At 38.0% G+C, this 144179-nt stretch overlaps 1 long non-coding RNA gene across 1 annotated transcript; it reads right to left on the bottom strand.

The window, feature by feature from the left end:
- Positions 1–42481: 42481 nt before the first annotated feature.
- On the bottom strand, positions 42482–109303 carry LOC147573433 (uncharacterized). The gene is made up of 3 exons (XR_015244518.1): positions 109007–109303; positions 55776–55904; positions 42482–42639 (listed from the first exon to the last, which is right to left on the bottom strand). It is a non-coding gene; the product is annotated as an uncharacterized LOC147573433 (long non-coding RNA).
- Positions 109304–144179: the final 34876 nt, after the last annotated feature.

The following is a 144179-nucleotide window of genomic DNA, read 5'->3' as shown; positions in this document are numbered from 1 at the left end:
CTTGACCCTGCTCTGAGACTAGTGCATTCACAGAGAAGTGGCTGGCAGGCTCCCTTTGATGCAGTGAACAATGAACAGCAGGAATTAAGTCTCACCATATTCACTTCATGCCTCTGTGTGTGTGTGTGTGTGTGTGTGTGTGTGTGTGTGCGCGCGCGCATGCATGCGTGCACGGTGTCACGTGCATATACTTCATCCCAGGAAAAGACAATCTGGAGAGTCTATGACCTATTATTTGAAAATAACCCACACAGGATCACAATTGGGCAGAGAGATCCCATTGGATGATGGTAACGGTAGAGTTTGGTATCCTTAGATTCCATTTTACGTATGAGGATATTGAAGGGTCTTTAATTTCCTACATGTTTGTGTTTGATCTGTGTTTCCCCAGTGTGGACACTTGGGTACAAGTTTCACAAACCATAGTTGAATTTTAAGTCTTCGTTGGGTTCTTCTTGAATGAAATAATAATGATGCCCGTTCAAACTTAAATGGTTCATGTCAGCATAATCTTTCCCTTCCCAGTTTCTATAACCCAAAGTTCTTGTTGAACAGCTTCTCCATTCTACTGGTTTCTAGACTGGAAGTGAGATGTTTAGAGATACAGACTTGTTTGCCAGTACAATGTTAAAAGTGGAAAAAAATCTGAAGTTTAATTTTGTTTTAAGGTAGAGCATACACTCTCATGTTGCCACAAAAGAGCATTACCTATATTGTCTCAAACCAGGTTTTCTGTTTGTTTTGTTTTGTATATGTTTCTTGGTCCTATGTGGCCCCTGATGGAATATGAATTTGGGATTGCTGCTCCAGACGCATTTTACTACTTATATGGGCCTTAGAATTATAGGCTCTGAAGAGGTTGTAGACTCTAAAACTTAGAGTGAAATGGCTATCAGGCTTGATATTTTAAAAAGTATTGTTAGAAGTTGGGGTGTCTTATTTAAAGATAATCCTAAGCAGAAATCCAACATATCAAACTGCTAAAAGTGTGTTTGATTTGTCTAAAGTTGTGTTATAGGGTGGATGGATGAAAATGGCGGGCTCCATTACTGTATCATTTAGTTTCCTCCTGGGCCTCTGAGGCACCTGGAAAGCAGGGCTCTGAGGTGCCCAGTTTGAAAATCACTGAGAGAGCATGCTTTTTCTCTTTACAGATCAGAAGTTAGGGGCATGGAGGTTGCTTGGATGTAGTTCCCAGGCACTGTTCTATTTCTCATCAGTGAATCTAACATCTTGCCCAGTCAAATCTAAGTAGCTTAGTGAACCCCCCCAAAGCTTAGGGTTGAATTATCTGGACCAATTAAATAATTTCTGTCATATTAATAATTTATAAATACACAATTTATTAATTTAAGTGAATTTATTTTAATTAGTTTATTTTATAGTTTGTTTATACATTTAATTTATTTCATCAATTTGATATGTGAAGTTTCTTTGTATTTCTACTTTACAATGTAATCTAGTGATCCACTGGAGGCTATAGACCTGTGGGATCTGTGTATACCTTTTTAGAGTTCTTCTCAAGTTTGAATAATCTGTTAGAGCAGAAAGAGCATGAGGGTTGTGGGCAAGAAGACTAGCTTGAAATCATAGTGTACGGCCTTCTATCTATGTAACCTTCGGAAATCTATTTAATCTCACAGAGTCTTGCTTATCTCTTTTTAAGAATAAGAATCTTAATGCCCAACTTGTGGGGTTGTTTGCAATATTAAATTATATCATATCGGGGGTTCACTCAGTGTTTGGAATGTAGAAAGCGGGCAGTAAAAGTCATTTCCACTGTAAATGTACCATAATTTTAAGCATTGATTCAACCCTATAGACCCCTGTGTAGCCCCTTTGCACTTGTTAGGCACTCAGGGAAATGTATGTGAGTGATGAATAAATATTACTAAACCTAAAGAATGTGGTTTGTCTTCAGACTCCAGCAGTATCTATAGCTAACAATTTTCCCATGTTCATAAAAAGGGTGGTTGGGGGAGTGAATCTGTGAATTTTTGCCTGCCACACAATATGCGTATTACAGACGAAAGGAGGCTATCTCAGAGGAAGGAAACTTTCCTAAAAAGAAAAAGAAAAAAAAAAGATGAAAGATCTTTCTTTCAACAAAGAACTGCTAGTACTTAACTTGTCAGGACAGGATTTTGAAAAACAGCATTCCCAAGTATACCTTTGTAAAAAGCCTTAAAAAGAAGCAATGCAAACCTGGTCTCCACTAGCCTTTTATTATTTCTCATTGATAATGGCTTGCAAGAGCCTCATTTTAGAAAACTCAACACACAACTGTGAACATGAAAAGCAAACCTGCTTTCATAAAACTGATGTTCCATTGGGTAAGTGAGGGCTCAGCAATAGCCAGGCCAATTATAGATTCTGGCTGTGTTAGTACTATGCCCAAACAAGGGAAGGAAACACAAAAAATTCACCCCAAACATGAAAATGTTTTGAAAAAGAGGAACAAACTCTTGCTTACACTGAATCCAATCACAAAGCACACATACTTGAAACACTTCTTTTCATGTATGTGACACTTTTATGACAAAGACTAACATACATGATCAAAATTCTACAATCTCTGAATTGTAATCACTGACATTCCCAGTGATGGACTAATAAGAGTTTTAAGTAACTTCAGATCATCAAATGATATTCATATAGTTGAAAATTGATGGTGCATTAAGTTATTCTCTAAATATTCATCAAATATTCAGATGTCAGACACTGCTTAATTTGCTGGTGATACGGAAGTGAACAGAACAAAATCTCATGCAATTCATATTATAGTAAGAGTAACTGAAAACTAGTTCATAGGTATTTTGAACAGAGTACTGATTTAGGTAATGGAAGACCTTCATTATAATCTTAGTTGTTATAACATAGCATGTACTTGTTTAATATTTATTTACAGAACTAGTTATGCCACTGCCTGGCTCTATGATCTTTTACAGGTTGGTTAAATTTCATTTCTCTATGATCATGAAGTATAAGAATTGTACTAAATGCCCTATAAGGAAATTCTCAATTTTAAAGTTCCACAATCATGTAGATGTGATAACTTCATGTTCTAGAATGAAAATCTTTAATTTTGTTCTAAAAACATCCATTAAAAAATGACTCATGACAGAGCTGTAAGTTCTATCGGAAATACACAAATAAAGAAGTCATGATATTTATCCAAAAATAATCAATAATCTGTTGAAGATTAATATATAGTAGTTGTTAGGATGATTGGAGAAGAACGGAGGCTGGAGTAACAATGGGGAAGCCTTAGTATGCAATGAAATATTACATCCCCCAATTAAGCTATGTGTGTGTGTGTGTGTGTGTGTGTGTGTGTGCGCGCGTGCGTGTGTGCACGTGCATAATTTATGCAATATATTATATATAATTTATTATGTCTCAATGTCAACTAGTGAATGAAAACTATATATATATGTATCTGTCTTTCTATATAGAATAGCATGCTAAATATATATATATATATATATATAAATATAAATATATATATATATCTATATCTATAGGCAGGCTAAATATATATATCTATATCTATAGGCAGAGGTAGGGCCCACATATTGAGACTGGACTGCAAAAGAGATGGGTACAGAGCTATATTATAATGCGGTGCCATAATATAAACACGTATGCATTTAGATGTGCTTTCACTGGCAGAATTCTCAAGAAGCACAATGCAGTCACCATTTTGGACAGGAGTCCAGTGTAACCAGCAGTCCAGTGGTAGTTAGTCCTGTTTTATGACTGAAGGACTCTTCTCTTGGTATCAGGTTCAGTGCTCGAGCTGATGGTTGCTAGTGAGTTGGGGACTGGGGTCCTTTTTCTGCTCCTGTGAAGGGTTCCTGCAACAAACTCTCTATTTGATATTATAGAACATTCTCTACATATGATACTATGGTTTGGTTTTTCTAGCATTATTAACTAGAATGGTGTACAGGAAAAATTTATTTTGAAGGCAGAAAGAGTTTTCCTTCCAAGTAAACAACATTCTGTGTATACTTATATGGATTGCTTACTTTCTTTGAACGTCAACTTTTTCACCTTCAAATGGGTGGTAATGATAATTGCCTCTTAGGATTTGTTTTATAGATTCATTGAAATAAGGGATACCAAGTGTCTAGAGTAGGTTCTGGCGCATAATTGGTGCTCCACCATCAGTCTGGGATGTCAGAATTTTTTCCTTCTACTGAAATCGTTGTCAAAAGTTTAAATTAATTTACTGTGAGTATTGATTCAGTTATTTCCGTAGAGTTCTCTTTGCAAATAATCAAAATTATACATCTTTAAAAAAAATTTCTACGATTTGATTGCCATTAACAGCTACCCTATTTTATCTCACTTAAACTTTATTGTGTAAAAGATTCAGTTGGTCATAATGAAACCCTATGGAGCTGTTGGTTATGAACTGAAGCGCTGGTACCCTCTTGGGTTGCCAGATGGGTCACTTATTTCTGTAACTTATTTGTGCCCTTTAGTTTAGTTTGCACTCAATCCTGAACATATCATTTCCATATCATGATGTATTGTTGCTTAGCCTCTTTTAGTGTAATACTTTGTGGGTCTAACTGAACTCATGATGGACAGGACTCATGATGGACAGTTCTGGCTGTTATGGACAGGGTTACACACCATGATCAGGCACTTTTTCTCTCTACTAGGGCCTAGAGGCATGCCAGGATTTTTTTTTAAGGTATGTAATTCTTTGTCTCAGATGGCATGGCTCTACTGCAGAAATGTATGCGTCTCCATTGTGATCGTTCACCTTTGGGTTTGTCATAAACTCCACACAGCATCTTTTTCACTACTGATACCTCTAAAACCATATGTTCTCCTGGCTCAAATATCCTAAGGGGTAGAGTTTTTGCACTGAAGTCTGGACCGTCTGCACAGTCTTGTCATGCTCTGGTCCCCATTCAGAGATGACAGCCTTCTGTGATACTTGCTATATGGATAAAAGCAGTATTCCTAAATAATGAAAATACTGTTCCCAAAGAGATCCATGTGCTTTCTTCATTGTAGAGTGAGGTACAAGATGTAATAATTTATCCTTTACTGTGGAGGGGATATTCTAACATGTTCCTGACCACTGAATCTCTGAAATTTTACTTAGATAGCAAGACACTGAAACTTTGTAGGGTTTATCTTCTCTCCTCTAGAGCACACAAAACTTCCCAAAGCTTCTAACTTGATGGACATTTCTTATTGATCTTCTTTTATTAGCATGGTATAATTGTTGTACTGGAGCAAGACCCAAAAGTATCAGACTGTTTCCAGGGAACTTAACTATTTCTCAGAACAAAGTTTTAGAAAATTTATAGGAATACAAAAAATAGCACCAAAAGGGTAAAATTCACAATGTTTGGTGTCCAATTAAAAATAACCAGGCATGAAAAAACCAAAAACTAAAACGAAAAAACCAACCAGGAAATGTCTCATAATTACTGGTAGACAAGACATAATTAGTAGACACAGACATTAGAAGAAAAGTGTAACTATATCCCAACTGTTCGAAAGTAAAAAAGAGAGAGGGAGAGGGAAACAAACCATAACAGACTCTTAACAATAGAAAACAAACAGTGTTGATGGAGGGGAGGTGGGCAGAGGATAGGCTAAATGGGTGATGGAGAGCACACGTTATGATGAGCACTGGGTATTATATGTGAGTGATGAATCACTAAATTCTACTCCTGAAACAAGTATTATACTATATATTAACTAACTAGAATTTAAATAAAATTTTGAAAGAAAACCCCAACATAAGTTCAAGAAACTAGAGGAAAGATTGAACATATTAAGTAAAGATATGGAAGATATAAAAATGAAAATTAAACATTTAGAGATAAAAATTATGGTTTTTGAAATAAATGGATGGGATTAATTGTAGATTAGAAATTTTAAGAGAAAATATTAGTGCACTCAAAAATGTAGCAATACAAACTACGCAAAGTGAAATGGAAAAAAGACTAAAAAAAAAAGTGCCTCAGTGAGCTGTGGGAAAATTTCCAATATCTCCATATATAAACACAAATCTATAAATAAATATAATTACATAGTTGTGGCCATTATTTCTTTGAATAATTTCATGTCTTTTTCTTGCTTTCGGGGACTTCAAATGTATATGAGAAAATATGATAAAAATATATGTATGATAAAAGTTCTAAAGCCATAGTACCAAGAGGCTCAATAAACTCCAAACACAAGAAGCATAAAGAGTACTATACCAAGGCGCATAATAATAAAATGGCTCAAAACCAGTGAGAAAGAGAAAAAAAATTTAAAAGAAGCCAGATGAAGAATATTTACCAAGAAACGAAGATAAGGATGTAAGTGGATTTCTCATGGAGAACAATGTAAGCTAAAAGATAATGCCTCTGAAATACTGTCAGAAAGGAAAAGACCTTATCAACTTAGAATTCTTACGTAGCTAAACTGTCTTTTGAAAACAAAGTGAAATGAAACCTATTTAGACATACAAAAGCTGAAAGATTTTATCACTAGCATATCTGCCCTATAAGAAATATTATAGAGACTGCTTTAAGTAGAAAAGGTAACTACATGGGTAAATATAAAGAATTATTCTCATCTAAGTCTATTTAAATGCTAATCTAATCAATTTGTCTCTAAAGCACAAATAGTAACAATATATTATAAAGTTTATAACCTGTGTAGAAGTAAGATGTATGACAACAAAAGCAAAAAGCCTAGGGGAGGGAGAAGTGGAAGTATATTGTCAGTTTTTTAAAAATTATATGTGGGGGCGCCTGGGTGGCGCAGTCGGTTAAGCGTCCGACTTCAACCAGGTCACGATCTCGCGGTCCGTGAGTTCGAACCCCGCGTCGGGCTCTGGGCTGATGGCTTGGAGCCTGAAGCCTGTTTCCGATTCTGTGTCTCCCTCTCTCTCCGCCCCTCCCCCGTTCACGCTCTGTCTCTCTCTGTCCCAAAAATAAATAAACGTTGAAAAAAAAATTAAAAATTATATGTGAAGTGGTATAATATAGTAAACTGTAATAAGATAAAGATAAATACTGTAAACCATAAAGTAACCACTAAAATAACAAAAAAAGTTATAGTTAACAAATTGACAAAGGAAATAAAATGGAATCACAGAAATACTCATTGCAAAATAAGGCCAGAAAGGAGAAAAAAGGAAATAAAATACAAATGGGATAAATAGAAAACAAACAACAAGATGGTAGATTTGAAACAAACCATGCTAATTATCACAGTAAGTATAAATGATATAAATAGCCCTCTTTCCTAGATAAAATGCAGTGATTGTTCAGAATGGTAATGATGACAGATGGTAAGTACACTTACCATGGTGAACGTAGCACAATATACAGAATTGTCAAATCACTGTGTTATACATCGGAAATGAATATAACATTGTATGTGAAGCACACTTCAATAAAAGAGAAAAAAACAATGTTGTAGCAACTATATACCTGTAAGAAATCCACATCAAATGTAAAAGCACAATAGGTTCAAAGTAAAAGTATAAAAACATGTATCATGCTAATAGTGATCCAAAGAAAGATGAAGTGGCTCTATTAATATCAGAAGAAGTCTTTTATTTTTTATTACCAAAATTTTTTTTTAATGTTTATTTATTTTTGAGACAATGAGAGAGACAGAGTGCAAGCAGCGGAGGGGGCAGACAGAGGGAGACACAGAATCTGAAGTGGGCTCCAGGCTCTGAGCTGTCAGCCCAGAGCCTGACACAGGGCTCAAACTCATGAACCGTGAGATCATGACCTGAGCTGAAGTCGGACACTTAACCGACTAAGCCACCCAGGCGCCCCTGAAAAAATATCTTTTAGAACAAAGGCTATTATCAGGGCTAAAGAGGGTTGTTTCACAATAATAAAGGGGTCAACTTATCAAGAAGGAATAGCATGTTTATGCACATAATAAAAGAATATTTTGCTTCAGCTTACGTGAAGCAAAAACATAGCACTGCAAGGAGAAATAGATATGTTCACAAATATGATTGGAGATATCAATATCTGTTTCAAGAATTGATAAAATAAATAGAAAATCAATAAAAATCTGTCTTAAATACCACTATCTACCAACTTAACCTCATCAACAGTTATAAAACACTCATTTAAAAACAGCAGAATACACATTCTTTTGAAGTGCACATGGAGCATTGACCAAGATAGAGAATATTTTATAGTCTGTTATACGAGGCTCAAAAAGTTTTAATGCAAAAAAAGTTTAAATGCATTAAGTCATAGGAAGTATATTCTTTGATCACAGTTTGAAATCAATAACAGAAAGTTATCTAAAAATTCCCCAAATATCTGGAAACTAAAAAGTAACCTTGTAAACACATGGATTAAAGAAAAATAAAAAGTGAAATTGGAAAGTATTTTGAACTGAAGGTATATGTAAACATAATATCAATAATTTGTGAGATGAAGCTAAAGTAGAATTTTTGTAGGACTAAATGCCTACATAAGAAAAGGAAAACAGATCTCAAATCAATGATCTCCCCTTCCACTTTAAGAAACTGGGAAAAGAAGAGCAAATGAAGCCCTACATAAGCAGTAGAGAGGAATTAATAAAAATCAGACTGGAAGTCAATGAAGTATAAAGCAAAAAAAAAAAAAAAATAAAGTTGTGAAAATCAAGAATACCAGAAGCTGGTGCTTTAACATCAGTTAAAGTGATAAACGTTTAGCCATACTGATCAGAAAAAAAAGAGAGAACACACAAATTACTAATCTCTTATCAAGAATATGAGAATCGTATCACTGCAGATATTACCACAGGTATTAAGGGAGAATAAGGGAATATTATGACCTTTTTGACTATAAATTTGACAAATTAGGTTAAATGGACAAATTTTTTGGAAGACACAAACTACCAAAGTTCATTAAAGAAGAAATAAATAACCTGAATAAACGTATATCTATGAAAAAAATGAATTTATAGGAAAAGCTTTTTCACAAAGAATATTCAAAACCCAGATGGCTTCACTGGAGACTTCTATCAAACACTTAAGGAAGACAAATTCCACACAAGCTCTTTTATAAATATGAAGAAGGAAAATGTTCTAGCATATTTTGTGAGGTCAGCATATGCTCATGCCAAACCCAGAAAAACACAATACAAGAAAAAAAAAAGCTACAAAGCAGTATCTCTCATGAATTTATAGTTAAAAATTATTAAAATTTTAACCTACCGAATTCAACTAGATATAAAAACTATAAAACATTAGGGCAAGTAGAGTTTATTCCAGGAATGCTAGGTTGAATTAATATGTAAAAATCAATCACTATAATTTACCTTATTAAGAAATGGGGAAAAGTGATCATTCAATAGATGCAAAAAGGATTTGAAGTAATCCGATATCTCTTCCTGATAAAGAATTTAAGCAAACTTGAAATCAGTCAGAACTTGCTCAACTTCCTTAATACTTAATAGTGAAAGGCTGAATATTTTCCCCTTGAATCAGGAACAAACAAGTATGTTTGCTCTTACCACTTCTACTTAACAGCATGTGGTGAATCTAACCAGTGCAATAAGGCAAGAATTTTTAAAAAGCTATCCATATTGGAAAGGAACAAGTCAAATTTTTGTTTAAAAATAAAATTATATTTTCTTGCAGAACATATTGCCATTTATGTAGAAAATTGGATGGAATCCACAAAAAAAATTGATGGCACTAATAAGTTTAACAAAGTTGCAGGATAGAGGATCAATGTACAAAAATCAGTTTTGATTTTATATATTAACAATAAATCAGAAATTGAGATAAAAAACCCAAACCACTTAGAATAGCATCAGAAGTATGAAATGCTTAGGATAAATATGATAAAAGATATTAAAGATCTGTACCTTGAAAACTACAAAACATTGCTGAAATAAATTAAAGGTGAACTAAATAAGTGGATTGAAAAACTAAATATAGTTACAGTGACAGTTTTCCCCAAATTGATATTTAGATTCATTATGATCTTAAATCCTAGCAGGCTTTTTTTTTTTTTTTTAAGAAATTTTATATACATATTCTAAAATTTAAATGAAGAAGTTGAGAACCTAGAATAGCCAAAGGAATTTTGAAGAAAAACAACATTAGGAGAATTTTTACTAACTCACTTTAACTTTTATTTTATAAATCTACAAAAATGTAGACAACATGGTACTGTCATTATTATAGATAAAGAGATCAACTGAACAGAATAAAGTCTAGAAGTAGACCCACATGTATATGGTCAGTTTATTTTTGATAATGGTCCACATCTTGCACCAAATAAAAAAATGTACTGCAAATGGGTCATAGATTTAGTTGTAAAATTTAAAACCATAGCACTTTTAGAAAAAAAGATAGGAAATCTTTGTGATGTTGGGTCAGGCAAAAACAAATTAGCTGTAACGCCAGAAATATCCATAAAGTAAAAAAAAAAAATGATAATTTAGACTTTATCAAAATTAAAAACTTCTGGTCTTTGAAAGACACATTAAAAGAATGAAAAAGATGATCCAGACAGGGAGAAAATACCTGAAAATCTCATGCTTAAATAAAGGACTTGTATTCAGAACATATAAAGAACTCTTAAAACTCAGTAATATAAAAACCCAGTAAAAATGGGAGAAAAATTAAACAAACTCTTCACCAAAGAAGGTATTCAAATGTCAAATAATTACATGAAAAGATGCCCAATCTCATTAATCATTAGGGAAATATGACCACAATGAGATACTACTGCACAAATGCTGACAAGAACGTGGGTGCCTTCATCTCTCATGCCCTGCTGATGGGAATGTAAAATGGCACAACCGCAATAGAAAACAGTTTGACACTATTTATTCATTTATTTTCAAGTTTTTATTTAAATTATACATAAAGTTTGACACCTGTTTAAGTAACTAAACATACACCTTCTACCTGACCCAGCCATTTCATTCCTAAGTACTTACACAGGAGAAACAAAAGTGTGTATCCATTCAAAGATCTATATTCAAATATTCATGGCAGTTTTTTAAAATTTTTTAATTTTGTAGAGAGAGAGAAAGTGAGTTGAGGAGAGGGGCAGAGGGAAAGAGAGAGAATCTGAAGCAAGCAGGCTCCACGCTCAGCGTGGAACCTATGTGGGGTTCATTCCCACAACCTTGGGATCATGATCTGAGCCAAAATCAAGTGTCAAATGCTCAACCGACTGAGCCACTCAAGTGCCCCTGTTCATAGCAGTTTTGTTTGTAATAGTCAAAATCCTAAAAAAAAAAAAAAAAAAAAAAAAAAGCCAAAAACAAAACCCAAAAGTCCATCCAGGTGAATGGATGGACAAATGTTATGTGGTAATCCACATGATGAGCTACTCCTCAGCAATGAAAAGAAATTAACTACTGATGGATGCAACAACATGGGTGAATCTCAAAATAATTATACTGTGCAAGAAACCAAACAAAGACTACATACTGAATGATTTTATTTTAAATTCTAGAAATACCCATCTATAGTGATAGAAAGTACATTGGTAGTTGACTGAGAATGGGGTGGGCTGGGATGAGGTGCTGTGACCACATATAGGATAAGGAAACTTGGTGAGTGATATGTTTATTATCTTAATTGTGTTGATGGTTTTAGAGGTGTATCCTCATCCAAATGTATACTTTAAATATGTGCAGCTAACTATATGTCAATCATGCCTCAGTAATATTGTTTAAAATTCAAGTTATGGGGTGCCTGGTTGGCCCAGATGGTTGAGCGTCCAACTCTTGGTTTGTGGCTCAGGTCATGATCTTGTGGTTCATGGGATTGAGCCCTGTGTTGGACTCTACATTGACAGCACAGAGGCTGCTTGGGAGTCTTTCTCTCCCAATCTCTCTGTCCCCCTTCCCCACATGAGCGCACTCTCTCTACTCTCTAAAAAAACAAAAACAAAAATAAAAACAAAAAAACCAAACAAACCCAAAAAACCAAAAACCCAACAAATAAGCATTAAAAACACCCCTCAAGTTGTACACAATAATTAGTGAATCTTATCATATGTAAATTTTACCACAATAAAGATGATATAAAAACTAAAAATCACATAGTTAGAAAACACTCAAACTCCTATTTACTCTATTAATTTAGAAATTTCACATTCTTAGGGAAAAGTCACTCATATTGCTATGGTATGGCTAGTAATGTATGAGGAGGCAGAATTAGTTGTCATTTGCAGAGGTTCTCTCATTTATCAAAACAAGTAAATTTGTAAAATCTTTCGTACACACAAATTTCACCACACCATGTCTAACATCTCATCACCATCTATATTTAATAAACACGTGATTTATAAAGAATTAGAGTACTCGTAGCTAATTTGTCCCAGTTGATATTTCATATGCTGTATTAACATGTGAAATATGTAACTAGTGGACACTTGTATTTTGAGAAGCAATGATTTTTAGAATTTCTTGTAACTGCTGTGCTAACCACAAGTGCCCCTATGTGGAGTACATTAAGACAAAGTCCTAATTGAACCACTTTAATTTTCTTCCTCTCTGCAATATAATAATAAATGCAGATGTCTTTCCAGCATTAATTTCTATCTACATGGCAGAGTTTTATTAAGTACAGGCAGCCCCATTTTAATTAAGCACCCTTACTTGGATTGTGCACTGTCTGTGCTTTTGGCCCATCAGAGTGAGCACTTAGTCAATTAACTATTTTATTAACCAATTGATTTTTGCTGTAGGTCTCTACCTTCTCTTACCAGTTAGAAGTGATCATGAAAGGTAAATAAATTGGTTCCTTTCATCTCTAAAAAGCAACAATAAATAATGAAACATTTCAAACAGGGTTTCTGTGGGGAAACTACACACAAATAAAATATACCTGCCATTTATCCTGGAATGTAAAAACTGTTTGCAGTAGCATTGTATTTGAATAAATCATATTGTCACACTGACCTTTATTGATAGACTGTTTCCCAACTTAAAGCATCAATCCTACTGCTTAAAAGATCTTTTGTTGTACAAGCCCTGCAGATCCATCAGGTAACAAAATAACGATTTGCTATCTGTGGACTTTGTGAATCAATAATTAACATGCTCCTCAGTAGCTTTGTCCCAATCCCTCACTCCACCCTATTGTCTGAGTTTGCGATTCTACTTATTCAATGTACTGATATCTTTAGAGACCAAAACTGTTATTTAACTGAAGGAAAAGACAACATATGGCACTTGGCTTCTCAAGACAGTGTATGTTTCTAGTGTATGCTATATGTGTTTAATATGGCCCAACAAACACTCTGTTGTTAGCAAAGGGTGTAATTTGATATAGTTAATTTTTTCTAGACCAAATTTCTTGTAGATGAATCAAAAAGCTTAAACTCAATGCACTGCTGTCCCCCTCAATTTTGTTTTGTGTCAGAGTGGTTTACACAGACATAGAAAACTTATTTTCTTAAGGTCATCATTGGGATAAAAGGTTCGCTAGTATGTGGAAACTGGACTTGTTTTGGAATATGTAGTATGCTTGCTTACCCTAGTTACGTATAAAATATAGATTCTAAAAATGAAAAGTGGAAGCGGTGCCTGGGTGGCTCATTCAGTTAAACATCTGACTCTTTATTTTGGCTCAGGTCATGATCTCATAAGTTTGAGCCACACTTTGGACAGCATGGAGCCTGTTTGGGATTCTCTCCCTCCCTCTCTTCCTGCCCCTCCCCAGCTCATGCTCTTTCAAAATAAATAAATAAACTTAAAAAATAAAAAGAGAAGTAGAAGAAAGGTTTTCTCTGTCCTAATTCTCTTATAGCAACTATTCTTATTATCAGTATTCTCCCAGAGGGAAAGGCCATTCAAGATACTTATTTTCTAAGGACACAGGACTAGGAATGAAAGTCCTATATTGGAATTCTGATACTTTTGCTAACAAGCTGTGTTATCTTAGACAAGTTCTGCTATTCTGTTGAAACCAGGTTCCTTATATTTATTTTTGAATATTTTGTATATGCCCCATCTAACTTTAGAGTTAACTTTGAGGGCCTGATGGTTTTAGTAATAATAAGGGTAACTCTTTATTGAGCATCTATTGTCCATAGACAGTTTTCTTAGGCAGTTTTCATAGGCAGTTTTCTTAGGGTTACCTAGGCTTACATAGCTGGGGCGGGGGAGGGGGGGAATGATTGAAGTCAAAGCCTGCCACACCCGTCTAATGCTTTTTCATTCTGCCATACTGCTTTTCCATGAGGTAATGTCTGTGAAAGTGCAGTGTGAAAGCCAAAGCACTAGACAGATGCACAGTGGTATTACAGCCATTATAATGATTAATAGTCATCATGAAATGTAGGACCTGACACCCAGAGGTGATGGTGCCCTTTCCTTGAATGGAAGTTACACCATGCCATTAGACAGATAATTGTAGTGAGATTTTTCAAAGGCAATTTTTTTTTTTTTGCCACTGTCTTCATGCATGGCCTTGCTAGCTCTCTAGGAGAAGCAAAAAATAACAATGCTGATTGATTTCCCTTTGCCACTCGCTTCAAGTGGTTCCCATTTTAATGCCCTTCCCGATTGTGACTTCATTGTCATTAGAAACTGCTGATATTTCAACATCCACATAGGCTAAACAGTCGGGCTCCTCAGCAAGTTGAAATGTCTGCACAGCAGGGAAAAAAATACACGATCTTTTCTAAAAGCTGTTTTGGAGGTTCTATTAGAAGGCATAGCTCTTCCTTCTTTATACTCCAGTAGGCAATAATCTGCCCAATCCCTCCCTTTCTGTGACCAAACTCAACTATTACAATAACACAAAGTCCAGCTGACTTGAATCATTATACCCTTTTATTATAGTCTAGCCATGAATTCCAAATCCTTCATGGAAAAAAAAAAATCCCTCTTGTAAAACGCACACATGCTATTCCATGACAAAATAGAAAGGCTCTGCAGTAGTTCCAGAAAATGTCACATATAGTACAATGCTGGTTATTCAAATGCTGGTTTGAAGCCCTGAAATCTCCACAAAAGGTCCTGTGTACTTTTAATGAGTACAGCCTTGGGTCCTAAGGATGGTGGGAACATTTGTTTCTCTGACTAGTGGGTTCCTCTCCTAAAGATCCTTGCGATAACTCTGGATACTTTAGCCATTTTCTCTTTAAACTTCTTTCTCTAGTGAAGTCCATAAAGCACAGTGAAACTTAATATTAAGTGTATACTATAATCCAGGCATCAGGCATCAAAAGAAGATCACCATGTTGAGTGTAAATGTGTGTAGTTTATATGTATTAAACTGAGTTGGTAGGCTGCATCTCACTACCCAGGGCAAAAGGAGAACCATATACTATATAAAGCTAAAAGGTACATGTAGGTTAAAACAAGAAACCTGAGTGTTTGGAGAAGTGGACAGGAGGATTGTATAGTTTCCATCTGTCCTTAACAAGTGAAACTATAGGCAGTCCAATTTATAAATGGATTAGGTTTTTAAAAGCTGTCTTTGTAATAAGAAGAACAAAGACTTTTCACTTTATTAACTACTAGCAAAAAGTGAAAAAAGGCCAAAATAAATATTGAATTTGAGGATGAGGAAAAAAGTAAGTGATCTGTTTTTTCCAAGGTCAAATCTGCAATATTTTATAATAGATAAAGATTGAATCATCTGTCAGAACCAAGTTTAGTCCCCTTGCTCAGTTACTTGTGATCGTCTATGTCAATGCTCAGAAATATGGGTTCATTATTGACCATTGGACCATCACTAAAATACTCCACTGTGCCCCACCTAGACTTAGAAATGCTTAATGGCACTAAATAATGATTGCCTAACCCCAATTGAATGTCTTATTCTATCACTATTGCAGATATCAGTTGACATTTAATAGAAATATTTTATTGAATTAATTCATACTAATATATAAATGATTAATGTCCTCTTAATATTCCAGTGATACTTTCAGTTTGAAAGATGAATGCCCATTATCACAGAGGATTTCCCAGGGATGTCCAATTATTGGAAACTGAGACAAAAGTGCAGAAGGTATTATAGGAGAGGAAGACAGTATCACTTGAGGTCATTGCAAACTGGGATTCGGATCAAAACATTTGTCAATAATTATTCAACCAGAACTTGCTATGTATGAGACAGTGAGTCAGAAACAAAGTATACAAAAGAAATATTACTGATTGTAACTTCAACTTGAAGAATTCCACCTTACAGTGGGGGAAATAGATCTTAAAATAATGAACGATAAGTATGATTGCAGAGATACCAGAAAGCATTTGGCATACATATTAAAGATTTTTCCTTCCAGATGAACTTTTCTGGCTTCTCAGGTTGAGATGTGTATCAAAGGATGAATATGAACTAGTTCTATAAAGGGAGTGGGGAAGGAAGGTGGAGAAACATGTTTTAGTCAAGAGCACTGTAGAAGTCAGTGTCCCAGAAGGTAGAACAATTAGTAGGGTGATGAAAGAAACTTTAACAAAGAGACTATTTATGAATCTAAATATGAGACTAAGGAAGATCAAGAAGGAATGGTGAACCATCCTTAGGTCAAGTAAAGCTAGAAGGTCTTGCCACATTTAGGTTTGAAGGAACCAAAGGGAGGAACTTTTATTTAAATTGAACAAGACCTTTACCCATGGTTCCAAAGAGGAATATGGTCTTTGTCAGGGAAACAAAACATTGACAAACTGTGACCTGGTAGGGAAGAAGCCAGGGAGATAAACACCCTGATCTCCCTCTCTCCTCCAGCTCTGTGATGTTCTAGAATTTCCCATAGGCTGAACCCAGCATAAGGCCAAAGGATGTGGGAACCAAGTCTCCCAAAGCAAGACAGGAGGAAAGGGGGAAATTGGAAGAAGAAAGATAGAGTAACCAGCACAGATGTGAGGATGGAAAACATCGCTGTACATTTTCTGCTGTGGGAATGTGAAATATGAGCAACAGAGTGGCAAGAATAAAAGCCAACTATGAGCGTATGACTTTTATGCTTGAAACCTTTTCACAGAGATTTTCATCACCTTCTGAAAAAGGCTTGTAACATGTCCTGGAAAACCAGTAGCTTTCAGCCCCCTCTCTGCTTCTCCAGACTTACAGATGATTCCAGAAGCCCTGATGAAGAGGAAGATGAGCTTGTTTGGAGGGAAAAAGAACAATTTGTGGTCTAAGGAAAAAAAATGATGATTCCTTAAACTAAAGCAATAAAAATTAAGATGGCAAGGAAGATAAATCTTTGAGAAATATGATGGAAATAAAATCATCAAGATTTATTGATTGAAGTGTGGGACAGTAATAGCTAGGCAATGAAGGTGACTACCAGATTTCTGTTGTTTTGTTGTTTTTTTTTTTTTCCACTAGAAGGATGAAGCTGACAAAAATTAAATGAAAATGTAGAGAAGAAAGGGAGGTTTTGTGAATGCCCATCTGCAAATGTGTAGCAAATAATTGATTCTGAAGTAGGGTAAGCATGACATGTTCGTAGAGATTTGAGTTGGGATATATATTTCAGAGGCCCTCCCCAGAGGCATTGGGCAATGGGCACATTTCTAGGACTTCCACTGATTTGGAGATGGTGGAGTAGAAGAGGCCATGAAAAACAGAAAGGAAAGACAGTCTCCCAATATAAGAAGGGTGAGGAGAGTGATAATGGGAAAAATTCTGTTGTTCATATCAGTTAGAAAGCCATTGGAAGACCTTTGGAAAAAGTGTCTTCATTGGAAGAGTGCAATGTATGATAATTGAAGTTGGGGGTAATGAAAGAGGACTTGGGATATGGACACAATGAGTGTCAGTAATTCTTCTGGGAGGTTTAAACAAGAGGAAGGGGAGAGAGAATATGGGATGGTAGAAGAAGAATCAGAATCAAGAAAGAGGATTGATAGGTGAGAGAATGAGAACTGCTTAGTCACTGATGAGAAGGAGCAACAATGGAAAGCAGATTCGAAGTTACAGAAAGAGAACACTGAAGGGATGAAGACTTGAATTATGACATGACTAATCAAAATTCCAAGTAATTTAATATTGCAGCAGAAATTGTGATTTCTGTGTTAGGTATGTGAGTTTGTTTTTTGTTTTGAATTCAATTAAAAATTGAATGTTGAGATTGCAATACAGATCATTCCTGAATGATACAACTATTTCCATATGATTCTTTCCATAGGAATATAAATCCAAAAACGTGGAAAGCAATTAGAGACATTAGAGACAAGTAACTTCTTTTCTTCCTCCTCCTCCTGCTCCTCCTCCTGCTCCTCCTCCTTCTCCTCCTTCCTCGTCCTCCTCCTTTTCCCTTTCCTCTTTCTCCCCCTCCTCCTCCTTCTTCATCATCATCCTTGCTAGTAGGCAACCGTCATATGGAAGTGACTTGTTTAAGATATGACAGGTAGTCAGTGGCAGGCAAGGTCTAGAACTGACTACCATTCCTAAAATGTGCTTACCATAATTCCCACCCATCCTTAACCTTTATTTCAAAATCAACTTAGGATTTACTGAAAAAATCACTTTTCTCCCTCTTTCTGGTATTAAGTGTTTACTCTTCTGGTCAATAGATTCCTTATTTCTTCTTACAAGTTTGCTCATTAGAAATAGAAGCCATTCCACCCCATTCTACTCTGGCCACTCAATACATGAACAACGTCCAATTGCTTCTTACTGTGATCAACTCATGGTTAAGAGTACGGGCTCTAGAGTTATGCTGTATGGGTTCAAATCCTATCTCAAACACTTAGTGGCTGTATAACTTTGGGCAGTATTTAACTGCTCTATGCCTCAGTTCACCATCTGAATAGTAAGGTCAACATATTAAATTATCATAACCACAGGGAGATTAAAGAGTAAATGTATGTAATAAACAGTACAATGCACTTTCCACAGTAGGAATATTAATGGTATATGAGCAGTAAGTTTATTACTGGCACAGGTAATAATTCAAGTAATAATTTAGTCAAGCAGATAATTCATTTTCATTAAATAAATAACCCCCTGCCATGCCACATGGTTCATATTGTAAGCAAACAACACTTTTCAAATGGAGTGAACATCCAGCCAGCCATCGTTGTAAGATGCAGTAATGAAGACATATAGATTCTAGGCAAACCAAACTGGGTTCCTATTATCATATTAGATGAGTCTTTCTCTGGAATTGAATAGTGAAATTTATCACCTTCTGTACCCTGCCTCAACAAGGAGAAGGAATTGAAAGGTGATGTAGGACTCACCACCAACTACATACCTCTGTAAATATGAAGCTTGTGTTCACAGAGGCTTAAGACTTCGCTTGAGCTCAGATGTGGTTCTTGTTTTTGCTGGATATTACTAACTGGGCAGCTAAAATATGTTTATCCTCTTAGCACTCTTTTCAAATAGAAATGTCTGTGTTGAGGTATAAATTCTATATTCATGATTTCATAAGCCCTTATCATCCATATCAGTGAAGACAGAATGTACCAATGGATAGTAAACCATTTGAATGTATTTAAAAAATTAATCTCCATATCTTTTCACTAGGAAGTATATATTTGATAGCTTATTTGCTATGACCAAAGATGAGTTCTGACTGATAGTATATCTCCCTGTATCTTGTGGGTATGTGGGGTGAGGTTTCTGCTGGAGAAACTGTCAACTAAAAATGGGAAAAATGACAGTAAGCTTTCCTGCTTGGGAATGGAGTTTGAACATTATGTACTCTGTTTGTCTGAAAAGGATAAACTGTGCTTATATCTGATTTTTCAAAGGTTTCACAGATTATGGCTAGGTCAAAAGTGATTTATGTTCTATTATTTAAAATATTTTCTGAAACAGGATAGGTATAGAAAATTGCCATAAAAATAGCTGAAAAAATTAGGGACAGAGAGCTCTAGAGGACTTCATTAAGAACAAAATAAAAACTTTTTAGAAGAAAAATTGCAATGCGGTCTTTCCCAAATTGTATTCTTCAAAGCACTAATTTCTTCAGAATATAGACAGGGGCAAGTTATGGTCACATAAATTTAGGACACCAGTCTAGTAAGTATTCCTCTTAAATGTATATGCAACACAACAAGATGAACTATTGCAGTTTTCAATCATTACTCAAACACATTTATCTAAGATTTATTTATGTATTTATTTATGTATTTATTTATTTATTAAAAAAACTTTTTTTGATGCTTTTATTTTATTTTTGAGACAGAGAGACAGAGCATGAGCTGGGGAGGGGCAGAGAGAGAGGGAGACCCAAATGGGAAGCAGATATATCTCATGGGTCAATCTAGAGTTCTGTTGAACACACTTTGTTAATTACTTAGACTGAGAAAGTATTAGTTTGTGGGGACTAGAAGGTGGGAAGTCACTGCCTCAGATTTTCAAAATATTAAAAAAAAATTTTTTTAATGTTTATTTATTTTTGAGAGTGAGAGAAAGAGAGTGTGAGTGGGGGTGGGAAGCAGAGAGAGGGAGACACAGAATCTGAAGCAGGCTCCAGGCTAAACTCACAAGCAGTGAGATCATGACCTGAGCCAAAGTCAGACACCCAACTGACTGAGCCATCCAGGCACCCCTCAAAATTTTTTTCAACACAGTTTTGTAGGAAACCTTTCAGTGATAAAGGTCCTACCCAGATCTCCATGTGGTTTAACCAAATACAAGTCCTTCATCAGCAAGCACTGTGGAAAAGAAGATTAATACAGGCACACACTCTTTGAACTAAAGATTATTAATGTTTAGGATTAATTTGCATTCTGTATTTAAAACATGTTATTGTAGTCAGTTATTTGCTTTAATATTTTAAGTTCGAGATATCTTTTTGACTAAGATGAAGGTGTAGAATTACAGCAAAATTAACTGGCCATTATGGGAATATGTCTTGTGAAGTATATTTTTGTCAGGAAGAAGGGGTTTAGAATCACAGAGATGGGTGGCTCTCATGAGATAGTAGGCAAACCTTCAGGTAGCAGAGACTAGAGGATTTAGTCAGTCTCAGTCATCTCTGCTCGTTTGGGATGATGAGCCCACAAGCACATTATTGCATTGGCTCTGATCAGTTTCTCTAAAGCAGGGACATTACTGCTTGTCTTAGAATGTTCTTAGGAAGAGTAAATAAAATTAGGAAGTGTAGGTAAACTGCTACTCTTCAGATATTGGTTTGTTCTTTTTTTCTGTTTATAGCAGTGATTCTCAACTGGAAGTGATGTTGTTCCCCCAGAGGTTACCTGGTAATATCAGGAGACATTTTTGGTTGTCACAGCTGGGGAGAGTACTATAGGTATTTAGTGGGTAGAAGCCAGGGATACTGCTGAACATGCTACGTATACAGGACAGTCACCATAACAAATAATTATCCAGTTCAAATTGTCAGGGGTGCTGAGATTAAGAAACCCTGCTCTACAGCATAGTCATGAAGCACTGTTTCCCCTACTAATATATTTGGCTGTTTCAGCACCAGATCAGAGCAAGTAGAGGCATGTCTTAAGGAAAAAAAAAATAACACTTTGGAGATGAGAAGCATTCAAAATCATGTAAGTTTAAATTATGGATACTGTATTCACTGTAATCATATAAAGTTAGCAGTAACGAATATATCGTGTTTACTTATGAACCAAAGTTGGTGACCAAAGGAGGGGGGGGTGGGGAAACAAGAAAAAAGAGGTTAGGAAAAGAGGCCTGCTGGAGCAAGCCTGGAAAGGTAAAAATGTTGAGCCACCTTTTATCCTTTTTGAACATTAAATAGGTCTATTTCCCTATGGAACTGGGGAGTCCAGTAACTGGTTTCAAGTTAAAGATCTATGATATTACATATCTAAGCTGTGCTTTTTCTTACAAGAAAATCACGTGCTAGAATCCACAATGTGGGACTTTGAGGACATTTTAGCATACAACTCAAATAGGCTCAAAATACCAGACACCTTGAGATGCCACGATCCCTACCAGAAAACAGTGATCAGGGGATTAAGAAAGGGAGATAGTCAGAGGTCAGGCTGCAGGAGGCAGGGTGAAGCCAGGGCTGTGCTCCCTCTCTCCTGTGGCAGGGGGCCACATCTCTGTGTTGCCAGATTTTTCCAGAGGCCTATTGTGCTCTTGAGTCCACAGGCTGTGGGGCAGGTGTCCCTCCGGGCCAGGAGTGGAGCAGTGCTGCCTTCTTGCACCGCCATGCCCTGGTTGGTCTTCCATTACCCATACGGCTCTCTGCGTTAAATTCCCTGTGCTCTAAACATTCAGCTTTAGAGTGGTCTTTACTTTCCTAGTTGGACTCTGAACATTAAAGCATTATATGGACAGTAGAACTGAGGGAGATGAGTTTTTAACCAAAAGGGAATGGATTAAGTCTTCTCAAAAGTCATGAAGGCTGAATTCAAGATCCTGGTAAGAGTTCTTATTTATTCCTTTTAGGATGTTTCAGGTAACATGCTAAGTGTTTGTGATGGTTAATTTGTTGTGTCAAACCGACTAGGCCACAGGATGCCTAGACATTTGGTCAGACATTATTTTGGGTGCGTCTCTGAGGACATTTCCGGATGAGATTAACATTTGAATAATAGACTGAGTAAAGTAGATTGCCCTCTCTAATCTGGGTGGGCCTCATCCAATCAGTTGTAGGTCTGAATAGAACAAAAAAGCTGACTGAGAACTGCCTGCCTGCCTTTGAATTGGGGCCTCATTTTTTCCTGCCCTTCCGACTTGAACAGAACCGTCAGCTTTCCAAGGTCTCTAGCTTGCCTACTGCAGATCCTGGGACTTGTGAGTTTCTGTAATCACATGAACCAATTCCTTCTCATTTATATTTCTATATCTCCCTCCCTATCTCTTTCTATCTATATCTCCTATTGGTTGTTTCTCTGGAGAGCACTTGTACAGTCCTCTTTACCCCTTATAATAGTTAATCCTCACAAATCATCTTCCAAAGTGGTATATTTATCCCAATTTACAGAAGAAAAAATGAAGCTCAAGAAAGATAAGATAGTTATCCAAGGTCAAGTTGTAACACCATGAGCACAGATTTTTCTGGCCCCAAATAATATGTTCTTAACACCTATTACATAGAGTGAGCCATGTTTGCTGGGAAAGACACATCAGGATTTGCTCTTATATCAGTAAGCATCCTCTCTCATTCTCTCTCCCTTTCCCTTTCTCTCTCCCATGGCTAGGTTTAGGATGTGACTGAGTACTTGTTATTGAAGAGGATGCTTAGGAAAGCAAAGCCTGATCACCTAGGATGTCCACAGTTAATTTACATTAATTGTCCTATACTTGGAAATATTAAAATTACTCTACCCTCCCAGAGACATTGAAGTCCACAAGTGTCTGTTAGGGGAAAAGAATGAGCCTGGTTCCCAATGATGACACATAAAAGAGGGCTCAGAATCAAAAGCGTTGTTAGTGTTTTAACCATTAGTGTTCACTTTCTGATGGCCAATTTGAAGTGAACTTTGGAAGCAAGATTTTTATATTCTTTTACAAAATTAATCATGCATTTATCTTATTTCACAAACATTTATTGAATACCTACTATTTTTAAAGAAAAGAATGCATTGTAATAATTCCAGAATGTGAGTTAGAAGGCTTGAGACACAAGGGTTCTATAATCCAGATCTCACTAAGGTACATTCAATGTCTTTGACACCCCCCTTCCCCAATTCCCTTTGGCCATCCAATTAAATAGGTCAGCTACTAAAGTTTGATCAGACATTAAAAGATTCTGTTCCTTTTCAAGGCCTTATCAAAGATTTAGTATGTCTTTCTAAATGAACTAGGGGGCCATCCTTTGAAGCATCTGCTCAAAGACGAAGTGTCACCTGTGGAACAGTGGAAGGAAATGGTAATGTGAAGATTTAAAAAAAATGTAGGGTCTAACGGAAATAAAAATGTAGCAATGGCAGAAGGACTTTGAATGGTTAAGAAATACAAAAATACATGTATAGACTAAATAAAAGTCTGTAGACTAAATAAAAGTGAGAACAATAAGTATAACACAGAAAGTAATTACTCTGTGCCTGGCACTGTGCTGATTTATTCTTTAACCATATTATATTTATATTTCCTTACTTTTTACTGTCTAAATAAAATAACCATTGAGAGGCCTGAGAAAATTGAAACTTAAAAGCTTAAGTTACGGGAAACTGAAACCTAACCAAGCTTAACCAGCTTGTTCCACTTCTGTACAATTGCTTGGCGCGCCCATGTATTCCTGATCAATCATTATTGCCTGGCACATCCGTATATTCTTGATCAACCATTGTTACTTGGCACATCCGTGTACTCCTGATCAATCATTGTTTCTTGGCACATCCGTGTATTCCTGATCAATCATTGTGATACCTGTACCCCCGGTGTGGTCTGACCTAAAGGCAGGAACCAATCGAATACTGTTAAGTGTCCAACTTTAAACACCAACCAATCGCAGCTCTGTAACTGTGGAGAATTCCTGATTTCCCCATGACTTGTTTGTACTTTTCTATAAAAGGGGTGTAAAAACCTCTCTCAGGGCCTCTTGGCGTCACCGGCAATGGGGGCGCAGAGGTCCAGGTTCGAACCTGCAATAAATGACCCTTGCTGCTTAGCTTTGACTCTGGACTCTGGTGGTTCATTTTTGGGGGTCTCTTAGACTCTGGGCATTTCACCATCTTAGTTTCTTCTGAATAATAGTTTGTGGAAAAGGAAAGACTTGAATTATCTATATATTCTACCTCCTATTTGTAAAAATATATAACCTACATCAGGTTTAATTTTTAGTTCAGTCGCTCAGTTAAAAAAAACATTTATGGGGGTGCCTGGGTGGCTCAGTCAGTTAAGCATCTGACTTTGGCTTACATCATGATCTCATGGTTCATGAGTTTGAGCCCTACCTTGAGCTCTGCACTGATAGCACAGATAGCTTGGGATTCTCTCTCTCTCCCTCCCCCTCCCCAACACTCTCTCTTAAAATAAATAAATAAATAAATAAATAAAGAAAAACATTTAAAAAGCCTTTATTATGAATTAGAGACAAAGAAATTGACATCAGACCACATTGTTAGAAATGCCTAATTTTAGGTCCCATTCCAGACCTGCTGAATCAGAATCCGAATTACAACAATCTTCAGGTGAATCAAATGCACACTAAGTTTGAGAAATGCCAAATACAACTAACTCAGATGTTTTGAAGTATTATTGTTTGCAGCTTGCTGGCAATTAAAAACAAATAAACAAACTCATCATGGAAGTATATAACTCCTTGGAGGAATCAGATCAATGGGAAATCAGTTAAAAGTACTAAATGCCCCCCAAAATGTTGATTATGAAATATGGGTGATGCAGGTTGCAGGGCAAACTCTATGGTTCTGTAATTATTGGTCCCACTGAGAAAAGAGCAGCCATTTGTTTGTTTATTTTTAGCTTTCCTTTTTCAAGTTGGCCACGTTTATTTATTTTCTGATGTAAACACCATCAGCAATCAGTTGCAAGAACAGAAAGATTATTTTTCTTCTTAAGAGTGCTTTTCTTTCATCACCATGATTCCTTAAGAGCAGAATTAGCATGGTAACCCTAGAGCCTGACAGCCTCATGTGAATACTTTTAAATGGAGAGCTGTCACAATCAAATTCCTGCTCTCCTAAAAGCTTTACTGTTAGGCATAAGTGTCTTGTTTGGCAATACATGGATGGTGTGCCTGCTGCTGTTTAGTTCTTTAATTGTAAGCAATTTTCCATTGTGGGAATAACTAATTGGACCAATGCTTAAATTAATCTGAGGGTGCCATTTTGATCAAAAATTTCTAGCTGTTGTAAACAAGACAGTATGGCACTGGTACAAGAATAAAAGAATAGAAAAGTAGAAAAAAATTAGAGAGTGTAGAAACAGACTTATGTATGGTCAACTGATTATAAGAAAGGTGCTATTGCATTGCAATAAATGGAGCGAAATCAGATACATAGATCTGTTAGATCAATTAGATTTTGGAAACTAATTAGTTAGAACAATTAGAGATTAAGTATGGGGAATGAGAAAGAAAGTAGTCCCTCGATCCAAGGAAAAAGTTGTGGAGGAATCTGGAGAAAATAGTGCTTTAATAATGTTTTGTTTACCTTAGAAGAAGTGCTAAAGTGGGCCAAGATCCTTTAAAACTTTATGTTGGAGGTAAGTCCTTAACTTGCCACTTTTCCTGTTTTCACCTTGCATTTTTTAAATGTTTATTTATTTATTTTGAGAGAGAGAGAGAGAGAGAGAGAGCGTGAGCGAGCGAGCACCTGTGCAAGTGGGGGAGGAGCAGAGAGAGAGAGAGAGAGAGGGAGAGAGAGAGAACCCCTGGGATTCTGGGATTGATCTCATGAACTGTGAGATCATGATCTGAGCCAAAATCAAAAGTTGGATGTTTAACCGACTGAGCCTCCCAGGCGCCTTTTTGCCTCGCCTTCTTTTTTGCTGTTTCCTCATTGCTACATCAAATCGTGCAGGTCTACCTCCCTGCCCTTTCTCACCCGTCTTTTAAGTTTTGTAGCCCGATTATCCACTCTGGGTCTTCCCCATTTTGCTTCTAGATAGCTCCAAAGTGCATCTTTCCCCCTTGTGTTTAAATGCAGTCACACTTCAGTCTGGAAGGTATGCCCAACATTCTGACTAATCTTTCCCATAGATGTCCTTAACATTAGGTCTCTTGGGATAGAGAGATATTCTGCATTGAAAATTCACTTGGAGCTTGAAACAATAAGAATCAATGATCACAGGGGATATTTGGTGTGATCCTGTTGGAGGTCTCTTTGGGGAATGAACCTCTGCCAGCCCTTTAACTTTGTATGTAGAAGATCGTATTGTAGTTTCTTTCTGTGGGAGGAGTAAGCTCCATTCTTAGGCTTTGTTATGTGACTTGCTTTGGCCAATAAAACGTGAGTAAAAGTAACATATGCAAGTGCCAGGCAACCACTTACAAGAAAGAACATTTTGTCCTCTGTATCTTCTACCTTGGAGATGGCATGTCCTAAATAATAGCTGCTCCTTCAGCCTACATCTTGGAATGAAGAAGACATATGGGCAGAAGTCGATACATTCTACCTGTAGCTGATAGCAAAAGTGAATGAGAAATAGAGCTTTGTTGTTATAAGACATGATTTTAAAGTCTTTGTTACTGCATGATAATCAAGCAAAATCTGACTAACGTAGCAGGTATTGAGTGAGGCTCATTGTAATGCTGGGTCCAGGAGTGAACATATAAGTCAAGTATTATACCTTTATGCACACTGGCATTGGTTGGGGCGTGGCAACTGGAACCTTTATCGGTTCAGGGCAATTTAATATTGGAGCTCCTATTGGTACTTTTAAAAATAGGCACTTGTTTTTACTTGGGGACTACTGAAATGGGATTTTATAAACCTCAAGATTCCAGAAGGCATCATGAAGAGGCAGACTCTCTGAGCATGAAGCTGATACAATAGAATGTAGAGTCAAGAGATGGTGAATGAGAAAGACAAATTTCTGATGAGACTATGATTCAAAAGTCTGGCCTAAAATGTATCCCAGACCTTTTCACAACAATTAAGACTACTGATCAATAATAAAAGTATGTGTGTGTGTGCGCGCGCATGCACAAGTGTGTGTATAATAAAATTTAGTTACATGAGGTACAAACTGGCAAATCATAACTGCCAGGTATGTGGATAATATATCTTTTCTTTCCCTTAAACTAAGTTCAGCTTTAAATAAACTAAGTTGGAGGGCTATAAAAGAATTAAATAAAGATAGGATAAAGATTTTGTGTAGATTATTATAAATCCTGATGATTATAATCAATGTGATTATTGAAGTTTATTTTTCTGTGATATTTAAAAATGGTACAATACAGAAGATATATAATAAAAGAAAGTTAGGAAAATAAAGTACATATGTTTTATTCTTTGGATTTGATTTATGTTTAAACTTTTCTGGTTGTATAAAGATAAATAATTTAGAGGTGGAATATGCCATAGAAACATTTTATGTACACAGTTGTCCAATGTATTCAGCCTACATTTACACCAAGACACAGGGAATGAGGTATGATCAATATTGAGGGTCTCCATACACTAGTATATATTTGGTCTGAGTAATTACATTAAATATTTAATAAGCTTTAAAAAATTTCCAAAACCATTTAAACATTTCAAAACAAATACCATAAACACCATTGGTAAATGGCCTCAAGTCAATTCCATGGATAATTAGGCACAAATATTTTTTCTTTCAGTAATATATGTATTACATATTCTATATGTAATTTAGTTAAATAGTGTATGAGGAAGAATGAGAAAATACTACAATTTTAAGCAACTTTCTAACTAAGTTGCCTTAATCTCCGCTTCTGAATCAACTGATTTTTGCCTAAATACTCCAATTTTATTTTTCAGGCATACACATTTCCACAACTGCAAACAGTTTGGTCTCAATTAATGTAACAATCACAACCCACTTTGACTGGAATATCAAGGTATTGAGGGGAAAGGTTTCAAAACTTTAATAATCTAGATAATTGCTTCAACTTTCCACTTTGCTGGTGAATCTAGTCATAATTAACCAATTAAATCACATCAGCAGCTACCTTTTCCCTAAGCATAGAATTTAGAGGGATAAAAGAGAAAGATTGGGGTGGGGGAGAGTTGAAAATCTATCTAAACATAAATGTCATTCCATTATAGAACCTTATTAAACACATTTAAATGTTTTAATTTCTAGCACTCTGTTGTTCCTAATGAACTCTGCAGGGATTGAAAATGAATTTTTTATTCTGAGATTTTTGTCCCTTTTGAATTGCAAAAAGCATTCCTCTTGAATATCCACCAGATATAATGAAACATATTTTAATATCACATCAGGCTAGCCTCCTGGGGAGACAGCTGTCAAAAATTCATGGTATCTTTAAATCACTTTAATTACATTTTGCTCAATGCAAAGTAATGTGTAAGAAACTGTTTGTTTTACTTTATTCATGCCATAATATTTTCCATACAATTATGTTATACACTATCCAAGTAGGGTTGACTGGTTCAATTAGGCTGGGGTTCAGGATAAATGGAGATATTTAGTAGGAGATTAATTTAAAAAGAAAGGTTCAGATCAGAATATAAAGATCCTCCAAGGCCATGTATAAAGTTTTAACATTCAGGGACTAATATGGCACCTAATAACAAAATAACTAATTACTTTAACTCTTACTAGTGCTGCATAACATGTAACTCTTATAAATTACACATTTATATACAACATTCCAGTTAATCTTTCCAATAGCTCTTTGGGGCAGGTACTGTTGTTATAACCATCACCTTAAAGATGTGGAGACTGAAGTTTGGAGGGTGTAAGGTCACAGACAAGTAAAAGTCAAGTTCATAGAGTCAGACATTGTTATTTCAAGTACTTTGCAAATGATAAAACTTGAATTTGTACTAAAATGTTCTGTAGTCTCTGTCTACTAGAGAAAGGGAGCCCAAAGATCCCTTTGTTTGCAGTCTAAAATTAGTGGTGAGAGTTATCAAAAGAAAAAAAAAAGGTAACTATGTGAGGCGATAAATTTATTGTGTTAATCATTTTACAATAGGTATCAATTGCAACGTCCTAAATACATACAATTTTTATTTGTCGATTATACCTCAATAAACTTTGAAAAAATAAATAAAAGTAGAAGTGGAGTTATGGGGAATAAAAGAGAATTATTTGAGTGTCTGGGATTCTGAAGGACTAAATGGCTTAGCCTCACCTGAGACCAGTTCTGGGATGGAGTTGTGTTAGGTGTGAAGTCTTGTAAAATGAGGAAGGACTTTAACGACCAGGCTTAGTGGATCCTCCCGTCCACAAACTCTAACACTGTGTCATCCTCCGAGTGGGAACAACTCAGCCGGGATCTCCCATTCTGAGGTAGACCTTACCTCTTTGCCTTTCAGAAGTCTACATTGTCACCATAGAACACTTACCACTTCTCTTTTAGAGCCAGTTTGTTAATCCGCCTGTCCTCCATGACATCTTCTATCAGTTCAGGCGCTCACAGATAACATACTTCAGGAAACTTGTCAAGTGTTTATCTTGCATCTATTGAGATGATCTTGTGTTTTTTGCCCATTATTCTATTCATATAGTATTGTACCACTAATTGAAATTTGGATGTCAATTCAGTCTGCTATTTCTGGGATAAGTCTCATTTAGTCATAGCGTATCATCATTTTTATATGCTGAATTCAGTTTGTGATTATTAAGGATTTTTGTGTTCATATTCACAAGGACTATTGATTTTCTTTTGAGGCCTTTGTTAGTGAAAGCTAAAACTAGTACCATATAATGAGTTGGAAGTGTTTTCTTCTTTTTTGTTTTCTGAAAGAATTTGTGAAGCATCATTTTCGTCTTTAAATATCTGCTAGAATTCACCAGTCAAACTTTATGTGCTTTTCTTGGTAGGAAGATTTTTAAGACAAATTCAATTTATTTACATGTTCCATCCCCACCCCCCCCAACCCCTCCCGCCCTGCTTCGGTCATTTGAGTTTTGCTAGGAGTTTATTCATCTCATTCGAGTTGTCTAAATAAAAAAGTTGTTTATAATATTCCCTTATAATCTTTTAATTTCTGCAGGGTAACTAATGATCCTCTCTTTCATTTCTAATTTGGTGATTTTAGTCCTCTCTCATTTTCTTGATTGCTCTGCATAAGAGTATGTTAAACGGTCTTTTTATTTATTTATTTATTTATTTATTTATTTATTTATTTATTAATTATTTGGGATACAGAGAGCGTGAGAACGTGTGTGCATGAGTGAGGGAGGTGCAGAGGGTGAGAGAGAATCTTATGCAGGCTTCACGCCCAGCTCGGAGCCTGACTCCGGGCTGTATCTCATGACCATGAGATCATGACCTGAGCCGGTACCAACTGAGCCACCACACCACCCTGTTAATTGGTCTTTTAAAAATAGTTTTTTCTTGTACTCATTTTGTCTGTTGTTTTTATGTATTTTATTTCATTGATTTCCACTATGATCTTTACTATTTCATTTCTTATGCTTACTTTGGACTTTGCTTTTGTTTTTCTAGTTTCTTTAAGATTAGGGCACCTTTATTCTCTTCTTACATATGTATTAAAATTGCAAATTTTGATCTGTGGTGAGTCATTTTTTTTTATTCTTTCAAGATTTTCTCTCTTTGATTATGATGCATCTAGGTATGGATCTTTTTTAATATTTATCTTACTTGGGGCTTCCTGAGCATCCTTGATCTGTAGATTAATGCTATTGAGTTTTTAACTCCAGAACCTGTATTTTTAAAATGGTTTTAAATGGCTTTAACTCTTTATTGTGATTCTTTATTTACTGAATTACTGTCATTATATTTTCCTTTAATTATTTAAATGTAGTCTTATTTGGTTTGAACATATTTAATAGCTTCTTTGAAGTTTTTGCTAAATCCAGCATGTAAGGATACAGAGACAATTTCTATTGACTGTTTTACTTTTTCTAAATATAAGTCACACTTTCTTGTCTCTTCACATGTCTCATAATATTTTGCTGAAAATGAACATTTGGATAATATATTGCAAAAACTCTGGCTTACCCTTTGAGACTCGTTGCTGTTTGTTTAGTAACTTGCCTGAACTAAATTTATAAAGTTTATCTTTCCTGTGATGTGTGGCCACTGATACCTCTGCTCTGTTTTTTTCTCTTGCTTTTATTTTAAAGTTTGACTTCCTAGGGGTTGCCTCATGTCTGTATAGCTTAACGATAAGTCAAAAAGATTGGCCAAAGATTGTGCTCGAAGACTGAGCCAGCAAGGCTTTCACTCTCTGATGATGCATTTGTGAGTGGGCTCAGGGGTACATTCAAACACCAGCCCATATTTAAGTCTGGCTTGACTTTTAGTTTCTACTTGGTTTTATTTCATTTCCTTTGTGTGTGCAACCAGGTTCCATTAGCCAGAGACGTGTACGTGGATTGGGCCCTCTCCATCTCTGCTGTACATGCATGCATTAATCTGGAATATGTGATGAGCTTCCCAAGTCTCTTATAGTTGCCTTACGTTTTATTTCCTTGGCTAGGATCATTGCTTATCTCATACAAGACTACCTTCCTTCCCTCACTTACTCATGCCCTCCCTCCCTTCTTTCTTTGCTTCCTTTTCTCTCCCCTTTCCTTCTACCCTTCCTCCCTCCCTTCCTCCCTCCTTCCCTCCCCCCTCCTCCCCTCTTTCCTCACCCCTTGTTTCCCTCCTTGCTTCCCTTTTTTATTTTATAAAATAAAACCTCCAAATCAAGATATCTCTTCCAAGATAAATGTTGAATAAGCATTTGTGAATTTTATAAGTGGGCATTCTTTTTCTTTTTAACTTTTTAAAACTTGAGTATAGTTGACATTCAGTGTTTCATTAGTTTTGTGTGCCCAATATGCGGATTCAACTTCTCTAAATGTTATACTATGCTCACTACAAGTGTAACTACTGTCACCATACAACACCAAGACAATATCATTGACTATATTCCCTATGCTGTTCCTTTTGTTCCTGTGACTTCTTCATTCCATAACTGGAAGCCTGTATCTCCCACTCCCCTTCACCCATTTTGTCCACCCTCTCAGAGGTGTCCATCCACCTCTACTCTGGCAGCCATTAGTTTGTTGTCTGTATTTATAGGTTTGATTCTGATTTTGGTTGGCTTGTTTACTCATTTGTTTTATTTTTTAGTGTCCACATATAAGTGAAATCATGTAGTATTTGTCTTTCTTGGTCTGACTTATTCCACTTAGTATAATACTCTGTGGGACCATCCATGTTGTCACAGGTGCCAAGATTTTATCCTTTTTTATGGTTGTGTAATATTTGTTTTTAAATGTTTATTTTTGAGAGAGAGAGAGAGACAGACAGACAGACAGACAGACACAGAATCTAAAGCAGGCTCCAGGCTCTGAGATGTTAGCACAGAGCCCAAAGTGAGGCTCGAACTCACGAACCATGAGATCATGACCTGAGCCAAAGTTGGACGCTTAACCAACTGAGCCACCTAGGTGCCCTGGTTGTGTAATATTATATAGATAGATAGAGATAGATATAAATATAGACATAGATATAGATATACCACATCTTCCCTATCCATTCATCTATTGATGGACATATAAGTGGATATTCTTTTTATTATTTTTTAAGTTTATTTATTTATTTTTGGGAGAGAGAGTTAGGGGAGAGACAGAGAGAGAAGGAGAGACAGAATCCGAAGCAGGTTCTGTGCTGTCAGCTCTAACTCAGAAACTGTGATACCATGACCTGAACTGAGATCAAGAGTTGGACACTTAACCAACTGAGCCACCCAGGTACCCCGTAAAATGGATATTCTTTGATGAGAATTTGGCTTCATCTGGCAAGATCAAGTTGTAGTCTTATTTGGATCACTTGCTTGTTATGTGACCTTGGCCAAGTTATTTAACCCTTGAGGAAATGTGAGTACATTTTATGGTGGAAAGAAGAAAAATTGAAAATAAAGGTGAGCATGGTTCCTAACATATATTTATCTTGGACTCTATAATGGTTCCTCTTCATTATCAGGTCCATGTTAGATCCAGGACTTAAACCCTGATCTCTTATTTCAGTCCAGTTGTCCTCTCATCATGTTAGTCTTCAGTATGAATGTGGGCTCTTTGGGCAGTAAATTTTTCATAGCTGATATAACTTAGGCAGTTTAGATATGCCTAACAGTTGCACAGCTTTCCTCAGACAGAAGGGAGGAGGTAAAAGATTGGTCTAAGTACCTCAGGATCAATCAGATCCATGTCTTCACTTTATATGTTTTAGGCATTCAATTTACATTTAAAATCATATTTAATCAAATGGTGGCATGACTAACAAATGTGAGCACCACTGTCTTAGTTCAGAGCTGGCTTTGTAGCGCCTGTGATAGCACAGGGACACTACATGGTTCCTTGGAGAGATTGGGAATCAGCCACATTCTGTCCATGATTGGGCATGAAACATACTATGACTGAAGTTCTCAGCCAGGGAATGAATGGTGGACACCATTGTTGCTATGGGACAACTTGGAAACAAGCAGATTGCAGATTGACTGATCTGGTGCCACCTTTCTTATTGGTCTTAACTTCATATCATCCTTCTGCTCAATAAAATCAGAAAATCTCAACTGGCTATATTTCATTGTAAACAAATTCTGCCTATGTGGCTACCATGTACAAGTATGTCAGTACTTGTACCATGACAATTCCACACAATATTGGGTGTTTCTAGGATGCCTAGGTAGCTCAGTGGGTTGAGCATCTGACTTTGGCTCAGGTCATGATCTTGCAGTTTGTGAATTCAAGCTCCACATTGGGCTCACTGCTATCAGTTCAGAGTCTGCTGCTGTCAGCCCAGAGCCTGCTTTGGATCCTCTGTCCCCCCCCTCTGCCCCACCCCCACTTGCACTCTTGCTCTCTCTCTCAAAAAAATATTAAAAAAACATTAGGCATTTCTACCTATTAGTGCTGTTTGGCACATGTCGTTTTATTGTACCTTTACAATAGCTTTGACTGCATTGCTTTTGGTTTGTACCCAGGTCTCCCTATCCAAAGTGGGAAAAAGCCATTCTTCTTTATAATTCATTCAGCAAGCATCAATGCTCCATTAGCTGAGCACTTACCCACCAGGGGAAGAGAAATAAGAATAAATAAGAATATGTAGCGCTGTGGATATGTATCCATAGATACTTCAGCATCATAGACCTGGGAACTGCAGGCTGTTCTCCAGCATGTGTTTATTCTTCATATTCTGTTTAAATTTCACACATTTTCTGTCTGTTTCTTGTTTGTATCAGGTAAGGAGGATAGAAATATATTTATTCAACCCATGTCAGTTCAAATAAAGAATTCAGAGTCATCGGGGAAATATATACACACTAGTAATTTACTTGAAAGCTCTTACTCTCCTCCCACTAAAATACCTTCCCCAAATATCCATTCAATTTATTCTTCAATTTCCACAGCTCCCTCTCCTGTTTGATACTAAGGACACTGGTACTGAGAGAACACTCAAATCAAGCAAATAACAGCCACCCACCTTTCACTCCATCTCTTAGCTAGTTAAATGGCTATATATTTCCATCTCTTACATCCTAGGATATAATTAAATAAACATTTTAAACTGGCAGTTTTGAATTTTATAGAACAAAAGCCTGAAGCAGGTTCAACTTGGTAGAGGGGAAAAAAATCAAATGCTCGAGAATAATGTTTACAAATTTCTGAAACAAGGCTTGTCAGCAGGATGAAGTTGCTAATACGAGCCATTTTGGACTGAATGGTTTATATCTGTTTATAATAACTTGGATTTGTCTTCTGTTAAAATGTCACATGGATAAAGGAATAAATTCTAACAGCTGTGACAAGATTATCATTGCTAAGAAACTCCGATACGGTGGATTCATGTGTCAGAGACATCTACTTCACTGTCTTTCATTCAGAGTAATCCAAATATTCTCCTTCACACTCAGGAAGACTAACAATGAGACACAGATAAAAGCCCATGATTCTGACATCTTTCCCCTAAGTTTGCTGTTAAATGAGATGGTTGGCACCAAGAGTCTCTAATATTTTTCTGAGAAAGTTAGTGGAAGGACACAGGATGAGACCCCTATTCTTTTAAACTTCAACACAGTTATTCCATAAGTTGGGTGGAATGAATGACAAACTTTGGCAGGAATGTACCAACAATTGTGATATTTTTAAATGCAGCAAAGAAAAACAGAAAAATGGAGAACAAAAAAGAAAAACAAGCAAGTGGGAGTATTGGGTGGTCAGTGGAAACCCACATATAGGCTACAAATGAGAAAATGATCCAAGGCATCCTAAGAAATTAACATAAGATTACCTTTCTCTAGGAACCTATTTATTGCTGATAACTGTGATAGGGAATTGTATGTAACTGAGCCTTATAGCTTCATTCATTTATTCATTTAACCATTCATTTCTTCACTATATATATATATACACACACACACACACACACATGCTAGGCACTGGAATTAACACTAGCAATGAAAAGATAAATAAGCCCTGGGCTCTACCTTCAAGCAGATCATGTTTTAGTGTTCAGTGTATGTGCAACCACCCCACACAGGAAGTGCTCTAGTGGAAATGGGTTTAAGAAACAGCACTGGTCAAAAAGGAAGAGATGAACAGTGTGTGGGAGGGTCCAAGAATAAATCACGGGGAGAAATCAGAGCCACATTTTGAAAAATGAACAAGAATTTAGCAGGTGGATGCAGCAGAGATAGCCCCTGAAGCCAACAAAGTAGGTGGAGCAAAGGGTTCTGAATCACGCAGCAGTCCTAGGGATGAAATCTGATTGGTCTAGCCCAGTTCATGTGACCTTCCCTGAGGCAATCCTATATGTGCTTGAAGGAGTTCTCTGATTAGATCGGCCTGTAATATTGAAGGTACGGCTATAGCGATGGCCCTTACATTTCTTCGTAGAGACCCAACTGTGCAAGATTAAATGAGCTGATCTCTGGGAAGCAATGGGTACAAAGATGGGCAAAACTGACAAGTTTATTGCGGTTATAGTTATGCTGGTTATTGTGTTGTTATTACTGATATTACTAATGTTATTACTAATATTAAAAAAATATTTTAATGTTTATTTTTTGAGAAACAGACAGAGTGTGAGTGGGGGAGGGGCAGAGAGAGAGGGAGTCACCGAATCTGAAGCAGGTTCCCGGCTCTGAGCTGTCAGCACAGAGCCCAACGTGGGGCTGGAGCTCATGAACTGCAAGATCATGACCTGACCTGAAGTCGGATGCTTAACCGACTGAGTCACCCAGGCGCCCCTGTGATTACTAATATTTTAATTAAAAGCCAGATGTGTAGAAATCTAGCATCACTGTAGACCCTCACTGAGCTTCTCTTAGGGAATCTAAGAGGAGCATAGCAGAAGGAAAGCAATAGTTGCACACTAGGCACACTGGACATCTGTCAGGAAGCCTTCCTGGGATTTGCTCTCCCCAGTCTGGATTGGGTTGTCTCTGTTGTGCTCTATACAAGTTCCTTATGATCCCATCCTATTTTAATAGAAACATCTGTCCTATTAAACTGTGAGCTTCTTGAAGGAAGAAGTGTATCTTGCTCGTCATTTTCACTCAAATACTTGGGATGTTGTAGGTACTAGCTATGCTGTCCAAATAACTTGCAATAGGTGCATCTGAGAACAAACACTCCATGCTGGAGATTGTCTCTGAGCTGGGCCACAAAGGATAGGGAGGACTTCTGAAATGCAAAGATTGGAAAAAATCACATCAGGGAGAAGTAAATACTTAACATAAGCTTGGAGATGGAGAAGTGTCCAGCATGCTTGGAATATGTCAGTTAATTAGACACAACTGAAGTGAACAGTGTATGAAGAGGATATAGGACTGAGAAGGTAGACTTTAGGGCAGATTTCAAGGGATCTTGAATGCTGGACAAAAGAGATCACACTCTGTAATCTGTGAAATATAAAGACTGAGAGGTTTTCATGTGGGGATTGATATGGCCAGGATTCTTCACACACACACACACACATGCGTGCGCGCGCATGCGATGTAGGTCCTATTTGGTAAATAGAATATTGGTTCAGTGGGTTAAAGATGCAAAGCTCTCTGTTCCTAAGGAATTTATGATTTAGTAAGAGATGGATTTACCAAGAACGTACAGAAGGGTAACTTTCAGGTTATTTGCATTGACCTTTTCTAAATAAATACTCACATTGATGTCTAATTTTGCACTTTAAACATAGAATCTTCTGTTTGATTTGGTGGAATGGGAGCTCTACCAACATCACCAGGTTGAGAAACAGAAAGAGACAATTGTCCTGATGAGAATGCACTAGTTATGAATAAAGGGATGGACTTCTGAATGCCACAATTCACAGGATTTTGAGTCCTAGCTTCTAGTTCTTCTCAAGGACAGTTCCCCTCTTACCTCTCTGCATTTTGGTTATATAAGCAAATGAATGTTCCTTTTGCTTAAGCACATTTGAGCTGATTATCCTGCCTCTAGCAATTCCGAGTACCTGGTAGTTACTATTAGTTAAGTTGTCACTTTACAGATACAAAATATGTAGCACATAAAGCTTAAGGAATTTACCCAAAGTCATATAGCTAGTAAAAATGTTGGACCAAAGTCAAAACTTAGCTTCTTCTAATTTCAGAGTGCAAGCATTTATCCGGTGTGGCAATGCACTCTCAGTATTTCCATTCTAGAGGAAAATCATTGAGGTAATGACTATCCCTTAACCATGTTTTTCTCTCACACAACCACTACTACATTACGGTGCTTAATGCATGTGTAATTTCTGAATGAAGGCTAAATCTATAAAAATTCCAGATGCATGGTCTCTTTGTTGCTAAGAAATAAACAGCTGAAGATACCTCCATCACTCATGTTGTAAACATTTCTCCGTGTTTATTCTTAAACCACAATGTTGTTTGTGTCTACATATATTGCTGTGTTTCGTTGGTACAGAGAAAAGTGTTTTGTTGTCAATTCTTACTATAGTTTTCTGCCTTTTGGTCCCTTCCCTATTTTTTTCTTTTATCAGCAAAATCTTCTCCATGTGGAGGAAACAATGAGCATTTTATAAACCTGCCTAGGGCTGTAAAATATACATATACCTTTAATAGTGACAGAGGTATCTTTGGAACTTCCTCTAGAGTGAAATCTACTTCAAAAATTTGCATTTAACAGGCAAACATAATATTGTTGAAGAACACAGAATTATAAATTCATGGACATTTGGGTACTGGGGATACTTTATAATCCACACATCCACACTTCTAACTGTAATTTTTATGGCTATGTAAGTTCAAATTACCCAAGATGGATAAAGCCAGCACTTTCATTATTAACTGTATTTGAGGGGTTTCTAACAACTGCTCCATGAAAGCTCTTTATAACTTGAAACTCACACAGGAAGTTGCAGGCCAAATAATGTGCTTTCTGCTTTAGGGTCTGAATTTGTCACCTCTTGATATAAATCCCCCAAATTTGATTGGTCTTAGAAGTATTCATTTTGCACAACATTCAAAAAGTCTCCTGCTTTAAAAATGAAAAATTGCAAGTGATTACTTTACAGCCCATTTAATTGCATTTGGAGATTTTCTGCCCCTTAAAGTCTCTGGATAACCATATTAATGCTCTCCCCAAACACACTTTTGAACAGAGTTTTATTATCGGTAGCACCTGACCTTTCAGCATAATTGCATGTGGTCCAAATTAATTGTCTGTTCTATTGTGCGCTGAATAATAGGTATTCTAAAATGAGACTAATTATGCAGGTACCTGATAGGAGAATCTTAGAGTGAGCTCTTTTGGATGCCTGGAATTTAGAATATGAAGTATAAGATGACACTTAATTAACTAATAAACCGACTGGCAAGACTGACTCCACAGGAGACTTCTAGTCAACACAAATTAGAAAATTCGGAGATTCTTCCTTAACTGAAATGTAGTAAGATGGAGCTTACGTACCAAACTAACATTGCCATAAATCAAGATGCTACTGAGAAAGGCATACAATATAGATTTGTTCAAAAACATAAAAGCAATTTTTGTTTAGCTATATCCATTGTTTATTTAATACATACTCCATTTATGTTTAATTGTTGATTCCTTTTGGGAATATTCTTATGGATGTCATTGTGGTATTGTATAACGAGCACTAGAGTGTAGGTTAAACCTAAATTTGAGGCCAGTTTGCTGTATAATTACCTGATTTAAGGACCTTGGTGACTCTGTCACTAAATCAAGTTCCTCTCCTATTGTTTATTTTCTCCTCATCTGAAATGACGTGTGAGACCCAACCTCCTTGTTTGGTAGAAGTACCTGTTACGGAAACAAAAGTAGAAAAGATGGCTCTTGGCACGGAGTGCCCTCAAAGTGCAGGGTGTGGGTGGAAAGTGGAGCTGCTGCCCGTCTCCCCATTGCTGCCCCATCGGTGTCACCCTGCCCAAGAAGGCCTGAATGTTCCCCTCCCTTTGACTGAAGTTTGGAATGGCTTTTTCCTAACTCTAGGCTCTGACTTTCTTTAGGGCATTTACTTTAGAAATCTTATGATTGTAAATTCTTTCCCTGCCTCTTTGAGATATAAGCAATTTTTTTTTAAAAAGCCTGTTGCCAGTTTTATAAGCCAGGAGAGTCTTTCTCAAGGATGTAGGAGCCCTCGCTTTGAAAATGTAAACATCAAGGGATATAGCATCCCTATTTCCCAGGCTCTGCGGGAGGGTAGGAGCCTCCTTTCAATGGATGCCTTGCTCCTAGTTGTAAAACTACTTTCTGTCACAAAGATTTGAGAAAGTGTTGTTTTAGATAAAGCCAATTAGCAAACACTGACTGACGGCCTGTGTTCTCCCATTCTTTGTTTCAGGGGAGTTGAGCGCGGACTGAGCTCTGCCTCTCTCCCTAATTGCAATAGCCTTCAAGTCTGCGTTGCCTGTTTCACTTCATCTGGTACAGCTGACCCTTTGACTGTCAACGTTATGCTCTGTGATCATCAAACATTTCCGGTCCCATCAGGACTCTCATAGTTGACCAACATGTTGAACATATGACCTGGCGTGTGGAAGGCGGTGTTGATTTCAAATATTTGGTTGTGTTTTCATTATGGGTAGCGCACATAGTTGTTATGCCATACGTCCCGGTTATTTTGCTAATGGCAGTCATGAGGCTGATAACCTCGGTCTTTGTGTAAGGGAATTAATATGTGTAGAGCTCCAAGGATTGCCACATGAATTGATGTGTGATCCATGCCCCCTATTGCGTTTAATCCAGTCAATATCCCTATAAAGTGAGTAACATTATTTCCATTGTGCAGATGGGAAAACTGGTAGGTTCCTTACTTGGCCAAAGTCAAGCAGTTGAAAGCGTTAAAGACCAAGTCAGGTTCAGTTCAGGCTTGGGAAGAGGACCTACGGGCCTGGATTTGAACTGTGTCTCTCTCACTTTCTACTACCTTATCACCTTACTTACTAATGAGCTCCCCGTTTTACATATGGGCAAATGAAGGTTTACTGGTTTTAACTTACTTTCACAAAGAGGCACAGTTCAAATAATTATCTTGTATAGATTTTGTGAGCATGGAATGAGATAAAATGTGTCAACTTCTTGGGAAAGGCTCCAGATTGGATAAGAACCTGATAAATGTTAAATATTATGATTAGTGGGAGTAAAGGCATATACTTTATTGCCTCTTCCTTTGAGAGTAAAAACAACACTCAGTGGTAGTACCACTGACAATGACTTAGAATCTAGGGGAGTATGCCTGTGATTTGTTGTTTGAAAGACAGTGTGGGTCTAAACTATCCTTTATACAGGGATATCCCAGATGAAGAGCAAATGCTTGCACTGATTGGGTAGAAAAACTTTTGTTAAAAGTTTTTAAGAGCCATTGATGGCAAGAGTGTTTTGAGAGGAGCAAGAAGGCTTCTAGCAACAAAGGAAATCAGTACCTTTTGTGGCTTGTTGAATTGGGATTTTCCAGTCTGGTTTTGAACCCAGTTATGTTGAGCTAAAATCTGGGTAAATGCCATTTGCAATAAGATTTTAAATACTTTTAAATGCAATAATAGTATTATTTTTCATGTTGGGGGGGTACCAGAAATAACATTTCTTTTAATTTATATTTAATAAAAATGACTCCCATGTTAATTTAGTACATTTCAATATGTGAATAATTTTTAATAATTAACTTTTTGGATATATTTTGGGATTAACAGCCTAAAATTGGCTTAATCTCAGCGTTTTCCTAATGACCACCAGGCAGTTGAAAAGGCATTCAAAGAATCTAGACTATGTCAGCATATGACATGTTAACTTTTCCCTCTGTAACACTTTCTTATGAGTTAATTAATTCTTTTCACATAATAAACAAATTATGTATGTGCTAATGGTATTTTAAGAAGTGGACTCAATTCACTTAATTATTCATAATTATCTCAGTTTTCTTTCTTTTTTAAAAATATGTAGTTTCTTCTTGTTAAAGATTAAAATATTAAACAAGAAAAATTGGAAATTTTAAGTATCAATTGAGCCTATCTGAGAATTTTGCTATGATAGCGTTATATATTTTTGTAGTTGATTAAGTTTGCTTAGTAATCTCCTGTTGTAAGATAATCATGCCACAGCCCAGAGAACAAAAGAGGGGGAATTTCTCCTTTCTTCCAGCCTAGAATACCTTTTGTAATTCACAAAGATAGAAAAGTCCACCATTAACTTTCATTGTATTGGAAAACAATAATGTCTTAAGAGACTGAACATGAAGATTGAACTTTTTGGCTTTTGGAGAGTTACTAAAATGTGCATTTTAAAACTTTAATTCTGCCATTTAAATTGTGTATGTCTGCTTATGAAATTTGATTGAACCGAATTGCTATCAAATGCATGCATTTATGCAAAGGTCAATTATGATATAGGCAATCTATTTTAGGGTAAGCTTTCTTACACCTTTGGGAATGATTCTTTTTTTCTTTCTGCTCTTCTTCTTCTTCTTCTTCTTCTTCTTCTTCTTCTTCATCTTCTTCTTCTTCTTCTTTAGCTAAGTGAGGATCTCTCAAGGAATACAAAAATTAAAGAAAAAAGTCGAGCAGTACAGTCTTTATATGTATTTTTTTCTTCTAAGTCTCCCCAGTAGAGGCCGTCACATGCATTTATTCAGCTAAGGCAGTTTGCTGAATCCTAGAGTGAATTGTGCAGTCTCAGATGTGCATGTCCATCAGAAAAGCGTGATCAGGAAGAATCTGTAAGATGAAATACAATGATGAGGGGGATGTCGATATAGCATTAATATTAAAAAAAACAATAAAAGGATAGAAAACAGTATAATTCCAATTTATTTTTAAAAATGTTTACACACCTGTATATGCATTGCATGAAAAGAAAACAGAGGAAATGCAGCAAATTTTTAATGATCTTTTTTTCATCATAGGAAAACTGGTGATTTGCACTTTATAGTTTTTGAGTTTTTCCATATTTTACCAATGATTCTGTGTATCTTTATCATTCAAAAAGAAGCAGTGTTATACATTTGAAAAGAAGGAAAAGTAATAGAAACCTAATCTCTCTAAAATAAGCCTCTAGCCACCATTTCAAGGACCATGATTAAATTGATTACCTGGGAAAGATGTGAGGGTTTCTGTTCTTTCTTTTATTTTAATCATACTTCCTAGGTTCTCTTATGTGTTAAGTAAGTAAGATACAAGATGAACATTGACTCTACAGATGTCATTCATATGGAAGATTGTCTTTCTGCACACACACACACACACACACACACACACACACACACACACGTATACACATGACAATCATTCCTTCTTCACAGATTTTGTATTTGTCCATTCACCTATTCGCTAAAATATATTTGTAACCCCTAAATCAATACTTGACGTGCTTTTGTGGCCATTTGTAGACATGCACCTGTGGTAAGCAGCAAAAACATTTGAGTTGCCCAATGTGCACTGCACGTTCCTAGCTGATGCTCAACAAGTCCATACTGTCTGCTTTCTTGTTTCAGCTCTAATATTGTGAACAAGACCTTTCTGTGATCTATTTAGTGCTACAGTGCTTGATTTTTGTAACTTTTGTTGATGATTTTGCAGTTTAAGATGGCCCCTAAGCATAGGGCTGAAGCACTGTCTAGTGTTGCCAAAGGGCAAGAAGGCTGGGATGTGTCTTAGAGAGAAAATACATGTGTTAGATAAGCTTCATTCATGCATGACTTACAGAGCTGTTGGTTGTGTGTTCAGTGTTGATAAATTAACAATACATATTAAATAAGGTGTCTTTAAGCAGAAGCACACATCAAACAAGGATATGTATTAATCAGTTGATGAAGACATGACAGGATGCTCACAGGAACCTAACCTTGTGTTTACTCAAGTAGCAATGGTCCAGTATTTTGCTAATTCAGTGTTTATGGAAGCTTTATAAAGCATAACTCCTACAAATAGGAGGAATCAATTGTGTGTGTGTGTGTGTGTGTGTGTGTGTGTGTGTACACATATATGTATGCATATAGCTGTATACGTATATATACAGACCTAAACGTATATGTCTGCATATGCAATTTTGTCTAGTTTTTTACATTAATACAGCTCACATATAACCCCCCCACACACACACCAGTACACATACACAAGCACACTTATACTATCACATATGTTTCCATACATTCGTTTCTTCTCACATACTCCTTTGCCCTCTCCAGTTTTTCTGGTTCATGTGTGTTACAATGACTTATATTTGGCTTCTCAGTTATTGAATATTGAAATGTGAATGCATAGGGGAAGCCTTAATGTGCTTTTTTGTATCTTCAGAAACTATAGAGAATGTCCTGTACCAAACTTTTAACTCATTTGAGAAACAATAAGAACAGTGATGATGACTGCAACAATCCTAATTTTGAAGCTTCTGACAATTTTTTGTGTATTTTGACAAGTAGATGGCCATCAAGGGATAGATGACTGTGTAGTGGAAAGAACACTGAGAAGCCTCAGGATGTAATTGGAAAGCATAATATTGAAAAATACGGAAGTGATTAGCACTCCACATAAGAATGTAATCTGCTGTCTCAATTGATAACCAAGGAAGTAGTACAGATTATGTTGTAGCTAGGACAGTGGTTTGTATTTCTGACTATGAATGTTTAGACTTCCTCAGAGGCCTAATGCTCCTTTTTTAACAAGGGTCTTTGTGTTCATGTGTATGTTTCATCTCATTGATGCATACTCAAAGGATAGCTATGAAAAACGGGGAAGTATATCTGTAAGCTATGTCGAAGGACAAATGTCTTGTTGTATTCCATTCTGAACCTGAGGTGCTTATTTTGAAAGATAAGGATGAATATTCTAGGCAGAATGGTATGTGCAAAGCCACGGATAAATGGGGGAGAGCGGGAAGTTCTTGGAATGGCAAATGTTCCACCTAATGCATCCATCCTACTGGTTCTGAGTCCCTGCTGAAGCTGTGAAGGAAAAGACCAGAGAATTGTGCAGCCTGATGAAGAAGGCCCTCTCTGATGTTTCTGCCACAGGCTTGTGCTTTATCCAGAAGGCCTTGCGGAGCCATTGCAGAGCGCCCTGAGCAGGCAAACTTGGTGAGATTGCTCAGGAAGACCTCTATGGCTGTCAAATGGAGGAATCTGAGACAGAACATGTAAGGGTCTATTCCACAATCAGACAGGAGCTAATAGTGGCTCTAATGACTCCAGTGCGTGCAGACCTCTGTTTGAACTCCCTTGTGTGTCCCCACTACTTTTCTCACCACAGGGACCTCCTCTCTCCCTTTTCTTAGGCTCCGCCCACCTCACTCTTCTTCCTGAGCTCCTGGCTGGCCAAAGAAGTCCATGAAGTCTCAGCAGAAATGTCCAAAGCTGGTATTTGGAATTCAGGGCCAAATTATTGGATCTTTCTGCAGATAAAGTACCCAATATGAGGGGAATATAAAGGTAATATTCCCTTATTAATTTAGTCATCAAATATTTGTTAGTTGCCAATATGTACCAAATACTGGATTAAGCAATTGATGAATGAGCAATGACTCAATTTAGAGAAATCCCACTCCTAAATGAGTTTTGTTCTAGTAGGGATGATAAAAAAACAAAACAAAACAAAACAAAACAAAAAAAGCAATCAAACATATAGAATAATTAGCTATTGTTGGTGTCATGGAGAAAATAAACAGAATGGACGTGCTATTGTGAATGAAAAAGGGAGGCTTTTTCTAAACAGGGATCAAGGATGCTCTTCCTGAGAAGGTGGTATTCAGGCAAGACTTGAAGGGTGAGGAAAAAGCAGATGTGAAAAATCAGGAGAAAAGAGATCCTGAAAGGGAGAGCAAAACGCACAGAGTTTGTGTGTATGTGTGTGTGTGTGTGTGTGTGTGTGTGTGTGTGTGTGTGTGTGTGTGTGTGTATGTGTGTGCCTTTCCAGGTTAGAATGTACTTGATATTCCATTTTTTCTTTATAACATTTGTACCTTTTAGGGTTTTTTTTTTCTATGTCATTGTAGTCTGCACACACAAAAAAAGTTTGTTAGCATATTCCTTTATATTCTAATTTTAAACCATAAAAGTAGCCCGATTTTTAAATTATGTGAATTATTCACAGTGGAAAAGTAGTTTCCTGATTTATATGTCCATGTATGTATGTATGTTATGTTTTGGTCAGCTATGGAGTCTTTATCTTTGAATTTACACTGAGTCTGCTCTGTATGAGGACTCTTCTGGAAAGAGTAATAATAGCAACAAGTGGCATTAAATGAGTCTCTACTAATTCCAGGAACTATTGTACACTCATTTAACATATCAACTCACTTAATCCTCTCCAGATTAGTATTTTAATTATCTCCATTTTACAACAGAAGGCCAGGGAGGGTATGTAATTTGTTAAGGTAACACAACTGTTAACTGTCAGTGTTATGTTTAGATTCCAGGCAATTTCCCTTTAGAGTTTACTCTCTCAGGGGCACCGGGTGGTTGAGCGTTGGTTGAGCGTCCAACTTCAGCCCAGGTCATATCATCAAGTTCCTGGGTTCGAGCCGTGCGTGGGTATCCTGCTTCACTGCTGCCACAGCCCAGCTTCCAATCCTGTCCCTCTCTCTCTCTGCCCCTCCCCCACTCACACACGCTCTTTCTCTTTCTCTCTCTGAAAAAGAAATAAACATTAAAAAAAAAAAAAGGAATTCGCTTTTTCAATCAGGCAGCCTGTATTTCCTATGCTGGTATGCTGGTAACCATGTGAGACTATAGCAGTAATATTATTTTGTCATTAAATAAAAGAGAACTTTTCCAAAACTTCAGGATGACAATTATATATTAAATGGAATTTCCTCACTTTTATCTTTTCCTCCGTTATTATTTTTTTTTTAAAAATATTGTACAGTGTCTTGCCCATGTTAGTAAAGGGTCACTAAATGTCAATAGCCAGGCACTGCACCAAACACTTCCCATGACTTACAAAGTCTTACAAACACTTTTTGATGGAGTTGCTATTAATATTACCTGGGCTTGAATTTTGGGTTTGCCACTTTGTAACTGTATAATTTGGGCACGGAGCCTATTTTATCTGTGTCTCAGTGCTCCTGTTTATAAAATGCAGTCTCGGGGTACCTGCGTGGCTCTGTGGGTTAAGCAGTTAAGCATCCCACTTTGGCTCAGGTCCTGAACTCTCTGTTAGTGAGTTGGAGCCTCTCGTCAGGTTTTGTGCGGATAGCTCAGAGCCTGGAGCCTCTTCGGATTCTGTGTCTTCCTCTCTCTCTATCCCTCCCATGCTCATACTCTGTCTCTCTCTCTCTCTCTCTCTCTCTCAAAAATAAACATTAGAAAAAAATTTTAAATGCAGTCTGATTTTAGACCCTGTGACCTTAACCAAGTGTATATTATCTCCTGCTAATATAAGGTGGTATCAGATTAAATAGGGAAATGTATTTAATTATTTTTAAGTTTAACATTTTATTATTTATGGTGTTCTGCAAAGCATCATAATTTCCAGTTGCTCTATTAACAGAGAGATTTGAGAATCACTGATCTAGTATCCTTTGTGGAAATGACTTCCTCAAACCCAGGACTTGGATCACTGAGAAGCAATGAACCTTTAACTTGAGTTAGTCCTATTTTAAAACCTTGTAATTAAAATCCTGAATTTACTGTGCATAAACTGGACCACACAAAATAACCTGTTTTCATTTTTCAGTATTATAAATTGAATAGCAGATATGTTCCTTCGTTGTTAATACCAATCTCAAACCTGTAGCAAAACAATCAAAATGTAAAATGCCAAATTCAATTCTATAATCCAGAATGCAATTGTATTTCATTTTTTTAAGTTGATTAAATCTGTATAATTTAAATAACCAGACCATGGCATTTTAGTGGGTGATTTGGCTTACTCAGTGGCTAACTCAATGAACTGCAAACACTGGCTCTATTATGGCTCATGAAACCAAGTTGACCCTGAATATAAGTAGACAATTGTTTCTTTCAGAGCTGGAGTAAAAAGCAAATATTCTTCAAATAGGTGGAAACTGATTCAACAAATGAGTTTGAATCTCACTTTAAAACTTATTTCTATTTACATATATAAAATAATTAGATAAAGTGTACACGTTTTATTATTTCACTTGGCCCATCTGGATAAACCAATGAAAAGAATGATAACGAACATTTATTCAACTCCTATCATGTGCCAGGTACTATGTGAAGTGATTCTGGCTCTGCCAATTCCAACAAAACTTAATCTTTATAGCCATTTTCTGAGTTAGTGGTTATTTTTCTCTTTGATGCAGGAGGAAACTAAGCCCCAGAAGGCTATTTAACTTCGACAAGTTGTCACATGCGTTAAATCCAAGAGTCAAATTAGAGCCCAGTATTCTGCATTATTTTTAACCTCCTTCTCCTACCCCCAAAAGAGATTTTTCAAGACTAACCCTCACTAATTAGACCAATACACAAATTGAACGAAAAGTTTTGTTTTTTGAATTTGATCTGTAGAGACTCTCTTCTGTAAGGAACATCCCCTTTTTTTTTTTTTTTAAATAAGTCAGCTTTCTGAATAAGCGAAACTGGCTGCTTTATGCTGTTTTTCTAGGATCTGCACTTTCTCTGGGTGTTCTTGACTACTGACTTTGCTTTTAATTACTGTTACTGTTTCTAGGTTGGTTATTTCTGAATCATCATTTCTTGCCCAGATCTCTGTAATGAGTTCCACATGTATACCTCCAGCTGTGCCCTCTGGATATGTAGCTACTGGGATGCACAAATGACCTCAAACAAAACATGTCATTATTGAGCACATCAGTTGTTCCAGAAAAGAGCTCTTCCTCCAGACATGCCTTTCTCAATGGATTGTCCAGTCATCTTCCATTTGTATGGTCAAGAAACTTGGACTTCATCCTTAACTCCTTACCCTGCACATCAATGAGTTTTGTGTATTCTATTTCCTATATATTTTTTCAAATTCATTTTGCTTATCCAAAGTGACATGATTCTTCTAGACCACCATTATTGCCTTTATGTCTTCATTAGCCTTCAAACTCATCTTTGTGTCTTTTAAGACTTGTCTTTCCCTCCAATCCAACAAGAAAATTCTTTGGAAAATCATATATGATAATGCTCTGCTCTACCCTAACTTTTGAATGGCTCACCATTACTTTCAGAATAATGTCCAAAGTATTGAACGTGGTTTGCTTGTTCCTGCATAATCTAATGCTTTCTTCTCTTGTCTCTTCTTTCTTGCTCTTACTCCCTGATCCATCCACAATGCCATGCTCTAGCAAAGATATTCCTGGGTTTTCCCAGAGTTTTGAATGCATATGAAACACTCTTTCCTCCTTCTTTTCTTTCTGGTTAATTCTAATTCATCCTTTAAGTTTTAGCTTAGATATCAGCTTCTCTTAAGATCCACCTGTGATCACCTTGTCTGGATAAGGGATTAGTTGATGTGTTTTTTTTTGTTTGTTTTTTTTTTAATTTTTTTTTCAACGTTTATTTATTTTTGGGACAGAGAGAGACAGAGCATGAACGGGCGAGGGGCAGAGAGAGAGGGAGACACAGAATCGGAAACAGGCTCCAGGCTCTGAGCCATCAGCCCAGAGCCCGACGCGGGGCTCGAACTCACGGACCGCGAGATCGTGACCTGGCTGAAGTCGGACGCTCAACCGACTGCGCCACCCAGGCGCCCCTAGTTGATGTGTTTTTGTAACAGCCTAAATTCTCCCCTCATTGCATTATAATTCATGTGTTATTATTTTATGTCCCAGTAGATAACAAGCTTCCTCAAAAGTAGGGGCTGACTGCCTAGTACATGGAAGATTCTGTCTCTCTGTCTCTGTATCTCTTTGTCTCTGTCTCTCTCTCTGTGTGTTTCTGTTTCTCTCAGTTTGTCTCTCTGTGTATTTATTGAATCACAAATGTATATTAAATAATTCCTACTAATGTGCATGACTAATTTACCTTCTTTATTCAACTATTTTTCCCTGTGATAACACTCAATCTGCATTAACACAAAAGCAGAGAATTCTAGAGTTGGGAAAGGCTTTCACATGAAATGTTCTTTATCTGAGTTCCAGGCCAGTTTTATCATTCATTTTCTGCATAAACTTATACACAACATTTGCTCTCCTTGGGATTTAGGGGCCATCTGTTTATATCCCTCTAGATTAGGTTGCCTCACTGTCTCTGATTCTAGGTCACTTTAGAAATGGCCTCAAATTATTCACACGCTTTTAGCATATGTCAAGTCAAAAAAATGCTTATGACTTTGTGTGAGCATAGTAGTCACTCTGCCTTCATTTTTGTCAACCTTCTTTCTGATAATTTTGTTAATCATTTTTAATAAAGTCTGAAATAAAATCTCACTAATTTTTATTTCAAGCACTAAAGCCTGTTCTAATTTTGCTGTTTGAATGTAACCACAAAGGATCTCAAACAAAGCATGGCATGACTGAGCATACCAACTGTCCTCAGAGAGTAGCAGACAATAGATAAGGCATGGCATGATTAATAAGTAGGGTTGACTGAATACATGGACAACATGGTTATGTATACTCAGAGAACTGTGTTTTGAGGTATTAATATTTTTTAAAAATTAGCTTTGTTAGGAAAAGCATCTGTTCTGCTTTTGTGGAATGGACAACAGTATTTCTATCTGATACCTTTAATATATCAATAGTAATCACAGGGATGCGTTTTCTAATTCACGCTGGTAAGTGATGGATGGGAATTACTATTTGGCCAGCACTTTGTACTAAATGGAGTCCAGGGATAATTGGCCGTTGAAATTTTCTCCTATATCAAACAAACCAATCCTTCAAATATAAAATTATTCATCTTATCGATACCAGCCTTCAATCCTTACTCCATTAAATCCTTAAACTCATACTAGAGATGACATAGGAAGCAAATTAAAATGGGATTCTTATAAAATGAAAAAGATAAAATCGTGCCTTCTAAAGAAGCAACTTAATCTTAATAAATTATTTTTAATATTCTTTTTTTCAATGAGGCATCATATTGACCATAAAACGAAGTGTAAAAGGGCACTGGTCGAGGAAACGGAGTTACAAAGAGACCACTACACCCTTGAACAGTTATACCTGTAATAATTTGCTTCATAAATTTTTATGTTGCATTTTACATTTTTTAAGAAAGCGAGTATTCCCAACAGTGCCGTAATTAGAGTTATGACAGTGTGAGAGCAACTGCAGGAAATTATATTTGATCTCTGGAGTATTTAGCTAAATAGTTTTAAATAGGAATTTGTTGCTTTGTTGAAGACAGATTAGAGTAGACACAGAAGACTTTCCTTGAATGGAAGGTGCACACTGTCAGATGGCCCACACTTGCAAACATGGCTTCACAGAAGAGCTAACTGTCAATTAAGAAGATCCAGGAACTGGAAATGATTTGCCTAGGAGATTTATGGAGTATTTGCTGAAATAAAGGGTATCAAGTTTTAAATGTCAAACGTCAATATGCATCGTATACAACCCCTTCTTTTAGAATTTTTTTTTTTGCAGTGTTCTGTCTCTGTAGTTGGAGAATCCAAAGCTCCTGCTAAGAAGACATGTTCTGCATTTCACAAGTCCATTTTCCTCTTTTCTATGCAGAATTGCTCTCTCTATTGTCTGTACCATGAGGATGTTTTCCTGAAAAATAGAATGGAGCTGCCTTTGTTGTCAAGATTCAGGTAGTTTTCAGAAAGACAATGTAGCCCTTCTTAACGTAGCCAGCTTTTGCTTATGCACAAACACACCTCTCAGAAGCTTCTAGTCAACAGTGTGGATTGCTGAGGGCAGTGATGAGAACATTAGAGCTGCTTATGAAGTGATAGCCCTTGTTCCTCTAGTTGTTCAATATAAATGTTCATATATGTTCAATTAGTATGGAGTTTGAGCTACAAAGGAACAGAAGGGATGAGTATTCTATTCAGGCCCATTCATTAGGAGACCACAGTTTTCCTCAGCCGGCAGGTCCATTGGCAGAAAACAGGAGAATAAAGAAGTATTCAGGAGCCACTTGTATAGAACTCTCCACCATCCAGTCTACTGTCAAAGGGAAAACGTCTTGAAACAATATTTTTGTGAATTGCAGAAGCTTATGTATATAGTATTTTCCTGTTAGGGGTCAATCTGCTCTCTCTTAGTGATAAAAAATAATATTAGGAGCACTTCCCATGGAATTATAGTTGGATCTGGAACTTTTTTGGCTTGATCATGGATGTTACCCTCTGTGAGTCCAGCTAGGCAAAGCTGTGAAGCAGTCCTGCTGACTTTTGGGAGGTAAAAGATTGAAAGCCTATCTTCTTTTTTTCTGTACTTCATAGCAGGCTCTTGTTTCTCTGTTAACCAGAATAGCTTCAACTAAAATTATTGTCAAGGAAAGACAGAAGTTGCTCAGGAGAACATGGGATATATAGATTGGATCACTTGGAATAGCGGAATGACCTGGAGGTCCTGAAAAAGGGCAGTTTTGACTCAATATGAAACTAATGTGATAATTTCTTCGGTAATGAGCTGCTCTGGCACAACTGGGCTTCGAGAGAAGTAAGTTGATAATGTTAGAATGCATTGAAGATCTTCACTTGGAAGTCCCAGCTTGCATCAGCCTTTGAGAAGTTTAGCTTTGGAGAAGAGGAAGAATTTTTCCTTGCAGGCTTGTTCAGAGACCTTTTTCTGGCAATGGAAAAACATCATCTCTTGGGCCAAGAGGGACGAGAGATATCATGCAGTCATGAGAAATGAAATGCAATGACCCTACCATGTTTTTTGCTTGGCATGTGGAATTGTGACTGATCTCCTTTGGACTAAGTTCCCAAATTTCTCAGAGGCTTCAAAAAGTAGAGGAAACTCAAAAGTTAGGATGTGAGTTTTCTGCTAATAAGGCTCATATGTTAGAGCAATTACTCATAAAATATATTAAAAGAATGGATGTTGGGAACAAGTTGTAACTTGCTATACCTAATATTCAGAGATACTATGTTATATTCAAATATCTGCACAATATCTTTTTGAGGATGCCCAAGGGCACATCAGACTCATGTCCAACATGGAGTTCAACACCTTTCTCAATAACTAATAATTTATCATGTCTTCTCTATTTCCTGTCTCCAATTTTTTCTATTATCATCTTCCCAGACACATGAGACAGAAAAGTTACAGTCAGTCTAAATGTTTCTTTCTATTTTATAGCTCACATCAATAATTCCTGAATTCTAGCTCATTTTAACCTCAAAAACATCTCAAATCCATTGTGTTGACTGCATCCCTGTAGCTGCTGCTACAATGCTGTCCTCATGAGGTTTTGCTTAGACCATTGCCATAATCTCCTAAGGGGATTCCAGATATGTAGCCTACCACACTCCATTTTATATTTTCTACCAGAGAATTACATGCTTTTCTTAAGAAAATGGACTTTCAGTGGCTTAACTAACATTTTTATAAAAATGAAGTCTCAAATCTTTAGCAGAGAAGGCAAGTCCTTCAGTGAGTTGAACTTTGCCTACTTCTTTTTCATTTTTATATTTATTTATTATATTTTTAGAGAGAGAGAATGAATGTGCACACACACAAGTGAGTGGGGCAGGGGCAGAGGGAGAGGGGGAGAGAGAGAGACAGACTCTTAAGCAGGCTCCATGTTTCAGCATGGATCCTGATGTGGGGTTCGATCCCACGACCCTGGAATCATGACCTGAGTCAAAATCAAGAGTCAGATGCTTAACCCACTGAGCCTCCCTGGGCTCTTTAAACTGACTGAGCCATCTACTTTGCCTACTTATACCACTAGACTAAGATTTTTGCAGGAGGACAAAATTCATTATTTTAAGGAGTCTCCAGGACTTAGAATGATGTTTATGTATGGTAAATCCCCATATATTTATTAAAGCTGAATTGAATTAATTTGTATGGAAAGTAATACTTAAAAGTTGATTCTGTATAGTATTCAAGTCCATTGTGTAATAATTGTCTTTGGTGCCATTTCTGGCCTGTGATGTAGTTTTGCTTACCCTGAACTTCTCCTCAAGCTTCCTCTCTGTTGGTGAAGATGATACCTGCTGCTACTTTATTCCAGAAACTGGATAACCTTCTGCCTTGTTTTTGTGCTGAGTGACCCCTCTGACAGACCCTGTGGCTCTGACCCTTCACACAGTAGAAGCATCCTGGTGTTTTTACTCGGCAGTGGATCGTGATATTTAGAAATCCCTTCATCGAGCACCTTTGATTCTCCAGGGATGCCCATAATAAATATTTGCATTATTAAAAGGGTTATAAACACCCTATAAAAATGAGTGCACAAGGAAGTCACCACTTAGCTTTTGATTATGTCTACCCAAATGAAAAATGAATGAAGGTGTGATTAATAATAAATGTCCTTGTGTTCTTGTTTTAATTTTAACTCATCAGAGAATGTTAAAATTAAAGTGGAGCCAACATTCACTTTATTGTTTTATTAAAGGCAGATTGTGGCCCTCATGTAGCCAATTCATGCAACTTCATAAAACATAGAATTCTAATATCTGTTTTGCCACTTATTAGCTGTTAACTTTATGCATGCTATGTATTCTCTGTTAGCTTCAGTTTCCTCATTTGTATACGGGAGTAATAATAATGTATGTATCACAGATCCATTGACAGTATTAAACAAAGTTGTTCAGCTGATGTATGGTCACCACCAAATATGTATTAGGAGACCATTTTATTTGAGCCTCACCCTTTGTGAGGTTAGCAATCTAGAATTTGATTTTTCTCATTTTAGAGACAAAGCAACATTTTCATTGAAAATGATCTGTCAGTGAGCTCTTTTAAATTTTGCCTTTTTTTTTTTTTTTTCAGTTGAGAAGGATGTGTCAAGAAAAATCTCTTTCTATACTCTGGCCTCCAGAGAAAGGGGAAGTGAGTATTATATTTATGGCTAATGACTGGTAGAGGAAAAGAATTTCACAAATTCTGCCTTACTGGCTATCCTTTCATCCCTTGACTGACATTATTCTAATTTTATTTTTTATCAGAAATACTTTTCTTAAACCTGTCTGGATTTCTACGTATCAGCACGTTGGTGATTGGCTGTAGCTAATCCAGTGCTAGAGCTTGCTACCCTTCAACCCACAACCATCCTTGGAATTCGGATCTTTTCTAAAATATCATGCCATAATCAACATCTTATCAGGATCCAGGACTCTGTCTTTCCTTCTGTCAAGATCTTATAGGAGTATAAATATTTTCTCATTGAACCAATCCATGTGAGAGAAATCATCATCAGTTTGGATAAATATTTAAAATGTTTAACGCTGTCTAATGTGTTCCCTGGGCATGAGGTATCATGAACAGAGGTTGCAGGCACTTCCTGCATAAAATTTATGGCTGCCCACAAAAGAATTTATCTCCCAAATCAGAAGGAGCTACTTTGAGAGTGACCATTAAGATTGTCTAACTGCACCCAATGGCATTTTCTTTCTTTCTCTGACCCTAGTTTCCAGGCTCTAATTGTGGAACTTTTAAGGCAAGGTGGTATTTTCCTCATCGCAATCTTTAGCATTTAGCAGTGCTTGGACTCCAATGATGCTTGGCAATTGATGAATGAGTGAACACTGTGGACTTTATTGCTGCTTTGAAGTTAGTTTTATTTTACTCTACCTTCCCATATAATAATTCACATGGGAACCTGGAAAAGATGTCAGTGCCATAAGGATGCCATTTTTCCTTGTCATAAATCCCCGTTCAGTTTAAGAGTTACACTGGCTCACAGAAACTAATTCTGCCTCCACATTCTGTACACAACTCAAGGAATAGAAGAATGGAATCCCCACTACCTTTCCAAACTCAGGGCACAGGGAGACCAGGAAGCTATGAAAATATCACCATTCTAGTACATTCTATTTACCAGAGAACAATATGGCCTAGGTGGTTGAAGCTTTGCTTGTCACATGTAGTTTCAATGATGGGATTTAGACTGTATCTCATCCAGGAGTGAGGGGTTGAAATGCTCTGAATAGAATGGATATATACTGTCCTGTAGGGAAAAACAAAAAATATTGCAGTGGCAATTAATATTTCTAAAAGCAAAAATGTCCTATGTTGGGAGGGATTTCTTATTTTACTTAATGAGAACTAGTAAAAGGCCCCATATGTGGAAGGGAGGCATGCCCCCTGTTGAAAAAGTTCTGGATATTTTCTCCCTCCTCACACATACCTCAAACATCAGGAGACATGAGGAAAGTGAGTTTTATCCTGTGTATCAGTTATGTAATTGTTCTTTTTAGAGATAAATAGTCTCTAAGCTAGTGTTCTCATAGTTCTCTGCAGGACAATGGTGCTAATATTAGGGTCCAAGGCAGGTCAAGTCCCTTATGACAGCAGTGGCTTCTCCTACCCCAATGCAAAGGAGGCAGATCACCCAAAAAAGGAGAACTATTTCCAGTTGCTTTGGAAACAACACAGTGTTAGGAGGAATATATTAAAAAATTTTTGTGTCTATGAAATCTCTTATCATCTTGTTATAAGCTATTTATCCATTTCCCAGACAAACAGTGAAATATTACAGACATTTTCTCAAAAGGGCCACAAGGCTACCATCTTGAAGCAAGCACATCCCAGCATTAGGGTTGGGTGGTCAGGGTCTGAAAGGGAATAATTAATTCATTGTTTTTGATTCTAGCACAGAAGAACTGGTACCTCCAAAGATAGGAAGAACTGAAAGAAGGAAAGGAGGAGGGAAGAAAGTGGAGAGGAGAAGACAGAAGAGGAGGAAAAAGAAAAAGGAGGTAGGAAAAAAGGAAGGGAAGGAGGCACGGAAGAGCAGGAAAGGAAAAGAGAAAGAAGAGAAGGAAAGAATAAAGGAAAGAAAGAGAGTCTACAAACTAAGGAGGGTTTTGTGGGAGAAAACCCTAGGGAAAACAATGCTAGCTTGCCTTTAATTAGTGTGAAAAAAAAAAGACAAAGTGAACATTTTTTCCCTTTTTGAAAAAAGAAGGCACTACCGTTTGAAATGGTAACTGTTTACAAGACAAACTAAGTTACATGTGAACAACACTATCAGCGTTCCAACACCCAATCTTGCACCATATTGTGTATCCACTTAAGAAAAACTGGCTCCAATTAGGGATCTCCTGTCGAGCATCTTATTTATCTGCTTCCAGAACAGCTGTGAGCCATTCAGGATGCCACCAGTTTTTCCTCATTACACTCTCCTTAGAATTACAGATGTGCCTGGCTCATCCCCAGGGAGCCACATTCTAGTAAACACATCCTTCCTATGTTTCGGGGGCTTCTCTGAAATAAGCTTGTGAACACAGGCTGACATGGTCACTTGAAGTTGGCTTAAGAGACTTAAGGCTGCACATACCCCCTGTAATTTCTTGGGAAAGGAGAGCTGGATAATGAAAAGGATTTAGGGTGTGTGGGGGAAAGGGAGGGAGCTGGTCAAAATAACACACTTTTATTTTTAATCAGTTTTACCAAAAAAGTTGTACTCGTTCAGTTCGTGACTGAGAAGCCGCTGCTGGAGGTGCACATTTCATTGTCACAAATGTATTTAATCAGAGGTTAAGGAAAGAGGCTAGGGCAAGTAGAAGGGGAGGAGGGAATCAACATATTTCAAGTAAGGGACGTATTTTTGCTTTGATAGTACAAACGACTGTATTTTAAGATCTTGTAAAGTGAGTTCTCTCTGTTCCTGGAGAATGGCTTAGTAGGAAATGCATAATGTATTTAGCAAGCTGCCTCAAACTCTTGTTTCCTCTCCTCTCTGCCGCCTCCCCCACCACTACTTGCTCTCAAGTAAATCATTGTAAAGTATTAATGAACACAGTCATAGTTGTATTTATTATCGATAAAGAAAAGAAGGTTCTCATGTTGGCAGACAAGGGGATATCTGGAGAAAAGAAGACTTAATAATTGGTTATAGGATTTATTGAGAAACAAAAGTGTAGGGAGGCTATAGTGTTGGTTTCTAATCTTTTCACATTTCATTGTTGCCCCCCAGCCCAATTTATCTGGGTTATGTGACCTGTAGCCAATGGGATGTCTACGATGCACACAGAGAGTTGATGAATACTTGTGCAATGGGAACTTCCCTCCTTTACTGCTCTTGGGAACCCAGCAATTACCTTGTGCCTATTATCTGTCTAACTGGCAGATAACTACTGACCCATGAGGGATTCCAGCAGAGATTAGTGGAACCAGCCCAGACCACTGAGCACATCCATAGGAACCTGAGCTAAGTAAATAATTGTCTTAAACAGCTAGGTCTTAAAGGGTTACTCTAAGAAGTAAAATCTAGGGGCCCTTGGGTGCTCAGTCAGTTAAGTGTCCCACTCTTGATTTCGGCTCAGGTCATGATCTCACAGTCATGAGATTCAGCCCCAAGTAGGACTCCAATCTGGCTGTGAAGTCTGCTTAAGATTCTCTCTCTCCCTCCTTCTCTCCTGCCCCTTCCCCTCTCTCATGTTCTCTCTCAAAAGAAAAAATAAAAAAAAAAAATAAAAAAATAAATTAAACAGGAAAATCTAGCTAAATCAGAAAGCTGGATAATAAAATGGATTAGGCTGTGTATTGGAATCATCCATATATCTACATTCAGAATCTATCATTTTGCCACACTGTGCAAGATATTGGAAGATAAGACAATTTTCCTTCCTTTACTTTGTTTTGGAAAACAAAGTTACCAGCAATTACACTAGAGGGCTGTAAATATCAAAAGAGGAGACTAGAGTACAGAGATAGGAAATTCAACTCAGACCTGGGAGTTGAGTTAAGGAATGTGCTGGAAAGCCTTGAAAGCAGAACTTTGATGCTGGTGTTAAATGGGTGAAGGTGGTTTGAGGTAAGGTGTGCAGGGGAGGGGAGGGAGTAGGTGGTGTTCTCGACAGAGTGAATATCACACATGAAAGCCTGGAGGGGATAGCAAAGATTGTCTCCTAGAGGAAATAAAAGAAGTTCAGAGCCAAGTCTAGACCTAGCTTTCTATTGTGATACCTTTTATGACCTTCCACTGAGCCTCACTCTGGGAACATTCTGCTTCATTTATCAAGGTCTGGAAAATTTGCTTAAATTTTCCTCCTGGTCTATGAATTTAATGTAAGTGAGATTATTAGTGACATAGCCAAGTGAATGCAGCTCACTGTGCTGGGAGATTTGTAACACCACTTTAGATAAGTAGTAAGCCCTGGGGTATTATATACTCATGTTTGAGTGTCCTTTCCTGGCCAATGGCAATTGCAGAAGGGTATAGATGTCAGATGAATGTTTCCCTGATATGTGTCTATCATGAATAAGCACTGAAATTCTGGCAACCAGATTGCCCTGAGTACTTCACACTACTGTTTTAAGGATGTAGAAATACTGTGAAGGGCACAAAGCACCGATCTAAAGACTTAGAATGCAAGGTGATATTATAACTATAATTTAATTGGATAATAACACCATCTTGATTGGTCAAACATATTATATTAATAGATTTCTAGAGCAGAAAGGAAGTAATAATGGAAGTGTCTCATAATGATGTCTAGTTTTAGAACCTCAGCCTTCCACCACCACTGTTAGCTAGTATAATTCCTGTGTCTTTCAGTTTCTAGGTTCCTAACATACATTTCCCCACATTCTCATTTATTTGCAAAATATACCACTAAGGAAAAGTTGTTCATTTTGGACATTTGACACTAACAATTTTTTAAACAACACATGTAGATTTATCCAGAACAATGGCTGGCACTCACTAAAAACTGTTCTCTTACCCAACTTCTTAATTCTATATAGGCAATCAAGTTCTATGTATTTTCCCAGCTTTAGCAGTATTTAGAAATACCTCTATCACAGAGTGAAAATAGTGACATTATTCAGAATACCTCCTGGTATTTCTTCAGTGCTTTGAAGTTTTCCAGAAAGTGTTCTGTGCACTTGATTGTGTACATCTCATAGCACTCCTGTGCAATGGGTGTCTTCCCATGTCATATACATGTTTTTCATATGAGGAGAAGGAAGTTGAGGAGATAGCCTGATATGGTTAAATCGTCTTGATAAGTTAGAGTCAGAATTCAGATCTAGCTGTGTAATATTGGACAAGTCACCTTAACTCCCTGGGACATGGGAGCTGCATTTTATAGGTAATTAAAACACTTAAGGAGAAGGGCTTGGTTGTTCAGGTGCTAGGGCTCTTCAGCCCCACATCCTCAGGCTTCACTGCCCTATAGGAGTATCTTTGCGAGGCCTTACACTATCACATGGTCTCTGCAGTACAACAGTGAGCGAGTGGGTAGAAAACTGGAGCTATCAAGGCTGGTTTTCACCTGTGGAGGTCTAACTCTGTCTCACTATCAGCTAGGAGACAGAACTAAATGAACGGCATAATCCCTCACTTCCTACCTTACCTCTTGCCTTTTGTCAGATACCAAATAAGAACATGAGAAATTATCATTAGTAACAGTTCTTTATTTCAGATTCAACCTTTAAGGACTTCTGAATTTCATGCCTACATGGCTACTTTAACATAGTGATTTCTCAATATGGAGTTATTCTGCTCCCCTCTCCCAGTGGATATTTGGTGATGTTTGGTGACATTTCTGGATGTCACAACTGTGTATTTGTGTGACAGCGTTCTACTGACACATAGTGTGAGTGGAGGAGAGAGATGCTGCTAAACATCCTACAGTATACAGGTTATCCCTTACAACAAAGAAATATCCAGCCCCCAATGTCAATAGTGATGAGGTTTAGAAACCTTTCTTTAGGGATTTTTTTTTAAAGTAGCATTTATTATACTATCTAATTATGAATATATGCATATTCATTTTAGAACATTTGATGAGAAACAAAATAAGAACACAAGGCAGGAAATTAAAATCATTCACAATCCCACACCCAGAGATAACCTCTGTTAATATTTTTTTCCATTTTACTCACCCCTATCATGTTTGATTATACTTTTTAAAAAGGGGATTGTTGGGGCGCCTGGGTGGCGCAGTCGGTTAAGCGTCCGACTTCAGCCAGGTCACGATCTCGCCGTCCGTGAGTTCGAGTGCCGCGTTGGGCTCTGGGCTGATGGCTCAGAGCCTGGAGCCTGTTTCCGTTTCTGTGTCTCCCTCTCTCTCTGCCCCTCCCCCGTTCATGCTCTGTCTCTCTCTGTCCCAAAAATAAATAAACGTTGAAAAAAAAATTAAAAAAAAAAATAAAAAGGGGATTGTTACGTGCATGTTGGGTAACATATTTTGAAGCTGGCTATGTTATTGTGTCTTAAATGCCAGTCAGTATCAACAGTTTCTGCAAAAATCATTTGGAATGTAGTCTTCTCATTTATGAATTTGTACAGATAATTTAGTCCATCTACCATGGTTGGACTTTTGATTATTTCCAAATAAGGGATATGGCAATGAAGGCTCATAAGATTCCATTTTTCACTACACCAAAGATAATTTGCTTAGGTTACTAATGGCTGAAGTGTATGTAGTTGGTTTTTTCTTCATTCATGGTTTGAATTTTCACATTGTATGCTAAGAGAATATCAAGGTTTCCTTCCACCAGCAATATGTAAGGGCTCCCGTTTCCCACCCGCTTGCCAACCTGGAGGAGGTTGTGTGTCTTAAAGTGAAAATCATTATTCTTGAAATTTAATTCTTGCCTGTTACATAGCAATGCGTAACCACAGAATATGCTTAGAATCCCTTCCTGCACTGGCAGAGATTATTTGATATTTCAAAGGTAGCATCCCTTGGTCCCTAGAGGACATCCCTTAAAGAAATTATTGATTTATATCATCAAAAACCAAGTACTCAAGAAGCAGTCTGAAACCCTGGCTAAAAGCAAAGTATGAAGGTTTCCCAAGAGTCCCATCTGTAAAAGGATCATTGATTTTTGACCTTTTGGGATATTTAATCTCTCTCACTCTCCTTTTTAAAAATTCTCCTAATGTTTTATTATGTGCATGGATAACACGAGGAGGAAGGCAGTGAAACTGAGGGATAGATAAAGGACACAATGTCCCTGGTTTTTGATTGGCATATGCCAAGGACCTTTCAGTAATATTAGGTTTCAAAATGTAAAAATTTTAAACCAACAAACACAAATCATTATTTCCAGGCAGATAGCCTTCTCCAGAGGGATCAGTACTGGTGCTTTATCTGTTTCTTCCTGATTTTATGAAAATATTTCAAATAAGCAAGGAAGAGCTCCATAGAGGCAATTAATTAATCCATCACCCACATTCACATAAAGATCTTCATCTCCAATTGTCCCCACATTGGACTCAAATTTATTTATAAGATATTAATGATCCAAGTGTAGATTTTCAAAAGTTTCTTTGGAATATTCTCTCCTAAATTTGCTGTGGCAATTTTGGGTGTTCTAGGTAATGATCTACCTTGCACATGGTGAATTTCATATTTTAGGCATCTCAGCATAAGTAAGATCTTACACTGATATTAAGTAAAGGCTATAAAAATGTCACTTTCTAAACATGCAAGCATCAGAAAGCTAATAGAAAGAAAAGAGAGCCAATCTCCTCTATTCATTTGAAAATACCCTTTTTTTCCCTTAGAGTGATTGATAATGTATTCATCATCTTCTGATGGGTAACAACCAACCCCAGGATCTCAGTGGCTCATGGCATAAGCATATATTTTGTTGTTTAAGAATCTGCATATCTCCTGATGCTCTGCTGAGCTTGGCTCCAGGGTATGTGTGGGGTTCAGATCTATTCTACCTTTTTGTTCATTCACCTTGGGTCTGGAACCACCTGAGACATGTCTTCAGGACAGATGGCAGAAGTGAGAGAGGCCAAGCCAGGCACGCAGCTCATATAAAGCCTCTGCTCATGTTATGATTCCTAATGGCCCTTTACCCAAAGCAGTCGGGTAAGGAAGCCTAACATCAATGGAAAATATCTTTTGCCTATCCTGTGGAGGATACTTCAGAGCCACAGCAAGTTTTAATTGCTTGCCCAAGGTCACATTGAAGTAAATGCCAGATCCAAGATTAACACACAGTGCTACACTATGTTGTCTTAATTTAGCTTAAAGTGGTTTCTATTTAAAAAAATAACAATGATCCATTCTTGTGCCTGTTCTTGTGCCATTAAGTAGTGAAATCCTCAAAGCGGAAACTTTATTTTATTCTTAGAGCCAACCTCAAGCATGGCACTTATAGAGGAACTCTATGAACTAGGTGCTAATGAAATAATAGTTTAATAAATAAATGTAATAAATGATTTCTAGTAACATATGGGTAAGCAAAGATACATTAGATGTCTCACCCTAAAAATATAATACAAGTGTTCTCTAAAATGAAGGATTTAAAATATTTGTACTTAAGATACTATAGTTGCAGTCATTGCAATGAGTCCCTTTTAATCTGTTTTCAATATGTAATAAAAACACAGAAAAGCGGTTTTATGACCACAGTCCCCTCAGTTATTTTAATTCACTTTATCCTGAGTCTCACTTCTGTGGTGTTTGTATATAATCACTTTACAAGAGAAGCTGCTGCTAAAAAGGAGAGGCCATTGAGTAAAAGTACTTGGGCAACTCCACAAACCCTTTTCCTTGGGACATGAGCTGCAGTCTTGTGACTTATAATTCCTCATGGTTTTCAGGTTCTTGGTCACAAGAATGATGCATTTGTTGCTAAGACACCTGTCTGACATATAACTCCAAATGCAAGAGGAAAATGGACAGTGTTTCTGTTTTTCTTTGTTTCTTTTAAAAGTTGGGTTCATGATATTTGGAACAGAAAGGTGTGTATTCTTGTTAAACTTTAAGAGTTAAATATGCTCATGAACACCACACAAACCTATCGAAACACACACACCTACCGGTGCTTATCTAATAGTTTTAACACAAATAGAAGTTTTCTGAGAAGGAATATCAAAAGATGAAATGGAAAATAAATCTTTCACTGCCTTCAAAGAATATTTGTCTTCAGGCATGTCAAAATTTGGGAGGTGGTGAGTGTGGGAGTATAGTGAATGCAGGTAATAATAGTGTGTGTCATGTCAGACTTAAATCACCAAATACAATCAAAATCTTCATCTTTGTGAGTATCAGCGATGGTTGCCTGGATCCAAAGACAATCTGTGTTTCTTTACCGTAAAATCATGGTTTCTGGATGCAGAACCGAGTTTGAATCTAAGCTCCACCATACTTGTACATTTTCAAATGTCACAGTTAGATTCTTTGAGGCTTAGTTTCTTCATCTTTAAAATTATCACAAAGGCTACTGTAAGGATTTATAAAGATACCTAAGGAACCTAGTCTGATGTGTGACAGCAAGCCATGTGCCAGATAAATTGTGTTTCCAAAAATGGTCACATGGAATTAAAAGGAAATTTAAAGATCAAATTGTATTTGTAATTTTAGCATTAATGCAAGGTTGAAGTAGGACACAGAACTATCTCTGTCTTGGGCATATTTACTGCTGATAAACAAACATATTAGTGATCCAAGACTCCTCATTTAGCACACTCTTGTAAATAGGTAATGAACACCAGAATGAATATTCTAGTCCATGTTATGTAGCAGAAAATCCTGGGCTTCAAAGTAAGAAATTCATCATTTACTAGGTGTGTACTTCAGCCAAATTACATTACTTTTCTAGGCCTTTATTTCCTAATTGGTAATTATAGTACATTTGTTGTGAAATACTGTGTATTAAACCTGTCAATATATTCATTAATTCATTTATTTATCAAGCAACTACAAAATGCTAGCCCCTATGGGAATTCCTGGGTGTAAAGGAGTGAAAGACTGATATTGGCATCATCCTGACTTTTACCAAGGTAGGGAATACATGATATTCCCCTTTTTGGTACTTTCTCAGTTTTAAATTGCATATTGATAGTAAATATGCAAAACAGATGCTGGGGGAAAATAAAGTGAGACAGGCATTTAAATAGGGTTGAAAAAGGACCCCTCTCTAGGGAAGCTTTGTTTAAGTTGGGACTTGATGAATGAGATGCAGCTAAGCAAAGAACATTCTGGACATAGAGGACAGTATATGTGAAAGCTCTAAGAAAGTGCTAATACTCCTTAAAGTAAACCTTCAAATGTGGGTGATAATTAAACATGAGAAATCATTCTAATATTTGTGATTCCATGTAAAGCTGTTGGATTCCTAAAGGCATTGGGAGAATCTATGCTCTGTTTATTTCTTTTATTTCTTTCTTTTTTTAAATTCAAGTATAATTAACATACAGTGTTACATTAGTTTTAGGTGTACAATACAATGATTCACAATTCTATATATTACTCACTGCTCATCATGATAAGTATATTCTTAATCCCCCTTTACCTATTTCACCTATCGTCCCCACCCAACCCCCCTGGCAACCACCAGTTTGTTTTATATATTTAAGAGTCTGTTTTTTTCTATTCTTTTTCTTTGTTTTGTTCTTAAATTCCACATATGAATGAAATCACATGGTATCCATCTTTCTCTCACTTATTACATTTAACATTTACCCTCTAGATCCATTTATGTTGTTGCAAATAGCAAGATTGCATTCCCTTTATGGCTGAGTAGTATTCCATTGTATATACATATCATATTATCATCACATCTTTATCCATTCATCTGTTGATGGGCACTTGGGTTGCTTCCATCATGTCTTGGCTATTGTAAATACTGCTACAATAAACATAGAGGTGCATATACCTTTCCAAATTAGAGTTTTCATTTTTTTTTTGGGTAAATACCCAGTAGTGGAATTACTGGATCATATGGTAGTTCTATTTTTAATTTTTGAGGACCCTCCATAATGTTTTCTACAGGGGCTGTACCAGCTTGCATTATCGACAGTGCACAAGAGCTCCTTTTTCTTCACATCCTCACCAACACTTGTTTTTCTTGTGTTTATTTTAGCCATTTCGACAGGTATGAAGTGACATCTTGTGGTTTTAATTTGCATTTTAATGGGCACTTCCCTATTGCTTAGTGGGGATGGGCCAAGATGGTGGAATAGCGTGGAAGTTCCCTGCTCCTTTGGTCCCTAAAATGCAGCTAGATCAGCACCAAACCATTTTGTACACCTAGAAAATTGATTTGAGGACTAACACAATAGTCTGCATAACTTGAGCCACAGAACTCGGCAGTAATTCTTTTTCTTCCTCCGAAATGACAAAATGAAGGAATTCACACCAAAAGAAAGAACAAGGCGAAATGACAGCCAGGGACTTAATTAACAGATGTAAGCAAGATGTCTGAACTAGAATTTAGAGTCATGATAATAAGAATACTAGCAGGGGTTGAAAAAAAAAGCATAGAATCCTTTTTTGCAGAGATAAAAGAATTAAAAGCTAGTCAGAACAAAATTAAAAATGCAATAACTGAGTTGCAATCTTGAATGGATGCCATGGCAGCAAGGATGGATGAAGCAGAACAAAGAATCAGTGATACAGAAGACAAACTTCTGGAGAATAATGAAACAAAAAAAAGAGGGAAACTAAGGCAAAAGAGCATATAAGAATTAGAGAACTCAATGACTCATTAACAAGGAATAACATCTGAATCATAGGGGTTCCAGAAGATGAAGACAGAGAAAAAGGGGTAGAAGTTTAATGTGTGCAAATCATAGCGGAAAACATTCCTAATCTGGGGAAGGACACAGAGATAAAATTCCAGGAAGTTCAGAGAACTCCAATTAGATTAAACAAAAATTGACCATCAACAAGGCATATCATAGTCAAATTCACAAAATACACAGATAAGGAAAGAATTATGAAAGCAGCAAGGGAAAGAAAATGTCCTTAACCTATAAGGGAAGACCAATCAGGTGTGTAGCAGACCTATCCACGGAAACTTTGCAGGGCAGAAAAGAGTGGCAGGATATATTCAATATGCTGAATCAGAAAAATATGCAGCCAAGAATTCTTTATCCAGCAAGGCTGTCATTCAAAACAGAAGGAGAGATAAAGAGTTTCCCAGACAAACAAAAACTAAAGGGGTTTGTAACCACTAAACCAGCACTAAAAGAACTTTTAAGGGGGACTCTCTGAGGGGAGAAAAGACAAAACAAAACAAAACAGATCAAAAACAACAAATACTAGAAAGGACCAGAGAACAGTATCAGAAGTTCCAACTCTATAGGCAACACAATAGCAATATGTTAATATTTTTCAGTACTCACTATAAATGCTACTGGACTAAACACTCCAATCAAAAGACATAGCATAACAGAATGGATAAGAAAACAAGATCTGTCTGTATGCTGTTTACAAGAGACCCACTTTAGACCTAAATGCACTTTCAAATTGAAAGTGAGGAGATGGAGAACCATCTATCATGCTAATGGTCACTGAAAGAAAGCCAGAGTAGCCATACTTATATCAGACAATCTAGATTTTAAAATAAAGATTGTAACGAGATGAAGAAGGGCATTATATCATAATTAAGGGGTCTATCCACCAAGAAGGTCAAACAATTGTAAACATTTATGCCCCCAATGTGGAATAACCCAAATATATAAATCAATTAATCACATACATAAAGAAACTCATTGATAATAATACCATAATAGTAGGGGACTTCAACATCCCACTTACAACAATGGATAGATCATCTAAGCAAAAAATCAATAAGGAAACAATGACTTTAAATGACACACTGGACCAGATGGACTTAACAGATACAATCAGAGCATTTCATCCTAAAGCAGTGGGATACACATCCTTCTTGAGTGCACATGGAACATTCTCCAAAATAGATCACATACTGGGACACAAATCAGCCTTCAACAAATACAAAAAGATCGAGATCATACTGTGCATATTTTCAGACCACAACACTATGAAACTTAAAATCAACCACAAGAAAAAATTTGGAAAGACAACAAATACTTGGAGACTAAAGAACATCCTACTAAAGAATGAATGGGTTAACCAAGAAGTTAAAATTAGAAAGTACATGGAAGCCAATGAAAATGATAACACCACAGCCCAAAACCCCTGGGATGCCACAAAGGTGGTCATAAGAGGGAAGCATAGCAGTCCAGGCCTTCCTAAAGAAGGCAGAAAAATCTGATACACAACCTAACTTTATACCTTAAAGAACTGGAAAAAGAGCAGCAAACAAAACCCCAAATCAGAGAAAATGGGAAATAATAAAGGTTAGAGCAGAAATCAATGCTTTCAAAAAAAAAAAAAAAACAACCAAAAAACCCAAAAACCAAAAAAGCCCCAAACCCAGTAGAACAGATCAATGAAACCAGAAGCTGGTTCTTTGAAAGAATTAGTAAAACTGAGAAACCACTAGCCAGTTTGGTCAAAAAGAAAAAGGAAAGGACCCAAATAAATAAAATCAAGAATGAAAGAGGAGAGATCACAAACAACACTGCAGAAATACAAATAATAATAAGAGAAATTTATGAGCAATTGTATGCCAATTAGTTGGGCAATCTGGAAGAATTGGACAAATTCCTAGAAACACATACACTACCAAAACTGAAACAGGAAGAAATAGAAAGTTTGGACAGACCCATAACCAGTAAAAAAATCAAATTAGTAACCAAAAATCTGCCAAAAAACAAGAGCCCAGGGACAGATGGATTTCCAGGGGAATTCTACCAAGCCTTTAAAGAAGAGTTGACACCTATTCTTTTGAACCTGTCCCCAAAAATAGAAATGGAATGAAAACTTCCATACTCATTCTATGAGGCCAGCATTTCCTTGATTCCAAAACCAGACAAAGACCCTACTAAAAAGGGCAAATACAGACCAATTTCTCTGATGAACATGGATGCAAAAATTCTCAAGATACTAGCCAACCAGATCCAACAATACACTAAAAGAATTATTCACCATGATCAAATGAGATTTATACCTGGGATGCAGAGCTGGTTCAATATCCACAAAACAATCAATGTGATATATCACATCAATGAAATAAAGGACAAGAACCACATGATCCTCTTAATAGATGCAGAGAAATCATTTGACAAAATACAGCATCCTTTCCTTATAAAAGCCCTCAAGAAAGTAAGGATGATAGAAGGATTATACTTCAAGATCATAAAAGCCATATATGAAAGACCCAATGCTAATATCATCCTCAATGGAGAAAAACTGAGAGCTTTCCCCCTATGGTCAGGAGTAACACAGGGATGTCCACTCTCGCCACTGTTATTCAACATAGTATTGGAAGTCCTAGCCTCAGCAATAAGACAACACAAAGGAATAAAATGCATCCTCTCTGGCAAGGAGGAAGTCGAACTTTCACTTTTTGCAGACAACATGATATTCTATATAGAAAACCCAAATATTCCACCCAAAACTGCTAGAACTGATCCAGAAATTCAGCAAAGTCACAGGATATAAAATCAATGCACAGAAATTGCACAGTTGCATTTCTATACACCAATCATGAAGCAACAGAAAGAGAAATCAAGGAACTTATCCCATTTACAATTGCACCATGTTGCTTAGTGATGTTGAGCATCTTTTCATATGTCTGTTGGCCATCTGTATTTCTTCTTTGTAGAGACGTCTATTCATGTCTCCATTTTTAATTGGAGTGTTTTGTGTGTGTGTGTGTGTGTGTGTGTGTGTTTGTGTGTGTGTGTGTTAAGTTGTATATATGCTTTATATATTTTGAATATTACCCCCTTATTGGATATTTAATTTGCAAATATCTTCTTCCATTCAGTAGATTTTCTTTTTGTTTTGTTGGTAGTTTCCTTCACTGTGCAAAAAAATTTTTTTTATCTTGGTGTAGCCCCAATAGTTTAATTTTGCTTTTGTTCCCCTTGCCAAAGGAGACATATCCAGAAAATCAGTTCTATTTCTTAATAGTCTTGAATATTTCATTAACCTTTCTGATATTTTGTATCCTCACTTTGATCCTCAGTAAATTCATTTTCTTTTAGCCTCTTTTTTTTTTATTGTTCAGTCTGGCCATGTTGAAAGAGATAGAAGGTGATAATTTGTAAGTAAGAGAGATGTCATTGAAAATCATTCTTAGTACACATAATCATCCAGAAATGTTAGATATTTGTGTAGCTTTAAATTTGCTCATGTTTACATGTCTAGTAGTCTACTTGTGGATGAGATTAACTAGATGCTCATCAATCTTATTTATTCTCCTGAGCATACAGAATGACGTATTTCCAAGGCTCCCTGGCAATTAAATTGGGGTCTATGACTATGTTCTGATCAACAAAATGGAGGGGAACAAGGACTGCATTCCTCTCATAGACTTGGTCATAAACTCATGCATATGATATTCATGCTTCCATGCTATTTTGTTCCATTCTTTAGCAACTGTGGAGACCACGTGTAATGCATGGTACACAGGAAGAACCTGGGTCCCCCCATCACCATTGGAGAAGAGCTACCAGGAGAGCTGCTCCCTGTTGGGTGGGCAACAAATTAACTTCAGCCAGTGAGATTGGGGGATTGTTTACTTTAATAGCAGACATCCTTTATCTTGACTAATACATGAATCCTGTGCATGTCAGAGGCCATTATAGCCAATAATACATCAGCTGAAAATCTGATTTTTTTAAAGTTTCTTTTTTTAAAGTTTGTTTATTTTGAGAGAGAGAGAGAGAGAGAGGGAGAGAGAGAGAGAAAGAGAGAATATGAGTGCAGAAGGGGCAGAGGGTGGGGGGGAGAGAGAGAATTCTCTCTGGCAGTGCAGAGCATGTCATGGGGCTCAAACTCACAAATTGTGAGACCATGACCTGAGCCAAAATGAAGAGCCAGATGCTTAACCAACTGAGCCACACAGCCACCCCTAAAAACCTGATTTTTGAAGAAGTCATCACTTTAAAAACTTCCTCTTAAAAAGTATATTACAATATCTTTTTTCCCCTAATTAAATGACAGTTTTTAGATCATCTTAAAATGATGGGGTTGAGAGACAAAGTTCTCATAATCCATTAGGTTGGGATTTAACCACAAAATGGTGATTAAAATTCAAAGATACTTTATTCTTTATTCTTTGTAAATAAAAGGAAATGGCTAGTGCCCCATAAAATCTAACAAAAGGAGCCTCTGGTTGAAGGTAAAGTAGGGTCCACTACGTTGGATACGTTTTACAGAAAAGAATTTAAACACATATGCAGACATAGACACACACAAACACACATACACACACAAACACATATACACACATGCATAGACACACACAGACAAACCTTATAATGTACATGACATTTCCATTGTCCTTAGAGCCAGCTTTTTTTCTGGAAACATTTAAGTATTAAAAGCTCTTGTTCAAGGTAAATATTTGTCTTCCATGCAAGCTGAGCATACTTATTGAAAACCACTGGTGCAGGTTAATGTCGTGGATGACCACCCATGCAGGGAGTGTGGACATAGCAGAGGACATGAGATCAGAACTCAACTTTGCCTATTGCTATATACATTACTTTGGTAAGGCATCAGTCTCTTCATGTGTAAAGAAATGATAATGCTTTCCTTCAGGACAGTTTTGAGCCTTACATAACCAGTCTGACACCTCTCTGCCTTTTCAATTCTTACACACTGATTGCTATGCTTTGAGAAGGAATTACTCAGTTTTTCAGGTTTACTTTATCTTCAGATGTACCTAAGGGCTATTCAACAATTTTTCATATATCTCTGGTCATGTACCTCCCATATGTCCCAAAGCATCCGTTCCAAGCTTTGATTGCTTCCTTCTGATTGGCTATTCTAGAATAGTACTCTCAGCCAATGTTCTGGCTTCTTCCTTCTCAGACATGGAGGCTACAAGGCATGAACATGCCCACTACCATGTTGTGGACATTTATGTTTCTGCAGCCTCACTCTCCAGCTCAGATCAAAAGCCCTTTATCTCTGGACAGAGGCTAATCTGTCTTCCCATGCTGTTGAACTCATCTCTTGTATCTCATAAAGGAACTTGCCCTTTTAATTTTCTCTCTCATCTGCCTCTCCTCCACAGCCTGTCAATATACTGCAGTCCATTTCTCCTCTTGCATGAGAGAAAAATAAGACCAGAGAGGGTTTTTTTCCCTATCTATCCTCTCTCCCTCCCCCAATATCTCTCTTTTCTGTCATTAGCAAACTCTTCCTACAAAAAAATATTCTCAACTTCATTGTCTATTTTTCATTTAAATCTACTACAGTGTGGGGGCTCTGAGTGACTCACTTGGTTAAGCATCCAACTCTTGATTTCAGCTCGGGTCATAGTCTCGTGATTTGTGAGTTTGAGCCCTGCATCAGCCTTTGTGCTGAAAGTGCAGATCCTGCTTGTGATGGGCGGTCTCTCTGTCTCTCTCTCTTTCTCTCATTCCTTTCCTGCTTGTTCTCTCTCTCTCTTTAACTCAAGATAAATACATAAACTTTAAATCTACTGCAATATGCTTTTCCTCACAGCCATTCCACTAGAACTGGTCTGGAGCATGATCTTCTGTTTGGCAACTTCAAGGGACTCCATTTCTCTTTTAGTGGACTTTTCTGTAGCATTGGATGCTGTTGAATTTCCTTCTTGAAACTATTACTTCCTTTGGCATCTCTGATACTAGGTTCACTTTTTCCCCCTCCCACCTCTGATTTTTTTCTTACTTTAACTAGTTTATGAGATACTCTTCTGCCAGCATTTTTAAATGTTGATATCTGCTGATACTCTGTTACTGGTGATCTTCTCCCCATTCTCCTTTTTAGATTTTAACCATTTCCTTTACTTTCACCACAACCTGCATGCAACTATTTCCTAAGTCTTTGTCTCCAGCCTAATTTCCTAAATTCCAGGCCTGAACATCCACTCAATACCCATATCTAGAAGACCAACACCTTCTCCAACTTCCTGTGTTCAAACCTTAGTCTTCACTTCTCTTCTTAAAACAACTTGTCTTTCAGTCTCGGTGCATAGCAATTTTTTTTTTTTTGCTTTGTGCTTTAATTAAAGTTACCTAAGATTTCTAAATTGCAGTTTCTTTAGCTATGAGGATATTGTAGTCAATAGAATTATTTTGAGAATGACAGATCATTGACAAGAAAAGCTACTATTTATTGGATATTGGTTGTGTTCTCCGTGCCAAACACAGTCCTGATGTTTTACATGAAGTGTTATTTATGGAAACAAAGTAGAGTATGTAATAAGTGGTTATGGCTGTTACAACCAGAAGCTGGGTATTTGAAACTCACTTCCTTTTTAATTCTCTTCTCATTGAAGCTTAGAGCAGTGGTTATGCCAGATGCTGCTTTTCTAGGGGAGAAGAAAGTTACCTTTACAAGTTTAGATTCTTGGAATATCAGGAAATTTCACTCTCCCTTTATCCCAATCAAATCCTTAAACCTATGGGAGGAACTTACATGGCAATTCTGCAATCCATAGTTGAGACACTTCAGATTCTTAGCTGTCAGGATTTATATCCATAATTCAAAGATATGTATAGTAGCTGCTATTTGATTTTTCAATCATAGCCAGTTACTTGATGGAATCAAGAGAAACATGTGATTCTGTTTTGGAATTATGTTAAACACTTTCAACTCACCTTGTAGATAGAACAGGGGACTTTCATGAACATAGAAAGTTTTTATTTATAGTTAGTAGTTTTTATTTATAGATAAAAATCAATACTATATGTATTTGTTTTTCAGTATTAATTCTCCTACCAGTGATTCTGAAGTTAATCTCCTATAATTTATGAAATAATTTGGGTTTTTTAATATTTTGCAGGACCTCATCACTTACAGCTAGTGATCTTAGTAACAGTGGGATCAGTGAGCTTATAATTCAGTGGTACTTAGCCTTTTTATTTATTTTTATATTCATTTGTTTAATTTTGAAATATGTGCCAAATTGCCGACAAAATATTCCTGGAAACATTCATAAAGGAAACCATGCAAACACATATAAAATATCAAACATTATGTGAAAGAATAATAGCTCATCTGAAGCTCATCTATCAACTCTCTATGGATCTACAGACCCCTAGTTAAAATTCCTCTGTATTAGAGGATCTTTGAGTGTCTAGGGATCTGAGCCTCCCAAAATACAGGAATTAGTCAAAGTCATTAGCTACCTACCTGGTTGTGTAATAAATAAAGTCATTTACTCCAATTTCTTTTCTCAGTATGACTTGCTTTCTCAAGCATTTTTAGGGTCTAACAATTACTTAGAAGGGTTTCTACTGGGAGTTAAAGGATCTTCTAAGAGTTGGTGGACGAAGCGTTTATCTTGCATGTCTGTTGAGGGAGATTGTACCTTTATACTTGTTAGATAGGTCTTTAGACCTGAAGAATTACTGCCAGAAAGAAGGAACATGATAGAAGAACAGACATACCCAGTATTATAATAATCTATATACTTTAGAAAAGTAAAAAAAAAATGTTTTATTTATTTCATAACCTGGACATTTCCAGTGCATGTTTTTGGTCTTGTCTAAATGGATAATAGCATGCATGACATGTTTCACATATTTGGCTTTCCAGGCAGACTTTAGCTTCAAAGTCTTTATCAAATGCATTCACTAAAGTTGCTATCATTTATGGAGAAGGATACTGCTGATGGTGGTATCAAACCAATCTAAGGAGGAATTAAAAGAAAAAATTTGAAGATGATACATGTGATAGTCTTCTTTAATGCACGTTGTCCTTATTATTTTCTGATTTGTGTTTTCTTTAGTAATTTCTAATTTAATCCCTAATGATAGTGGGTCAGGCTTCAGAAAATACATGGTTTTTGGGACTTGATCTTATCTAGAAGATTGCAATGTGAAAAGAGTTTTCAGGCAGATGTGGAAAAGACAGATAAAGTCTTAGGGATGTGAAATATTTTTTTAAAAGTTTACTTATTTTGAGAGAGACAGAGACAGCGTGAGTGGGGGAGGGGCAGAGAGAGGACAAGAGAGAATCTCAAGCAGGCTCTGCACCGTCAGCACAGAGATTGATGCAGGGCTTGAACTCATGAACTGTGAGATCATGACCTGAGCCAAAACCGAGAGTCAGACGCTTAACTGACTAAGCCACACAGGTGCCCCCAAGTATCACCACATTTTATAAAACAATGTCTTAATTCACACATAATCACTTCATTAAAAAATTGGAATTATAACATTGTGGCCATATTTTTTGATATGTCTTATGGACTGAGTTCCCTCTTGGTTTTGGCTATGGATTTATCATATCCAAATGATAAGAAAGCCCAAAGCAATCAGTCGTCTGCTTTCGATACATAACTGCTAACAAACCCATCTTACTTTATATAACGGTGATGCTATCCAACATTTAAATATGTTCATGCATGATGTTTCAGTGCATTTACTTCAATAAACTTTCTCAGTTACTCTATATAATGGATACTATGGTTTATCCAAGAGAGGAACTTAAAGCTCAGAAAGGCAATATGAAAAGCCCAAGACCAAACAGTTGGTGGGAGAGCCAGGATTTGAGTTATGGCTTCAGAGCACGTGTTCTTATTTATTGTACCATTGCTTGTCAATTGTGATCTACTGACAACTTTGAACAGTTTTCTCCCTAATTTGGACCTGAATAATCTTTTTTCCTTTAGCTTGTTATACTTTTATTCTCCTAGTCCCTATCTTCAGCCTCATACCATTAGAAACCCAATTTTTGGGGATGACCTGGGTGGCTCAGTCAGTTGTGTCTGACTCTTGATAGGTCATGATCCCAGGGTCATGGGAGATTGCCCCAAGTTGGGCTCCACGCTGAGTGTGGAGCTTGCTTGGGATTCTCTCTCTCTCTCTCTCTCTCTCTCTCTCTCTCTCTCTCTCTTTCTTTCTCTCTCTCTCTCTCTCTCTTTCTCTCTCTCTCTCTTCCCCTCAGCCCATCTCTCCCACTAGTGCTCTCTCTCCCTAAAATAAAATAAAAATAAAAATAAGAAACTCAAAACAAAATAGAGTGGAATAAATGTTTGCTCTTTTTTTTCTGATGGGATTAATGAACTCTATTTTCCTTTTCTATAGGACTCTTTCTGGAATTTTGATGCTTATACAAAGGGGAAATTCTCCTTTTTTTGTTTCTGAATGCTTCTTGCCTGTTTTTCTCTGTTAGGTTTTATGAGTGGTCTAATAAATAGAAATGCTCTTCCCCATTATAGCTTGGCACCAAATGAATTATATAAGATGAAGAAATAAGATAGATAGGCACAAAAATATCATCTTTAATATGAATACATGCTGATATTAAAGAATATAGCTACTATCTCTGGGAAGAATGGCCTTCAAATAGTGAAAATTAAATAAATTTATCACCCAGTCCCACACAACACTTGTCTGGGACAAACCCCAACCCCATAAAGGCAAAGTAAATATATGATTTCTGCAGAGAGCTTGAACCCAGAAGGAAGAGAGAATGGAGCAAGGGGATAAATTATGCACACATAGTTTATCCTTCCAAACTCTAGTCATGTGTGTCCTCTTTATCCACAAGAGAAGGACCCAGTCAGTTGTAACAGGAGAGAAGCCAGAGGAGCTCCCAATACATGGAATAAAACTTCTGAAATAGGGAAGAACCCCACCCCCACCCTGCAAACTGCCCGTCACCCACATATTGTTAAAACAGGGTAAAGATGAAATTGTGAGAGGAGTCAAAAGATGCGAGTATCACCAATAAAAAGACAGTATAAAATTAGAGTGAAGGCAAGTGCCATATAAAATAGTTATTTTCTAAAATGGAAAAATGAAGGACTTTTCTTAGACTCCTTTCCCTGGAGATAGATAAAAGTGGTCAGTAAATTTACTGTTTTTTACTATCTAGTCATAGTTTTTGTAAGTGTTTTCTGAAATTGTGTAATCTGGGAAAACATTGAAAATAATTCCTCGAATGCTTTGGTTAAATATTTGAGAGATGACAGTATTATGATTTTTCCTGAACTGCTCAAAGGAGCACACATTTTAAGAGGAAAGTGCATTATAAAAAAGTGCATTTGTTTCTTCTGTCAATTGCTTACGATCCCCAAAAGAGAACTATTGAAATTTGAAGAATAAGAGAATAGATCTTTTCTTTTGTTGCAGGAGAAAGTTTAAAAAAAAAAAAGTTAAGAGGAGACTAATAGCTGAAAGTTGAGATTGGGCAGACAGTATGATATGATCTGATTTTCAATCAATCTTGAAACTGAGAATTTAAACACCTCCATCTGACATCAAATAGAAATGACCCATCGGTCATACAGTCAGTGTTTCTGAGCTCAGGATGCCTTGCAATAAAAGATTTTCTGCTTTACTTTACTCTTTTTTGCCCCTCTGCCATCTCCCCAAATTCTCTTACCTGCTTTTGTTCCAAATCAGTAGCTTGATGAGACAGGGGTATGTAGTGAAAATCATATTGGAATCAAATGTTTTTGAAAGTTAATATCAACATATTTCAGTTGATTATAAAACAAGTTTCTAGCTTTGGTTTCATGTGTAAGTTGATAATACCACCTTGAAGCTTTGCTGCGAGGGGTTTTTAATCTATAATATGGATACTCCATGAGGGCAGGCACATGACACTTGTCATTCAGTGTGTCTTGAACAAATAACACCACAAATGCTAAATAATAAAGGCTCAATTAATTTTTAATTGAAGTATATTGAATTTAACTATGAGGATTAAATATTAAAAAGTATATATAACCTAGGTCATATAATTGTTCCCTAAGTCTTATAAGAAAATAGTATGAGATGTTTAAAGGGACAGAGAAGTATGTACTATCTTTATTTTTGCATTCAAAAATTGGAGCAGACAGGGACCCAACAAGTTACCCTTTTCCAAAACTTAAGGAGTTTTAGGCTGATCCAACACTTCTTTTTTGTTTTGTTTTGTTTTTTTAAATACTTATTTTTGAGAGAGAGAGAGAGAGAGAGCACGCACAGTGGAGAGGGGCAGAGACAGAGGGAGAGAGAGTCACAAGCAGGCTCTGTGCTGTCAGTGCAAAGCCCCAAGCGGGGTCAATTTCACGAACCTGTGAGATCATGACCTGAGTCGAAATCAAGAGTCGGACACTTAACTTACTTAGCCACCCAGGTGCCTTGGCAGATCCAACACTTTGTAGAGAATGTAGGAATTCACCTCCCTCACCAAAGGCTTTCATATTTTTGTCCCCACAGACATGTAATAATAATAATCCCTCTCATTTATGGAGTTCTCCTTAATAAAAGATATATATATTTACATATATATGTACACAAAATATATACACAAAAGCCTTATTGTGTAGAGAGAGAGCTCATTTTATTTCTTTCATTAGGTAAGTCACAGAAGTATATGATGGTAGATAAAAGCTCAGATTTTGGAGTTCTTGGAGCTGAAGTTTAAATCTACATAGTTTAGGGGCATCTAGATGGCTCATTTGGTTAAGCGTCCAACTGCAGCTCAGGTCATGATCTCTCAGTTTGTGAGTTTGAGCCCCATGTCCAGCTCTGTGCTGACAGCTCAGAGCCTGGAGCCTACTTCAGATTCTGTGTCTCCCTCTCTCTCTGTCCCTCCCCCGCTCACGCTCTGTCTCTCTCAAAAATGAATAAACATTAAAAAAAATTTTTTTTTAAATCTGTGTAGTTTAATCTCCTTTGTCATGATCTTGGGGGAAATTACTCAACCTCTCTGAGCCTCAGTATCCCTATTGTATGAATCAGGAAGCGATCATGCCTACCCCATAAGGTTGTTGTGAAGGCAAGATAAGACAACACATTTAAAGCACTGTGGCAATGTGGAATTGAAAGGGTTAGTGTTTTGCCTTTTATTTTCATAAGTGAACACCTGTCCTGTTCCAGGCATTACGCTAGGCAGATAATGTCACTTATTACTATAATTGGAGATTGAAGGCAAGAAAAAAAAAATCACTGTTCTGGGTCACAAGGCTAGTGTGCATCAAAGATTTATATTCCAGATCTTTTGGTTACACTTTCCACTAGCATAGTTTTCAAGGTGAATACAATGCAAGAGTGTTGCACAAGAGTACCATAGTTTGATACCATAATTATGGGTTATGCTAATAGTGATTGTGGAAGATATGACTGTCTCTCCTTACCTGCTCATTCGAAGTTTAAGCTTCGAAGAGTTTATAACTGTGTGTCTTGTTGCAGAGCTAATGATGACACTGGTCATGTGGAAGAACCTCACAAGGTCTTCCTTCCACATAAATGGAATGGAGCTGGAGAGTACCAGATAGCAAGTCTGATTGCCCAGAGTACAGCATCATTCAATCCAAGTGTGAAAGGTAGAAACTAACATCTCCATTATATATACATACACACACACACACACACACACACACACACACACACACACACATATATACATGTATGTATTTAAAGTTTATTTTTTAATTTTGAGAGAGAGAGAGGGAACAGGGGAGGGGTGGAGGAAGAAGAAAAGAGAGAATTCTAAGTAGGCTCCATGCTGTCAGCACAGAGCCTGATGCAGGGCTCAATCCCACGAACTGTGAGATCATGACCTGAGCTGAAATCAAGAGCCAGATGCTTAACTGACTGGTGCCCCTGACATCTCCATTTTATAGATGAGTAGGCCACAGTGTGTATGATTAACTTGTAACAGCATAAAGCTGGTAAGTACTAGAGGTGTTATCAGTGCTGAACAGAGTCAATCAATATAATTGTTATTAAGTTGTATTTGTATTTATAACATACTTTTGTATAACTGTATTTTATGTAGATAAATAGAATTACAGGTTTAGCTAAGCTGGGATGTGGATGTGTCAGAACAATGCCACCTGGTAAATTCTCAGAATTTCCCCAAGGACGTCTAAGAACTCTTCAAACATTTTTGGTTATTAGGATTTTCATCAGGCATGGCGAATAGAATATATGTTCTGCACGACGTTCTAGTGCGATGTGTCTATAGTTAGTCAACTGTTAGAATGCCTTGATTTAAAGGGGTAGTTAATTACCATTCATCAATCTGCAATTATTCTACCAATAGTGCATCTGTAGTTTTCAGGCCTCGATTATGTTAACTACTACGTTTCTGGTGCCAGGTAACATCCATTATACTTCTTTGTTTATATATATTTGGTGGGGGGGGGGGCTAGTAATGGTAGTGTTTTTATTGCATTAGTTTAGTAATGATCTTTTATTTAATATCCAGGATATCAATTATTCACAAAACTCTATGTGTTACATGGTCTGATCTTGTCTCCAGTAACCTTACTATATACCTGAATGCTAATAACCAAAAAAGAAGACACTAACATGTCTGTAACTAACTAGAAAGCCTGAGTTTTATCCCCCTGGTGGGCAGGCTGGAAACCAAGCTTGATGTATCCTTCTTACCTTTACATACTTTGTTTCCTCAATTGTATAAATGGAGAGAGAATGTCAGATCTGTGTCAGAGGGTTTCCCTCTTAAATGCCTCTGAATATCTATTATAAGGGCTCCTTATCTTTTAGTTCAATCCTTTCTTTAGATCACACAGAAAAAAATGTAAAGAGGAGAATGGTAAATCGACAGGAAAAGTGCTCAGGAACCATGAGGCCAGGTCTACCTTAGAAACCCTTTGGTCTTTTAGGCAGGACATAGTTTTGAAGTTCAAGGACAGAGTCTGTGTGTTGAAAGGTGAATAGTATTTCCAGAGTTAAAAGTAACACTTCCACTTTTTTTTTTTTTTTAATTTAATGGCTCTGCACAGCTCCCAAGGCCCAGGAAAGAAAAGAAAAGAGGTTCTTTTCTCTTCATTATTTCTCATTTTGTTTTATTTGTTGATAAGGAGGTGGAGCTACAGCTGAGGTTAGGACTATAAACTCTTTGCTGCTCTCTATTAGAGGACAAGCCTTATTTTCAGGGAGCTGAAATAAGGACAAGCAAAGATTTTAAGATGTAGCATGAATTGGCCAGCTCAGGACTGACGATGTCTGTGTCCCTCAGAACAGGGATTGTGGGAATGTGGCCAGGGCAAAGGTGGAGAGTCAGCAGGGGATACAAATTTGCCCTTTTGACAAATTGTACCACTCTGAAAGTCATCATGAGGTACTTGTGAGAGATTACATTATGATTTCTTGCCCCAAGAGTACAATTGAAGTGAAAAATCTAGAAACAGAAGTTGAACTTCAGACACAGTTTTTAAAAAGAAAAATCTAAGGACACAGCAAAGATGACTATTTGATATTCTTTCTCTTTCTCTGCCAAAATTACCCCTAAGGTAATGATTACTTGATTCTTTGGCCAAAGGGGAATAGAAGGTTAATACAGAGGAAAAACTATTATAGACAAAAGTGTCAAGTTGAGTGGGAGGAGAGGTTTGGGGGATGGAGATGAGAAATAAAATCTAGCTCAAAATGTTGCTGTACAATTAAATTAGGAAAACATCTATTAATACAATAGGATATATATTAATAGATTAATACAAAACAGATATTACAAAAGGACACTTGTAATATATTCTTGAGTGTGTAAAAGGTAAATGGGCCCATGTTTTTGCACATATATATACACACATTTATTGACAGGCATATACCAACTTCTTTCAGTAACTATAACTGAGGAGCAAGGATAGGAGGTGAGTAGAGGGGCATACTTCCTTTTTTCTATGTTGTTTTGTGGTTTCAATTTTGTTCATTGTTTAAATACCAAATTTTCAGTAGAGCAAAGGCTTTCTTTTCTTTCTTTCTTCCTTTCTTTGCAAGTTTTTTTTTTTTTTTAACGTTTATTTATTTTTGGGACAGAGAGAGACAGAGCATGAACAGGGGAGGGGCAGAGAGAGAAGGAGACACAGAATCGGAAACAGGCTCCAGGCTCTGAGCCTTCAGCCCAGAGCCTGACGTGGGGCTCGAACTCCCGGACCGCGAGATCGTGACCTGGCTGAAGTCAGACGCTTAACCAACTGCGCCACCCAGGCGCCCCACAAAGTTTTAAAATACAGCATGTGAGAGGACACTGGGAATATATTTATTTATTTATTTATTTATTTATTTATTTATTTATTTATTTATAAAAGAAATAAAATGCAAATAATTTTATTTTTTTGACAAAAAGTATTTTATTTATTTTTTACATTAAATATAATTTATTGTAAAATTGGTTTCCATACAACACCCAGTGCTCATCCTAACAGGTGCCCTACTCAATATCCATCACCCACTTTCCCCTCTCCCCACCCCCCCATCACCTTCAGTTTGTTCTCTGTATTTATGAGTCTCTTATGGTTTGCCTCCTTCACTCTCTGCAACTTTCCCCCACCTTCCCCTCTCCCATGATCTTCTGTTAAGTTTCTTAGGATCCACGTATGAGTGAAAGCATATGGTATCTGTCTTTCTCTTCCTGACTTATTTCACTTAGCATAATACACTTCAGTTCCATCCGTGTTGCTACAAATGGCCAGATTTCATTCTTTCTCATTGACAAGTAGTATTCCATTGTATATATAAACCACATCTTCTTTATCCATTCATCAGTTGATGGACATTTAGGCTCTTTCCATAATTTGGCTATTATTTTTTTTTCAATATATGAAATTTATTGTCAAATTGGTTTCCATACAACACCCAGTGCTCATCCCAAAAGGTGCCCTCCTCAATACCCATCACCCACCCTCCCCTTCCTCCCACCCCTCATCAACCCTCAGTTTGTTCTCAGTTTTTAAGAGTCTCTTATGCTTTGGCTCTCTCCCACTCTAACCTCTTTTTTTTTTTTTTCCTTCCCCTCCTCCATGGGTTTATGTTAAGTTTCTCAGGATCCACATAAGAGTGAAATCATATGGTATCTGTCTTTCTCTGTATGGCTTATTTCACTTGGCATCACACTCTCCAGTTCCCTCCACGTTGCTACAAAGGGCCATATTTTGTTCTTTCTCATTGCCATGTAGTACTCCATTGTGTATATAAACCACAATTTCTTTATCCATTCATCAGTTGATGGACATTTAGGCTCTTTCCATAATTTGGCTATTGTTGAGAGTGCTGCTATAAACACTGGGGTACAAGTGCCCCTATGCATCAGTACTCCTGTATCCCTTGGGTAAATTCCTAGCAGTGCTATTCCTGGGTCATAGGGTAGGTCTATTTTTAATTTTCTGAGGAACCTCCACACTGCTTTCCAGAGTGGCTGCACCAGTTTGCATTCCCACCAACAGTGCAAGAGGGTTCCCATTTCTCCACATCCTCACCAGCATCTATAGTCTCCTGATTTGTTCATTTTGGCCACTCTGACTGGCGTGAGGTGATATCTGAGTGTGGTTTTGATTTGTATTTCCCTGATGAGGAGCGACATTGAGCATCTTTTCATGTGCCTGTTGGCCATCCGGATGTCTTCTTTAGAGAAGTGTCTATTCATGTTTTGTGCCCATTTCTTCACTGGGTTATTTTTCGGGTGTGGAGTTTGGTGAACTCTTTATAGATTTTTGATACTAGCCCTTTGTCCGATATGTCATTTGCAAATATCTTTTCCCATTCTGTTGGTAGCCTTTTAGTTTTGTTGGTTGTTTCCTCTGCTGTGCAGAAGCTTTTTATCTTCATAAGGTCCCAGTAGTTCATTTTTGCTTGTAATTCCCTAGCCTTTGGGGATGTGTCGAGTAAGAGATTGCTACGGCTGAGGTCAGAGAGGTCTTTCCCTGCTTTCTCCTCTAGGGTTTTGATGGTTTTCTGTCTCACATTCAGGTCCTTTATCCATTTTGAGTTTATTTTTGTGAATGGTGTGAGAAAGTGGTCTAGTTTCAACCTTCTGCATGTTGCTGTCCAGTTCTCCCAGCACCATTTGTTAAAGAGACTGTCTTTTTTCCATTGGATGTTCTTTCCTGCTTTGTCAAAGATTAGTTGGCCATACGTTTGTGGGTCTAGTTCTGGGGTTTCTATTCTATTCCATTGGTCTATGTGTCTGTTTTTGTGCCAATACCATGCTGTCTTGATGATGACAGCTTTGTAGTAGAGGCTAAAGTCTGGGATTGTGATGCCTCTTGCTTTGGTCTTCTTCTTCAAAATTACTTTGGCTATTCGGGGCCTTTTGTGGTTCCATATGAATTTTAGGATTGCTTGTTCTAGCTTCGAGAAGAATGCTGGTTCAATTTTGATTGGGATTGCATTGAATGTGTAGATAGCTTTGGGTAGTATTGACATTTTGACAATATTTATTCTTCCAATGCATGAGCAGGGAATGTCTTTCCATTTCTTTAAATCTTCTTCAATTACCTTCATAAGCTTTCTATAGTTTTCGGCATACAGATCCTTTACATCTTTGGTTAGATTTATTCCTAGGTATTTTATGCTTCTTGGTGCAATTGTGAATGGGATCAGTTTCTTTATATGTCTTTCTGTTGCTTCATTGTTAGTGTATAAGAATGCAACTGATTTCTGTACATTGATTTTGTATCCTGCAACTTTGCTGAATTCATGTATCAGTTCTAGCAGACTTTTGGTGGAGTCTATCGGATTTTCCATGTATAATATCATGTCATCTGCAAAAAGCGAAAGCTTGACTTCATCTTTGCCAATTTTGATGCCTTTGATTTCCTTTTGCTGTCTGATTGCTGATGCTAGAACTTCCAGCACTATGTTAAACAACAGCGGTGAGAGTGGGCATCCCTGTCGTGTTCCTGATCTCAGGGAAAAAGCTCTCAGTTTTTCCCCGTTGAGGATGATGTTAGCTGTGGGCTTTTCATAAATGGCTTTTATGATCTTTAAGTATGTTCCTTCTATCCCGACTTTCTCAAGGGTTTTTATTAAGAAAGGGTGCTGGATTTTGTCAAAGGCCTTTTCTGCATCGATTGACAGGATCATATGGTTCTTCTCTTTTTTTTTGTTAATGTGATGTATCACATTGATTGATTTGCGAATGTTGAACCAGCCCTGCATCCCAGGAATGAATCCCACTTGATCATGGTGAATAATTCTTTTTATATGCCGTTGAATTCGATTTGCTAGTATCTTATTGAGAATTTTTGCATCCATATTCATCAGGGATATTGGCCTGTAGTTCTCTTTTGTTACTGGGTCTCTGTCTGGTTTAGGAATCAAAGTAATACTGGCTTCATAGAATGAGTCTGGAAGTTTTCCTTCCCTTTCTATTTCTTGGAGTGGCTTGAGAAGGATAGGTATTATCTCTGCTTTAAACGTCTGGTAGAACTCCCCTGGGAAGCCATCTGGTCCTGGACTCTTATTTTTTGGGAGATTTTTGATAACCTATTCAATTTCTTCGCTGGTGATGGGTCTGTTCAAGCTTTCTATTTCCTCCTGATTGAGTTTTGGAAGAGTGTGGGTGTTCAGGAATTTGTCCATTTCTTCCAGGTTGTCCAATTTGTTGGCATATAATTTTTCATAGTATTCCCTGATAATTGTTTGTATCTCTGAAGGATTGGTTGTAATAATTCCATTTTCATTCATGATTTTATCTATTTGGGTCATCTCCCTTTTCTTTTTGAGAAGCCTGGCTAGAGGTTTGTCAATTTTGTTTATTTTTTCAAAAAACCAACTCTTGGTTTCATTGATCTGCTCTACAGTTTTTTTAGATTCTATATTGTTTATTTCTGCTCTGATCTTTATTATTTCTCTTCTTCTGCTGGGTTTAGGCTGCCTTTGCTGTTCTGCTTCTAGTTCCTTTAGGTGTGCTGTTAGATTTTGTATTTGGGATTTTTCTTGTTTCTTGAGATAGGCCTGGATTGCAATGTATTTTCCTCTCAGGACTGCCTTCGCTGCGTCCCAAAGCGTTTGGATTGTTGTATTTTCATTTTCGTTTGTTTCCATATATTTTTTAATTTCTTCTCTAATTGCCTGGTTGACCCACTCATTCGTTAGTAGGGTGTTCTTTAACCTCCATGTTTTTGGAGGTTTTCCAGACTTTTTTCTGTGGTTGATTTCAAGTCATAGCATTGTGGTCTGAAAGTATGCATGGTATGATTTCAATTCTTGTAAACTTATGAAGGGCTGTTTTGTGACCCAGTATATGATCTATCTTGGAGAATGTCCCATGTGCACTCGAGAAGAAAGTATATTCTGTTGCTTTGGGATGCAGAGTTCTAAATATATCTGTCAAGTCCATCTGATCCAATGTCTCATTCAGGGCCCTTGTTTCTTTATTGACCGTGTGTCTAGATGATCTATCCATTTCTGTAAGTGGGGTGTTAAAGTCCCTTGCAATGACCACATTCTTATCAATAAGGTTGCTTATGTTTATGAGTAATTGTTTTATATATTTGGGCGCTCCGGTATTCGGCGCATAGACATTTATAATTGTTAGCTCTTCCTGATGGATAGACCCTGTCACTATTATATAATGTCCTTCTTCATCTCTTGTTACAGCCTTTAATTTAAAGTCTAGTTTGTCTGATATAAGTATGGCTACTCCAGCTTTCTTTTGGCTTCCAGTAGCATGATAAATAGTTCTCCATCCCCTCACTTTCAATCTAAAGGTGTCCTCAGGTCTAAAATGAGTCTCTTGTAGACAGCAAATAGATGGGTCTTGTTTTTTTATCCATTCTGATACCCTATGTCTTTTGGTTGGCGCATTTAGTCCATTTACATTCAGTGTTATTATAGAAAGATATGGGTTTAGAGTCATTGTGATGTCTGTATGTTTTATGCTTGTAGTGATGTCTCTGGTACTTTGTCTCACAGGGTCCCCCTTAGGATCTCTTGTAGGGCTGGTTTAGTGGTGACAAATTGCTTGAGTTTTTGTTTGTTTGGGAAGACCTTTATCTCTCCTTCTATTCTAAATGACAGACTTGCTGGACAAAGGATTCTCGGCTGCATATTTTTCCTGTTCAGCACATTAAAGATCTCGTGCCAATCCTTTCTGGCCTGCCAAGTTTCCAAAGAGAGATCAGTCACGAGTCTTATAGGTCTCCCTTTATATGTGAGGGCACGTTTACCCCTTGCTGCTTTCAGAATTTTCTCTTTATCCTTGTATTTTGCCAGTTTCACTATGATATGTCGTGCAGAAGATCGATTCAAGTTACGTCTGAAGGGAGTTCTCTGTGCCTCTTGGATTTCAATGCCTTTTTCCTTCCCCAGTTCAGGGAAGTTCTCAGCTATTATTTCTTCACGTACCCCTTCAGTACCTTTCCCTCTCTCTTCCTCCTCTGGGATACCAATTATGCGTATATTATTTCTTTTTAGTGTATCACTTAGTTCTCTAATTTTCCCCTCATACTCCTGGGTTTTTTTTTATCTCTCCTTTTCTCAGCTTCCTCTTTTTCCATAACTTTATCTTCTAGTTCACCTATTCTCTCCTCTGCCTCTTCAGTCTGAGCCGTCGTCTTTTCCATTTTGTTTTGCATTTCGTTTAAAGCGCTTTTCAGCTCCTCGTGACTGTTCCTTAGTCCCTTGATCTCTGTAGCAAGCGATTCTCTGCTGTCCTCTATAATGTTTTCAAGCCCAGCGATTAATTTTATGACTATTATTCTAAATTCACTTTCTGTTATATTATTTAAATCCTTTTTGATCAGTTCATTAGCTGTTGTTATTTCCTGGAGATTCTTCTGAGGGGAATTCTTCCGTTTGGTCATTTTGGATAGTCCCTGGGGTGGTGCGGACCTGCAGGGCACTTCCCCTGCAGGGATGTGCGGTGGGCGGAGCTGCAGTCAGACCTGACGTCTGCCCCCGGCCCACCGCTGGGGCCACAGTCAGACTGGTGTGTGCCTTCTCTTCCCCTCTCCTAGGGGTGGGATTCACTGTGGGGTGGCGTGGCCCATCTGGGCTCCTTGCACACTGCCAGGTTTTTGATGCTGGGGATCTGGCATATTAGCTGGGGTGGGTATGCAAGGTGCACGGGGGCAGGAGGGGCAGGCTTAGCTCGCTTCTCCTTAGGTGATCCACTTCAGGAGGGGCCGTGTGGCAGTGGGAGGTAGTCAGACCCACTGCCAGAGGGTTGGCTCCGCAGAAGCACAGTGTTGGGTGTTTGTGCGGTGCAAGCAAGTTCCCTGGCAGGGACTGGTTCCCTTTGGGATTTCGGCTGGGTGATGGGCGTGGAGATCGCGCTGGCGAGCGCCTTTGTTCCCCGCCAAACAGAGCTCTGTCGTCTGGGGGCTCAGCAACTCTCCCTCCTTTTGTCCTCCAGCCTTCCCGCTTTCCAAGCAGAGCTGTTAACTTATGACTTCCCAGATGCTAAGTCGCGCTTGCTGTCGCAACACACTCCATCCGGCCCCTCCGCTTTTGCAAGCCAGACTCGGGGGCTCTGCTTGGCCGGCAGGCCGCCCCTCCGCCCTGGCTCCCTCCCGCCAGTCTGTGGAGCGCGCACCGCCTCGCCGCCCTCCTACCCTCTTCCGTGGGCCTCTCATCTGCGCTTGGCTCCGGTGACTCCGTTCTGCTAATCCTCTGGCGGTTTTCTGGGTTATTTAGGCAGGTGTAGGTGGAATCTAAGTGATCAACAGGATGCGCGGTGAGCCCAGCATCCTCCTACACCACCATCTTCCCTCCAATCCCTGGCTATTATTGAAAGTACTGCTATAAACATTGGGGTACAAGTGCCCCTATGCATCAGCACTCCTGTATCTCTTGGGTAAATTCCTAGCAGTGCTATTCCTGGATCATTGGGTAGATCTATTTTTAATTTTTTGAGGAACCTCCACATTGTTCTCCAGAGCGGCTGCACCAGTTTGTATTCCCTCCGACAGTGCAAGACGGTTCCCGTTTCTCCACATCCTCTCCAGCATCTAAGGTCTCCTGATTTGTTCATTTTAGCCACTCTGACCAGCATGAGGTGGTATCTCTGTTGTTTTGATTTGTATTTCCCTGAGGAGGAGTGACGTTGAGCATCTTTTCATGTGCCTGTTGGCCATCTGGATGTCTTCTTCAGAAAAGTGTTTATTCATGTCTTTTGCTCATTTCTTCACTGGATTATTTGTTTTTTTGGGTGTGGAGTTTGGTGAGTTTTTTATAGATTTTGGATACTAGCCCTTTGTTCGATATGTCATTTGCAAATATCTTTTCCCATTTCGTTGGTTACCTTTTAGTTTGTTGATTATTGTTTCCTTTGCAGTGCAGAAGCTTTTCATCTTGATGAGGTCCCAATAGTTCATTTTTGCTTTTAATTCCCTTGCCTTTGAAGATGTGTTGAGTAAGAAATTGCTGTGGCTGTGATCAGAGAGGTTTTTTCCTGCTTTCTCCTCTAGGGTTTTGATGGTTTCCTGTCTCACGTTCAGGGCCTTCATCCATTTTGAGTTTATTTTTGTGGATGGTGTAAGAAAGTGGTCTAGTTTCATTAGTCTGCATGTTGCTGTCCAGTTCTCCCAGCACCATTTGTTAAAGAGACTATCTTTTTTCCATTGGATATTCTTTCCTGCTTTGTCAAAGATTAGTTGGCTATACATTTGTGGGTCCAATTGTCGGTCTCTATTCTATTCCATTGATCTGAGTGTCTGCTTTTATGCCAATACCATACTGTCTTGATGATTATAGCTTTGTATTAGAGGCTAAAGTCTGGGATTATGATGCCTCCTGCTTTGGTTTTCTTCTTCAATATTACTTTGGCTCTTCGGGGTCTTTCGTGGTTTCATACAAATTTTAGGATTGCTTGATTTAAAAAGAAATAGTTCTCGGGGCACTTGGGTGGCTCATTTGGTTGGACATCAGACTTTGGCTTAAGTCAAGGTTGGTGGGTTCAAACTCTGCATCAGTCTCTGTGCTGACAGCTTGCTCAGAGCCTGGAGGCTGCTTCTGATTCTGTGTCTCCTCTCTCTGCTTCTCCCACATTCACGCTCTCTCTCTCTCTGTCTCTCAAAAATAAATAAATGTAAAAAAAAATAGTTCTCCTTAGTTCAACAATGGATAATAATACCTTCATCATCATCTGTCAAGTGTGAACTCACAGCAGGCAGGGATTCTCCTTAAAAATTCTGAATTCCCAGTTAGCCTGGCATGTCTAGAGTCTCAGAATTTTTTTAAGTTTGTTTTTTACATTTTTTTTTATTTTTGAGAGACAGACAGAGTGCAAGTGGGGGCAGGGTAGAGAAAGAGGGAGACAGAATCCAAAGCAGGCTCCAGGCTCCCAGCTGTCAGCACAGAGCCTGACACGGGGCTCGAACCCATGAACCGTGAGATCATGACCCAAGCTAAAGTCAGATGCTCAACCGACTGAGCCACCCAGGTGCCCCTGAGAAATTTTTTTGAAGATTTTATTTTTAAGTAGTTTCTACACCCACTGTGGGGTTCAAACTCACAACCTCAAGATCAGGAGCTACATGCTGTACTCACTGAGCCAGCCAGGGGCCTCAGAGTCTCAGAAATTTTTTGTTGAATGAATGGCAATGAGGAGCAAACAAATGAAAGGAAAGAAGTGAATAGGTAAGTGGAGGCTTATAGCCCCACTACTTCAACAGGATTATACTGTGTTCTTTGCAGAACACACAAGAGCTGTCCTGGGGCAGGAGCAGAGTCATCTTTCTGCTCAAGGATCACTTTGAATGCCCAGCAGCTAGGGGATAGAGAGAAAAGCTGGGAGGTTTTTGTGAGTAGTCAGGATTGGGCTCTGATACACAAACTAGATCGCATCTGCTTATGTCAATTTCATTAATGAATTGTATAAATCACAGATATTATCAACGTAGATTACAGATATAGAGCTGAGAAGGAGGTTCAGAGTAGGATACCTTTAATACTATGAAAATTATTATTAATAGAAATATTTGAGTATTAAGTGATGATATGACAGTAATTCTTCAAGGAAAAAGTGGAACTAATTTGTGTTAAGTGCAGACTAGATGGCAGGCTAGGTTTTGGTATATTATTACATGAACTGGGCATTAGTTTAGTTAAGTTTAGTTTTGTTTTCTAAATACACACAAGGAATCTGAGGGCAAAGTAATTAAGCACATCACAGGACAGTACTTCAAAGTGAAATATTTTTATCTGTACCCCTAGCTATGATGAGGACAAGAAAAGTAGCCTCTTGTGTGAAGGGGAGGAGAGCAAAGAATGAAGAATAAATTTCCATTATTTTTTAGAGTCTAGAGTGGGGCAGGGTTTTACAAAGAGAGATACTCTCAAAATGTTTCTCAACCCCCTAGAGCAATTGTGTTGTGAGAGCCTGGATTTCTATCTTGGCATTCCTGTCTACTGGTGTGTGTGTGTGTGTGTGTGTGTGTGTGTGTGTGGTGTGCGCACACACACGTGTGTGTTTGTGTAATATTTACAGGTTGCATTCTCTGGGAAATAAGACAAAAAGTGTATGGGGGAGTTACATGGAGACAGATCTAGAGCAGAAATTAGGAATGGCTAGACCATTATGCCACTGTTTTGCTCAGGCATTGCCAGGGGGGATGCTCCCCGAAGAGTAAGACCTTGACCCTAGAACTTTTCTGGCTTTGATGAAGCTGAAAGCTGGAGACTGCCAGCTAAACACAGTGTTTGTATCCAGGCAACAAGTTCTTTCTTAAAGTGGGATTTGAGAAGAATATCTCCAGTTCTCATTTCAGTCTGAGTGTATTTGGATCTCCTGGTATGTTTTTTGACCAATTCTTGAGAACATATGAATGATCATTACATCTTTATACTGCAAACTCAAATGGTTATCTCCAGATTTTGAAGGACATTGTACAATAAATCCCGTGTTTCCTCTAGAAGAGTGATTTTGATAATTTCATTCTTCTTTGGTTTTTCAGTGGATTTTTACATTTCTGAATCATCAGACTACAACTATGAAACTCTTGAAGTACACTTTTCAGCTGTAAACTCCTTGTAAATTTTTAATTTTAGCAGTATGGCTGGGATATCTGTTAGTATTTTTATTATGTTAATCAATATAAAAATTTAATTTCTTTTTTTTTTTTTTTTTTTTTTTTTTTTTTAACATTTATTTATTTTTGGGACAAAGAGAGACAGAGCATGAACGGGGGAGGGGCAGAGAGAGAGGGAGACACAGAATCGGAAACAGGCTCCAGGCTCTGAGCCATCAGCCCAGAGCCTGATGCGGGGCTCGAACTCACAGACGGCGAGATCGTGACCTGGCTGAAGTCGGACGCTTAACCGACTGCGCCACCCAGGCGCCCCTAAAAATTTAATTTCTATACCCATACATGTTTATTCAGATGTCCTAGACTTGATGCCAACCATGATTTAACTCATGCTATGAGAAGTGGAGGAGGGAATAATTTGGTTAATTAATTAGGTTATTTGTTTCACTGGTTTTGTAAAGAACTCCTGTTTTGGGATTTATGATACCTGAACTGAATCTGAGGGAGGATCACCAGATAAATGAAGAAGGAGCAAAGAACCCTAGAAAGAAATTTTTTTGGATCCAAGTGTCAAGGAATAGAATGTGTGACCTACTTGAGGGGAGAAAGTTTGCATAAGGAGATGAATGGCAAGTTAGGAGGATCCAGACTATAAAGCTTCCCCTATGATAAGGCAGTGTGAAGCAGCAGTTAACAGAATGGCTTCTGGCATCATAGAGACCTGGATTCAAATCCATGTTTTGTTATTTTCCAGTTAACAAAGATGCCTTTCAACAATTCCTCTACGTTCTAGTTTCCTCATCTGTACAACAATAGTTGTAATAGTACCTACTTTAAATATTAAATGATATAATGAGTGGAAAGTACTTATCTCAATGCCTGGCACATAGTAAACACTCATCATTAGGTAATTTAGAAAATCAGGACATACATGTCATTAATATTATAATTATTGTATATTTCGGTAGCTTTTTAACTACCTAAGAGTACATATTGAGCACTCATATACGTACATTACATTCCTTAAATACTAAAGCCTTCTCCCCTTTATACAAGACCCTCTCCCATGTTGAGGGGGCCTTCATGGTAGTCTGTAATCTGAACCGTGGGAGGGAGCTTCAGAAATTTGCCTTTAGTCCTGGAAGCAGATCACATTATTCTAATTACATATGCACATAGGTATGCATATTAAATGTCTCCACAGCACTCTTTGCTTTAGATTGCGTTCACAGAAACCCTTCAAGGAATAGTCTTCACCTGTCTACTTATTGTATTTTCTTTCCTATAAGTTAGTGAAGAGCCCATGGCTATAATCCTTAGGTAGTTAAGAAAAATAAACAATTCTAATGAGGTCTTAGGCCTATGTTTGTTTTCCTTGCCCTCTGATATTGAGGAATGACTAATGGCTTAGATTTATTCTCAAATGGGAAATGTCTGTAAAACTAGCAAAACACAGAGAGCCAATCAGCAGGGTAATAGATGGCAAGTTTTTGCCAATCACACTTTACTGTCTTTCACTTTTCCCCACCTACCCACCCCCATTCAGACTTGGCCCAGGATATGTGGTAATTTATGTGTCATTTCATGAGTGTTGGTTACTCTCAAATTGCAAGATGTTGGCGAATAGTAGGGCTGGCTGCCTGGTCTGGTCTGTGGTTCCTCCCTTTCAGTCCGTGCTCCTCTATTCCCTCCCAGTGCCACTTTCAGTGTGACTCTGAGTGTAGATCTGATCATTCAGTCTCCCTGCATCAAATCCTTCAGGGACTGACTCTTGCTTTCTAGGTAAAGGTCAGATATCTTAGCATAGTGTTCAAGACTCTTTCATATTTAGCTTTCAACTGCTGCCAGCTCCCCCCTGACATGCTTGCATATTGCATTCTTCACTGAGAAGTGCCAAGTAGACAGCCTGAGCTCTCCAGTCTAGGTGCCTTTGCATAACACTGGGACCCTTCTTTTGTTTCCTCTCTAGTGATCACTTGTATTTCAAAACTAACTCAAGGGTTGTCACTGTTTCCTAAAAACCTTCCTTGACACCTCGCCTGACTCGGGTAGATTTGGATCCTTTTTTCTCTGTTCCCATAGATACCTGAATAAACCTTTTTTAAAATAAGTTTATTTATGTATTTTGAGAGAGAGAGAGAGAGAGAGAGAGAGAGAGAGAGAGAGCCAGCCAATAGGGGAGGGAGAGAAAGAGGGAGAGTGAGAATTCCAAGCAGGCTCATCACTGTCAACACAGAGCCTGATTCAGGGTTTGATCCCAGGAAATGTGAGATCATGACCTGACCCAAAATCAAGAGCAAAGCTGGATGATTAAGTGATTGAGCCACCCAGCCACCACCCCCTGAATAAACCTTTTTAACAGTAATTAGGACAAATTTGTTGGAAGATAGTGACATTCATAATTTGAGACAAGGAGAGGGCAGAGAAGATTGTAGTATGATTAATAACCAGAATTAGAGACAGAAGCCTTGATAAGAAAGAAATAAAGGAAAAATTAAAGATAGTATCATAATATTCCTGAATATTTTGGAGATCCAGTGAGAAGGACTACAGTACTTTCTGTTTAATGCATTTGCCCAGCCCTGCCTTGTACAAATATTATGGAACAGGTAAAAATCAGCAGAGGGCCTCTGTTATACATGCATATATAACATAAAACTCAAGGTAATAATTGGTCACATTTCTCATGTGGCCTCATTTTGGATATTGCCTTTGAGCCTGGCATGAGGAATAAAATATACTCCCCTCAGGCAGATGGGAAAGCTGACGTATTCTCATTCATATTGGACCACATCTCAAAGTTAGTATGCGGCAGAGTTTGGAATACTGGATTCTGTCTGTAGTGGTTATAGGGATAGCACCGAGGGCACCTTGGTGAATCAATGAAGATCAGGTAGGCTGAGATGAAAACCTCCAGTGTGGTTTGACAGCCCTGTATTGTTTAGCATGACCGGCTCAACTGTGGAGGCCAAACCTAAGGGGTGGCTAGGCTGTCCTGATGTATCTTAAAATGTCCTGTTCATTTTCTAATTCTAACGACCATAGGGAGACTGAAGGTCATTGGAGGGAATGGAGGAGAGAGCTCTGTATTAATGTATTTTAGTTTTCTTTGCTGTTGTGGTTTTCCTACCCAGGTGTGAGCAACTTAATGCAGAGATCCTTTTTCTTTAATTCTTTATTCCCTAATGTCAGATTTAGTAGGTAGCGTATGGAAGAAAATCAGTGTTTCTTGAATGGTTTTCAATGAAGGTGGTTTATCAGTCTTTTGGATAGAGTCTGATGCTAAAAGAAAAATTTAGATCTCTCTTGACTGTAGATGTCCAGATTTGTAGATTTGGAAGGAAATATAGAAGTTGGGCAGTCCACTTTCATATGTTAGTGACCATTTCATGTCTAGAAGCCACACTTCAGTTTGCCCACTTTCCATCTTTATAGTGTAGCTTTCTCAGAACTGAATGACTTTTAGATTCATGGAATTAGAGATTGATGAGGGATTTGGGTGTTCTAGCAGTCTACTTTCTCACCCAATGAAGGACTACTGTTTACAGATCTTTGCACATTTTGGGGGTTGGACATCAAGCAGTGTGATGGATGAAGTATCTTCTACTTGTGCCCAGGATGATGGCAGTGAGACAACACATGAGGCCTGTTGTCCAGGATTCCAGCTGAGGACCAGAACAATAGGTCTTTTCTGAAAATGTTTCCTGGGCTTTTTGGCTGCTATGTTTCAGACCAAAATATTGAAATGTGGCATACGGCCAATATTTATGGCCTGTTTTGCCAAGGAACCTTCACAGAGCTATTACCAGGAGGATATTCATGATTACTACCATTGCAATAAAAAAAAAGGAATTCATTTGAGAAATAAACCTCTGGGCTCAGTAAACAAAAACACAAGGATATCCAGAAGCCTGGGTTACCTTTGCCAAATTCTCTCTCATCATCAGGCAATTGCCCAAAGAAATCCTGACTTCCACCCAACTTGGGTTTCATAGAGAAATACTCAGACCTCATATGTTTTAACTTCCTTCTTCCTTTCATGATTGCCTTAAAAAAATCTTTATAGAAAGAGTTCTGTAGATTTAGTATTCCTAAATCCATAGTATTATAAATAGAGTTCTTAGATTGTAAGATAGGGACATATGATCAAATTTCTCATGAAATACTCTGATTAAGTAAAGCTGCCAATATATTTTTGCCTTGTCAAGACTCAGAGCTGCTCAGGGATGGGGGATAATTTTCATGGGTATAACTGTGACTCTTGGGGTCAGCTAAAAGGATTCCAAAGCTTATCTAGTTTTTATCCCTAAACCGGTTTCCCTTCATTGCAATAACATGTCCTCAGTATGGGGACCGTTAAATATATAACATTCACATTCACAAATGGAGTTGCCAAAGTTGAGATTCATCAAGCAAGTGGTATGTTGGAGTTGGCTTATGAGAGCTGATCGTTAATTTTTTCAGGAATTTTGAGAGCCAGTTGCTGGCTTTGGTAGGGGTATTTACAACATGGAAATTGTCAACTGCCACAAATCAGGGCTTTTAACTTTTTATTATGTGAGAGCATGCCACTGAATTCATTCACATATGGATACATTCCTTCAAGGCTTTGTTAAATTGGCGGCTCCTCTTTGAGGCTTTCCATGATCCACCAGCCTGGTCTAAGCCCCTCTTCCATTAGTACTTTACTTTGAAACTCTTTTAAGAGATAAGTCATTTTCAACAATAAAGCCTGGATATCAACATGTTTTATTTTCTTCCTGGAATCTTAGCTTATTGAGTTTTAGATTGCTATCTGTTTTTTTTTTTTTTTAACCTTTATTGTGTTTGTATGGTGCCTTACAGGTTTAGCACTCAAAATATTTTTGCAAATTGTCTACAAATAAAATTAGCCCACCAGTGAGTCAAGATTCTAGTTATGCTCACTTACACCATTGCTACCATTAAAACTTTGGTTGAGATACTACCAGTGGGAACCAAAGCAGTATCAAATATTGAAATGACACGTCCTCCAAAAAAGATGGGCGTAGGTTTGGAGTTGGAGTAGAGTGACAGTTCCTGTATTTAGCTTTATCGGCGATAACACTTCTTATCTTTTTAAGGCCGGTCACTTGCTCCATAGTGTGGGTTATAAAATTGCTGTCACTAGGGAAGGGGGTAGGAAGGAATATGCTATCAAACTGATGAATTACTTCAGGAGGTACACAGTGAAAAAGCATTACACTTTTATTTTTTGTTTTTGGTGGAGGCAAGATAGGACAGCTAAGCATGCTTAAAGAAAGGAGGAGGATTCAAACAAGAGTAATTGATCAAATGTAAATGATTCAGTCATTTCTTCAGTTATTCATTCAACAAACATGTATTAGATGAATAATGCATTCCCGATTTTGTTTTAAAGTCTGGAGGATATAAAGATAAATAAGAACTTGTGCATCTCTGAGGAAATTGCAATCTATTAGAAGTGGAAGCTGGGGGAAATGTATTTAGGAAGACATTTCCTCTAAATTATAGAAAATGTAAGAGCCAAATCGAATGGCAGATTGAAGGACCAACAGGTAACAGCTTTAGAGAGTGAATTGTGTTATGTCTAATAGAGAAATACACAAAGTACTTTTTTTTCCTTTGTGTAATTGGACCTGAGTCTAGAGGGAGAAAGAGAAAGAGAGATAAGAGTGTGGGTTTGAATAGATCCTCCTTCCTCTTGCCTAGATTTAGACTTCCAAAGACATATACACACACACACACACACACACACACACACACACACACACACACATACAGAGAGAGAGAGAAAGAGATGCTATTTATACCCAGTGACACCATTAGTGCTGAAGAGCTTAGCTACATGGCTAGTAATTAGGAAGAGGCAATGAGGAAACCTGTTTTCCCGAGGTCTTTGCCCTGCTTTACTACCACAACTTTAGTCTGTCCACTTGTGTAATGGTGATAGCCATAGCAATTCTCTTCTGATAGTGGCACAGAATAAATCACTGAGAGCTGTTTTGCACTTGCCCAGGGACTTTCAAGAGAGGATCTCAAAGTGAATCTGGGCTGCTGTGTGCCACAAAGAGGACCAACATTTCTCTTTGGCTTTAAAGGATGTCCCGTTGTGAGAATGAACTTTGGGTTTTATCTCTCCCTTTGAAATAGAATACATCAAAGTGAGACATCTGAAGCCAAAGACACAATGATCTCCAATCCAAAGCCAAGTTCAAAAACACAGAGATGAGTTGTGTTATTATGAAATTGTATTTGCTGCCTGAGATGGGGGACAAAGAAAGATTAACTTGCAAACATAAAGCAGGCCTTGAAATTCCTATTAGTCTCGGGCCCCAGGGCACATACTTTTACCTCAGGACACTTACTTTTTTTTAGAAGTGGAGGAACAATAGCATGTGTAACACAGGAGACCCCCTCCTTTTTTTTCTCCTCTCAGTCTGAAATGTAGTTATTAAGGCAAAATTTAGTAATGATTAGGTAGATGATGGGTGATGAAAACCAGTTTTGGAAGGTTGTTATTGAGAAGTAAGTTCTTTGGGGGACCCAAGTTTGTGCTTTTGAGGGCATATCCGGCGTTAGGCATTGTAAGTACCGCAATGACTTTCTGCATGCCAACTTTCTAAAGTGTGATTCCAAGCAAGGTATACCTCCCTAATTGTAACTGTGCTCAAAACCTTAAGTCATAATTAAATTATGTATGTATCAATCCTCTTAAAGGATAAATACTTTCTAGACCAGCTGGATTTCAGTATAGGGAAAATAATTTCAAGTATATCCATTTTTTTAAATTCCTTGTCAAGTATTACTCTATTTTGTGCTCTAGTAATACTGGAATAGTTTATTTATTCATGCTACATTCCACATTCACCACCTGGGGCATGTAAAATTTTAATTCCTGGATCATACCACCTTCTGGTGTCTTAATTTGGGCTCCCTAGGCTCAGACCCTGACACGGGGATTTGAATGAAAATAGTTGACTTGGGAAGTGCAGAGGGCACAGGAAGGTGATGGTGACAAAGCACAGGGAAAATGAGATAGTGGATGGTGATACAGTGAAGGGAAGGCAGGCAACCCAAGGTACCCATCACGCTGGCCGGCTGCAGTTCCCATTACCATCCGTACTGGCCAGCCTCGTCTTCCTCACTGGTAACCAAATTCATACCTTGTAGGATTGTTTTAAAGAAGAAAGGATGCAAAGCCAATTACTAGGGACTTGGTGCACAATGACGGTCTATTATAATGAGAGAATAAATGATATTTTCATGGATCTTTTGGAGATAGATAGACATTGGCTTGAAGGCAAAATTATTGTGTCATATCAGGGAAATGGAAAGACAATTCATGTTTTATATCTTTTCCCTGAATCTGTAGCCCAAAGATCTGAGGATCTTCAATTACTAATTGCTTTCATTTGAACACATTAAACATTTTACTGGAGCTGTTTGAGATTTTACAACTCTTTCTCATCTCATGTTGAGAGTGAAAAGGCTTGCTTTCAGAGATGAATTGAGTCTCCCTAAGCATGAATGAGAGGAATGCAAGAGGTTCCCTTCTGGCATCATTTCAGAGATTAGTAATTTTTGAAACCCTGATGATGGAGGAAGTGCATGCAAAGCCTTTTACTTCCCTTTTGTCCAGTCTAAATGCAAATTTGAACTTTCATGGCAGTTTGTGTGCATGTTAATGCCCATGCTCTGTCACCCTGGAGAGTGCTTTAGAATTCCTAAATTTGGTTGGGTGGGTAACTTAAGGAAGGGGTCATTGCATGACGTAGGCCCCATTTCAGACGTACAGTGCACGGAAGTGGCCATCCACGGACGGAGCTTCATTGTATCCCAGGGATGGCGACCTGGCTGAGGGCAGGGGAAAGGAGTGTCAAAGGCTAGCAGCTGGTCAAAAGTAGCCTCCAGCATGTCTCCCTCAAGATGGGAAAATGTAGGGAAAGAAGAAAGGGTAAGAGTACACCATGGCCTAATTAGCATTTGCTTCTTGTAGTCCTGGAAATGTCAGTCACCAGTTGGTAGCAAAATAAAGATGTAATGTTAGTGATAATGAATTAAATTGTGGCCATTTGCATTGGAATGCCATGATAATGATCTGAAATTACCATTGTATATATTCCCCTTGACAGTTCAAAATTGGACTCCAAGCTAATAGTATTTCGGATGAACTTTAAACCAATGAAATTGCTTTCAGTACACTCCTTTTGGCAAGCCATGTGGGTTTGAGAAAGTTAATTTACCTCTGTTTTGTTCAAGCTGTTTGGTAATTGATGAACATACCATAAAAGTTTTAATGAATAACCACAGGGACCATTTAACTTATTTACTAGGTAAAAGTGAAATGTACTTGATTGCCCTCCCTAATCTGCCTCTCCAAATGGAGCCAACCCAGAATAAATACTGTCTTTTGTACGTGTGTGCCATCTTTGCTGCACAAAATATCGCAGGCAAATATTTTCAGAAAGTCTGAATGGAGGAGTTGCATTTTCTCCCATTAGCTTCGATTTATAGTTCTGCTGCAAGCGTTAGACATTGCTTAGGGAGGACTTATGTCTGTGTGCGTGAGGACTGGAGGCTGTGTTGCAGTGGGGTTTTGTAGCAACCCACAGAATCAGCACACATCTTCCCAGCATCTGTTGTGTGAATAACTCTCCGGCAACACGCCATTATTGTGAAGCAGTTAAAATAAGAGCCAAGCTTTCTTTTTCTTTCTTTTTCTTCTTTTTTTTTTTTCCTGGCCTCCCGGAGTCTAATTACACTCTAGCATCCTTTCATAAGTAGAATCTTATTATAGGATAAGTGCCCACGTGTATCTTAGTTTCCCATTAAATCCTGTTCCTCATGCCTTTGCAGAGTGTTTCTCACAGTACAGCCACAGGTGAACAAAGAAGGTTGCACCGAACTAGCGACAGAGTCCAAATATGTGTTCTGCCCCATTCATGCTGCTTTGCCAGATGCTGGTAAGATTTCTAGTCTTATCACTTAACTGGCCAGGCCTTTTGGGGAGCTTTAATTCAGATCCTCCTGCCTCAGTTTCCTCATCTGGAATTATGAGCTGATGATAGTGAAAGTCTGAGGAACTCCCATAAAACACATGATGTGGCGCCTAGAGCAGAGGCTCTCTCCTGGAAGGCCTCGTTCATCGTGGACTCTGGAACCCACTCCCAGAGATGCTGATCCAGTAGGTCTGGGTGGGGCTCGAGAATTTGCATTTCTAATAAGGTCTCAGGTGATACTAGTCCAAGGGACCACACTTTGACAATCACTAGTCTAGAAGATAAAAGATACCCAAGAATTTTGATTTTCTTCTTCCATGGCTGGAATAAGTTGCTACATCAGTATAAGCCCTTAAAAGGCCCTAGTGATGTTTTATTCCCCCATAATATCTACCCACCTGGAAACTAACATAATCAGTATTGAGGAGTGAATTCCATGGAGCTTCTGGAAGCTCTAGAAACAACATAAAAAACACTGTTGTCTACTTGGTCAGTGAACAGAAACCAAAGCCAGACTGCTTATGATATGACCCCAGCTTTGCCTCTTATTGATATATGTCCATGGGCAAGTTTTTAACTCCTCAACCTTTGTTTTCTCATTTATGAAATGGGTATAGTAATATGTATGTATATGTGTATGTATAATGTGTATGTATAATACATACATATTGTGTTTATACTATTTATGTTTCTCAGTCCTACGAAGTGCTTGTGTGGTACCCGGCACAGAAAGCTTCCAAGTAATTCCAGCTGTCATTATTAGCAGTATTTGCTTCTCTCCTCTTCTATGCCTTCTCTCCCATTGTCAGAGAGAAATCAGATCCTCACCATGGTCCTGTTTCCAAACACTGTCTTGTCACATTGGAGGAATTACTGTTTTGATATTTGCCTCAGAACATAGCTATCCCTGTGAATGTTGAGGCATTACACTAATTTGCATTAAGAAATAGTTATACCGGATAACCTAGCCCCATAACATATGGAAGCAGATGTCCTGAAGAAATAGGTTTTATGGATGTAACTGGATGTACCAAGTCAAAAGAAGTTTTGAATTTCCAGCGGGGACTCACGTGGGGGGTAGTGGTGAACAATGTAAATAATGGAGACTGACGCGGAGGTATGGAAAAGGACGTGGAACATCAGCACTTCTCCCTCTCCGCTGCTGTAGCTTGGCCTGACTCGATTCACAGGTGGAGAGGGTTCTGAAGTCAAGACAACGTCTGCAGTGGGGTGGGATAGGGCTCTTTCCAACTTCGGGAAAAAATGACCATGTGGAGAAATTGCTATTATGAAAGTAATGTGAGTTGAAGAAAATAAAGAAGGTATGAGAAGGCAGTGAAAACCACCCTTATTTTTATCTTCCATAGATAACCACATTTGTGGTTATGCCTCCCCGTTTTTTCTATGTAGATACATAAACACACACGTGAATTTATTATTTTATCATGCTGCTTTTAGTGTGCTCTTTCTTTATCAATAATACATCAGGGACAGCTTTGTATATTAAAAAATAACCTACAACATTATTTTAGTGTCTGCATAGAATTCATTGTATACATATAATTGATTTATCAATTCCACGAACTACATACAGTGTGCTCAATACCTTGCATGTATATTTGTAACTTTTTCATAAATTCTTTATGGTAACTTATGAATATTTGTAATATTTTTGCCGGCTACTGATCATTCATTCATTTATTCATTAATTATGAATGAGTTCCTGATATGTACTAGGCCTTTGACTACAGCAATGAATAAGAGGAGACTAAAATGATGCAAGGAAGTGAAAAGGCCAATGTATTCTCACTTATTGGGGGTGCAGTATGTATTTCACTCTTGACCAGGAAAATTATTTTGTCCAGATCTGCTGTCACCTTGGCCTATGAGGAAACCCACGAAACTTTTTTTTAAATGTTTGTTTATTTTTGAGAGACAGAGCATGAGTTAGGGAAGGGCAGAGAGAGGGGGAGACACAGAGTCCGAAGCCGGCTCCAGGCTCTGAGCTGTCAGCACAGAGCCTGACGCAGGGCTCAAACCCATGAACTGTAAGATCATGACCTGAGCCAAAGTCAGAGGCCCAACCAACTGAGCCACCCAGGCACTGCCTGGGGAAACTTTTCAAAACTACTAATGGCTGGCCTCCTCTGTAGCAATTCCACAGTCTGTGCTTGTTCTCAGCAGCAAGTAGCTTGAAAAAATTCCCAACTGATTGTAGTGAGCAGCGAGGTTTGAAAACTGCTGAAGAGATGGGCAAATTGGGTGAAGGGGAAAGGCAGGTGCAGGCTTTCAGTTATGGAATGAGTAAGTCACCAGAATAAAAGGCACAGCGGAAGGGATACAGTCAATGATACTGTAATAGCGATGTAATGGGATAGATGGTCAGCTATACTTGCAGTGAGTCCAGTACAATGTATACATTTCTCAAATCACTAACTTGTACACCTGAAACTAATGTAACATTGTATATTAACTGTACTAACAAAACAAAACAAAACAAAAAGTCAAAAAAAAAAAAAAAAAACCTGGTGAGGACACTTACCTTCTCTTATCTGCTAGTTTAACAAGGCCCTTTCCTCAGACTCTCTCAACTAAGCTTCAATCTGTCTTTGTGTCCAAGCCTCTACCCACCTGGGGAATATGAGGAATATGTTGTAACTCTGGGGGGAGAATAAATAGCCTTATTCTGATGTTTCACCAAGTTAGGGAGGGTCCCTTTTATATTTGGGCCCAAACTGAAGATCATCAGTGTTTTCTTTCCTGCTGAAACCTTTATGGTGTGTGGGTCTGACCTTTCTCTAGTTTCTGGCTGTGATTAAACACACACACACACACACACACACACACACACACACACACACACACACATGCCCTGGACTCTATGTAGTTAAGTTGTTATCAGTCTGTCACTGGGAGACTGAATGTTTTGTGCTCAGGTGGCCATATATTTCTGAGGGATTGAGAGTCTTTTGTTTTGTTTTGTTTTACAATGTGGCTTAACTACTTGCTTTATTAAAACAAAAATATGCTTCAAAAATACATTGTGGAAGAGCATATTGCTTAGATAGGCAAGAGGATTTCTATGACTCCCAATAGCAATGAACCACTCAAACCCCCCACTCGTGTTCTTCTGTGACCAGGCAGAGGACCCTCTCCATGCCATCGGCTGCCAGGTACTCAGAATCCCTGAGGTGTGGATCAACCTAGTAATTCAATTTGTTTTGCCTGGATGGAGGCATTAGGTTTTGAAAAATAGTAAAATGTGCTTGTCTGGAGCAATGATTGAGAAAACGATGAATTTCCTTGTTACTGTCTATTAAGCCTCACAAGAAGCTTCTGAAAAGGGTTCTGGCTAAAGGGGGTTTGCTTGAGTTACTCCATTATAAACACATGAGCTAGACATGAAAGACATGGAGGAACCTTAATTGCATAATACTAAGTAAAAGCAGCCATTCTGAAAAGGCTACATAGCATATGATCCTAATTATAGGACATTCTGGAAAAGGTAAAACTATAGGGATGATAAAAAGATCTGTGGTTGCCGGGGGTGGGGGGGGGGAGGGCATGGGAGAGTTGAACAAACAGAGCACAGATGATTTTGAGGACGATGGAAATACTCTGTATGACATTATAACACATACCAATGTACATTTGTCCAGAGCCATGTGTACAACACCAAGAGTGAACCTTAAGGTAAACTATGTGCTTTGTGGGATTATGATGTATCAGTGTGGGTTCATCCTAGGTAACAAATATGTCAATCTAGTGAGTGACATAGATAATGGGGGAGGCTGTGCATGCATATAGGTAAGAATTATATGGGAAATATCTGTACTTGCCTCTCAATTTCATTGTTAACCTAAAACTACTCTCCGAAAGGTCTTTACAAAATAAAAAGGTAATAATAAAATAGAAGGAAGTGGCAATTCTGACCATCAGAGTAATAAGGCAGCTCATCTAGGGATGTGAGAGAGGAACTAGGTAGGAGGTAGCACTCTCATAGAGAGACAAGCATAATTTGTTGTTGGGTTTCCTTACTCTCCAGAACGTACCTAGAATCTCCTTCAGTGATTCATTGCTTCTTGATATTTCCCCCTCTGCCCCACTCTGTAAGCCTCCATTTACTCACACCGGGTAAAATGCACTTATCCTAGAATTCAGAGCTCTGTACTTGCTCTGAAATCACTCCTTGCTTCTGGTTGCCTATATTTACCTTCAAATAATGACCTCTACTAAGTATATTGTTTGGGAAATAGCACAAGAGTGAGCCTGATGTACTGCATAAAGGTCAGTAAGCTGAGATGGGATGACTTATTCTGCAACCATATCACTTACACAGAGTCTGAAACAGAATGTGCTGATATTACCCTATACCTCCTACATGGTCTCCAGATTATTCTGTTGCAAAAGGAAGAGGGACGGGATGCACAAGTGCAGAGCCTAAGATTAAAGATGATCACCTGAGGTAGAAAGCTGGTTGTTAAGTGATTTCAGGGTTGTAGATGAGGGAGAACCCCAGCAACGCTCTGAGCTCCAGAGGAAACTCCTTACGTTCAATGAGAGGGAAAGGATGGGTAGGATTGCGGATGAAAGTGGTTGTGTCCTTGAATTTGATACTGACTCTGCGCTTTGGTGGTGTGAAGAAACACCAACAGTACTGAAAATTTTAGAAAATATATGACTGTACATTTTTATTCTTCAGCAAATATTGAGAACATGAAAAGGGGAAACAAGTGGACTGATTTGGAGAATAGCCTCCTCAGGGAGAGTCAAGCTTGTGGTTGTAGGTGGTGCACAATAGATCCTATAAAAGAAAAAAATTGCACCAGAAGCTTGTTAAAAATGGCAAGGAAGACTTTATTCAAGACTATGGCAATAGCAGAGAGAGACTGAGCTCATCTTTGCTGGAACAAAAGGCAAGTGGGTTTTTAAAAGCTGGGGTGCGTTAGCGGGAAGGTCCTTGAGGACAATGGATGGTGAATGTGATTAGGCCATGCCATCTGTGTTTGCTGATTGTCCCTTTTTGAATTTAGGCTCCTGTCCTTTTACAGAGACTGGGGGACAGGGACCCCATGTTTCTTGATGATTACATTTCAAAGGGATGGCTCCCATGTCCTTGAGGAAGATATTCTTTTTTTTTTTTAATTAATTAATTATTTATTTATTTTTGAGAGACAGAGACAAAGCACACGTGGGGGAGGGGCAGAGAGAGAAGGAGACCCAGAACACGAAGCAGACTCCAGGCTCTGAGCTGTCAGCCCAGAGCCCGACGCGGGGCTCGAACTCACAAACCCCGAGATCATGACCTGAGCTGAAATCGGACGCTTAACCGTCTGAGCCACCCAGGCGCCCCATAGAAAAACATTCTTAAGTTGTTAAACTGGCAAGAGGCTGGGAGAATACTTACATCTCAAAGGGATGGAGAAAGAATTTATAATGGCAGGTTTTCTCAAGTAAATGCTCTAAGAAAAGGGAAGTCATGGATGTATAGTCAGGAAGAGGAAGAAACTTGTCTAAAATTTAGTCAGGCTGAGGGGAAGGAACATTAGGGCCTTCTTGGTCAATACTCCAGAAGAAAGCATAATTCCTTTTCCTTCTCTTCTCATGGAGTCTATTGTGTATAGAAAACAAATAGTTTAAGGCTCCTCTACCCTGTTACCTGATTTTCGCAGTTCACTTATTGGTAGTATAAATTTGACTTGTTATTTGATTTACCTCAACCTTGATCTTTTATCTGTACAATGGAGATCATAACGTAAAATCTACCTCATAGAGTTATTGTAGTACAGGTATGCAAGAGGGAGGGAAAAATAAACATCTAACGCTGGGAAATAAAAGAAACTGCAACATTCATGGGATGGAAGACCACAGAGCAACAAAGATCAGTGTGTTAATTTGTCATGTATTCACCAGATTGCACCTATAATACAAAAATATTCAGTAAAAATTTAAGATCTAGGTCCACAGTATGATTCTATTAATGAAAAAGTAACCTATTTCACAATATGTTCTATTGGTTATGGGTACATACGTATTACCAGAAGTATATGAACCTGGATGGAAAGGATCACAACATCTTCCTAAGGATCTTGCCTGGGAGAAAAGTTGGTGGATGCATCTGGGCAGGGACTAAGAGTTCCTACCTTGTCTATAACATTTGATTTCTTGCAAAAAAGGTTCTTATCAAATATGACAAAATGCTAACTTTGCATTTTTAGGAAGTATATATGTCATTTTCTCATTCTCTTTGGAATTTAAACACTTGTGAATCACAAAATGAAAAATGAGAGGCAGGGAGAGGGAAGGAAGGAGAGAGAGAGAGAGAGAGAGAGAGAGAGAGAGAGCGCGCGCGAGCATCCACAAGGGGCAGCACATGCTAGCACAGGAGCTTGAGTGAGATACCGCCTGCTTCTCTCTCGTGTGTCTCTCTTAGAGAGAAGTGAGGGGGAGAGAATTTGAAAGCAGATTGAACAGACAGCCCGACACCACATTGTGCCTGAAGCACCCAGTGTACAGAGAGGCATTCAAATAGGCTGCTGGTGAGGCACTGATTGTTTTGGCTGCTTCTGCTCTCATGTGATTGAAGTAGCAAAGGTTTTAAGACTTCAAACCTCAGCTCTGATCTGAAAATGAAGTTAGGTGTTTGAGAAACAGCTGCTAGAAACAGCTCGGCTCCCTCTGGAGCTTCTGGTCGGCTTCAAAGCAGCTGCCGGAAGGGAGGGAGGCAAGCAAACTGTCTTGGGCATGTGTGTGTGTTAATAAAAACAAAATGGCTCTCCCTAAATAAAACATGGCTAGTTTCCCTAGGATGAAGAATTCAATTCTAATTCCACATTTCTGTGTCTTTGGAGGTTTTGAGCAAAGAACTTAGAGCGTCATCTTTCCTTACCCTTGGGGCCTTTAGATTCAGACAGTGCAAAATGACTCCTATCCTACTCCCAGCTCAGCCATTTCCAATCTGTTGGGATTGGAGCAAAGTAGTTAACCTCTCTGAGCCTCAGTTTCCCCCTCTATCAGTTAGCTTAGACCCTTGTTGTGATAACGTATTTAAAGAACTTGGGGGCATCTGGGTGGCTCAGCTGGTTAAGCGACTGACTTGGGCTCAGGTCATGATCTCACGGTTCATGGGTTCAAGCCCTGTGTTGGGCTCTGTGCTGACCTCTTAGAGCCTGGAGCCTGCTTGGGATTCTGTGTATCTCTCTCTCTCTCTCTCTCTCTCTCTAGCTCTCTGCCCCTCCCCCACTCATACTCTGTGTCTCTCTCTCAAAAATAAACATTAAAAAAATTAAAAAAAAACTTGAAAATGGTAAAACTCAATTATCAATGAATATCTTCTAACCTCATTCATGTCTACATTCATTCTATTATACTTTTTTTTTTTTTTTTTTTGAGGAAAATCCAGGATTCACTCAAGATTACTTTATTGCCAGGCTGGAAGCTCATCCTAATTTGCTTAGAACTTTTCTGGTTTTAGAACTGAGAATTCTATGTCCTGGGAAATCCCTCAGCTCTGTACAAACCAGGATGGTTGGTTACTCCGTGGTGTATTCTCCATATGACAAACAAGAGTTCTATGTCCTCAGGCAGTTTATAATCTAAGATGAAGTCTTAATCTCCTTATCATCCTTGATCTATAAATTGTAATTATTTATTTTATTAGTTATTACTCTACAAACTCCGATACTAGACTATAAATTCATATAAAGCAGGGAATATATTATTTTTTCCTTATATCCATTACCAATCTCTTATATTTTCTAGGAATGTGATTAGGAATTCAATAAATATGTACCATACACATGAATTAATACATAAGATCAATGGATTCTTTCATTCCCAGTTGTTATGGTCTTAATCAAACAGTGAGTTATTTTAGTGTTTAAATTTCTATGTAAATTACACACACACACATACACACACACACGCATACACACACAGACACATACACACACATATATTTTGATATTGACTATCACAATCACTGGTGCCTAAACTTTAGAATGTTTAGAAATCACTTGGAGATCTTGTTAAAATACAAATTTTGAGGGCTTGCACCTGAGATTCTGATATAGTAACTAAGGGATAGGGCATAAGAATTTGCAAACACACTAAGTGATTCTCATGTCTTAGTAGCATTGGGAAAAACACACATCTATCCTTTTGCCCTGTGAATAGGGTGTTTTGTGGTTTGCTCGCGGCGGTTCTGGTTTACAGCTGTTGATTCAGAGAAATTATCCATAGCGCCTCCTTTTACCTTCAAGATACCCTATCTGATGGATACACATATAGTCACCTCACTTAGGAGTCTACGGATTGCAATACTTACCATGGGGAGTATTTTTGTTAGCTACCTCTCTAGGGATTTTTTTTTCTTTCATAATTTACAACCTTCCTTATTCAACCATCTAGTAAAGTAAGCTTTCTTTCTCACTTTTGAAAATCACGCATCATCTCAAAACTTAAAAGCCCAAGAGAATGTTTTAACTTATGTTCCATTCTCAGTGGAATAGGAAAACCAGCTCACTTCTGTTCTCTCAATACAATGCTTAGATTTCCATAATGGAGATATTCTAGCCTGGAGCTTTAGCAGAAATGTGATTATTATGAAAAATATTCTTACCCTCTGGATGGGAATATCTTTCTTGTGCAAATAAGCCCAGGAGGCCAATCCAGATGCCCTGGTGGATAATTTTCTTCAAAGACTAGAATTTTCTTCAAAAACTAGAAGCACTATACTCAGTGTTTACCTGAGTATACTCACAACTTTAACCAAATCCTCTAAATTTATCAAGTTACCTGCTTTTTAAAGATCTGTTAGTGGAAAAATAAGAAAGAAAGGAAAAATAAAACAAAAGGATGAGTTAGGGAAATCTTTTAGCCAGGAGGTTTATACTTAGAAAATAGTTTTTTTGTTAATATAATTTATTGTCAAATTAGCCAACATACAGCATGTACAGTGTGCTCTTGGATTTGGGAGTAGATTCCCAAGATTCATCACTTACATACAACACCCAGTGCTCATCCCAACAAGTGTCCTCCTCAGTGCCCATCAGCCATTTTCCCCTCTCCCCTGCCATTGCCCTCATCAACTCTGTTTGTTCTCTGTATTTAAGAGTCTCTTATGGCTTGCCTCCCTCTCTGTTTGAAACTATTTTTCCCCCTTCCTTTCGTCTATGGCCTTCTATTAGTTTCTCAAGTTCCACGTATGAGTGAAGTCATATGATATTTGTCTTTCTCTGATTGACTTATTTCACTTAGCATAATACCCTCCACTTCCATCTACATTGTTGCAAATGGAAAGATTTTCATTCTTTCTCATTGCCAAGTAGTGTCCCATTGTATATATAAACCACATCTTCTTTACCCATTTGTCAGTTGATGGACATTTGGGCTCTTTCCATAATTTGGCTATTGTTGAAAGCACTGCTATAAACATTAGGGTTCATGTGCCCCTGTGAATCAGCACTCCTGTATCCTTTGGATAAATTACTAGTAGTGCTGTTGTTGGGTCATAGGGTATTTCTGTTTTTAATTTTTTGAGGAACCCCCAGACTGTTTTCCAGAGTGGCTGTACCAGTTTGCATTCCCACCAACAGTGCAAAAGGGTTCCCACTTCTCCACATCCTTGCTAACATCTATTGTTTCCTGAGTTGTTAATTTTAGCTACTCTGACTGTTGTTAGGTGGTATCTCATTGTGGTTTTGATTTCTATTTCCCTGATGATGAGTGATGTTGAACATCTTTTCATGTGTCTGTTGGCCATCTGGATGTCTTCTTTGGAAAAGTGTCTATTCATGTTTTCTGCCCATTTCTTCACTGGATTATTTGTTTTTTTGAATGTTGAGTTTGGTAAATTCTTTATAGATTTTGGATACTAACCCTTTATATGATATGTCATTTGCAAATACCTTTTCCCATTCCATTGGTTGCCTTTTAGTTTTGTTGATTTTTGTTTCCTTTGCAGTGCAGAAACTTCTTATCTTGACGAGGTCCCAATAGTTCATTTTTGCTTTTATTTCCCTTGCCCCGGAGATGTGTTGAGTAAGAAGTTGTTGCAGCTGAGGTCAAAGAGGTTGTTGCCTGTTTTCTACTCTAGGGTTTTGATGGTTTCCTGTGTCACATTTAGGTCTTTCATCCATTTTGAGTTTATTTTTGTGTATGGTATAAAAAAGTGGTCCAGTTTCATTCTTCTGCATGTTGCTGTCCAGTTCTCCTAGCACCATTTACTAAAAAGACTGTCTTTTTTCCACTAGATACTCTTCCCTGCTTTGTTAAAGATTAGTTGGCCATACATTTATGCGTGTAATTCTGGGTTCTCTATTCCATTCCATTGGTCTATGTGTCTGTTTTTGTGCCAATAGCATACTGTCTTAATATTTACAGATTTGTAATAGAGACTAAAGTCTGGGATTGTGATGTTCCCACTTTGATTTTCTTCTTCTACATTGCTTTGGCTATTTGGGGTCTTTTGTGGTTCCGTACAAATTGTAGGATTGCTTGCTCTAGCTCTGAGAAGAATGCCGGTGTAATTAAAAAAATTTTTTTTAATGTTTATTTATTTTTGAGAGAGAGCATGCAATAGACTGCAAGCAGGAAAGAGGCAGAGAAAGAGGGAGACACAGAATCTGAAGCAGGTTCCAGGCTCTGAGCTGTCAAAATGGAGTCCTATATGGGGCTTGAACTCATGAACCGTGAGATCATGACCTGAGCCGAAGTCGGACGCTTAACCGACAGCCACCCAGGCACCCCTAGAAGAATGCCAGTGTAGTTTTGACTGGGATTGCATTGAATGTGTAGATTGCTTTGGGTAGTATCAACATTTTAACAATATTTGTTCTTTCAATCCATGAACATGGAATGTTTTTACATTTCTTTGTGTCTTCCTCAATTTCTTTCATAAGTTTTCTATAGTTTTCAGCACACAGATCTTTTACATCTTTGGTTAGGTTTATTCCTACATATTTTATGGTTCTTGGTGCAATTGTAAATGGGATCAATTTCCTGATTTGTCTTTCTTGCTTCATTATTGGTATATAGAAATGCAACTGATTTCTGTACATTGATTTTGTATCCTGCAACTTTGCTGAATTCATGTATTAGTTCTAGTAGCTTTTTAGGAGGGTCTTTCGGGTTTTCCATGTAGATATCATGTCATCGGTGAAAAGTGAAAGTTTGACTTCTTCTTTGTCAATTGGGATGCCTTTATTTCATTTTTTTTGTCTGATTGCTGAGGCTAGGACTTCCAACACTATGTTAAACAACAGTGGGAAGAGTGGACATCCCTGTCGTGTTCCTCCCTTTCTCAGGGAGAAAGCTCTCAGTTTTTCCCCATTGAGGATGATATTAGCTGTGGGCTTTTCATTTTGGCTTTTATGATATTAAGGTATGTTCCTTCTATCCCAACTTTCTTGAGGGCTTTTATTAAGAAAGCATGCTGTATTTTGTCAATGCTTTTTCTGCATCTATTGACAGGATCATATGGTTCTTATCCTTTCTTCTATTAATGTGATGTATCACATTGATTGATTTGCGAATATTGAACCAGCCCTGCAGTCCAGGAATGAATCCCTCTTGATCATGGTGAATAATTAATTTAACATACTGTTGAATTTGATTTGCTAGTATATTGTTGAGAATTTTTGCATCCATGTTCATCAGGGTTATTGGCCTGTAATTCTCCTTTTTAGTGGGGTCTCTGTCTGGTTTGGGAGTTAAGGAAATGCTGGCTTCATAGAATGAAGCTTTCCTTCCATTTCTATTTTTTGGAACAGTTTGAAAAGGATAGGTATTAACTCTACTTAAATGTCTTATAGAATTCCCCTGGGAAGCCATCTGACCCAGGACTCTTATTTGTTGGGAGATTTTTGATAACAGATTCCATTTCTTCACTGGTTATGGGTCTGTTCAAATTTTCTATTTCTTCCATTTGAGTTTTGGTAATGTGTGGGTGTCTAGGAATTTGTCCATTTCTTCCAGGTTGTCCAGTTTGTTGGCATATAATTTTTCATAGTATTCTCTAATGATTGTTTGTATTTCTGTGGTGTTGGTTGTGATCTCTCCTCTTTCATTGGTGATTTTATCTATTTGGGTTCTCTCTCTTTTCTTTTTGAGAAGTCAACTGGGGGTTATCAATTTTGTTTACTTTTTCAAAAAACCAGCTCTTAGATTCATTGATCTGTTCTATTTTTTAAATTCTAAATTTTATTTCTGCTCTAATCTTTATTATTTCTCTTTTTCTGCTGATTTTGGGGTTTCTTTGTTTTTCTTCTTCTAGCTCCTTTAGGTGTATGGTTAGGTTTTGTATTTGGGATTTTTCTTATTTCTTGAGATAGGCCTGGATTGCAATGTATTTTCCTTTTAGGACTGCCTTTGCTGTATCCCAAAGGGTTTGGACTGTCATGTTTTTACTTTTGTTTGCTTCCATATATTTTTAAATTTCTTTTTTAATAGCCTGATTGACTCATTCATTCTTTAGTGGGATGTTCTTTAACCTCCATGCATTTGAAGGCTTTCCAAATTTTTTCTTGCAGTTGATTTCAAGTTTCATAGTGCCATGATCTGAAAATAAACATGGTGTGATCTCAGTTCTTTTATTTTTATTGAGGGCTATTTTGTGACCCAGTGTATGATCTATCTCAGAACGTTCCATGTGCACTCAAGAAAAATGTGTATTCTGCTTTTGGGTGAAAAGTTCTAAATATATCTGTCAAGCATATCTGATCCAGTGTATCATTCAAGGTCATTGAGTTTTTATTGATTTTCTGCCTTGATGTTCTGTCTATTGTTGTAAGTAGAGTATTAAAGTCCCCTGCAATTATTGTATTCTTGTCAATAAATTGCTTATATTTGTGATTAATTGATTTATATTTTGGATGCTCTCAAATTGGGGGCATAAACATTTATAATTGTTAGCTTTTGATGGATAGACCCCATAATTATCATATAATGCCCTTCATCTCCTGTTACAGCCTTTAGTTTAAAATCTAGTTTGTCTGATATAAATATGGCTACTCCAGCCTTCTTTTGACTTCCAGAAGTATGATAGATGGTTCTCCATCCCCTCACTTTTAATCTGAAGTTGTCCTCAGGTCTCAAATGAGTTTCTTATAGACAGCATACAGATGGATCTTGTTTTTTTGTGTTTTTTGTGTTTTTTTTTTATCCATTCTGATACACTATGTCTTTTGATTGGGACATTTAGTCCATTTACTATTGGGGCAATAGTCCATTTTCGAGATATTATTGAATGATCTGGATTTAGTGTCATTGTGTTATCTGTAGGTTTCATGCTTGTTGTGATGTCTCTGATCCTTTGTAGTCTTTGCAGCATTCCCCTCACAGAGTCCCCCTTAGGATCTCTTGTAGGGCTGGTTTCGTGGTCACGAACTCCTTCAGTTTTTGTCTGGGTAAGGCTTAATCTCTCCTCTTTTGAATGACAGCCTTGCTGGATAAACAATTCTTGGTTGCATATTTTTCCTATTCATCACATTGAATATTTCCTGCCACTCCCTTCTGGACTGCCAAGGTTCAGTGGACAGGTCTGCTACTACCCTTATGTGTCTAGCCTTGTAAGTTAAGGCCCTTTGTCCCTAGCTGCTTTCAGAGTTCTCTGTTTATTTTTGTATTTTGCCAATTTCAATATGATATGCTATGGAGAAGACCTATTCTTGTTGAATCTGAAGGGAGTTCTCTGTGCCTCCTGGATTTTGATGTCTGTTTCCTTCCCAGATTAGGGAAGTTCTCAGCTATAATTTATTCAAGTAAACCTTCTGCCCTTTTCTCTCTCTCTTCTTCTTCTGGAACTCTTATGATACAGATATTATTACATTTCATGGAATTACTTAGTTCTCTAATTCTCCCATTGTGGTTTAGTATTTTCTTATCTCTCCTTTTCTTGAATTCATTTTTCATAATTTTACTTTCTATTTCACTTATTCTCCACTCTGCCTCTTCCATCCTTGCTGTCACTGCATCTAGTTTATTTTGCACCTCATTAACAACATTTCTTAATTTGTCATGACTATTTCTTAGTTCCTTGATCTTTGCAGCAATAGAGCTCTGCTACTTCTATGCTTTTTTCAAGCCCAGCTATTAATCTTATGACTATAATTCTAAGTTCTTGATCAGATATGTTTATATCTGCTTTGAGTAGTTCTCTAGCTGTCATTTCTTCCTGGAATTTCTTTTGAGGAGAATTCGTCCATATCATCTTTTTGGCTAGTTTTCTGTCCCTTATGTGTTTTAGTAGCTTGTTATGTGTCCTGCACCTGTGAGCACTACTATATTAAAAAGGGGTCATATGCTGTCCAGTGCATGGCCCTTCAGGAGGTATTTTTGGAATGTGTTGCATGCTCTCTGTTGTGACTCTGGTTGCTTTATCTCCCTACTCATAGTGGTGGTTTGTGCCTTCCACCAGGTCTGCTTTGATTTGTTCATTGAAGTAAACCTGGAGAAAATTTTAAAAAGGGGTGGTGGTCGAAGAAGCCTTATCCTATATGAAGAGAGAAATCACAGGGGCAGGGAAAAAGAAGGGAAAAAAATTAACCAGGCAGAGAATCAGAGAAACTATCTGGCTTAATCTAGAGAGAGAGAGAGAGAGAGAGAGAGAGAGAGGAAAATAAAGAAGAAGGACATGCAGAAGAGGTGTAAAAGAATAGATTAAAAATGTCTTCTTAAAGAAGCCAACAACCAGAATAACCAGACTAGAGAAGGGAGAAAATAAGAGGAAGAAAAGGAAGGAAAAAAATACATATATATTTTATATATATAATATATAGTATATATACATAAATATATATGTATAAATATATATGTATTATATATACATAAATATCTATAATATATATTATAGATAGATATATAGATAAAATAAGAATTGATCAAGAATCAAATCAGAAAATGCAAAACTGCTGAACAAATATTTGATGGTGCCTTAGAACCTGTGCCTGCACTGATCTGAAGGAGGGGATGTCTGGTTCAGTCAGTGTCAGTCTTGCCATGTTAGGTATGCAGTTCCCAGGCACAGAGGGGCATGGTTTGGTGTAAGTGGGTCCCGCCTCCACTGTGGGCCCTGCTCTTTATTCCCTGAAGCCCGCCTTGTTGGTGATGGGGAGAAAAATGGCAACATCCCAGTCTCTCCTCCCCCAACTGGGTGGCGCAAACCTCTCTGTTCAGGCTGTCTTCACAGTAATGTGTGGGTGCGAGTGGGCTGGCCACTCCACTGTCCCCGGTACCTCCCAGTTACTTGGCTGGGATTCAAACCCCCATATCTTAAAGGATCCAGCTCTGTGTGCCCTGGGGTAGAACCACTCTGCCCCACCAACAAAAGCCTTCTGGCTAGTGGGCACCTGCAGCGTCTTTTGTCCTTGGAGTGGCTATATGCCTTCTTCCCACAGCACTCAAGGGAGGGGACTGCTCTCTCTGGACTGTGTCTCTGAACTCGCTGCTAATCCCAGGGCTGGCTCCCCCTCCCCAACAGGCACAGGAACAGGGCAGCAGGCCCCAGTCTGGAGAAAGCCCTGCAACCCTGGAACGAGTTTGAATTTGGTCCTTTCTCTGTTTTTTCATTTCCCTGGTCCATGGTTTTTATTTTGTCCAAATACAGTCCCACACTTCCACAGCCTCTCTTTCTCTTCCTTTTGTCTCTCCACAGAAGGGGATCCCTGCCCTCCATTCCTATACCACTTGTTTTATCTCTTCCAGTTCACAATCATGCACCTATGGCCTGCCAAGTTGTTCCCACAGGCCCCTGAACATGTTTCTGTCACTCTGTAGCCTGGATTCCTGGAATTCCAAGTCTTCTGGCCTCAATACCTCTGTATATGAACACGGGAACTTCAGGTCCTCCTACTTCTCTGCCATGTTGACTCACTCCTCTCTCTCTCTCTCTCTTTCTCTCTCTCTCTTTTGATTACTTAGCACAGGAAAAATGAATATCTTTGACAAGAGGTTGTTGAGATTAGATTACTGGTTGCAGCTGGTGAGATGATTAAGAGTAAGGATGTGGGATCATACTGCTTGGGTTTGAATTCCTGTTACACCATTCACTAGCTGTGTGATGTTGGGCAAATTTTATCAATTCTCTTGACATTAATATCAGTAAATGAAGATGATGATGGTTTAATAGAGCATTATGTGCATTAAATATAATTAGCTGTGTCACAGAGCCTCTTGTTGCCTTTGCAAAATCTCCTTGGCATACATTTGATTTCAGCCAAAGCTTTGATGGGTGATTTTGACTCACACTGCTCACATTCCACCTCAAGCCATTGCTTATCTCCCTATTTTTTTGCCCCAGGGCCTTCTCCTCCCCTTGGTACCCCCCTTAGCTCACAGACAGGGGCAGCCCAGAAGTGCAGAAGAGGCAACCTTTAACCAATGGGATTTGGAATCCAGTGGATAAATGCCCCAGCTTCCTGTTTTTTAGAAGAAAAATTATGGAAGTCATTTTACATGCTTCTCAGAAGTCTTGAAAAGGTCAAGACCTCGAGGCCAAAATCATTAACCTAGGTAAAAGATATATTAGCTCTTGTTCCTTTTCTATCTTCTTCCTTTCATCCCCTCATTCCTGTTTCCAAGGATCATCTCACTGCCCCCCGCAACCTCTCCCACCTGCCTTAGTCTCAAACTCTAGGAAAATCAAACTCAGCTATATAAAGCCCTGAGCACAGATTTTGGCACATAATAAGCTCAATAATGTGCTCATAATAAGCCCTGTGAAAGTTAGCTACTGCTACCACTAGTAGTAGTAATAAAAATGATTTTTTTCTTTTGCACTGCAGGGTGAGCTGGAGATCTGTATCATGTAGAGCAAAGGAACCATTCTGATTCTTTTCTGAAATAGACTGGAGATAAAGTATATATTTTTTCATCCAAGGAGCTCATACACCTTCTATAGTCTTCATTTCACCAAGATAGATATCTATTGTTTTCTACTTTCTACCTCACAGAAATGTTCTAGGAATCATAAGTGAGTGCTTTTACTTAGTTGTTTCATCCCCCAGGCAAAGAAAAGGAAAGCACGCAAATACAGGGGAACAGTTTGTATTGAACACCTGTTAATCTTTTTTTATATTTCACTGCTGCTTTCATAGTGTGGAAGAGATTTGTTGCATTACTGCCACTGGCAAATGTTATTATTTGTTGAACATCCACTTGTCCTTGTGTTTAGAGATGTAGGCCATCATTGACTTTTGGTTTGCCTAATCACTTCGTAGTTTCTTGTGGGTTTTCTGAAGCTGAGGCCAACTTCTCAGCTCACCCTAAACATATAAATTTCATCCTCAGGGACAAGAGATTTCAAGAGGATTTTAGACATGCTTCCTGACCATGTCTCCAGGTAAAGAAATTTCTAGAAATTCGTGAGGCTAAAAGAGGTGCATTTTTATTGTGGAAAGACTATTTCTAACACTCTTTCCTCTTCAAATTTTCAATCTCCTAAAATTTTTCCTACCTAAAGATAAGTCCTGGTGAGTACTTGATAGGAGTAAAGACAGACCATCTCAAATTACTTCTCCAAACATTTTATTTTATTTTATTTTTATTTTTCAAAAACATTCCTTTTAAAAAATATTTTTTTTTCTTCAAAATAATGAGGAAAATGTGTCTGTCTCCTTTTACAGCTTTTATGAATTAAAGGTGGTTTGGATGAATCCCAATTGGTCAAGACCACTCACACTAAGTTTGGTGTCTTTGTGGTATTTTAACACCTTACATTTATCCAATCTCAGTCAAATAAATTGCCACCATTGTCTTTCTTCCTGAACCGCAAGCTCCTTGAATAAAAATCTTTTCTTAGTAACTAGTTCCTGAGGCCTAAAGAAGCTTCATGAATCTTTGACCTCATTTCCATATTATATTTACTTCAATCCCACCAATCCCATTGTATAGCTTCTCATAGTGACAGAAGTGCAAGAATTAAATGGAAGATCTTATAATCTGGTTACTTATGCCTAGTGTAGGGATCATTTCATTTGGGATAACATATATTCCGTTTCATGTAAATGATGGAAATACTTATCACGAAAAGGAAAACTATTAAAATGATAATGAGCTAGTAATAGCTATTGTTAGTGTAATACTTGTAGCATCACAAATAATTTTAAAAATAATAATAGATAATACTTAGTAGCATCTCTGTTCTAGGCATAGTGCTAAGCATTTTGCATACATTCTTTTGTTTGTAATTCACAATGATTCTATGAACTACCTACTATGTCAAGGTTAAATATTGACTTGCCAGAGTTAACATAGCCTGTAAAAGATGGATCTGGGATTCCAACCAAGGTTTGCCTGACACCATGATCTATATATTAACTATGACATAATCTATCTTACTTCCTATCCATTATCTCATTTCATTCTTACCACCCAGCAACTATTAATTTCACTCTTATAGGGTCAGGGGAACTGCAATGCAGGAAAGGGCCCCATACTGGAAGGGGCAGAATTAGTAGTTATTTTGCTTCATTTTTCTCCCCTGTTCCATTATTTCCCCACCCTCTTCAGGGTTTAAAAGTTTGAGGTCTCATGTGCTACACGTTTGAACTACACATGCTTTTTCTACCTAAATAAAATTCTGTTGGGGATTGTCTTAGAACAGGTTCCCTAGAAAGCAGAGCCTGGGGCACAGGCTATGTGCCAATATATTATTGGAGAGAACAATTTTCAGGAAGCAGAAGTGAAGTGTAAAGGAAATTAAGTGGGAAAGAAGGGAGGGCAAATACAGGGGGATCCATTGGCAAGCTGGTCACAGTTTATAATAGTGTGGCTGACTGCTGGGAGGCTCAGTTGGTTAAGCATCTGACTCTTAATTTTGGCTCCGGTCATGATCTCACAGTTGTGAGATCCAGCATCAGGCTCTGTGCTGTGCATAGAATCTGCTTTGAGATTCTCTCGAGATCTCTCCCTTTCTGCCCCTCTCCCGCTCTCTCTCTTTCTTTCTCTGTCTGGCTCTCTCTGTCTCTTTCTCTCAGTAAATAAATAAACATTAAAAGAAGTGTGACTGCTGGGGTGCCTGGGTGGCTCAGTTGGTTAAGCGGCCAACTTTAGCTCAGGTCATGATCTCATGCTTTGTGAGTTCAAGCCCTGCGTCAGGCTCTGTGCTGACAGCTTGGAGCCTGGAGCCTGCTTCGGATTCCGTTTCTCCCTCGCTGTCTCTCCCCTGCTCGTGCTCTGTCTCTCTCTCTCTCAAAAGTAAATAAACATTGAAAAAGAAAAAAAGTGTGACTGACTGCTCAGACTATGGTGTGTCTTCCAAATGTCTGTAAGGATTTTTATTCTTTTTAAATAGTCACCTTGGGGAAAAGAAGGGAAAAGAATGTATCCATGGCTTCTTAACTCCCCTTGTCCAAAGTTCTGACCATCATATGTCAGCTGCTCTATAGTTCTGGGTTATTCTTAGCCTGTCTCCAGTAGCCCTCCTGGGACTTAACAGGAAAGCAGAAACGCAAGACAATGAAATTATCTATGCAGCAAGCCAGAATATAGGAGGTCATCCGTGGGCAATCTCTGCCTGGTCACATGCAATTTAGAGGTCCATGGACTCCAAGGGACAAGCCAGGGCACCTGCATAGGCACTGAGCTAGTCCTCATGAGCAACAGGGAAGCCTACAGGATGTATGTTAAAGATACATGAGGCATTGATGCTTACACAATACATTATCACAAGTCCAAAAACCTCGGCAATGTATGACGGGAAAAGGTGCAAACACACTGAAGAAAATCAGGAATTGTAGAAAAACCGCCCCCACCCCCTACCCCCTCCATGTGATTCATTGTATATGCCTAAGGGTATGTTATAGCTTTGCTGAATATCTAGAAAAAGAGGTTTGGGCTTATCCCTGAAAGCCCTGGCTGGGTTTGATCAAATAATTGCATGTGCACATTCAAAAATCAGGTTGTTCTGGGGGAATCTGAGTGACTTAGTTGGTTAAGTGTCCAACTCTTGATCTCAACTTAGGTCTTGATTTCAGGGGCATGAGCTCAAGTTCCATGCTGGGCTCCGCACTGGGCTCTGTGCTGAGCTCCAGACTGGGCATGTAAAAATCAGGTTGTTTTGAAATTTTAGCTCATAACAGTTCACTCTAAACAGATACTCAGCATTGTTGTCCTATTGTATTATCTCTACATACCTGTGTTCCCAGGTGTCCAATATGAGCTAGGCTTCTCTACCCCTAGTAGACCTCACTATATCTCACTGCACATGCCCATGAACTCACGAAGTAGTCCCTGCCAGAAGGCTGGTTGCTGAATTTAAGAGTCCTCTCTGCAAGAAAATTAAAACATCCCCCCAACAACCTATTAGAATTCGATTATTGCCAGGCAATTTTCCTAGAAGGTCATCAAGAGCATCAAGCAGAAAACCATGGCTGAGAGAATCTGGGGAGATGTTTAAACTTCTAGGTCTATAGCACAGGTTCTGTTCACCATTAGCCCAAGCTAGGAAATAGTTAAGCCTGAGTAAGGCTGGAGGGCCTGTGAGTCACAAGGTGGGAGGGCTTCCTGACATTTATTTATGTGATGGTCTCAGGTACCTCATGGGAGGGAATTCATACTGAGGAATAGAGAATGCAGTGGAAATTTGGTCCTATGACATAGCATCATTCACCAGAAAGAGGAGAGATTTGTCTCGTCCCTCTCCTCCCGGATTCTATATGAGTCCTACCTGAGCAGACTGATTTTTTTTTTTAAGCAAACAGTAAGATAGCTATCTGACTCTACTTACCACTTGGTGTGGTCAAAACTTGCACTGGTCACAGGGCTGGGAAGTGGTCGCATGCCAATGGCAGTATTCACAGTGTCATAAGCAAACAATGGCAGTGTTCACTGTGTGATGAGCAAACAATGGCAGTGTTCATTGTGTGATGAACAAGGACAGCAGTTCTGGCAGCGACAGCAGAAGCGTCATCAGTGCAGTTATCTACCATGTCCCCAACATCAGACATTGGCTCTACTGACAGACGTTAGTGTCGGCAGTCTTGGCCCAAGCACCAGTAGCCTGAGTAGCATCAACGGCTACAATGAAGCCTCCAGCAGGCATGGATAGCTTCCCCTTGTTAAGGGAAATATGGGTTCTGAGGAAGATAGCCTTGGCATGGGCCTGTGAGTGTGTTTTTCTGTGTTCTGGAAGGACAGGTAAACTGGATCTGGCAGAGTCTTGACTGTGCTTAACATACCCTTTAATGGCGATGGTACAGTACAGGGGCCATTTCAGGACTACCTTGTTTCCTAAGGAAAGTTGCTCTACACCCTCTGGGAGACAGGGTATGGACTAGCTCAGGGGTCTGCAAAGTCTGCAAAGAGCCAGATAGTATTTCTGGCTTCACAGATCACCTCTGTTATAGCTACTTAACTCTGCCATTGGAGCACAAAAACAGTCATAGAACATATATAAAATAATGAGTATGGCTGTGCTCTAATAAAACTTTATTTACAAAACAGATCATCGGCCAGCTTTAGCTCATGGGCTATAGTTTGCTGACCCCCAGACTAGTTAAAGCATTAGCACACTTAGACCGAAGTAGAATCTTCTTTTAAAAAATCGCTTATGCATAACAGACCAGAAAACATACCCACCCCTCTGCTCCTAATACTGTGCCGTTTCTTTCTCTGCCATTAACATTTTATTTTGACTTTATAACTCTTTAACTGCGTGAAACATTTACATAAAATAGTAAAGTATAGTGATGTATTCATTATTTTTTATTACCTGGAGGTTGAGTGAAAATGAAATGTACTCACTAGCTGCCATAGTCAACTGATAAAATTATGTGTTCTCTGTTCATCGATCAGTATATAAAATAGTATAAGAAATCTATATTCCATTATTTTATAAGCATAATGTGTGAAACTCATAATTGCTTATAACACTAAATCCCAGCTCATTCTGCAAGAGACATGAGGCAAGCAAATAACAGAAAAATCATGTCTTAGGCATAATATAATCTTCAGGATTATGTTCAATATGCACATTAAGTAGAGTGAAAACAAGCCATGAAATTTAGCATCAAGGGAATGCCCTTGTACAGGTTGACTTGAATATTTAAATATTTCCCCCTTCCACTGTAATTGGTAGGGTGGATATTCATCTGCAAAGGAATGTGGGATGCTTCGAGTATCACTAGAACAGGGTTTCACAGATACATAGTTGTGATGTATGTTTTATAGAGATACGTATGTGTTCATACACCTTATATAGCATGTATGCTTACTATACACATACATATATGTATATGCACACAGTGATATACACATGTATACGTATGTTTCAAGCTCTGTTGATTTAATCATTTTTTTTTTAGGCTTAGGTAGTGGTAAGAGAAAAAGGGAAGAGAATTTAGACATCAGCATCCACCTTGTATTTGCTGGATTGCTCAGTCCAAGGGGTCCTGCCCCTAAGTGTGATGCATTCAAGACATGGTGACACCAAATGAGTTAAGATTCCAACATCCACTTCTTCATCCTGCTACCACACCCTACCTCTCCTTGTCTGTACCTCTCTCATTACCAACTCTTTCCCTGCTGGAAATCCCTTTGTAGGTTACTACTATTTTTACTTTATATTGAGACTTTCCTCATTATTATTATTTTTTTAATTTCAAGCTCATGTGAGCTTCATATCTTAGTTGTCATTAGGAATACAATAGTGCAATCAGTTGTTAAACATTTACAGTTTTTTAACACTGAACACATTTTCCACTCTTGTGCCATCATGGCTTTGTAGATATTTACAAGTACTCAGAGATGGCAAATGAGCTCTTAGTAAATATTACCATTTGCGAGTACTTTATTTAGCAGATTCAAAGTCTGGTGAAACAAACAAAAAAAAAATCATGGATATAAATTACCTGATGCTAATAGAAGACTAGTTCTTATGCTTAACTCCTGATTTCAAATGATTTTATTCATTGAAATGATCTCATTATTCTCGTAGATTGACTCTGTAGTATTATGGTTTTGAACTTGTAACGCAAATGTTCAGTAATATATTTTATTAGTTTTAACTTTTATAAGTGTTCCCATATGTGTTTATTGTTAAACACATACGGGAAAACTGTTTTATAGTAAAATACAGTATTGACTATGACATATTATGTTTTAAAAAGTTTCCTGTTGCTTAAAAAGAAAATGAAAATCAATGAAACAATACAATACAGATAATGTTAAATGAGGGTGTTGACAAGTAAATATGCCATATGCTGAGGTATGTAACCAAATTAGGTTAAATAATGCAAACGTAAGGAATAAGTGTTTCTAAGACTGTGTTGCCTGAATACTCCCACAGAAACTCATTCCTACGTCTCTGGTCTATCAAACAGCAAAGGCCAGACCTGCTCTGTCAGAGCTGGAGGTGGTGTTCTCTTTGTCCCTCTGAGTTGCCTCCCAGTTTTATTCAGTTATATTTCTTTTTAAAAAAATGTTTATGTATTTATTTATTATGAGTGGGGGTGGGGGGGAAGAGAGAGAGAGAGAGCACAAGCATGAGCAGGGGACAGGCCGAGAAAGAGGGAGAGAATCTCAAGCAGGCTTCACACTCAGCACAAAGCCTGTCGTGGGGCTCTATCATCAGACAAGATCCTGACCTGAGCCAAAGTCAGGAGTCAGATGCTTAACTGACTGAACCACCAGGCTCCCTTATTCAGTTATGTCCCTAATGTGTGCCAGACTCTTTTCTAGGCACCAGGTTAAATAAAATAGCAACATTCTTGCTCTCAAGGAGCTTACATTCCAGTGCAAGAAACCAAACAAGAAGCATAATATATTATTATTTTATTTTGGGTTGGTTGGTTTCATTGAGAAGGTGACATCTCATCATAGACTTGAAGTCGATCGGGGAGAGCCCTGTGAACTTCTGGGGAAAGGCTGTTATAGGCAGAAGGAGTGGCCATTTCACAGGTGCTGAGGGAGCAGAAGGAACAGGGACGAGGCCAGTGTGCTCCACTGTGGAAATATCAAGAGTGAAGTAATGGGCAGTGGTTATTCACGTGTCCCCACTGTCATAGACCTTACATTAACTTCCAGCCCCAAGGTTTTCAAAATGCTGTTATGGTCTTACCTACCATTCAGAGATGAAGACACTGCATCATGGAGGCTAAGCTATTAGCTCCAGGTCACAGAAATGTTATTGTGTAGGTATATTTAGCCTTTATGACACTGCCTCACTCTTTGACTCTAAAAATCCTTATTTTGCCCACAAGAAGACTCCCTTATGATTGCATAACTAATTAATGTTATAGATGGGATTAAAATCCAGTTCTCTCTGTTTTTAGGACTGATGTTCCTCTCCTTTTTATGTCTCAGGACACCTATGTATGGAGAGAGGGAATTTTGTGAAATTGCCTCATAACACTAAAAACACCAAACAAATGCAACTACAAATGGGCAATGTGAGGTTTGTTAAACTTCCTAAAGAGGAGAATAGTATTATGAAGGCACAGTTTGTTATACTGATGAATCTGAGTCCTTTAATGTTTGATAACTGGGAGAAAAGATCCACTTAGAATTTGTGGAATGCCTTCAATTAAAGAGAAGAGGATACAGACTCTTTTCTGAAGTTTCAAGTGCTGGTTGAATTCTGTAAGTCAGTGGTTCTTGACTAGAGGTGATTTTGTCCTCCAGGAAACATTGGTGATGTCTGGCGACATTTTTGAATGTCATGATTTGGGGTTGGTGGTGCTGTAGGCATCTCTCTGGTGGGTGGAAGCCAGAGATGTTGCTAAATATCCCACAATGTATGGAACAGCCACTCCTCCTGTCCCCATCTCCAAAGGAATTATCTAGCCCAAAATACCATTCGTGTCAACCTTGAGAAACCCTATCTGAATAGACAGAGGAGCTAAGATGTAATTTTTGAACCAGAGCATCTGAATTCAGACAGACTACTACTATTATATGTTTAATTAGGGAGATTGATATGGTTGATTTACAAAGTCAGACAATACTAGTGACATTGCTCAGTAGGGAGGAATGTGATGGACTGAGGTGGAATGCAAATGTCAAAGCATGTAGACATGAAGCCAAATTCGGAGACTTCCACCTGTTTTATCTGTGTCACTATTCCGGAAATTCTCAGTTTCTTCATCTATAAAATGGGAAATGTAAAAAGATGTACTTTGCATTGTTTTGGGATTTAAAAAAAACACATTTTCACCCAAGTTGGGAAGCGCTAAAGAAGTGTTTCTTATCTTTACTAAACACCTGTTCAAATTGAGTAGATAATACTTTTAAATTATGGGAAATGATGGACAAATCAGTATCACAGATTCCAGGAGAAACTCTGAGACATGTTCTATGTCAAGTGCAGGTTTTATCTGGGTGAAACCAGAATCAATTTTGATACACAGGTGTCACTTGTTTGATGTATCTTCTAAATTTCTCACCCTCCCAAATCTGGAGAGTAAAGAAAAGTGCCTCACAGAAAATGCAGGCAACATTTCAAGCATACATATCATTTGAAATATTTTTTTAATGTTTACTTTGGAGAGCGAGAGAGAGACAGATAGACAAATTGTGAGCAGAGGAGTGCAGAGAGAGACGGAGATATAGAATCAGAAGCAGGTTCCATGCTCTGAGCTGTCAGCACAGAAGCTGATGTGGGGATCAAACCCATGAGCCATGAGATCATGACCTCAGCCTAAGTTGGATGCTTAACCACTTAACCCACTGAGCCACCCAGGCACCTCTGAAGTATTTTCTTTCGAATTTTTTTTAACGTCTACTTATTTTTGAGAAACAGAGATAGAGTACAAGCAGGGGAGGGGCAGAGAGAGAGGGAGACACAGAATATGAAGCAGGCTTCAGGCTCTGAGTTGTCAGCACAGAGCCTAATGCAGGGCTCAAGCCCATGAACATGAGATCGTGACCTGGGCTGAAGTTGGACACTTAACTGACTGAGCCATTCAGGTGTGCCTATCTAAAGTATTTTTAAGGGCTGGCTGCCAAAAGCCTAAACTTTGTTGTTGTTTCCTTTTCTCATTATAAAATAGGGATTAGAATAACAACTGGAAAAGGAATTGTAAATTGTAGGGAATTTGCTAAAAATGATAATGCCCCCAAAATTGAAATCACCTTCAGCTTCATCTTGAAGATCAACTTATAACAAAAATCAGTGTTAATATTTTGGATTATGGCTGACTTAATAGGTGGCTATTTGAGTTTCTTTGCAAACTGCCTTCCCCATTTAGGTAGGCTGATTTCTCCCTGTTTTCCATTGCTGAAGCAAAAGTAACAATTCCGACTCCCTGTCACATAAAGAGGTGGGGATGTATTATATTAAACCAAAAGGGCACGATTGGAGCAAGGACAGTGTGAGTTAACTGTAATCAAGGTGCTCCACATGGGCTGTCCTGGCTTTCCATGTTGTTCCTTATCTGTCCCTGCTGCTTGGTCATCGGAACCTGGGGCTGTTGGTTCACAGAAATGCTACTGGAGAAAAGACTCAGGAGGCATCAGCTTTTTGCTGATGGTGTGTCAGTCTCGGTGGCTGCTGATTCTCTTTTTATGTGTCCCGTTTCATCTGTCCAGCAGAATCATCAGTTGTACTTCTTTCTCCACTGACCGATTAGAGCATGTCAAGTAATTGTTCCCACAGCAACTTGTAAGAAAGCATAGTGATGTTAGCTTTTGGTTGGAATTCAAACATAGCCAACAGCTGCCAGAGACAACATTCCACTTTAGCCAAGGAATAGGGTATTAGGGTCAACATCAGTCCTTGTTCTGTATTTTTGGCTTTGAAGAAATTTACTTTGTGATATGAGACGTGGGGCCATGTCCTGGTTTACAGAGCTCCAATTCCATGGGCAAAGAGCTCTGTGTAGACATCACAGGCATGCCCAGTCACAGGGTCTGTCTTTTTTCGAATGCTGCTTGATTGTGCTGTTTAAGAGGTGTCTTTTTGTTTTTTGTTTGTTTTGTCTTGCTTTCATGATTATCTCATGGATAATTACTAGAGATATATACCTATAGTTTAAACATAACTGGGATCATATGATTTGGTAGCAATTATTCCAATTTTAGGCTACAGAATATTTTTTATGTGTGTAAGAAATCCTTCAACATTCTTAACCAAGAGCTAACGTCAAAGTATAATAATGGGAAAGTTTCTATTTAATTAAAATACACAGTTTCTGGCTAAGACTAATGTTCCTTATATTTCTTTTTCTTTTTTTTACAGTTTCTAGATAATATAGATATCACATAATTTCCCCTGTATTCAGTCCATTGTAACTTAACAAAGAGAAACTTTGCCTTTGAATTTGAGGAATATATTTCCTCCAGAGATAAACTCGCATGTTTGCTACAGAACCTAGGAGTTTAATATAGAATTCCCCATTATGTTTAGCCATTGTCAGAGAGGAAGGCAATACCACTAGAAGAGTAAAGAGAGAAGAGTGAAAAACCACTTTATTGGTATTAGATTTTTAAACCTTTTTATAGGTATTTTTGTACATTTTCTTTAGAACTCAGCATTGGTGGCATTTCTATTTTCCTTGGAGGTGCTACCTTTTGGGAAGTAGGTGGTAGTGCAGGGGAATGGCTTTAAACTCTGTCTTGAGCAAAATGAGTATGAAGTCTGCACATCCTCTTTATCAGAGCACGGGTGTTGGGGCAGGTTTTAACATGAAAAGAGCTTTTACTCCATTGTTTGTTTTTCTAGGTGAATTAAGTTATTGAATTATAATATAAATACAAAAAAGACAAATCCTAACTTCATAGCTTAAATAAAATTAATTCCTGGGGTGCCTGGGTGGCTCAGCCAGTTAAACATTGGACTTTGCCTCAGGTCATGATTTCACCACTTCCAAGTTCGAGCCCGCATGGGGCTCTGTGGTGACAGCTCAGAGCCTGGAGCCTGCTTTGGATTCTGTGTCTCCCTCTCTCTCTGCCACTCCCCCACTCACACTGTGTCTCTCTCTCAAAAATAAATGTTTCCAAAAAATAAAGAAAGAAAAAGAAAGAAAGAAAGAAAGAAAGAAAGAAAGAAAGAAAGAAAGAAAGAAAGAAAATCAACTCCACCCAGATGAAGAAAGAGAATATTACCAGTACTCCAGGAACACTGTTTGTGGCAACTCAGTCACTAACCCCTCCTCCTCACCAGGAACTTCCATCGTGATTTCTAAAACCAGAGATTAGTTTTGTTTTTGAATTTTATACAAATGAAATCATGAAGTATTTACTCATTCGTAGTTCCTTTTTTTGGTCTCAACATTTTATTTGTGAAATTCATTCATAGTGCTGTTATGTAGCCTCAGTTCATTGATTTTAATTGTGTGCTGTATGGAAGAAAATACCATAATTGACCTATTCACTTTTTTGGGATGGATATCCAAGTTGCTTACAAATTTTGGCTATTATGAGCAGCTCTGTTGTCTTCCAGTTCTTTAAAAATACCAATATTTCTGGGGCATCTGAGTGGCTTAGTCAGTTAAGCGTCTAACTTCGGCTCAGGTCATGATCTCAGTTCATGGGTTCAAGCCCCGTGTCGGGCTCTGTGGTGACAGCTGGGAGACTGGAGCCTGCTTCAGATTCTGTGTCTCCCTCTCTCTCTGCCTTTCCTCTGCTTGCTTTCTGTCTTTCTCTCTCAAAATAAATAAACATTAAAAAGTTAAGAGAAGTTTAATTTAAAAAGACCAATATTGGGGCGCCTGGGTGGCACAGTCGGTTAAGCGTCCGACTTCAGCCAGGTCACGATCTCGCGGTCTGTGAGTTCGAGCCCCGCGTCGGGCTCTGGGCTGATGGCTCAGAGCCTGGAGCCTGTTTCCGATTCTGTGTCTCCCTCTCTCTCTGCCCCTCCCCCGTTCATGCTCTGTCTCTCTCTGGCCCAAAAATAAATAAACGTTGAAAAAAAAATTTTTAAAAAAGACCAATATTTCTGTGGAGAAATAATACTGTTTGTCTTTATTTTGCTCTCTTGAGGGAGGGATTTTTTTTTCTTATTGCTTTTTAGATTTTATTTTTAGTTTTTATAAATGTCAGTAAATGTATTAATTATATTTTCCTGTACATGTATCCTACCAGAAGCTTACAGTGCTTGGTAATCTGTTGCAACAGATATCACTCATCAGCTTTGGAAAATTCTTTATTTGTTTAATAATTTGTTTTTTATATATTTAAATTTTATTTTATTATTTATTTAAAATTTATTTAAAATATGCACATTTTCTCTCTTTTCTTTGATTACACATGTATTAATCCTTTCTGTTCTCCTTTATTTTATGTGTATTTCATCCTCTTTCCTCGTAGTTCAGACTGAATAGTCTTACTGATTTAGAATCCAAATCACTAATCTTCCCTTCATCTGTGTCTGATCTGCTGTTAAACACATTCTGCTGAGTTCTCAAGATCAATAATTATATGTTCACATCAAGAATTTCCATTTGATTCTTCTATAGATTTCAGTTTTCTGATGATACTCTTCACCTTGGTTATCTCCTTTTGAAGACATCAGTTATTTTAAACTTGATAACTCCAATATCTAGATCAACTGGCAGTCTCTGTTCTCTTAATCCTCTCTCTTGAAATTTCTGTATACTTTTCATTGAACATTGGTTATTGGCCATGAATAACTGAAGAGTTGCTGCATGAACATTTAGCTACTGGTGAGAGTACAGGCAGATAGTCATAGTTCAACAGAGGTTGAACTCTTTCCAGGTGGATTAGAATTCACCCTTACTTCCAAGATGTAGTCTCTTTTAGGTTTACAAACGGAAAGTCTGAGGTATTTTTTAGAGCCTTTCTCCCTTGTTGGGTCCTCTATATTAGTTTTATATATTCCAGTCACCATGAAGCTGATCTCCCAATTTTCCTACTTCCTGCTAAGCTTTTCTTGACCTGTGCCCTTACAAATGCATGGGAACCTCAAGTGGGAAGAATAAGTAGGATATGGACTTGCCTCAGTGAATTTTTCTTCTCTATGGTATCTAGACCCTTTAAGCCTTGGTATCTTGCTGGTTCTCATGGCTTCAAGCAGATATTCAGAGTTTTATCTGCAACAGGTTAGTCTAGCATTACTGGAAATAGAAACTCCAGACATCCTTTTGTATCCCATTTCACCATGAACTCCTCTCTTTTAGTATTAATTAGAATTGCAGTTTTACATTTATTTTTATGATACTTTGAATAGTTTATGTCTCTCCCATTAGACTGTAAACTCCAAGAGCAAAGTGTCCTTGTGTGTTTTTGTGCATCATTGCATCCCAAGTAACTATGAATAGTGATTCATAGTCTGGAATTCAAATTCAGTCATGAACGAATGAATGATTGGAGAGTTTTTGAGCGTGTAGCCTGAATAGAATAAAACATTAAAAGTAGCAAGGCAAGAGTGAAATCCTAATCCAAAACAAAAGAACTGAAACAGTCATCAGGAAACATACTAAGGGGCGCCTGGGTGGCGCAGTCGGTTAAGCGTCCGACTTCAGCCAGGTCACGATCTCGCGGTCCGGGAGTTCGAGCCCCGCGTCAGGCTCTGGGCTGGTGGCTCAGAGCCTGGAGCCTGTTTCCGATTCTGTGTCTCCCTCTCTCTCTGCCCCTCCCCCGTTCATGCTCTGTCTCTCTCTGTCCCAAAAATAAAAATAAAAAACGTTGAAAAAAAAATTAAAAAAAAAAAAAAAAAAAAAAAGGAAACATACTAAATTGTCTCACGAGATAGAACTTGTAAAGATGGCCACAAACAGTGGCAAAAAGTGAGAACAGTATTTTATTCAAGCCTTTAGGAGAACTTGTAGGCAGAAAAGGTGTTATTAAGCGCTGTGACAATTTAAATATCTGGACCCCAGAATATTTATAAGGATCAAACAAGATACCGCTTTGAAAGTGCTCATCACAATGCCTAGAGAATGTAGTAGGTATTCAACTCCAATGGTTAACATAGTGTTAGTCCCAAACAGTGAAAACTGATTTTTAAAAATCTGTGCATTTAGAATTCTTATACCCTATATTTTCAAAGGAGAAAGTGTTGATTATAAAATCTCTCCAAATCTCATGTATGAAAGGGACTTTGGATATTACTGATATAAGATAAAATACACTAGAAATATGTTGACTCCCTCAGGGTTCTAACTAAAAATAAATAAGTGGAAAGGCCTATTTTACAGCTCTGGTATTAGGATTGCTTTGGGGATAGGGGAAAAAATATATTTGATAAGTTTGCTTAAATTAATCAGGAGTGAGCATAATGTTTCATACAAGACAGTTCAAGTTAAAAATAAAGAACACTAATTATTTTTTAAATTTTAATTGCCATTGATCCCTTGCAAGTTAAATCAGGTTGAAACATTATCTCAATATGCCTAGGAGCATAGTATATTGTTAGGACTGGGCATCAGAATCTTCTTTGTTTTATCTGGGAAGGAGCTTTACTTAATGTATTCATTCGGTACATGTGCATTGAGTGAATACCATGTGCCCACTGTGTTCTAGGCACAGGGATACAGCCAGGTTGCGGGGGACTGAGTTTCACTTGAAGCATTGCTAGGCACTCAGATCTGGCAAGTTGAGAGAGATTAGACAGCCAGAAATAAACATTTGAATGCAATATCTGAATGGAGAGCCAGATGGGACACATTTTAATGCCAAGAACAGCAAGTATGGCATGTATAGATTCTGGCCTGGTCCTCTGCAGGCCTGAGAATATCATTGTTTTCTAACAATGAAATTTCTAATGCATATCTCTGTAGAATGGTGCAAAGCTAGATGGCTGGATTTAAGAGCAAGATCTAGTGTGACAGTCAGCATATGATGTAGATGACTCTCCCAATGAGGCAGTCCAGCTTAATAATGAAGAGCAGATAGGCAATCTGATGTCAAATCCTGATTCCACCACTTGTTGACTGGATAACCCCAGACAAGATACTTCACTTCTGTATCTCCATTTTACTTCATCATCAGTGAGATAATGATTACACCTATTTCATAGGGTTGTTGTTTGTGCTTGAATGAAATAATGTGGGTTAATGTTTTAAGAAATAGAAGCTGCTAGTGCTTTTCAGATGTGACAAAAATAAAAGAAGATGCATGTATGACAACTTCATCCTTCCCCACCCTGCAAAAAAGCACATTGACAAAACAGCACCGTTTCCAATTCCTAGAACTGCCACCTTTTGTTTTTTGTTTTTTGGTTTTTTTGCACTTCAATTCAGAAGAGGTGTTATTGTTAGAACATCCTTGCCAAAATGTTAGTGACCCTTGACAAGCACCATTAGTTGAAGCCCCAGCAAGTACAGTGTGCTCAGCAGGGGTCCACAGTAACTCATCAGCTTGCATTGTTTTCAACAGATGCTCTGGAGCCAAACAATCTGTGCAGTGGGTTAGTCCTACCCACACACCAGCCATAGAAGTGATCTGAGATATTTACAATAAATACCAGGGGAAAATATGGACACTTATCAGTTTACATGAAATTGCTGTTATTTTCCATTATAAATTTCTTGTAAAATGTCTGGAGAGGACATTATAGCAAGCGAATACTAAGAAGATCTAATAACATTTTTCTCTTATGTGTGAAATATTCTCTTTTTATCACTGTCTTTTTAGAACTGTCATATCAGTTCTTCTGTAACCAAAAGGAAGAATGTATCTGCTACTTTGCAAAGACAGGAACAATGGTGAAATTAATTCCTCCCCACCGAGTATAACCTGTTACACAGAAAGAATTAATTTCACTTTGTTAAGAAGATATTATAAGATGTTTGCTTTACCTGATCTATTTATTCTGTTTATATAATGAGAGAACATTCTTGCCCACTTCATTATGGAATGCCCACCATATGCTGGGGGAGGTACTAGGTTTTTGGGGTACAGAAATGAATAAGACAAAGTCCTCTTGCTGGAGGAGGTGAAAGTGCTAAAAGCAGATACATCCTCTGTGATAGAAGATACATATATATGCACAGACAGGTATGAAACACCAAGGTAAGCACAAATGTTGGAGGAACAAGTCCATAAGGAGAAGGAAGAGAGGTCATTTGAATATTAAGCCCAGATTTGGAATAGATCATACTCACGGATGTTGAAATCACCTAGGAATCTAAAGAGGCTTATATGGGTTGACTGAGATCTTGTTTGACTTAGGAAAATTGTAGGGAATGAGGAATAGTTGCTTGGAGATGGCAGGATGAGCTTTTATCAGAGAGAACAATGACGGGTCCAGTATTTGGAAGATGGAGGTGTATTCCCCCATCCCAGCTAATGGGATGTAAAAACATGGTTGGTTTACACAGCAGAAAACTTGAGTGAGAACCTCATTCCTGTTAAGATAGAAGAGAGAGAAAGCAATTTGTGAATTTGAGGATAAGAAGGAATTTAGTATATAAGAATGAGAGCTCCAGAAGGAGATCAGAAAAGCAGAGTTAGAGAAGAAAATAATCTGCTGGGAAAGTTACCCTGTTTGCTGACTGAGGATTATGTTGATGAAAAGGATCTTAGAAAATGATTTTTGATATCTTAAAGTATTTTGCTCTGAAACTGACTCTGACCCAGGCTCAAGGGTCTGAGACAGCATTTGGCTTGGTCTCAGAGATCTCTGTAACAAAGTCTGCAGCAGGGTGATGAGTTTCCTTCTCCTGGGGGTGGTTATCTTTTAGCCTGATGAGAAACATCAGTGGCCCTGGTTAGGAAATTCTGGAGAGTGACCTGTTACAGTATTTGCGGCAGTTCCAAAGAATGTGCTCAGCCCCCAAAGTCACTTGAGACGATGCGGTGTTTTTTTGGCAAAGGGTAGCATAAACATGCAAGAAAAAAAGAAAAGATTTGATGAGAGTCGCCAGCATTTTATCTTCTCCTGCAATATGTAAACAACTTTTGTGATCTGAGAAGTAGGGATTTGCATAGTTGGGATATTATCAAAAAGATTTGTCAATATTTATGATCAGGTATATATAGATGAGAGAACACGAATGAAGGGTTGCAGGTTAGCTGTTTCTTTCCTCCCAGATTCATTGCTTGCCCTTCCCTTGCTCTTTTTTTGTACCGACAAGTATATTGACTCTGCCTCCTGGTGGTCGACACTGGGGGAGTTCTGGAGAACAGGAGGAGAGACGATGTGATGGTTTTGCTTCCTTCCTCTCTGATTCTGCTGTCACCTCCAGGAGTGACTGAGTCTCCTCTTTGGTTCCAGCTCCCACAAGAAAGCCCTTCCCTCCATGCTACTGATAACTTTACCGTATTTCTCACTGCCAGGATGGGCTGGCTTCTTGGTCTAAGGCACAAAGTCCCCCTGCCATTTGGATGGCCCTGGTGTGGTAGCAGCTTCCTGCTCTTGCTACGCTCTGGGTCACCTCACCATCATCCTGGGCTCATTATGTCTTCCAATAACTGATTAACCAATTTCCTTAAATTCAGTCCCTCTGTTTGGAAGATGTAGAGAGGTTTCTTACCTCCTTTTCTCTCTGCCATGTCTTTGCTGTTAAAGAGGGCAAAGATTTCATAAAAATGGCTTGATTACAGTTTGCACATGGTGAGGTAGATGGCCAAGGGAGTGGGGGATGTAGGTGAAGGCCCTTTTCTGAAATAACCTTCATGACATGTGCATTTCCAGATGCATAAAGCTTTTAGAATAATTTTCCCTTTTTTTTAAATTAAAAATAAACTTGACCTTTAAGGCCTCCCGTAATTGTACTCAGTTTAGTTTAGGTACCTGAAATGTTTTACCATGTCTTTTGTCAATTTGTTTAGGCCATGATGCTTTTTTCCCCTCATCCCTGATGGGGTGTGGACACTGCCTCGAAACTGGAGGCAACTCTTTTCTAGAGGTGGTCCTGTCTGTGTCTAGAAGTCTTTCATAATTTCAGATTTCTTCATCTCAGCATCTACTCTGAACCTGTAAAAGTGAGCTTTTTCTGATGACTGCACTAGGAAAACAAAGACAAATCACAGTGCAGTTGAAAATAATGACTCGATGTCACAGAATACAAGGATGATGACAATTGCCCAGGAGGCTCAGAACAGCTTTTTACTGCTCTCTCCTATATGTGTTCTAAGTGTCCTGGGCAATTGTCTTCCATTCTGTGCCATTAGCCTTCTGCCTTAAGTGGTGGCAGTAGGTATTTTCTAGGAAGAGAGATACCCTGATGGGAATAAGCAAAGCTTGGATTATTTTACAGGGTTGAAATACTGATGTCATGATATTCTACAACATCATTAACATCATCTCTGGCTGCTACAACTCAGACTGGACCAACAGTCCCTGCACCTATTACTAGGAGCTAACACAGACACTGAAATATATGGGCCCTGAACACAGACAGCAGAGGTTACTCAATAAACAGTTAATTAGTACCTCATATTCTAGTCCATGTGTTTGGGGGTCAAAATTGCTGAAACTCTGGCAGCCTCTGAAGACCTAATAGCTACATATTTTCCCCCACAATTAATAACTTAGAGAAAGAAATTCATAGAGGTGGTTAACTAATCTAATCCATTTTTAGTGTGAATTAATAAGCTTTTACTATTTTATGAACTCCTAAGCTATAAAACTGCACTTGAACCAATATGAGCCAATTTATTTAGTGTGAATATTTATACCTTTCACTACAGAGAGACTAATGTAGCTACATGGGTTGGCCTCAAATTTATGAAAATACTTTCATTTTTTAGAGCTTTTTGGATTTTGAAATGGTAGATAAATGATGGTGGACCTGAGTGCACATCAGATGATATAAGGAGTTTTTCATTGCTTATTGCAAAGGTTGCAAACTGTTGGCCTGGGGTTGGAATCTTGCATGCAGATATGTTTTTCTTTGCCTTCTGAGGGGTGGGAACATACAGTGCTTAATAAATAAATGGTAGCAAAAGCTAAAAACCAGGTTACACACTAGAAAATATTTTCCTTTGAAAATAGAAGAATCTGTAAACATTGGATCTTGTTCCAATTCCTGGGCAATTTAATTAACTTCCTTGGTGTTATGTTCCTCATCAAAACAATGAGAATGGTAATAGCTATCATGTAGGTTTATTTTGGAGGTCTAATAAGAAAATGCACACTAAAATTTATTTTAGCAGGGTTTCTCGTGGTTACTTTTAACAATGGTTATTGTTTCCTTATGTTGTTATTGTTAAAATATTAATATTTTAAATCAGTTTTCCCTTTTGTCCTATGTCATGGAATTCACATAAGTTTTAATACTTGTATAGCACTTTGGGGTAAACTGTGGTAGGGGCCTGTGAAAAAGGAGTTTTCTCAAAATGAAGGAATTATAATGATAAAAAATTAAACATTATGGGAGATTTAAAATATTGCATATGAATATTTTCAAATTTTAAATGAGAAATTGGGCTCTCTTTTTAAACATACCTTTGTTTGTTTGTTGTAATGATAATAATATTTGAGGATAATTGTAGACCCACATGCAATGTGAGAAATAATACCCAGTTTTCTCCAATTGTAGCTCCTTGCAAAGCTATATAGTACAATAGCTCAGCCAGGATACAACCCAAATATAAATATGTCTATCATCACAAAAATTCATCGTGTGGCCCTTTTATTGCCAAACCCAATTCCCTCTCACTCCATCTGCTCTTTAATCACTAGCAATCTCTAAATTGTTCTTCATTTCTATAATTTTGTCATATAAGTTTTTTTTTTAATTTTTAATGTTTATTTCGTTTTGAGAAAGAGACACACAGCGCAAGCAGGGAAAGGGCAGAGAGACAGGGAGACACAGAATCTGAAGCAGGCTCCAGCCTCTGAGCTGTCAACACCGAAGCCCGATGCAGGGCTCTCACTCAGCAGCTGTGAGATCATGACCTGAGCTGAAGTCGGACGCTCAACTGTCGGACGGGCACCCAGGCGCCCCTATAGTTTGTCATTTTAAAATGGAATCATGCAGTATGTAACCATTTGGGAATGGATTTTCTCACTGGACATAATTCTCTAGAGATTCACTCAGGTAGTTGCATGCATCAGTAGTTCATTTCTTTCTCTTGCAGCACAGTATTCCATAGTATAGATATATCACAGTTTAGCTATTCATCTGTTGAAGGACATTGCATTGTTTTCAGTTTTTTGGCTATTCTGAGTAAAGCCCCTATAAATATTTCTCACCAGATTTTTGTGTGAATGTAAGTCTTCATTTCTGTGGGATAAATGGTCAAGATCCTAAATGCTGCATTGTATTGTAATTGCATGACTAGTTTTTAAAGAAACTGCCAAACTGTTTTTCAGAGTGGTTATACCCTTGTGTATTCTCACCAGCAATGTATGATGGTCCAATTTATTTGCCTCCTTGCCAGCATTTGGTGTTGTCACAATTTTTATTTTAGTCATTCTGACAGTTGTCTAGTGGTACCATATTGTTTCAGTTTGCATTTCCTTAACAACTTATAATGTTGAACATCTTTTCATGTGCATATTTGTTTACATCCTCCTCAGTGAAATATCTCTGCATGTCTTTTGCCCATTTTCTTACCGGACTGTTTCCTTTTTGGCTATTGCGTTTTGAAAGCTCTTTATATATGGTAGATAGTAGTCCTTTGTTGGATTATGTGGTTTACAGGTATTTCTCTCACACTGTAGCTTGGTGTCTTTTCATCCTCATAGCAGGGTCTTTTGTAGACACAAAGTTTTTAATTTTGAAGAAGCCCATTTCATTTTTTTTCTTTTTATGGATTATGCATTTGGTGTCAAGCCTAAGAACTCTTTGCCTATATTAGATCCTGAAGAATTTCTTCTAGTTATTTTTTCCTTCAACAAGTTTTATAGCTTTACATTTGACATTTAAGTTCATGATTTAGGTTTCCTATGAGATATGAAACTTCAGCCAAGATCCAAGATTCCTTGTTTTTCTTTTCCTTTTTTTTTTTTTTTTTTTACAGGGGGGGAGGGTCATGGATGTCCAGTTGCTATAGCATCCATTTGTTGAAAAAGCTATCTTTCCTTCCTTCAATTGCTTTTGCATCTTTGTAAATGATTCTTTCTTTTATCAGATTGCTTTTTGTTTTGAGAATATTCTTTAGCACTTTTTTGTGGTGACAACTTCTCTTAATTTTCCCTCATTGCACATTGTTTTGTTTCTCCTTCATTCTTAAAAGATATTTTATGCTGGGTATAGGATTCTTGGTGACAGTTCTTTCTTTCAGTGCTTGAAATATATTTTGCCATTTGTGTCTGGTGTTGGTGGTTGCTGACAAGAAATTCATTGTCATTTTAATTGTTGTGTCATCCTTTTCTGGGTGCTTTGAAAATTTTTTTGTCTTCAATTTGCAGAAGTTAACTCTGATGTGTCTTGGAGCGGATTGGTTTGCATTTATCTTGTTTTGGGTTTGCTTAGCTTCTTGAATCGGTTTAGATCTGTGTCTATGGCCAAACTTGGGAAGTATTCAGCCACTATTTCTCCAGCTTCATCCTTTTTCACCTCTCCTTCTGGGACTCCTATGACACAAATATTAGATATTTTGCTATAGTCTCACAGGACCCTGACACTCTGGTCCCCCCCCCCCCATCTGTTCAGATTGGGTAATTTCTATTGTTCTATCTTCCAGCTCTTTGATTTTTTCCCTCCCTCTCCCTCCCCCTCCCCCCCCCCCCCATTCTGCTGTTGAGCCCAGTCACGAAGCTTTTACTTTGGCTATTATATTTTTTACTTTTAAAATTTCCATTTGATTCTTCTTTACATTTTCTTTTTCTTTGTTGACACTTTCCATTTCTTTGCCGAGATTTTCTATTTTTTAAAAAATTGTTTGAAATTGTAATTGTTCATTGAAGCATTAATCGTGGCTGTTTTTACATTTTTGTCAGATAATTCTAACATCTATCTCATCTCTGTATTGGCACTGTTGGTTGTCTTTTTCGTTTAGTTTCAGATCGTCTTGGTTCTTAATAGGTGAGTGACTTTTCTTTCTTGTATTATGCTCTGAGACTCTGAATCCTGTTTAAATCTATTTTAGTTGGCTTTCTGTGATGCCACTCCAGCAGTAGACGCCAGGTAGAAGTCAAAATTTAGGTTCAACACTTGTCCGTCATTGAAACCCAACGTGGGGGTAGAGTTCCTCGTTACAACTGGGCAGCATAGGACTCCAGCTCCTTTGTCTCTCTACTGGCACCACAGTAGTTGTGGCCTCATTATCACTGGGTGTTTGTGAGTCTTAACTTTCCACTAAGCTTCCTCTGACACCACTCCAGTTGTGGGGCAGGGTGGGGTGGGGGATGAGTGCCTTGTTACTCCTAGGTGGGAATGAAAGTCCTGATTACTTACTGGATTTTCCTTAATACTATCTGGGCAGGGGTGTTGGGCACCTTTTTATAGCCTTGCCAGAGTGGGAATCTTGGCTTTTCACCTGGCGTTTGCTTGTATAGATGAAAGTGGGGCCAGACCAGTTTCTTTTGTGGTGTGACCAAGACAGCATTAATATTTCCCTAAGCTTGACCAAACTGTGGACAGCTTCTTTCTGTCTTTAGGTCTGTCACTTTCCTTTCTTTAAAGCATTTACTTTAGAAAACTTGCAATTCCTTTCTCTGCTTCTTTGAGTTGTAATTTTTTTTTTAAAGCTTCCAGCCAGTTTTATAACCTAGGAATGTCTTTCTCAAGGACCTTGGAACCATTTTTTTGAAATGTAAATATGGGAGCAGATAGTACCCCTATCTTCTAGTCTCTGTGGGAGGGTAAGAGCCTAAATTCAGTGGTAAATCACCAATTAGCAAACACAGATGACTTAATTACAGAGAAGAGCGTTTGTAATCTCAGGAAGAACAATGTGTTAGACATATCCCATTGATCAACCTCCTCCCAACACCTACCAGTACTTCTCCACTAGCTCTTCTCCACCACTTAAGAACCTCTTGCCCTTTAAGTGTAGTTGAGTTTAGTCTCTCTCTCCTGTTGCAATAGTCTTGAATAATTGTTTAACTTTGTCCCATGCAACTTTTGTTTTGATAAGGGTTTGGTTGGAGTGGAGTGATTATTGGTTTAGGAATTTCTGTTTTTCTAGACTGCCCCTTTCTTGATCCTTTGGAGAAAGTATGATTTAGTTCAGGTTTTTTTCAGATCTGTACCCTTGGACATTTCTAGATTGCTGTCTTATTTTTAACTCTAAACCTGGGATATATGAGCCTAAGAAAAAGCCCGGGGAATTCACTACTATGTGATTCCTCAAGTCCCATGGTTCCTCGTCCATCTGACTTCTTCTCTCCACCTTTCAGAATCTTTTTTGGTTTGTTTTATATATTGTGTAGGGTTTACAGTTATACTTAGTAGGGAGAGTGGGGGAGAAACTTCTCCTTCATTTCTCCAAAAGGGAAAGTCCTAAATCTTAAATTTTTAATATCACATTTGTCCTTCAGTGGCTACTTTGCCTCTTCAAATTCTTGACAGCTGTTATTAGGAGAGGCACTTTGTTCCTATAGGTGATAATGTATTAACTTCTAAAGAAATTACTCAAAAATTTACACCAGTTGACATTATATTTAAGGAATCAAACAGCTCTTCCTTACCTTTCATAACTATATGTAATGTTGAAATAAGTTATGACCATGGGAATGGGTTTAGAATTTAATCACTCTTTTATGTCAAATATTTCAAAGCAATGACAAGGCTGTAATTTGTGAGTGTATCTCTGTTATGAAAACAGTGATCTTATAGTTGGCTTGTATGCTGAACAACAGCAACAACAACAAAACACATGGGCTGCAAATGGACAGATAGCTTTGGCCTGTTGTCTGGAACTGCTCCTCACAAAGGCTCCTGTCTGGTATGCTCACCTTTTCCTCATCATCAACAAACCATACCTTGTGTTACCTACCATGTTCTTTGGATACCTTGGACCATATCTCCTTCAGTGGCTCTTCATACACAGTTTCCAGATGCCCAACAGCACAGTTGTATCTGACTGTTGACATAGTTGCCCAAGTAGTAGAGGGATGTGTTGGCCACATTCTACATGCCATATTGGGAAGTGCCAGTTAATGCACAGTGAATATGCCAACTTAGTGGGCTCAAGGGGAGAGAACAGTCAGACGTCACTGAGCTAAGGCCAGCCTCCCAAGACTCCTAGAAAAAGCTTCCTAATGGAGGAATGTTACCATCTGGGAAGCCTAGCAACTTCTGGTCATTCCTGCCTCTGTGAAGGCTGAGATGGTCAATAGCTCATGGCACACCTGTAACTTATTTGCTGCACAACAGTTGGGAAGCTGTGATTTACATGCAGAGATTATGGCTTATCTGTCTAACTCTTCTCTCCAGCTTCTACCACAATGCCAGGAGTCTGGTACCTCTTAGTGCTCAGTAAGTGGTCACTGAATAAATTTACAAAAGAATGGATGTAATCATCTCTAGATTTTCTATGCTCTGCATGGACAGGTAGCTTTAACCTTTCATTGTTTATAACAGTCTCCCAATAAATAGAAGTGACTATGACAGAAATAGATTTTTGAAAGGTAAATAACCATTTTCCCATTTGTCAAGTTTTGGAACATCCACATCAAGGAAAAAATGGAAACGATATCACAACTAAATTGCCAGATCAATAAATTGTAGCTGTACTAATATAGAAAGCAGAGATTCCATCTTAATACCTAAAGTGAGAGGTACTTTGAAATTTCTCGGCTGTGCACAGATGTATTCTGCAGTTGGAAACATCAAACACTAGGCTGACAGCTAACATCTTGGGTGCTTTGCTACAAACAAAAGGCAAATGCAATTTGACGATCTGTTTATTTCTTAAAGTTCTAAGATCAATGCACGGACGTTACATTTGGCTAATAGAAAACAAAAGGCCCTGTGCATATACCATTTCCCATCTCAAACGGGCATGTTTTCTACTGTACTTGTTTTCTTTTGTGACTGTTCTACATTTCCTTGAAATGTAGCCCCTGTCTGTTCTTCTAAAACTGGTATTTCTTAAAAAGCTCGGCTTCAAAAATGTCAAACATAATGAAAAATGAAAATCACAAAAGAGAAGGTTGTTCACAGCCACTCCCCTGGGGTTCCCTCATGTTTCTGGGTCACTGTGCCAACTCTCCATGTGTTAGAAATAACATCCATAGTGTACTTAGCAGGTAACCCCTTGTGATCAGGGTCAGAGTGGTCTCCAAATAAACAAAGCCGACCCTCTCCTTGAAGACAATGCCGCATCTGTTCAGAAATACTCCACACCGTCCACCAAAGCAATTCCAAAAGATGTTCTCCTTTCAAAGTATAAGAAAAAGAAAGCTCCTTTGGAAAAATTATAAAAGAGCACTTTATTTTCATCATTTGGGGCTAGAGCAGATGAAGGGCATGGGAACAGAAGCCTGCCAATAAGTGAAGGGGGTTTGGATGAATTTGATGAAGACCATTTGAGGGAGGCAGTGAATAAACAGTGAGGTTCTGATGCAGGGATAAGCTCAAATCAATATAGACGAGAAGCAAATGGCACAGAATCTCAGAAGATTGAAGCGAGAAATGAGCTTTACAGATTACAAATTCCATTCCTATCTTTTAAAGATGGGACATCTGGAGTCCAGAGAGAAGTAACCTAAACAAGTTTTCTCCCATATATGCTTCCCTGCCTGTATTGTTAGTATTAATATTAATAGCACCGATTATCTTAACTGCACTATATTCAGTGTGTGCTATCATGCCAGATGCTGTGAGGATGTGCTTAAAATCAAAGACTCTGGAATCGAAGAGGCCAAATTCAGTACTAACAATGCCACTTGCTAGCTATGTGACCTTGACCAAGTTATAAAGTTGACAGCTCTCAGGTATAGTGTCTTTTATTTGTAACCCATTTGAAATAATAGTAGCTTCTCATTGGTTGTGGTTGCAGTTATGTAGAGAATGTAGGTAAAAATATTAGCAAAGGACTAGGCATATGGTAGATGATCCATACATATTATTATTATTTATACCAACTATAGTGAATTAGTATTATATTAATTTATTAATATTATTAGTATTTATTATTTATTACTATTTTATATTGACATACCAACTTGTTTTTGTATACATTTGTATCAATATTTAATGTGACATATATTTACGTCTATATTTGTATTCATATGAATATTCCTTTCACAAACTAAAAAGGAAGACAATCATATACCTACCTTCTTAAATTTATCAATAACAACAGCAGCTTTTGTGCAGAGCTTTAGGTATAGATAATACTATTGGACACTGAATCTAATTGATATATGCTTTAAATATCAAATGGAATGAATATTAATGTCATATAATATATGCTCCATATATTCATTCACTGAAACTTTCCCTAGCTTTAGTGAGTATTGCAGTTTCTACTGAAGACTCCCCCTGTCTTGATATTTGTAACAGACCCTAGAGTATCTACGTTTCTTCTAATTCTCAAAATCACACTGTGCAGTGATTTTATAAAGGGAACTCACACAGTGAAGAAACACCAGGTGATCCAGTTAAACCCAAACTTTCATTGCCTCCTCCAATAAGTAGCCTAAATGGCCAAATACCCTTCACAGCTTTTGAGAAGGCCATTCTCTCGGCCAGCTTTGTTCCAAATTGTTTCATTTTGAAACATCACATCAGTAAGCTATTGGCATGCCTGAATGTTTATCTGACTGTCAAAGTTCTTCCTCAGGTTTGTCTTGACTGCCAGTTTGGTTTGGAATATCTTTGGGGATAATAAGCACCAATTTCTAACTGGATTATATGGTGAAATCCAGAAACTTCATTATTAAGCAATGCTGGTTGATGAGTATTATTTCAGTATACGAACAGACGGTATGCTAGCAACTGGGAAGTGCCTAGGATTTTACCCTCTATGTAAGTTAATAACTTAGTTTGTCACAGTTTCATAGATGTTGGCATAGAGGCTGGCAGAAGACACAAGACTTCTGGGTCAGAGACAAA

The sequence above is a fragment of the Puma concolor genome, chromosome E2 (genome assembly GCF_028749965.1).
Source record: "Puma concolor isolate L17-30 chromosome E2, mPumCon1.1.hap2, whole genome shotgun sequence".
Taxonomy (NCBI): domain Eukaryota; kingdom Metazoa; phylum Chordata; class Mammalia; order Carnivora; family Felidae; genus Puma; species Puma concolor.
The sequence above is the reverse complement of the archived record's forward strand: the minus strand, read 5'-3'. Positions and strand labels throughout refer to the sequence as shown.